Raw genomic sequence first — 144,179 nt, 5'->3', positions numbered from 1 at the left:
TTTTGGACGTCTCAGATTCAGAGAGGAATGGAGTCCCATAGTTTAGGTGCTAGGATGGAGACTGTATTGTCAGTGCAATAAAGTTTACTTTTGGAGTTAGTAGGTTGGGTTGATATTGAGAGATACACCTCAGATTATATGTGGGGGTTTGGTGAAAGGTTTGTGAGTGAGAAGGGACAATGTCTCAGGAAAAAGGGCTTTGTGATTTAGTGAACCTCCTAGTAGGAGGTTAGCTCTCAGATGTGCTGGAAGCCATTTAGCTTTGGAGAGAGTTAGGCAGTGATATTTATTATTGGGGGAGTTAGTAGTGAACCAGCAGATTTTATTGTAGATGGTTGGTAGGTTGGTGGTATTTTTCTAAGTCTGCAACTATAATGGGTAATCCATATTTGAGTTGAGATGAGTATTCCTTTGCCCAGAACAATAGTGTTTTGATGTTTTGCATTCATTTTGAATATATAGCTGAAAGTTAAGAGACTGGTCAAGCAAATGCCAAGGTATTTGAGGGATATGGTACCTTCTATGGTGGTATTGCTGAGTAGTTTGGCCAATTTTTTTGGTTGGTTCCAAATAGCATTGCTTTTTTTGTAGTGCTTTGTCTGTAGTTCTGTATCATAGGCCCTTAAGATATCTATCTATATAGATAGATATATAGATAGATATAAATGTGTGTGTGTGTGTGTGTGTGTGTGTGTGTGTGTGTGTGTGTGTGTGTGTGTGTTTCAAAGTATGTAAATATGTAAACAGCCAACTAACTAGTCAGCTTAGGCTGTTCAGAAAACTAGCTATTTTGAACAATATTGAAAAACATTATTCATTTTAAATCTGTTAGCAAGTTCAATAGTGTTCCCAGAGTACCAGTTAAATAAGCATTGGCAATGTCTTTTACTTCAAACATTTGTTATTGTTTTTTAAAAGAAGGATAGTGCGATGAAGAGATGCTGAAGAGCTTAAAATTCTTAAAGTCCTGACACAAAGCTTAGAGGAAATCATCTAGCAGTTGGTTTGCTAATGTTTTACTCTTACTCTGTTGATGGTTGGCCTATGACTGGGTACCCAAGAAAGTTGTTAGTTGAAGGACTTTTGCCTTAGACATCCTCTGTTCCTCAAAGGACTGAGTCGCAGTTATGTGACTGACCAGCAGAGATAGATAATAAATATCTGTCTAGTCTAGATTATGCAGGAGTAAAATGCATTGTTATTAATCCTTTAATTTATGTGTAAGCTCTTCTGCTATACAGTATTTCACTGGTCTTTTACTGCAGAAGTGTCTGCATCTAGACGTTAGAAGTGTAATTGCAAAAGTTTGATTATATGGTTTGACAGTTTCACTTTTTTCTGCATTTTTATATATTAAAATGTTCTTTTGGTTTAAGCATTGTGTTTGATATGTTAGCATTCACAAAGAAAAAAAGAACTGTTCTCATGTATTGTCTTTACTTTTCCTGTACTGTATTGTGAATCGGTATGGCTAAGGTCTTAAAGAGCAAATCTTAGTTATAAGTAAGACATTTGATTTAGGGTCATGGAATATTATTTTTAATGACTTGTGATCTGTAATTTAATGAAGGCTATTTTCCAAAGACTTACATGTGAAACTGTTTTCTCAAATAAGGTTTAGAATATCCTTTATGCCTTGGCTGTTTAAAATCAGACAGGGTTTTCTTGCATTTGCGGCAATCATCTGATGGCCAGTTTGAATTTTTATTTATTTATTTATTTATTTATCATTGCATCAGATTATATCATATCAGTCATATTTATATATTATATCATATCAGTCATAAACAGTAACAGAGAAAATTACTAGACAACAAGATTGTGTCACATCAGTCATAAAAAATAAAAGAGAATATTACTAGACATCAGTCAATGCTGTACCATAACAATTGATAACACTGAGAATACATTGATTTCTACAAAACTCTACTGCTAATCATTAGTGGACCGGAGTTCCGCTGTGGCGACCCCTAACCGGGAAAAGCCGAAAGACACAAATCTCTGCAGTGTTGCACTGAAATGCTAAGGCATTTACAGCAAGAGTAGGCAGAGCAAATCTCTGAGTAGCAGTAGAGCTAAGCAAGAATGTACCCAGGAAGTGGAACTCCTTACCCCCTGACATACGATCAATTACTGATAAACACCGCTTTAAAAAATAACAAGTCATTCTTGCTAAACTCTAAAGTCTGTAATTGTCTATTTCTCACTTAGCAATTTACGCACACACCTCCCTCCCTCACTACAGCTCTACTGTTACTCAAAGAGTTGCTCTATTGATGGAAAACATATGTCATAAAGTATGTTATAAAGTAACAGTAGTCATAATATGTTAAAACATAACACTAGTTATTATATGTTAAAGATTTAAATGTTATATTTATACTAACCAATGTAATAATTAAATAAAATAAAAATATTAATACAAAATATAATTACAATGAAAAATTGACAGTGTTATTACTGAATAATTGATTAATTAATAACTTAATGATAAAGTACTGAAAAGAATATATTTGGGGTCAGATAGTCTGGGGTCAAATAGTCCTGGGTCAAACTGTCCACTAAAACTCACATATACGATACATATAAATTTATACATGAAATTGTATAGAAATGCATTGGGGTCGAACTGTCCGGGGGTGAACAGTACGGGGTCGAACTGTTCGGGGTCGAATAGCCTGTTTCCTACTTCCTAGTTGTTCTTGCTGAATAGAGGGACTGGCCAACTATGTTGTTAATTTTGGTAATTGTTAACAGAGCTTTATTAGTTGAGCGAAGAGGATGAGTGCTGCTATAGGGTTGCACTAGACTCTGTAGAGCAGGGACTATTTCAGGTTGGTGTATAAGAGCGTGAAGGGTAACAAGTTGGTTATAAGTAAGCAGGTTGGGTAATTTGAGCCAGTTTAAGCATTTGAGTGCTAAGCAATGGTGTTCTCTGTAGTTGAGGTTCCTGTAGCTAAAATTCTACATGCTACATGTATCTTAGTCTCCACAGGTATTGCTCTTCCTCTCAGCTGAGGAAGACAGAGGTTGCAGAGTTCCTATAGTGTGACTTTATCCACCTTGTAGCACTCTACTATGTCATGCAGACCATGAAAAGTTAAACAGGGTCTAAACACCCTTCTCCTTCTTGTCCAAGGTCTCTTAGCAGCAGCACAGAGTTGAGCCTTTTGCACTTACACATGGAGAAGAGCAGCAGCAGTCCCTAACATTCTTTCTGTGAAGAGTAGTTTCCATGGCTGTAGGTTTTGGAACTCGAGGTCAAAACCTGCACTGAGTGTACACAATTGCTATATAGCTTGACGAATAGCTCCAACATCTTGGACTGGTTGATTAGCATGCAATTCAGTTACTTATGCTGTAAGTAGCATGCCACAATACTGAATGTCTTTGAGCAGCTCTGCACACTGTGTAGAGCTGGTTACTGAATACAAATCTGTGCGCTACCATGTGCACATCCTAGCATGACATACACACAGTTTTAGTGAGGCATGTAGAGTTTATTTGTATGAAGCAATTTGGAATACTTAAATATGATCATATTTATCATTATTAGATATCTGAGGTCTGTGTAGTCAAACAGTCTGCAATTGATAGGTGTAAAGATTGTCTGTGAATAAAAGTAACTTACCCATGCTGCGGTTTGATCACTGCTAAACAGTCACTTGTCAGGTGTGTAGGATCAATATCACACATGGTATTGTATTTACTGAAATCAGTGTAAGCCCATCACTATTATGGCTTATGCATTATATGTATGTTTGTGTGGGGGAGGAGGGGAATATTGCTTAAAAATAACAAGTTATCTATGATTTCATTCACTTTTTATCTCAGCCAAACATCAGCATTGTACACATTCACTGGCTGTCACTGGTGGTCTGGGCACAATTTGTGTGAAAGTAACTGATCATTGCCACACCGTGTAGCTATGTTACAGTCTTTGGTTCTCTGGTTAAATTCTCAGCTATAGCTCCTTCTTCCTGGAATATCCATGTTCTTCCTCCCTCTGTATCTGTGTATCCATGGGGGTCTAGCATTTCAAACAACCCAGAGACGTGCTGTACACAAATTGGTGCACCTGTGCTCATGTGTGAGTGTGTATATGTGTGCATGTGTGTGTATTTCTGGCAATATTTCTAGATTTGTAATTTGTGTGGACAGATTAGCCAGACATTTTGGACAATATTTCTCTGGAATTTTGATTTATGTCGAGCAACTTGAATTGGAATACTTTAATTTGTTCTAACTTGTTTGTGTGAACTCCTGATGTGAAATAATATTATAAAGCCATCAGACATAGCTCTTAATGAATCAGGGAGAAATCTTAACAGAATCAGGGACAAATACAGGAATAATCAGGTGCATTTTAAAATATTAGTACTATTAACTTAAGACATTGACAACAAAAGAAAGTGTGAATTACTTGTACACTTTTGAAGTAAAAGAAGTCTATTACTCTAATTATTGTTTCTATTAAGCATAATTCATTGTAAACAGGTCTATTCAACCCCGGACGGTTCGACCCCGGACTATTCGCCCCTGGACGGTTCGAACCCAATGCATTTGTATACAATTTCATGTTTACATTTATATTTATTGTCTATGGGATTTTGTAGTGGACAGTTTGACCCCAGACTATTCAATCCCAGACTATTTGACCCCAAATATATTTTAATAAGTATTTTATCATTATGTTATTATTTAATCATTTACTCTTTTGATGAAGATTTTCTCTGTTTCTGGTAAACATATATATTTTTTTACTTTTTACAATACTTTTTTTTTTTTTTAATAGTTTCTATTTGTTTAAGGGTTTTGTTTAATGAATGGCATGCAGGCTTTTATGTCTTATTAAATTTCTGCAGTGTATATAATTTATAAACTTTTTTTATGTGCATTTGATATATTTGGTAATGACTTTATGCTTTATTTTAGGGTAAGTGTGTTATATTATTTCTATTTTACAATGGTTTGTTGACTATTCTGGATGTTCGAAGGGAATTACCTATCATTACCTAGTCTGGAGTTTCCGTTCATTGATTTATTGCATGTATGTGTATTTATATTTTTATTTATGTTTTCATTTTTAAATATAATTTATTTTTAATCCTTACTTGTTCTTTTATCTCTAATTTTCTTTATTTTTATGTAATAATGATGTTATTGTTATACGGAAACTCCAGACTAGTTAATACCGTGAACTTCCGGATTAGTCAGCAAACGTTTTTAGGCACTTACTGTTTTATATACATATAATTAAAGTTCCATTTTGCACTTACTTTAAAGTAAGTGTAGTCAAAGCACATAAATAGAAAATAAATACTTTCTAAACCAATTTTAAGAATGCTTAGAGAGTCTTTCATTTCTATTTTTGCTTTGATGTGCGTCGGCTTCACTTACGTTATGTTTTTATTGGGGTCCAACTGTCCGGGGTCAAATCATTCTGCTGATGTCTCTTTCTGCTTCTTTGTACATATAATGTTCATGATCAGAATTTTGGGGGAATGAAATTCTGTACACATATGAATCAGGGAATGTCTTGATATTAAAAATGAGAATTATCAAAATATTTAGCAAAGAGAGAATTTAGGATAGTTCATATGTTAACTGTACTGTGTATTAAAGAGTACATCAAACTGCCATGTTGTGTTTGCGATATCATTCATTCTGAAAGAACAGCTTTGAGAACTTTCCCAACCCTGCCAATTTGCTTTCTTCCCATTGTGGCACAGCCTTCAGCACGGCCTTTTTAAATATTAATGTTTGATAACTGGTATTCAACATCAACTCCATAAATTATTCATTAATCCCTGGGTACAATACTAGAAGTGTTTTCAGTAATGTAGTGTCATTAGGAAAACCTGTTCTAACAAATTCAGGTAAATAACTGCACTCTCCTAAAAAAAATGGTTGCTTTGTACCTCACAAGCAATGTAGTCTGTGTAATGTACCCGTTGTGTTAGTTATTTTAGAACATTTTTTTCTAATAGTTACACTACACTACATTTCCCACAAAACATTGTTTATGGGGTAGTGGTGACTCTAAAAGGCCTGTTATGTGCTCTGCAAAATGATGTGACTGTTTAACTTTCAGCTGGTAATCCGTAGGAGTATGTTGAACAGAAATTATGAACTACAGTAACCCTGGCAATCCGGATATTATGATTATTACTTTTACAGTCCGTAGTTTCCGTTCATCATTTTTTATGTATTATATCTCTGTTTACTGTTTTAATTGTATTTAAACCTTTTTTTACATTTTGTTAATGTGTTGTTTGGGTCCAACCATCCGGGGTTCAATAGGTCAGGGGGGAATCAGCGGGGTCAAAACGTCCTGTACCCTAATTCATCACCTTTTCTCAAAAGTCATCATGTTTATGAGGGATTAGATTCATAGGTTCATAGGTTCATAGGTTGATACTAGGCTATCGGCCCTGAGGCCTATACAAGCCTAGCCATATCAATTTCCTGGCTATTTCTTCCCAGAATATTTACTTCCCTTGTCCCCTAGGAGGAACAGAGTTAAAGTTTTGAGTCAAAATCAGGGACAGTTGAGATATATGCCATCATATGTCATAGTTATAACTGTTGGGTGGGGTTGGAATGGTCTTAATAAAAATAACTGACAGTCTTGTCATTTGCTCAGTTTAAAATAGTCACTAGCTGGCTTTGCAGGATTAGTGTGTATGCATGAGATGTAAGATGGTCTACTTAACTGGACACCTGATACACACAGACAGACTAGGCATAATTGCTGTGGCTGCCTTCTTTGGAGAGAAATGTTTAGTTGCCTGCTGCTGTTTCCTTATTATTTTGGCTTTTCAAGCTTAATGAGATTATGTGAAGCAGTATGCAATATTTTAATGTGTGTCAACTGCTTGACTGGAACAAAGATGAAATATATTACATCATAACTGGAAGTCTGAATTGCAAACAGAAGTGACAATAACTCTTTGATGGGGTCACCTAGATGAACGCAAATAACTTGTCCCTTTCTCAGTTTAACAGCCATCTCTCTCTCTCTCTCAAAAAAGGGATATATGTATCACAGAATACTACAACCTTGCAATGACCTGGCCACCATGCAGCAAGGCTTTATCTCCCAGACCCTCACTGTAATTTAGTTAATACAGGGTAGTCTTGGTCAGTTGGGGTATGTTGAAAGGATGCAGGATAAACAAAGTTGAAGAGGAAGACTGAATGACTTTCCTTAATTATGGTTTTCAGTCTGGCTATCACTGGATGAAAAGGTTGTTTGAAATTCCTAAAATCCATTTCAGAGCATCTAGAAACCTCATGGCTCCTAAATCTGTAGGCAATGTAAGAACTAGAATTGTTCCCTAAACAACCTTTCCAGGCTGCCAAAAATCTCCCACATTTTTTAATGCACAGCAGAGAACAGCCTCTTCAGATAAGAGGTTAGAAGTACAAAGATGAGTACCGTAAGACACACAAAACCATCTGCTTTGCGGCTGAGAAAGGTGGGCAAGGACATTATACAGGAGTAACCTAATCTTCCAGAGTAAACATTATGGAAAGTGTGCAAACTTCCATATCTAGTAAGAGGGGATTCATCCTTGGCAAATGATAGAATAGAGCTCCAGGGAAATACTATGGGGTGATCTGCCTCATGAGCATATGCCCTCAATACTGGAAGCTTAAAATGTGCATAATCTAAACTTGATATAAGATGCAGGAATCTCCTTCAAAGAAAAACATTTAATTTCTGTATTTAATACTGAGGACAATTGTCTAAAATGACATCAGGAATTTATGCCTTGGTGATGTGCACATTATTGCAGCAATGGCGCTAGACAGTTTCTTGGTTTCTGGAAATTTCTACCATTAATCAGTGCATATTAGATACCTACTGGCTCTGTGCTGACAAAGATCTCTACCAGCTATGGACAAAGGTCCTACTGGAAGTGACTACTATATTGTTGTCTCATTGTTCTTTCCCCCCACTACCTGCTAGCTGTCAGTAATCCCACAATAAATGTACCCTTTGCTCCATCGTGCGGAAAATGATTGCAGGAAGCCACCTTTCAGACAGGAAAAAGTTTTTACTCTTATTAATCCTAAATCCCCCTCCAGTAGCATGCATGATTGCTTAAGTGAAGGCCTACAATGTTTATTGGTTATGTGTCATCATATGATGTCAGGCCTTCTGAATTCAAAACATTGACGTGTTTCATGACTGTGCGGTTCTTGTCTAACAGTTGCTTTTATTCAGATTGTGGTTGTATTGTCTTGATTTATTCACTGATTACATTGATGTACAATTAAGCCTTTTCTATAGTAATAAAGCCCCATCCAGGAATATCACCATTCATGCTACCTAGACTATCAAACCTTTAAATCGTCTGAGCTTTCCCTCTCTGTAAAACTTCAACAGCCAATGAGGTTCCAAATTGGGGTCTATATTAGATAGATGAAAGACGAATTAGGCAAACCCGATATGATCGACACATAAACGTCAATCTACAAAATGAGCGTAGGACGGAAATGCCGAAAGACACAATGCTGAGTGGATTTCCATGGCCAGCAGGGTGATTGTGGAGATGAGGAAATATATCCTTTTCCCCACTGTAGAGCAATCTCGGAGTTGGTATATATAAGTAGGGGGGTTGTGGGGGGTGAAGGGGGCTTGCCCCCTGCAAAAACGTTAATAAAAGTGTTTTGTGTGTGTGTTTGTTTACATTGGGTTTACTTACGTGTATGGTGCTGTTGCTTCCGGGAATGTGTTCGGCGTTGTGCGTTTCGACATTTCCATCCTTCAGTCTTTTTGTAGATTGAGTTTATGTGTCGCTCTTTTGGTGTTCGCATATTACAGGTTTCGTGCTTATAATATAGACCCCCAAATTGCAATCAAAGTAATCTGCATTAATTGTACACAGTCTGAACCTTTTATTTGTCTAAGATAACTTGCTAGAACACTACAGAAGAACCTAGTACAAAGATAATAAAAAGTCATTTAGAATGCCAGTCACAGCTTACAGCAAGGACAGAATGTTGCTGTCTCTTAATTGCTTTTCCATTTTATTGATGTATTACATGAATGCTTTTTATCATGTCCTTTTCTTTTCTGGTATGACTTTGGGGTATCTTGGTATGAAATCATTAGTTTTCCCTTGTCTTATACTCCTATCTTTAAAAGTGCCAGTTCATTAGCCTTTGTGTCCTTCTTTCAATTCTATGTGGAGGCTTTCATCTATATTAGTTAAATTTTATCTCCAGTGATTTGTGGTTATTACTCAGTATAAATTCCTTGTCAGACAAGTATCTATGAAAATGTGCATACTTTTTCACTGGATTGTTTCTCATCTTTAAGACTCTCTTCTCAACATCTGAAAGCATTTACTACCTTTTGTTTCTCATATTTCACTTTACTCAAGATAACTACTATGCCTAAGAAGCTGGCATTTACCTCTAATATTGTTTCATGCTGGTGTGAAAGAGTAACATCACTGACTTGGAGCTTAACATTAAGTAATTTTTCTGGTGGGTTTTGGCATCTCATTGACCATTTAAATGGTGATCATTTTTCAGTAGTTCTCACAGTAATGATGTTAATTTAAAGAAGTGTCTAAAGAATCACGAGTTGCAGTTTCTCACTCAAGCAGGAGTTTTCTTTAATGGGCATTACTTGGTGGTGGCATGTCATTTATAACTTTTGTTTTATTTAGATCATGGTACATTTCTTTTCCTGAAAATATGCATACTAAAACGTATACTTTTGTCATATCCATACGTATCTTTGTTAAATATTAGGCAATTTTCTTTCAGTATTTTGAATACTTGTTATTTTCATATTTTCCTGTAAATACTTATCTCATTAATATATATAGCTTCTCAAATTTGTTTGTTTTAGATTTCACATAATCCCCAGGATTTAATAAATTCCATGTAGGCACCCTGTAGAGCCTACATGGAATGTATCTGTGTAAATGGCCAAGGCCTACCCCTTGGCAGTGCGCCATCATTAATATGCATGGCACGCTGCTGAGGGGGGACTGAGAGCCATAGAAGATGGATATTGAATCAGTGTAGTCTGATTTTTTTTTTCTTTTTCTTTGTTATTAAAAATGCATGTTTGCATGGTGCGGCATGGAGTGCAGTAATGCCAAGCTGTGCTCACATGTAGACAGCAGACACCTGTGAGACATCTAAAAATGGAAACTGGATTTAATTAATAAGCATAATGACATTTTATGTGTTTTATTTGTTTTTGTTTTTTTTTTTTATTTGGCATTTGTGCGATACAGCGCTGAGCACAGCTAAGCCGAGAGGAGCTCATACATACATGGCAGACAAATAAAAACTGGACGCAATTAATTAATTATTTATTGGTGTGTTTAAGCCTGTTTGCATGGCATGGCAAGGTGCTCAGCACTGCTAACAGGTAGCTCAGTGGTATATGTGAAGGTATACTGGATTTTGTAATATCCATGTAGCTTAATGGGTAGACTTACGGCTGTAGGTGAAGTAGATCCAGGGTCTGAATACAAATACATGGAAGTCAGAAGTTGTCTGTATTTTTGTTGCACATGTTATGGGCAAACTTTTAAAATATGGCTCCACTGTGCTCTGCTAAGCACTGCTCATTCATGCTAATCACCGCATAAACATGTTAATGACTGCCAATGTTTGCTAGGTGCCAAGCTCTGCTTGGCTGGTTTGTGCATTGCTAAGCAAAGTGATGCTTTTTTGAATGTTGCTAAATGACATGTAAGGGTGGGAAAACAGCCTATATAAAGCTCACTAGGTGGGAAATCTGCAGAAACCATTGGAGTCTGTCATCTATCGATATGGCTGGTGGTATTGGGGAGAAGGTGTGTGCTTTCGGGTGCAGAGGTGGGGCATTCAGGAGTCCAGGGTCATGGTTGGGGTCCTAGTAAAAAAACATGAGAATAGGCTACTGCTGGGCAGTTTCCATGGCTCACAATGTAAGGCAGAGGCCTGGGATCAGCTGGCCAGAGAACTCACTAGTGTTACTGGTATCTCCTGCACAGGTGAGCAGTGTTGTCACCTCTGTGATGACCTGAACAGATGAAAGAGGGGAACCTTGGACTCCTGGGTTCAAGAAACAAGGGCAGGGAATACCCCACAAGTATGTAAATACTTTTTCTTCTGTTTTACCAATATGTAATCTGAATGTCTGCAAAACTGGTATGCATAATGGTGTGTTTCTCTCCCAACAGCTGCAGCTGATAGGGCTCGCAATGTCGAGTCTCATGCTGGGTGCCTGGCCAGGTTGTGCCATGAGCGTGGTGAGTATAGATGTATTATGCCAACTGTAGTGCAATAAGCAAGAAAGAGTAAAGCATTAACTGAAATAAAGCATATACAATAAAATCTAAAGTGCAATAAAGTTGGTATTACAGCTGTAGTGCAATAAAGTTGAAATTAGAGCTGCAGTGTAATAAATAAATAATAACAACTGTAGATCAATAAAAAAGAAACAATACCAATAACAGTAAGGGAGATGGTGTAGATCAGAATTGTCTTGTCAAAACCATTGCAGTAGTGCTGTATGCATTGAGTCTGTAAGGTAAGGTTGCTGAAGTCAAGTATAATGCAAATCTAATGGCTGCAAATGGTATTGTTTAACTTGTAGTACTGTTCAAGGCTTTCTCTAGGCAAATACTGGTCACATAATGTTCTGTTTTCTACAGACATCAGGTAATAAAGATATATGGGTGAGGTAGCCCACTCCATGGCCAGATGTTGTTTGTGTGGACTTCACAGATGTTGCAAACCAATAACAATAATATGTGTTCACCTTTATTATTGAAAGTGAAATAAAGCTGTAGCAATATATGCAATATGGTTGTATACCATGCATGTGTGTTCTATTGGCACTGCAGTCTAGTAAAACACTGTAACAGTACTAGAATGCTAGAGGGAAGTCCTGTAACTTGTATTACACAATTTATAGTATGTTTCTAAGTGATCTCCATGCAAGTATCCGCCACCCTGTAATCAGCAGTGCCTCCATAGCTCAGTTTGTTAAATTCCTTGTACACTGTACATTTTGCCACACACACACTGTCGTGGGTTCAACTCTAGTATTATTTAACACTACATTTTCAGTATCAGTCATGTAATGCTCACAATTTCTCTCTCCCCAAGAATACAAAAGTGTGATGGGTGAGCTAGCCCATATTATGTGCAGATATTGTGTTTAGATCTCACAGAATGTTGCACTCAATAGCAAGAATGTGTGCGTCAGCATTGTTGATTCAGAAATAAAACTATGTAATTCCAGTATGGCTGTATCTCTTGCTTGTCTGTAACTAAGCTGCTGCAGTCAATTATTAAAGTATTTGCAGATGTCCCCCACAGGTAATGGGTTCTACTCCCATACCTGCCAACTAAACCATGATGGCTGTCTAATTTAATTACTGTACACAAACATACCTCTCAAGTGTCACAATTTCTCATAATGTAATTAGAAATTACTAATCTGTCTGTCATATGTTTATTAGATAAATTAATACCTGGAATGTTATGTATTAACAAAATTCGTTTATAGAACACACTGGTAGTTATATAAGTCCACAGTACGTGAAACCGTTCTGAGTAGTTCTGTACCTGCATTTGTTAGTGCTTGCCCCTTATTGTCTCATGCTATTAGCTTAAGAGGTATGTATGTGCTACAACAACTATAGGATTATTGTAGTTACTGTAATCACAACTGTCAGTACACAACTGTAGAAGTATGTATGACCAGTGTTGTCAGGGATATTATCTGCAATCTCTCTAATGGAATGTTTTTCTCTCTCTCCCAACCCTTATCTCAATTTATTCATTATTGTAATGTATTATTATGATTTAGTATTAAAATATTTTGTTAAACTAACTATATTTTGGAAAAGGTGGTTGATTATCATTATGTTTTATTATGATTTAATATAACATATTTTGTTAAACTAACTATATTTTGGAAAATGTAGTTGATCATTGTTATGTTTTATTATGATTTGATATTAACATATTTCGTTAAACTAACTGTTTTGTTGGCCATATGGTTTACTTTACATCGGCATGCTGTTACTATACTAACTGTTATGGTATACTATGTTATTTTGCACATAATCTACAGTAATAAATATAATATTCCATTCTGTGAATGCTAACAATGGTTTGGTTGTTACTAACTGTAACATATTACTTTACCTCATGTCCCACAGCACGTCAAGGTAAGCCAGTTCTGTTTGATCCCCGTACCTTGCCTCAACCAGTCATGGCACCAGGTCCCAGCATGCCTAAGACCCAGACGGGTGGTGTTCCCTCTGCTGCCCCTGCACTACCTGCGGTGTCAGGCAGTACCACCCCATAGGACAGGGCCCAGTCCCCCTCTGAGAGCAGTGGCAGAGGTAGAGTGGTCATCCATGATGAGCTACTGGTCCTGGTTGGCAGAATAGTCCACTGTGGCTATGACCGATGCTTGTGCCTGATTGAGGGCATGCTGGCCATCCTGGTGGGTCGGTGTCACCCTGCAGCCCAGCTTCCAGCACAGCCACCCTTGGGGCAGTGAAGCAGCTGTACTGCCAGTCCCATGGGTAGAGACGTGAGTCATGCTGCTGTCATCTGGAGGCACATGGGACTCAGATTCCCCAACTCCCTCCCCATTAAAGGTGTTCTCCTCCCTCATGTGTCACACATTGTCCCTGTCTGCTGTCTTGACTGTTTGCAAATGCATCCTCACCTACCCAACTGACTTCCCCCACAAGTACCTATGTCCCTTCACCAACATTCCACTTTCACCTTAAAAAAGGGCACCTATCCCAAAAAAAAAATATCATCCCATACATAGCTCTCCATTTTGCACACATGTCCACTGGACACATGTAATTTGGTCCAATTGGCTTGACAATGCAGTTATGTTATACTCACCCCTCTCTCTGGGGTTTGAGAATCCAAATTGATGTACAAATCTCTCAAAGTGCACAGTTGTTGCTTTACAAGGAATGGATAGTGATGGTCCCTTCCTGCACCCTTCCTGCAAATCCCTCCCTGCATTTCAATATGTTTTTCCCCCTGATTGACCCCATTTCACCACTTTCTTTTTTATCTCCCCTTTTTTCTTTTCTTTATATTTTATTAGTGTGGAGCTGCACAGTGCACTGCATTGTGCAGCTTCGCTTAGCTCAGCTAAATAGAGCTATAATGAGTATATGTGCTTTTAACATTGTAAGTCACATATACAAAATAAACACCTCTCTCATGTTTTGAACCCAAGCCCATAACATCTGCAGCACACTGCATTACCCCCACCAAGCCACGCAACTCTTAATTAAAACAGATGGTTTAAACAAAACAAAGTAATTGCCACTTACAGTCATTAGGCATGTTTCAGTGGAGCTGCATGCCTAATGACTGTGCAAAATGAAGTAAACAGTAATGGAAAAATGGGAGTGTACCTTGGATTCTGGTGCAATAGTACACCACTAGATAGCCAAACCCATGATAATGTATGTAACTGAGGCCTGTGATAGGAGGTAAATATGCTCTTTTATCAGCATCATATAGAAAGTCACCTGCTCAGACATTCGTGGCAAAATACATGTCCAACTGGGACTCTGGTGCAGAAATAAATCCATATAAAGTCATGCACACACTGATGAATGTAGACAATGTTTGTCACAGCCTGTATATGTGCACATATATCTTGCAAGTACACTTGCTGTAACAGTGACTCAGTATCTCAGTCTGTTACATGACTTGCCTACTATACATTTTGCCACAGACTATCCTGAGTTCAAATCCAGTGTTGTGCTGCATTTCAATTACAATATTGTGAAGACAGCAATTAATGGATCATTAATACACTCTTTATCTATACAAAGCATTGCAAATTATATAGCCACTTTTCAGTGCATGAAGTCAGAGGCCTGCAGGTAGGGACACACTTCACATATCCGTATAGCAGTACAGTATTTTGCCTAATACTCTGTTATTGACACAGTTGACTAACATCCGTACTTGAAACACATGCCTTAATTGGAGTGTAAATGGTATCCTCACCCTGGCAATGCCTCTGCAACAGGGCTCACACAGCCCGCACAGATACACCTAGAGCTTGTTGCCCTCTAAAGTGTTCACACACTCTGCCTATGTCTACTACCTGCATCAGCAGCTGCAGCCTGTGGTACACACAGCTCTATGTAAAGATTTTGCTACAGACCTACCCTCTGTGATGATGTAATCTCCTCACATCAGTAGTGTCTATCTCAATAGCTAAGAAAGGGGTCCAGGTCTACATGAAGGCCTTATATATTGCACAGTGCATGCATGTCATTGGCTAATGATAGTGCAGTTCAGCTGATTTGGCTGCAATTAGTATTTCAGAACCACAGATTGGTTTAGAGGTAATCACCTGCTGATGGGGAACATGTTTAAAAGGCAGGCAGCTGGCTATGGGGAACCATTCTCTATGAGACCTTACTCACACAAAGCACGGCTTTGTGAAGGTTTACCAGGCACCCAGCTCAACAGAAGAGTACTGCACTCTAGCAGGCATGTAACTGTTTTTTCTGTATAACATGATTTAGATGGGAGGATAGAGGTATAGGGAATAGGGATTAGACCAGTAAGCTGATCACAGAGCTGTGGTAATGACACGTCTGTGATACCCTGCTGACTTACAACTACAGGTGATGTACAATACATCAGGGTGGCTTTGTCTTTTGTTAGTATGGCACACTGGTGTCATCAGACTGTCCCTATATAGTGGGTGTTTTAGCACACTATTTATCTGGCATGGGTTCTTATGAGTACAACAAAAACGCATTATGACAAATGCATTTTCATCGACACATGTAGAGCGAACAGGCAAAACAGCGAAGCGGCTGTTCAGCGAATTCTTTCCCTGGGAAAGAAGTCACTTGACCACTTCGTTGTTTTGCCATGTTCTGAAGTGTTGTGGGGTCCCTTGTCCAGTATAGCTTCCGAGCGTGATTGTGCAACAGTTATTAACCTTAGGGTTAGGGTGCGGGTTAAGGTAAATGCATATGTATGAAAGTGTTTACTGTTTTATACTTTGTGTTAGATGTATGGTTGAGTTACGTGTGTATGTGTTTTCAGTTGTTTACTTTTGTTTTGGGGGGGTACAATTAGGGTTAAGGTAAGTGTGTATGTGTTTGGAGCTGTTTATGTAAATGTGCGAGAGTTACTGACCTTAGGGTTAGGGTGCGGGTTAAGGTAAGTGCATATGGTTTAAAATGTTTACTGTTTTTTTTTTTCGTTAAATGTATGGTTGGGTTATGTGCATATGGGTATTTAGTTGTTTACTGTTTTTTGGGGGGTATAATTAGGATTGGGTATGTGTGTATGTGTTTGGAAGTGTGTAATGTTTTTTTTTTGCGGGGGTTGGAACAGTGATTTCTTTCCCTAGGAAAGAAATTGCTGTTCTGTGGATTCATCATTTTCAGCTTTCGCTGAAAATGTGTCGATGTAACATCGTTCGCTGTTTTTAGCATTCAATGTTGCAATATAGACCCGTCTGGCACCACCTCTATGACATATTATTGTGTGGTTGGCCTTATGGGACACACCGCACTCCACATGGACTGGAATGTTGGGCGCATGATCATACAGCAGAAGCTGTCATAGCTCACAGTGAATGCCACGGTAATGATACTACCTCAGTTGTATCCACACACGTAGTATGTTGTCAGACTGTGGGTTATACCATGTGTGAGCAAGCAGTGAATAGTGCCGGCCATTTTGCACTTGTATCTGTACATAGTGGATGTCTACATATCTGCTCCTGTAATGTGTTCCTCTTGTGTTGCCTTTCAGGAATAATGTACCATAGATGACAACCACCTTTCTCAGATGCAGAGAATGAAATACTCTTGCAAGGACTAAGGCAGCATCATGACATCCTGTTATCCTGGGGAGACATAATAGAGAACAGTGGGCTGCATTGTTGTCAGACCTTGTCTGTGATGTTAATGCCATGGGCCAGCAGGGCAGGAATTATGAGCAGGTTTCAACACCGGGCAACTGATATAATTAATACTGCACATCCATGGGCAGCAGATATAGCCAAGTATTGTGCTGTCACCAGTGGAGGGCCAGCAGCAGAACAACTCTTGGCCACTGAGGAATTCCTGGCATACCTAGGCACATGAAACAGCTCCGAGGCATCCAATACATTATACATAGTGGAGGTGGGTGCCACAGTTTCCACAGCTGAGGAGCATGCAGGTAAGCTTACTGTGATTGGCACTGTAATACTGTAGTTGTCAGTGTGTCAGGCTGTAGATACATTTATGTGGGGGTGAGGTCTTTGTTCTTTGGGGGTAGTGTAACCTCAGGTATGCATTCATATGCAGATTGAGACCAATACAACAAGTAACACAGGAGCTACTGTAAATGTGAGATATATGGACATATTACCTTATTGTGCTACAACATGCAATGATATTGACATTACCCCACCCTCAACTTTGAACAGGTCCATCAGGTATTGACCAAGGCCATGGTCCTGCCCCTGGTAAGTATGGCACTTGTTTTGTTAAGGAACAATTATAGTCTAGTACAGTTAAGAGCCAGAATGATGCCCTATGTACATTTAATTATGTGTGTAGACAGCATAGGATGTTTTTAAATGCCAGTCTGGAAGAGGTATCTAAGTTTTTGAGAGGGGGTAGTCACAGGAGTTTAGTTCAACAAACAGATACACTTTGGCAGTTACGTGTAGGAGCAGATAAGGCTCCTGGTCTACAGAGGCAAGGAATCTGAAATGCCTTTTAATATACAACAGGTTGAAGGCAAATACATTAGGCAGTGAAATGTATATTTCCATATAATTGTGAAGAGAGTTGTACTGAGTTTTATGTGTTGTTTTTTCAATTATAGTGTCATACTGAGTAAGTAAAAGGTAAATATTACTGGTCATGTTTAACTTTATTTACTCCAGGTGATGGTTATAAAGATCCTGAGTTGAATTTGAATTCTGTTGTGAGGTAGTGCTTTGCGGACAAAGGCAGAGAAGGCAGTTGTTTAACCGCTAATGCAGTTGTGGGTCTTCATTATTAGGAGTCTTGGATGCTTTTCATTCACAACAGTGCAGGTATTAATGTGCTGCTTTTTTCATTTTTATTGCAGGTGACCATGGGGGTTGGAGTCTGTCCCCTACACAACCTGATGTCAGTGACTCCTCAGACACTGATGATGATGGTGACCACAGTGAGGCACAGGTGGGGGTGTCAGGGGTTGACTCTGTCCCAAAGGTAGACATCATCTGCCCCAATTGTCACTGCACACAGTCTGTAAACCCACACATACCCCATCCCTGAATGCCACAGATATTGGACAGTCAGAGGATGGAGACATTGAACAGGAAAGTATGGACACTATGGCTCCAGTGAGTGCAGACACTGGCTATAACCAGAGAGCTGGTAAGGTCCCACACAGGCAGATTGACAGGGGTGCTTGCAAAAGGCCTGCTGTCCATCCACCACCGTTTGCAAGTGTCACATCATGAATCACCCAGCGCATGTTTTGGGCCATCATGGAGGCATAGGCATGTTCTAAATGGAACACCAGGTGTATGGTTAGGGTTATGAATGCCGCACAATTTGACATCCGTGACAGTCTCCACTGCATTGGAGACACTCTGGATCAGTTGACCGATGCAGTGGACAGATGATGAACTGAGATATTGTCTGTCTTGGACTGCACATTGTGCTGGAATGTGTGGTTGGAGTTGAGCGTCGGACCTGTGAATGTAGGGCAGTAACACCATCTGCTAGGACTCCACGTGGCCATGCAGACTCATGCTCCCATTGAGGGATACACTTCTGGTCTGGAGCATAGAGTCCCCATGTTGGTGCGAATGACACCTACTTAGCCACCTGTTGTGAAATGATCATCTTGTTCATATATTGTGGCATCATTCTGGTGAGGGGTAAGATGCCCTCAAGGTCAAAGTGTATCAGGTGTGTTGTTTAGTCTTGAGGGGCTGTGACTGTTTGGCACACTGGCTTTTTGCTGGTCTATGTGAGATGGAAATTGTTGTGAGTATGGTTTCCTTCTCCTCCTGACTGGTTATGCCAGTACTGAGTTGAGAGAGCTTAGCCTCCAGTTTGGCTATATGGTTGCATCTCTCACATGTGTTGGAATTATGGTGGCAGTACATCCAGTGCTACAGAGGGGGGGTGTTGTCCACACTATGATGTGGCAGGGCATGGGCTTGTGGTCCTGGGTGGTCCATTGACAGACACAATCCCAGAAGACAGCAGTCATCATCAGGCACTAGCGCTGCTTCTGACCTTGGGCATGGGGGTGCCAGTGCAACTCCTGGCAGAGCCAGTTGCCATGTTCGGGGCTGGTGACAGTGAACTGTCAACTCTACCATGTGCAGTCCACAACTGTCCAACAAACACATTGAGCTTGACTGTGTACATGCATGCACTCACACACCACTGTCATATGCAGGTCACCTACGGACACACACAGATCCTCTCCATGGTCCATCTTACATGCTCCTGCCTGACTCACAAACATGCTGTTTCCTGTTTGGGCCAGCCTAGGCCTCCTGCATCCCCACACAGCACCCTGTGCAAGTGATGATACCTATGCCACATCCCTGTCATCCTTGACACCGATGCAAGGAACTGCACCTATGTGTCTGATACACAGGGTGACTATATTACTTAGCATGTACTTGTGTAATGCAGTGTTGGTTCACCATGCGACTTGTAGTGGTTAACAACAGATACTGTATGCTGGCATTTGTCATGTGTACACCACATAAATGTGTGTACCTTATGTGGTCCCTATGTTGTATGTTGTTGAATTGGCTGTATAGTTACACAATGACAGGTATGTCATGGGCCTGGTTATGTTTTTGTTACAGGAGTCTGTTGGGATAATCTATGGATACACAGCAGAAAAGCAGCACAGGATGGCATGTCAGAACAGTGGACATATGTCATTACCAGGGTACATCACTATAAATGCATGGCTCCATAGGTTCATATGTGTATAACAGGCAAACAAGGACAACGTTTGCATTCAGCATACTCGTGCATCCCAAATCTGTGAGAAGATCTGCCACCCATCATAAGTGCCATCAGGGTTCTGATGGAGACGATGCATCTGCATATATCACAATGTGTAACCTGAATATGATGCATGTCACAGCAGATGTGTGTGTGACATGCATGGGGAGCTTGTTTCATGTATGATGTACTGCCTGTGTTACGTACCTGTTTCACCAGCATGTACTATGTACACCACACTGATGTTGGTGTGTAGCACAGGTGACACATGTGTTAGTCCTGTCATGGATACATGGGAGGTACATAGTGGGAACTGACACCTCCCTGCATTTGGCCATACACATCCCCTCCAAAGCATTTTGGAGACAGACTACACATGTACAATCCTGACATGGACTCCATGGGATATGTTCACTACAATGTGTATTGGTGTACCTTGGAAACTGTGTAGCTGCTACAGTTGTACGATATGCCTGTGTAGTGACATGGCAAGGTTGCCATTGCACATAATGATAGCTATGATGACTGCCACATTAAGTATAGCAGTGCAAGTTTGGGATGTACATCCCAAACCTGTCGGTATTGATTGTACAACAGAGAATGCATCCACCTCTTTCCAACAAGTGACAGTCAAAGGCTGCAGTACTCTCTGTGTTCAATCCATACATTCCATGGTTCCATAAAATGTTGTAAAATGCTCTAACAAGCTCACACAAACACATGGCTACATTGAGGCTAGCACCACTTCCAATCAGTGCATACAGAACATACCATTACACAAATGTTGTGCAGGTTGGCTGTATGTAGCTGTGCACATTTACCAATGTAATGGTACATACTACAGATCACAGTACGTAGTGAATGCAACACACCTCATGTCTAATAGTACTATCATTTTAGGACATATTATGTTTGATGACATACACAGGCCTTGTTGCAGTCAATCCTTTGGGGGGACCACATCACCCACTACAAATAAAACAGTAAACCTTACATATGTCTAGGCTACCAAGGTTATGCAATTTAGATACATACACATGCACCAAATAGGATGGAGTGAGATTAAAACACCAACCTATCTAGTCGTATACAGTATAGATCACTGTACTTATCACATGCACCGCAGCTTACATCTGATATTACACTGCCAGCTGGTAGTCCTAAGGTGGCTGACATCATCAGGCCTTGGAGATGAGGACAGTGTGGAAGCTAGCAGCAAGTAAATTGTACAACCATTGCAGATGGATAGCCCTTGAGAGTATGTCCGTTCATTTGCAGGAGAAACACACATACACTCTGACACAGTCACACACCCAGTGGGCTGGTATGAGATTAGAACCCCTGCCCATCTAGTTTTATACATATACATCATGGTACTTATCACACGGGCCACAAGTTAAGTCATTCACATGTGTGACTGCAGGCACAGTACTAGTGCATTTCACAAACTAAGCCTGTGTTGACCAGCATCTGTGGCCTGCAGTGTGTTATCTGCATTTAGTACCCTGGCAGTGGGATAACTGTAATTATCCTAGCTATATGTGTGCAGTTAGCAGTATGGCCATATGTGGCTGCTTGCAGTTACATAGGCTTAACTGTGGGCTGAGACAAGTTGCCCTGTCCATACGTGTTGACAAGATTATACATTACAACACCTTCTTACCTGTGCCTGTCTATATGGTGACATCCAGCAGGCACAGCAGCTTGTGGGTAAGTGGAATTTGTACTGTTGCACCTTTAGCATGGACCCTTTGAGCAACAGTATGGCTGTGTGATAGTGCAGAATTACTCATTATTATTAAGGTATGTTGGACAATACATACATTATTTATTTATTTATTTATTTATTTATTTATTTATTTATTTATTTATTTATTTATTTCAGTTTGTTAACCTGGAAAGTCCATTTGGGCCAAGGTAGCCCATTTTCAATGGAGGCCCAAGGAGAAAAGCTCCAGACAGAAAGACAATATACAATATACAATGTATTAGTAAAGCATATGAGAACAACAGTTTAATATTCAATATACAGCAGGGCAAAATTTTACATATTTTGAAATATATGAGCTGAGTCAATCACTTATAAGATATTAGCAAAAACAATAAATGTATGTTCATTTAATACACTACATGTATTTAGGCAAAGGAATTTTCAGAGAGATGAAATAAAGTAGTGGCAGAGATTAGAGTAGAATAGAATAGGGATAGGTATCAGGAAAAAGGTAGGATGGGTACAGGAGCACTCCCAGAGGGAGTAGAGGTGAGAGTGGAGTACGGTTTTAAAGGATGGTAGGTTAGACATCCACACACATACTTCTGTATATAACAGGGATGTATATATAACTGTAGCTGCGTGTGTTTATGATATGTATATGTATGGAGCTATATGGAGGGGTATATATATCATTTTAATATATATATATATATATATAACTATATACATTAGTAGATATATATTTGTCACAAGATAGTGATAGCTATACTATGCATGTGTGAGAGAGGTAGTGACAGATGGATATGTAGACGTATATCTGTCTGTATAGACATTTATAAGTAACAGGTTATTTTGATGAAGGGGCAACAGGATTGCACTCATTTTAACTAAGTATATGGACATGCCCAGTGGGACTGATAGTAGTAATAAGGTGACTCCAGTCCACACCTACCTGTACTCCAGTCTGGGATTTTGTATGTTACAGACATTAACATCCACCCCTGTTTCTGCAGTACTGCACTTAAACTGACCACAGCAATCCACAGCTGTGTGCTGTACTTAATCTGTGAATATGGTTGGTAGTGTTACAGCACCAACAGACTGACAGTCTGCATAGCTCTCAACTCTCCTGATTTCCACAGATTGTCCAGAGTTTTGCCTCATATGTTTGGTCTGTTCCTAACACATTTGTGGTCTTTTGGCGAAGTAATGAATATTGAAGTCACTACATTATACTACTTACAGATAAACATTTGTGTTTCAGATGTTATACCCTTCAGCTTCAGAACATATGTAATAATGCAACACCTTTACTTCCAGTGACTTTCTGGGTTTATGGGGACAATATTTGAAATCAGACCCTATGTTTGGACCTTTGTCCTCCCAATCTTATTGGCTTTGTCCAGATTTCTTGCAGTAAGAAGTATGTCAGTCTGTGAAAACAGCAACATAGTACTACCATGCAAAAGATGTGTGTAATTCCAGATTGGAAGCATCAACACCATCACCCACACTAGCTTCCCTAGTCCATTGAGCCAATCAGGTCAGCAGACAGAGAGGAGTCATTCATCACACAATCAACAGCATAAATATGTACATTGTTATCCTGCATGAGGAGAAACATACAATGGTGTGAGCAATATCTATGTTATAACCCTGAGATTGCTGGTCCACTGATATAACATAGATGATTTTCTGTTAAAGCATTTGTATAGGTACACTGCTGTGTTGGGGGTAGCGGGACAACAGCACATGATCTGCTGGGATATGCAGCAGTCTAAATATCATGTGAGCCCATTATTTAACATCTCCCTTGACTGATGTAGTGAATACTCCAACCATGGGGCCTAGTGACTATTAAGGAACGCAGACTATTGGACTGGGTATCTGAAGTCCCAAGTGGATATTACATCTGACCAATTAGCCCACTATATTTCCTTGCATAACAGCAACAGATCTATACATATGCTATATTATATTAATCCTTAAAATTGGTGTGTAGCTTAGAGAGTTACCTCGTGAATGCAGCAGTTGGGAGACCTGTAGTTCAGAGCTGACTCTGTGTGATGAAAGCAGTACACAACCAATACATGTATAGGTACAGGTTGTGTGAGTAGCTGGGCATCACCTCTTTTAATATATGTATGTGAGTAGGAGTAAGATGTAAGTTCTTAGGGCCCTAGGTAGTCAATGAATGTGCTAAGCATTGTCTCTTAGCCAATGCCAGGGCATACTGGGCACACCTACATCTGCCTATAGGGACATAATCAGGGAGCTGCTCTTCTGAATCCTCTTGTGAGTGTGGCTGTGGTGACCTAGGAACTGGTGGGAGGTTGTGTATCCCTTCCCTTTGCTGATCCTCCTGCAGCTGTTTCCATAGGATCAGATTGTGCAGCACGGCACATACTGTGAACATATGTGCACATGTGGCTGCCAGGCTCCACCAGATATATTGAGGTACTGGAACCGTGACTTCAGCAGCCCAAACACATGCTCTATGATGTTCCTAGTTTATGTGTGTGCCTCATTATGGCATTCTTCAGTGGGTGTGCGTGTGCATTTGTGATGGGTGCCATCATCCATGGTTCCAGGGCATAGCCGGCATCCCCTAGTAAGTGGCTGTGTGGGATTTTCCCCCCAAGCAATCATCTGGTACAGCTGTGATGTGTGCAAGATATGTGAGTCGTGATAACTGCCAGTGCTGCCAACACACACATTCATGATAGTGCCCTGGGCATTGCACTCGACCTGGCAGTTGATGGACTGGTACCCCTTGCAGTTGATGTAGATTCTTCCCTGCTCACCAGATGATGCCATGCTGTGTACATTACTGCATCCTATGGCACCCAGTACCTCAGGATAGTGTGCTGCATATTGCTGGCTCACACCTCAGAGTGGGGAAAATAAATGTGCTCACTGGCATGTGGTAGCGTGGCATCCAGGAACTGGTGGAGTAACCTGGATGCTCATGCCTGTGAGACCCCCATCATGTTCCCAGTTGGTATTTGGAAGGTAACTGTGGCTATTATCTTAAAGGCTACACATACCTTTGTTTCCACTGGGATGGGTTCCTCTCTGTTGGCTCGGGGTCTGATTTGAGAGCGGCAGAGCTCAGTGAGTTATTGTAGTATGTCTCTGTCCACCTTGTATCACTCTACAATCTCCAGCTCATGTAGCTCCTGGAAGATTACCCTGGGTCTGAACACTCTTCTCCTTCTCTGCTTAGGCCTATTGTCAGCAACACCAGCAGCAACACTGACTTCGGCATCTACCATATACAGATGTAGCAGACCTGCAGCAGCCCCTAGCATTCTTTCACTTAAAATTCCCAAGTCTGTACTCTAAAGATGCGGAGTTTGGATGAAAAATAGGAATGTCGGGTGTATGCATACTTTACAGTGCTCTAGTGTAGGTGCTGACTGTGTGATTGGCTACCTATGTTGCATTCCACTTGCCTAATATATCATTAACATCATTTACTGGCCCTAGTTTAAGTTAAACAAGGGTAATAACTAATTAATACATAATTGCTTTTTAGATACTCTCAACAATGTGGCACACCATGCAAACATGCAGAAACATGCACCATGAAGATAAACAAAGCTCAGCAGTCACTGTATCCCCCTGAAAGGTCACTCTGAACATGGCAGCATGCTGTGCAAACACTCAGAAACATGATCCCCAAAGGTAAATAAAGCTTAGCAGCCAGAGTACACATCCCATGCTGAGCACAGTGGCACACGCTGCAGATAGGCATAGCTGAGCTTCAATGAGCTTGCAAGTCCTCAGACACACCATCTCTTGATGTCCGCTACCACTTCTGTGAACATCAACACAGTTCAGTGTCTGCCTTGATATGCTATCAGTAACCCCACCTCATTTCCATAGGGATCCATGCACACGACCTGCAAACTACATGGTTCCAGGCCATACCTTATTAGCAACAGCACCATTCTACCATTGCAGATACTCCATGGAGGGTCCTATAATACATTTCTGTCACATACTATTAATTATGTTTTTTCCACTCTTTTTTTTCATAGAAGCATGTTTGTGCACTGTGGTATGCTGCACAAACATACCCAGATCATTATTTTAAATTATTTACCTTGCATTTTTGGGCACACAGTGGATAGATTGGGGCATATCTGTATGTGCTAATCCATTTCTGTCCATCTACCTGCATTTTTACAGCCCGTTGTCGGTCTGATATCCTATACATGGAATTTTTTTGTCTACACTATGAACCCTAATATGAGGTCTATCTGCTTGCTGGATTGCTCTACTTGCCTCATTTGCATGAGATTCACCACTTTATGAGGTGATTTGCATGCCAGAGAACTTCCTGTGTTGGCCCACTTGAGTGCGCCACTCAGCAGTGCTTAATGGATTGCAAACCTGCTTAGTTCCATGTAAGCAGCATGCCATGATGCCTACACGGTATAAAAGACCATGTAGGCTTTATTAAATTCCCCCAATCTTCTTTACACAACACACACACACACACACACACACACACACACACACATATATATATATATATATATATATATATATATATATATATATATATATATATATATATATAGTTTGCTATCAAAATCTTGTAACTGACTTGTGAGAGTGTTCATGTATGCGACCCAAAATGTCGTAAAATCCAATAACCGATTATGCACATAACAAAAGTGGGAGTTAAGGAATGTCGACAACTCAGGAATGTCAACTTTATTGAAAATACCTGCACTTCTGGTTATGTGCTATGAATGTTTTGCAGGGTGGCAAGCCCCCCTGCACCCCACACCCAGTGCTACTTATATATACAAACTCTGAGATCACAGTACAGTGAAGGAAACGGTAAATTTTCTGATCTGCACTATAGTGTAATCCCCATTCAAAATAACGAATCCAGTGGATTAGTCATTTTAAAAATCAATGTTACGACACCTCAGGAAAGTGCCTTTTGCATAACTGATATACAACATTTTGATGGCAAACCTCTCTCTCTCTGTATATATATATATATATATATATATATATATATATATATATATATATATATATATATATATATATATATATATATATATATATAGATTATATTATACATATATATATATATATATACATATATACACATACATATTAATAAATCAATCATAGCTCTTCAACTGTCCAGATTTTTGCAGAATGTCCAATTATTGCCTTCTATTTTTGGTCTGTTCTTCATAAAGTGTGTGGTTTTCTGACAAATCACTGAGGACTGAAGTCACTAATAAATGACATGCATTTGACTCTCAGACTTCATAGCCTTCAGAAAATGCATGCTAACACAAATCCTATTATTCTGTTAACTTTCTAAGTTAATAAAAGCAGCATTTAAAATCCATCCCTTTTTGGGCCTTTGTCCCCTCATTATTTTACGCTTTGTCCAGGTTTCTTGCCATAAGAGGTTGAGAGGTATGCACATTATACAGGCATAATTCCAAAGTGAACTTTTTTTCAGTGCAATACAAGCAAACTCAGTGGTAAATGTATTTAAACTAAAATGCATAATAAAGTTATGTATCAGAAAACAAGTTATATAGAAATCAAATTACAATGTTATGAAATAACACTTGTAACTGCTTTCCAAGCTTTCTGTCAAGCCACAAAATGCTTTTAAAATCATTTGTTAATTTTAAAGCCTATCCAAAAACTTGGCATTGCTTTTTTTCTAAAACATGCCACTGAAATCTCACAAAGGGTAATCATTTGAAGTGTTGGGTTATCCAGTTAACTGCAATATAATATTTAAAGAATGTAAAACTCATAATCTGCATGATCATATCTCCTTTGTCAATCATAATATCAGGTATACTCAGTAGATCTGGTTAAATATACAGTTTCTGGGAGGTTTTATGACACTCCAATTCCAATATAAGAGTAATGTATCAGATGCCTCAGAATTACATCTGGACATTTATTTTTCTTACTTGTTTTAATATGATAACCGAGTTAGTGGTCTGATCACAAGTGGACTCATTTTAGCCACAGCACAGGAGTTACACAGCAAAGGACATCAGTATAATACTTTTACACATTGAAAAAGAATAAAGAAAATTATAACTGAATACACTGTTAACTAGAAATATACATACTTATAACCACTGAGGAAAATAAGGCAATTTACATAAACACAGACAATCTCAATAAGGCATACTGGAAAATAAATATACAGTTGCATAAATTTTCATGATAAGATGTAGTAGATGGTGATTTGTTGTATAGGATGAGTTGTTAATAACAGGTTGATGCTGTTTGGTCAGAGTAGTTGAGTTAATTTGAGGGTCACTGAGGAAGAAGGGGGATGTGACTGAATTAGTAATAGGATTGCTGGTATGAAAAACAAGTAGTATACTCAAGTACAGTTGTAAAAGTGAAACACAAGGATATTAGCAGAGTGATTGTGATTTTGTTAGTTTTAAGTTACTGTTGAGGGAATGAATCTGTCTAAGGTAGTTGAGGAATTCATCTCTGAACATTGAATATGTAGTTATGTTACAAAAGTGAAATGGAAGTTAATCCCATAGTTTAGGTGCCAAAACAGAGAAGACTAACATCACAGACTTGAAGCTTAAAACACTGGAGGAAAGAGTGTTTCTAGATCTTTATAGTACTTGGCAGTTGCTGGATTGTGAATGAAAGTGGTATGATGTAGTATTTAATGATTAGTTTTGGATGAGTGGAGTGGGTGTTTCCTCGGACAGAGCTTTGCAGTTAACACACAGCAGTAGGTGGTCAGCTTTTGCCTCTGTGGGTAGTCATCACGCTCACTGGAGAGTGATGCTGTGCTCCTTATTTTCTGTGAAAATCAGGATAAGTCTACATATTCTGCTAGGGAGAGTCTGTGAGCTTTGTGAATTCTAGAAGAAGAGTAGGTTAGTAATGGATGGGCATATGAGTCTTTGTGAATTCTAGAGGAAACATAGGTTAGTAATGGTTGGGCATATGAGTCTTTGTGAATTCTAGAGGAAGAATAGATTAGTAATGGTTAGACATGCACGTCTTTGTGAATTCTAGAGGAAGAATAGGCTAGTAATGGTTGGGCATACTCTAGCTTGGGCTGAAGGTTTGTTGTTTGTTTATGGCATTTGTTCCTTCTGGTTTGAGAAATTATGAAGTTTGGGGACAACTGTGTACATTTTAAATTGTTAATGTACATGGACATGTTTACAATGTGATTAAGATTTAATTTTAGGTGTTTTAATATGTTGATGTATTTACTGGGTTTGCTGTCATGTATAACTGGTATGGGGTTAGATGGCAGTTAGCTGAGATTTTGGTGTGTACCCATACCCCTAAACTGTACAGATTTTCACAGAATGTCCAGATTTTGCCTCATATTTTTGGCTTGCTTTTCAAAAAAGTGTGTTTTTTCTGGCAAATTAGTGGCAAATCATTAAAGACTGAAGTTAAAAAATAATGACAGACATTTGAGTTTCAGACTTCATACCATTCAGAAACTTTATGCTAATGTAAATGCTGTCATTCTATCAACTTTCTAAGTTTGAAAGAACAAAATTAAAAAATTGTCCCTATTTTTGGGCCTTTGTCCCACTTTTTTATGGCTTTGTCCAGATTTCTTGTTCTAAGAGGTTGAGAGGTATGTATGTACCAAAAAAATAGCTTATTCTTTTTGTGGCTCATGGCTAGTTTCTTATGGCGTAACCATAACTGTAAACTGTTGATTGTTGGCATTTAGAAATTAAACTGGAAAGTAAGTTGATCATTTTTGTTGAAGTCAGATATGCATTAAATAATTGCATACTGTGTATAGTATAATTTTGTGAAAGGCATATATTTTCATGATAATGTCCAGACATTTCTCCATGACAAATTAGTACAGAGTTATAATAGCTAACCTATACTGATGAATGGTAACAAGTTTCAAAAATTTTACTAGAAGATTTGTTTAACATGAAGCTGAAACTGACCTCTTATTTTTAAAGGCTAAAACATCCTTTCACAATTTTCAGTCTTCTTTTTTGATGGATCATCGGCTGCATATTTATTGTCACCTCACAGCAAGACGTTATCCCGTTCGATTCTCAGCTAGAGCATCTTCTGTGGAGACATGCATGAATGGGCATACCTTTGTTGAAGGTTGTGCATTATGGCCGGCAACTCAGCACATAAAAATCAACTGCCAATCATTAGCGGACCAGAGTTCTGCTGTGGCGACCCCTAACCGGGAAAAGCCGAAAGACACAATAATATCGGCTGCATAGTTTGCCGTCAGTACAGATCAAATATTGCTAACCTTGGCTATATACCCCATAAATAAATTATGAATACTTTTTGGAATCTTTGTCCTTGCTAGCTGGTGATCATAATTGACCCATTTGTTCTCCATCACTATGGCATGTGGATGGGAACCCTCATCAGAGGTGGCTCATAATGATGTGTAGGGGAGGCTGTGTAGCAGAATGATAGCAAAGGCCATTACCTCACATTTGCTTGGGGCATTCCCTCCAAGCATCCCTGCCCCACCCTTGAAATACAAGTGGAAAGCTTTCCAGTTGCCACTAGGAAGTTACCTTCATCCATGTGCACTCATGTGAGCACAAACCCCACTTTCCACCCCACAGTAGAGGTGAGTGGTCTGCAACACTTTACTCCATTTTGACTATTTCTTACAGTGCTGAGGGTACTAATTATATCCTGGTCCCCCCATCCCCTGTGCCATGGAGACAGCCTGGTAAATGATAAATATTACTGAATATTTTAGGATTCATTTATTTATTTTATTTTATGTATTTATTAATATTTATTTACCGGGGTAGTGCACTAATCTCAATGGATCATTTGCATGTGTCACTGGAGTGAATAGGATCACAACAGAAATGAACAAAACCTACAGATACAAGGATAAGCTAAATATATACATATTTAAAGATGGAAGAATATGTTACAACATTTGCTTCAAGTCACAGTTTACAATGTCAAACCATGGATAGTAAATGGAATCATGCTTACTAGAGTGTCTGAATAGGATGTAGCCATAATAAATGAGTGACACTAAACTGTGAAACATGGCAACAGCTAACAAGACTCCCCAACCCCATGTAGATAATGGGAAAAAGGGAGTTGATGATAATAATGAATGAAATGACTTATGCTTCAGGGATAGAATCATGTTATTATATGAGGAAGTGTGAGAGATCTGAAGAGAAAAGGGAGGTAGGGTGAATGAGAGGTGGTAAGTGAGGGGACTGCAAGGTGAGATAAGGAATGATGAAACAGGGATAAATGGATGTAGGAGTATAAAGCTGTTACATTATATGACTGTAGAAACAAGATGCATATTGTTACATGACTTATTACTGAGAAATCAACATATTAAGTTATGCAGTATACATGCTCAGTACAAAGTTGAAGGACCGGGTATACATGTTTGAGTGGCAGATGTTTATCTGACAAAAAACGCAGCATTGATACTGCTAGAAATGTTCCACACTAACATTAGCAGAATGATGATGAAGAAAATCAGAAGAGAGACAGGAACAATTCTAGAAAATATTTTCAAAAGAAGTAATACAAGGAAGAATGACAATGACATATACGCATATTTATTTATTTTATTTTATTTATTTAATATTTGCTGACTAGGGAAATCCATCTGGGCACAAAAGCCTCTTTTCAGGGGAGGTGCAGGGAGAAAAGCTCCAATACGTGCAGTACACAAATCTTTTAAGTTATACCATATTAACAGCATCAGACAAAACACAGTTAAACTAAATTTTACAATGGCAAGATAGATATGATAGTAACACTTCTGTACTAATTATACTATATAAAGATACACCTGGGGATTCAATAAACTCTGTGTAGGCTTAGCATGAAGCCTACATGGAGTTTACGAGTTTGCACTGTGAGCAACTGCGCTAATTACATATGCATGCCACCCACTGCTTTTAAACGTAAACAAGCATGATTTTGTGGTCAGCAACAGTGTTGCCAGCCAGGAAACCATGTAAAGCAACACAAACACCTGAAGACATGTACAGATGTTTACCTACGGGCAAAATTGGTCTGTGGTATAGCACAGAAAGTCACAGTGACTACCAGGGTTGTTAATACAGCAATGTATATAGTTCTAACACATTACATGAAAGTGTATACAGTGCAGAGTAGTGTGGAAACTTGTTTCAGGCATACTGAATAAAATGTGGCAATGAAGGCAGTTGTAGCATGAACACTAATCACATATTGATATGATGCAGTATGTACTACACAGTTATTGTATATTATGTGACTGTCACACAAGTTAACATATCAATGGACAGGATTCTTTGTGATATAAGCATCCTGACATGAACAATGGACAGGATATATATCAGCGATGGTATATACAATAGAGGTTAGGTGCATATTGTGAAGCTGTGCAAAATGATTTTCCTGAATATGAACATAATGTTAGTATAGGTCTTAACCAATTGGGAAACATAGTAACAGGCTCATGGACAACAGTAGACAGAAGCATGCACAATCATAGACAATATCACAATAATGCCACCAGTAATCCCATGTCTTTCACATAACATATGTGATTGTGAGTGATCATAGATGGTTCTGCAACAACACACTTGTATAAGCTTCCTCAAAATTTAACATCTGCCGGATTACACCTGCATTTGAAATTGCGAGCAATCCTGGCTAGCTGACAGGTGTGCATGTCATATATATGGTGCAATCCCCACTGTCAAGAATGACAACATTGATGGCATGGATTACAGTCAGCTATGTATTTACTGTGTCCTTCACAGGAACAAGTATCATGAATGCATCTTGTATAATACCTTGTGGGTTATACATCATCAACCAGTAATGCTTATGCAACAAAAAGACTATTTAAGCATGGCCAATAAGATGTGTGGGAGCTTACTGTGGCAAATGTGATGCACTTGAGTAACTTATCCCTGAAAGATATGTTGGGAGGTCCATGAAAAAGGATGCATTATCCTCAGTCATTGGTGTGATGAGGGCTGAGATATATGGAACTATAATGGCCTTTGATGTGGATGTCCTGCACATACTCAGGAGTTGTGCTACATACAAGAGAGTGGCTATTCCAGATACCATATACCTAAGTACACACATCACATACCACTTGGTCTGCTCATAGGGGTGTGCTGTCTATGTTGTAATTATCTTGTGTATTTGCTTTCATAAAATAACTAATCTCCCCATGATTTTTCTTCATGTACCATATCCCCATGGCTATGGCAGCAATCCTTTATGTGTGTTGATACTGTTTATATTATATCAATACCACACTTGACTTAGACTCAATGAATGTTCACAATTTGCAGTCCTCCACAATGCTGGTTGGAGAAAGGCTGTGGTAAGTCATTTTTAATGCTTGAGACTTAAATAATAAACAGGAAAGGGCTTGGTACAGAGCCCTGAGAAACAGATTTGGCCACTGGACTATAGATAGAGGTGACTTCACACATTGCAAGATATTTATCTGTCATGTATATGATCTAGTTGTCTACCAACTTGGTGATGTAGGTGTTTATGTCCACTTGAGACCATTTATCTGTAATACCTGACTGTGGATTTGTGTTCAATGCCTTGGCCAGTTCAAGTTATGCAGGATAATAGTGTTGTCACCATGCATGCCATTAGTAGCCGTCTTGAAGACATCCTGTAACAGCCTTAACAAATCAAACATGGGTTTGGTACACATTTGGGACATTACCTGTGTCCTTTAAGAGAAGGTCCATGATGACTCGTTGGTATACTTCACAGATGAGGAGAGTCAGGGTGTGTCTATAACTCCATGCATCAGGTGATGGTCAACCCCAGTCAGAAGGATGCATTTTGATGTACACCCTTCTACAGGAACATAGGTTGTTTGGAGGCTGTGTTGAAGTATGGATTGAACTGTGTCTGATAGGTCATGTTGAGTCACTCTATAACCAACCTGTGATGCTGTCAGGGCCCATTGATTCTGTGTGGTTAGCCATAGAGAAAACACAGATGAGCTGCCCTTCTTAGAATAAAAATTGAGTAATGTTTGGATATGTACTTTGGCTGATGGCCAATGGTGACATGGGGGTGACATGAGAGACAAACTGTCAGCTACCAGGTTGTCTATTTCTTCCAGTTGCCTATGTCTGGTAGCATCCACATACAGATCTCTGCTTAGTTGTGTTTTAGCCTTAACATTTTACAAGTATTGGAATAAATCATTTGTGCAAAGACCTCCAAATACAGCCTTGGTCATTTGTCACATTACACACCCTGTTACTATACACACACTTGTACAACTGTACTAATGTCACGTACTTATATCACTTGCACAGCATATGCCTGTATGTGTTGTATAGGCAAGCTGTGTTTGAGCGGCCTGATCCCATATCAGAACACATTAGAGATCAGTTGTTTGTGGCTCATACAGAACATTTCCTAACTCAGATGTTAATAGTCACATAATGGTGTTGCTGATAAACTCAATAATCCTTGGGTATAGCAACACAGATGCACATGCAATGAATTCCACAAGTTTGCAATTGCATCAAAATATGTAATACAGTGATGACGTATAACAGAGCATAACAACATGTGTATGAGACAAGACTTTTGTAACCATGTAATCAATATGAATTTATATTGATATCTGTCACAGAACATTTAATGACAGTATGCAGACATATGCACACCTATACTTTACTGCAAGGGTCACTGTGATGGTGGAACGTGAACTGCGTAGACGGTTGATCTGCTCCACTACAACAACGCATGTCCTAATATGCCAGCAATATGCATAAAAGTGTATCATACCATGTCAACAGTTCTCAGGAGGCATATTACTACAACTAGTATAGAAGGAGTATGAACTGCAAAGGAATCAATGGCCATCAATTCATTAGCTCACATCACAGATTGTAAGAGTCTCTTGTAGCCATACTGCACACCCACACCTCAATATAGCACATGTCAATGACAGCAACACTGACATGTCAACTGTCCATAGACTCATAGGACATAATTAAGCTAATGGCCAACATCACATGAAATCCTATCTATTATTATATCATGCAAAAAATTTCTATATCTATATTATGGAAGATAGTGAGACTATTGGGTGTATGTGTATATTTGTTGGATTGCATTACATCCTGTGACTGTCCGTTTGTGCTCCACACTATGACAGCATTAGCAATCACACATGCAATCGTCTGGCGATGACTTGCAAAGGCATATGAAAGGAGTGTGCTTCATGATGTGTATAAGCACATTTGGCATGAGGACATCCCCCACTCCTATATAAGAAGGATGCCATGTGGCCAGAGAAAAAAGGATTACATGGGGATGTATGGGGTATATGAAAGGTTCCCCAAGTAGCAGTGAAAAGATCATACAAAGACCATAATGTACCAATAAACACACACACACACACATATATATATATATAAATATATATATATATATATATATATATATATATATACACACACACACACACACACACACACACACACACACACACACACACACACACACACACACACACACACACACAGCAGTACACTGGGCCTGATTTGAACATTCTGCAGAAAGGATGTCATGTGGTCAGAGGAAGAAGGAGGATGGTGGATGCATGGGGCTACTTGAAAGGTTCCCCAAGTGTGAGAGTAATAAAGAAAGATTCCAGAGATCATACAATGATCATAATGTACCACCAATCTCTCTCTCTCTCTCACACACACACACACACACACACACACACACACCAGTAGACTGGACCTGATTTAAACATTACACCTGTGTAGGTATAGCAGATAAATATTATGCAATGTCACAGTAGCAACACAGCATATGTTTGAGTGTAGCACTGTAATGTTGCACTTTATGGAGTATGATGGCATCATTGTATGCTGAGGAGAACATGTTAGGAGGAGTGTAGGACATGAATATGGAGTAACATCCCTGTGGAAAAATTGTCTCAAAAGTGATAGCTGTATGTATAGACACCCAAGTTGCTTGCTGTCAGATTAAAACCCCTACATGTGTAGGCAAATTAGCTTGCAACCACAGTAGTTAATATTACTGCCACAGCACAGGATTGTCTTGAATGCTGTCAGAGTGCATGTTATACAGGATGACATCATCACTGTATGCTAGACTGAGATTTTCAAAGTAGGGTTTGACATAGCTGTGGACTCACATATTGTTCTAAAATTGTCACCATCATAATTATTGACTGCAGTGAGAATAAAACTCTTACCTAAGCAGTTGCAAAGCACAGTAATTAACACAAGTGCCATAGCACAATTCTGGATTTCATTATGTTGGACAACATTTTATAAGTGATGATATGAGCAGTGTCTGGTGAAAAAAAGATGGCAATATCAGTGTCCCACATGCAGATGTAAAATGTTCTCTTGAATGTCAACCAACAACTGCTAGTTGACACAGTGAGATTAAAACCCCTACCCACCGAAGTACGCCAACTAGAGAACTTAGTATTTAACACAAGTGCCACAGTACAAGTCTGACATTTGCAATGTTGCTGGACAATTTATAGCAGATGACATCGTCACTGGATGTTTTGCGAGAAGGTGTTAGGAGGCCTGAATGAAATGAATGGCTAGCCATGTACGATTGTCAAGATATTAAAGTTCTGCATGTTGCCAGATTGAAGAGTGTGCAAAATTTAGCATTTGCTGTTGTATTTCCAATGTGCAGGTGTACTTTAAGAAACACCTTCATAAAGTATATGCAAACAGCTGTCCACATTACTACAAGTATTGGAAAATCTGAATGTATATTGTCAGTATAAAGATGTACATGGTATATAAGAAACCATTTTTATTTATTCCTGTAGTGTAACTGATATATTTGGGAACAAGTACTGGGAGACTAAGTTTCAAGTGCATGGGTGCAGGTAACACATGACTGCAGTGTAGATACCTGCTCTTTCCTTAAAAGTACTTTCCCTTTGGTTGTGTTTTCACATGTAATTTCATGGGATAAAAACTAACTGGGCATTAAACATAAGTAATACTTGTGCACTTTCCATAGCACACTGCCGAGCAGCTGGCTTGCACGATGGATGGTGAAGTGTTTGCACATAAAAGATGTACATTTAAGGAATCTTACTTAATTGAACTTGAGAAGTACTTATCTATACTGGCTATGGTAGACACACCTAACATATACTATGGTGTTCATAAATAACTTACATCAGAAATGTTATGTCATAAATTGTCTAATCTTATAAAAGTATTTATACTGCTTTCCCCATTTGCATGTAGTTAAGTGATGAGCAAACGTGGGCCTCTGCTTCATTGATAAAATCATGAGAGTTCTGTTGGTTTACTTACCTCTGCACAAGCATGTTAACTCATTCACCCCTGAGCAGTTCAGAAAATGCTTCCTGCTTACTTCCACCATAGGAACAACAGTGCAGCCTAATCTCATTTTCAGAAAATTCATTTGTAATGGCATACAGAAAACAAATGTTCATAACTCTTTAACCATAAGAGCTAGACTAAAAATGTAAAAGAGAAAGCTGTTTAGCAGACACTGATGTTTCCAACAGTGTAAAAGTTGATAGTGTGTATCTAATTTATTATTATGTATTTGCCGAAGAATGCTGATATTGTGCATATTTTTTTACCTTTTTGGTAAAACAAAGCATGATATATTGGTGAATGCATCATGTAGAACCATACAATTTGTAATTAACTTATTTGTATGAATGGCAGCTTTAAAATGATACCTTAACCATTACTGAGTGATGCTATTTTACAGAGATATTCACAGAAATATGATTAATATTATATTTCTCATGATTGATAAAGCATAATATCTCATCACCTGTAACAGATAGAGACTACATATCAGCGTAAAAGTTGTGTGGCTGAATGTCAGCTTCAAAATGATGCATCAGTTGTGTTGTCACCATGCTCCTTTGCAAAGATATGGACATAATAATGAGAAATATTGGAAATGTATAATTTTCATAATCCTACAAGACTAAACAAACTGTGACATCTGTACATGTGTACAGCATACAGACACAGTTCTTTTACCATGTTGTAAGGAGTAATGCTGTCTTCAAAATGAGGTATTACTTGTGACATTGATATGCTCCCTTGCAAATTTATTTACCAAAATATGAGAAAAAATTAATAGTTTTCATAACATCCGTCCTAAAAAAAAGTTGATATCTGTAAATGTGTACAACATACAGCCACAGTTCTTTTATCATGTTGTAATGACTAATAATGTCTTAAAAATGAGGTATCACTTGGCACATTTACATGCTCCCTATCAATGTCATGTATCAAAATATTTAAAAGAAAATCATAATTTCCAGAATGAGTCCTAAACTGTGATATCTGTCCACCATATAGACACAGTTTTATCCTGCTGTACATATTGATACTGTCTTCAAAATGAGGTATTACCTAGCACAATAACTTTCTCCCTAGCAAAGTTATTTACCAAAATATGAAAAAAAAATCATAATTTCCAGAACACAAGTTTAAACAAACTGTGATATCTGTACATGTGTATGGCATACAGACAGGGTTGGTTTACCATGTTGTATGTACTGATACTGTCTTCAAAATTATGTATTACTTACCAGATTGACATGCTCCCCTGCATAATTATTTACCAGAATATGAGAAAAAAAATCATAATTTTCATAACCTTAGTCCTAAACAAACTGATATCTGTACATGTGTACAGCATACAGATACAGTTATTTTATCATGTTGTAAGGACTAACACTGTCTTCAAAATGAGGTATCACTTGGCACATTTCATGCTAACTAGCAAAGTTAATTATCAAAATATGAAAAAAAATCATAATTTCCAGAATGAGTCCTAAATAAACTGTGATATATGTACGTGTGTACAGAATACAGATACAGTACTTTCACCATTTTGCAAGTACTAATAAAGTCTTCAAAAAGTGGATTTTGTTCAGCAGGTTGGCATGTTCCCTATTAAAATTATTCACCAAAATATGCAAAATCAACATAACAGGAAACTGTTAAATGATATAATGTTCAGATGCAGTAATTCACAAAAATATGAATCCTGTAACCACAATGGATACTTTTATCGCCAGCAAGAAATTGTGGTAAAAAAGCTTCTACAATACTCAATGGAAACCAGTGTGGCATGTGCATTCATCAAAGTGATAACGACTTTTAATAATGTGAATAGCAGAGGCAGCTTCTGAGGGTTTTACCTGCCAGGTGATGATGACTCTGTGTTCTATACTGTAACTGCAAATACTGTAAATTAATAATGTGACTTACATGACATTAATGGAAGGTTCTGCATCTCGAAGCAAAGGTGATAATTGCTGCACATAACTTGCTGAGCAGACATTTATTACATTCCTGGTGCAGGTGCACCCGGCTATCTTCTTTACTTTTAACCTACTTCTGTCCATGATATATGCTATATAAAATGCAGTCTGTATGTCAGTATCATCTTGGTAAGGTTTTGTGAAAAACAAGGTCCACTTCATGAAGGTACTCACCAAGACTTGAGGTTAAATTCAATTCCAGAAATATTTCTCTCCTTATCCATCTGATATGCTTCCATTTTACTTTTTTGTCTGCCTGCTGTAGAACCTCTGGCCTTCACTTAGGGCTGTTGCCAGGCAAAAAGCTCACCAACCTCCTTGGATTGGTGACCTAGAGTTTAAATCATTCCTTGCTTCCTCATGCCCTCTATCTGACTCCACTAGTGTCCAGTACTAAAAGATGTCTGTAAGAACAGTTATTGAAATACAGTATTTTTACACAGAAGATCAAATCCAAGTAACACACATAATGTCATTACCCTATTTGCCTCCCTGATAGTCTAGCATCTTCCAAGAGAATACGTTGTAATTTTTCATATTCTGGTCAAAAATGATCTTATGCCTTACTGGGTCCTATTTAGACAGGTCACTCGATAGCCAAACAGTGCCCCTCTAGTAGTACCACAATATTACTACCTCAAAAGAGCCATTTAGTCTAGAAAGCAAATGCATTGAAATTTATAGCAATTACATCTCAAGGTGCAAGTTTACAAACAAGATATATATTTTATATACAGAAGTCTGTAATAAAGGACTGCCCATACTTCACTGTACATTGTACTGCCACAGACATTTAAACTAAAACTACTTAAAAGTTAATGGTGAAATTCTAGCCAAATGAAAGGAAAAACCAACAAGCTAAACATGAGGCTTATCAAGCATAATCCAAAGAAGAAATGCATAGACTTAGAACATGACACAAAACAGAAAACCTGACTTTTTTTCCTTATGCCAGCAAAACTGGAAATAACACATTACTGAATTTTACGTACATACAAATAACAATAGGATTAGTGGTCCTCAGTGAGACATGAGAAAGTATATTATGTGTACACTTCAAATCTAGATGCCTGAAAATGGCAGAGACATATTAGTAAAGATGCAATCATAACATAAAGTAATGCCAGTATCTAACTGGAACAGGGTACTGCTATGTCAAGTAAGAGCTGAGAGGTGGATTTAAAGCACAAAAATACAGAAATAATCACTATATACAAATAATGCAAATGACACTTCAACACACATATAAATCATCACTGCTAAGTTGCTAAGTAATGCACTTCCTGCAAGAATGTCAGTTATTTCAGGACATGTTTAGTGATGCACCTGTCTCCCCTGTCAATGAGGGACAGAGGTGGAACCCCTGAGACAAATCTGTGGATTCACATCCACTCATCAAGGCTGTGCTTGAAAAGGGTCAGTGAGGTGCTCTGTTTTACATGTATGCTTCAATGCTATTCCTGAAGTCAAAACAAATCAAAACTATACAAAGTCAGTGGTGATGGGTTGACACTGACAGCCTGCACACAACTGTTACCCAAGTTATGGAATGTCATTGCATCTACCATGAAAAACACTTCCAAAAAAAGGAAGTTTCAGTGGAGTTTGTTTGTCACATAATAGATAACCAAGATTTAAAATGATCAAGTTAACTGGATTCAAAACAAATGCGTTTGCTTTTGAGAAGCTCTGTTATTCTTTAGCAGGCATAAAGAATTCTGTCTACAGGAGAAATATGCCTGTTAAATCCTGTGGCCAGGGGTGGCCCGTGCTATCAGACTGCAGGACTGCAGCCCCCCCCCACCTGTAAAAGGAATAAACCCACTACTGTAGACAAATTCCCCCACTACTGTAGACAAATTCCCCCACTACTGTAGACAAATTCCTCCACTACTGTAGACAATGAAATATAAACTTTAAAAAAAGTTTATGAGTAGTCCTGGAACCACTCATGCATGCTTAGTTCCTCTGACTGCTGTGTTAGGCAGTCCAGAACTCTGCACGCATGCGTGCCATTCCTGAACTCCAGACTGCTCTGTTAGGCAGTCCGGATAGGGAAGGCAGGGAACTCCACCCTGCCAGCCCAGAGGTCTGTGCGGTGGTGACCGCACAGACCGGAAGAACACCGGAGTGCATCGCCTGCAGGCTGGAGGCTCCAGCCTACTCTTGGAGAGACTCAGAAAGCCTGTGCGGGCTGTTATGGAGGACAGGAAAACATCAGGCTGCTGCAGGACTTTGCAGAGGACAGAATAGCTCATGGAGGAGCTGCGAAGAATCATTGGGCTGCTACAGGACTTTACAGAGGACAGAATAGCTGCAGGGAATCATTGAGCTGCTGCAGGACTTTGCAGAGGACAGAATAGCTCATGGAGGAGCTGTGGGGAATCGTCGGGCTGCTGCAGGACTTTGCTCATGGAGGATCTGCAGGGTGTGTGCGTGTGTGTGTGTGTGTGTGTGTGTGTGTGTGTGTGTGTGTGTGTGTGTGTGTGTGTGTGTGTCTGTGTGTGTGTGTGTGTGTGTGTGTGTGTGTGTGTGTGTGTGTTGCTCTGGTGTCCTCAATGGTTATTTGTCCCTATTTTTTTGGACTGTATTCCCCCATTATTTGCTCCGTCCAGGTTTTTTATGCCAAGGTTGAGAGCTATGGTGATAACTGATCTCACTGAATATGTTTGGGGGCTGTATTCACCCATTATTGGCTTTGTTCAGGTGTTTTGTGCTAAGATGTTGACAGCTATGGTGAGAACTGAATTCACTAAATGATAGCCATTTAAGTTTCAGTCTTTCTTTCCTTCATAAAACAGATGATGTGGCATAGTGGTATGTTGCTTTGAGTTTTTTGCACAGGGTACTGGGTTCAATACTTGGCAGTGAAATGTATGGTGGTAACACAGAATTTTATTCTAACAACTTTCCAACATTAGTAATACAGAATCCACAGCAGTCACCACACGAAAAGTGTAAAATCTTCTTTATTGGAAACAGGAACACAAGCGCTTTCACGTAGATGTACTACGCTTCTTCAGGTCAAAGATCATGTGTATGGTTCATGTGCAAGGGGCCTATGATTTGAAAACGGCCCATAGTTAATCTTTATCTGCCAATGGCAAAATGTATTTTCTTTGAATGTGGGTTTCAATGAATGTTTGTTTCAAGGGCAGAGAAGTTTTAATGCCAAGTCTGTTTTCATTGTGAGATTGCATTGCTTTATTTAGCAGATGTCTTAGTGTTTGTGCTGTAAAATGAAAAATAAAACTTTCATATGAATTCCAAATCATCTCAGAAGTAAAGCAGTATGCACATTAGTGTTTATGGTAAATGGGGTGAAATAGCCAAGTAATGGTTCATTAGAATGGCTGCAGGGGGAGACTCCAATTGATCATAATTTTGTGAGGGGGAAGGGTGGCAGACCCAAAGACAGCCCCGGCTGAACTATACCTCTCAACTGTCCAGATTTTCACAGAATGAATAGATTTTTGCTTATTTTTGGTTTATTCCTCAAAAAATGTGTGGTTTTCTGGCAAATAATTTAGGAATTAAGTCACTAAATAATGACATACACTGAGTTTCATACTTCATAACCTTCAGAAAAATGCATGCTAAAACAAGTCCTGTTATTCTATCAATTGTCTGTTTATACAACAATTTATAGTACTGTTTATATGTTCCCCAGTATATTTGGCCTTGTCCAGATTTCCTGCATTAACAGGTTGAGAGGTATGTGCAAATAAATTGCTTTATAGAATTAGGCATATCCAAACCTCTGAACTATCCCCAATTTTGGCTCAAAATGTTGCTGTTCCCCTAATAATCCCGCCACAAAATGGCAATTTTGGAAGAAAACATGGAGGGCTTACAATTAAGAAATAGCTGTAATAATCTCGGTTATAGATTACTTTTATTTTAGAAATGCATATAGATTCTTTTATTTTGTCAGCTGCTCAAGTTAGCAGTACTAATATTAATATTAAAAAGTGTCCCTTCTTTGACAGGTTCCCAGCTGTATTGTGTGGCTATTTTATATTTTTGCATCACATTTTTGGTCCATTTTTCATACAATTGTGTTTTTTGGTGAATTAGTGACAAATCATTAAAGAATGAAGTTAGAAAATAATGACAGACATTTGAGTTTCAGATTTCGTACCTTTCAGAAAATTCATACTAATGCAAGACCTACTATTCTATTATCTTTCTAATTTTATAAGAGCGATGTTTAAAAATTATCTTATTTTTGGGCCTTTGTCCCACTTCTATGTATGGCTCTGTCCATAGTTCTTGTTCTGAGGTTGAGAGGTATGACAAATGTGTCAGGGCCATCACAGTCAGCCAGAGGCATTTCAAATTGTGACATACTTGTTGCACCCCACCTCCCCCACGTAGTGACTCTGGATGTGTCCAAGCAAGGCAAGGAGCACTGATGCAGTGTAAATGTGCAGTGTATCCCCCCATCCAAGGTAGACACAAGTGCTACTTTTATACTGTCCTTGATTTTGCGGAATGTTCTGGTTTCTGTCATATTTTCATACTGTTGATTTATGCTTATTATTACTCAGAAAGTGCCTGTTGCTTTCTGTTTAAGTAGCAATGCTTTAATGACCATCAGGTAAGCTTGTCTGAGATTGTAAGATGCAAGTAAGCTTTAATAAGCATACTGTTAAAGAATTGCCAACAGTGAAAGCCTTTCTGTTGTTGCCATGCAGAAAATACTTACATAACTTGATAATGCATAAGCTTTGGGTATTGAAATGCATATGACAGTATTTGTAATAAAGGACAGGATTACATTATTTTAAGAAGCTCATTACATTTGTTGGAGACTTGCAGTCATCTTTGCAGGCTTTACCTGTAAACCAAACAGAATGCCAATCTATCATGTGTGGTCCATTACCTGTACAGTAATCCTGTAAGCAAGGTATCTTGAGCTTGTTTCTTGTTTGCTTTTCATTTTTTACTTTGATCATGTTTTCCCCATGAAACAAGTAGATAGTTGTCAGGCAGCAAGTCTTTTTTGGATAAGAAACATTTCTACAAGTGGTGGTATCACAGAGATTGCCACTTTCAGCATTTTACTTGGTACTTTAATAAAGCTGAATATAAATTATAATTAGAACTGCAGTGCAAGGAGAAGTGGTTTGAGTTGAGTGCTGCTTGTTTTTCTTATACTTGATTTTGACTGGCATTCCAGTAATGTATTTGAAAAGTAATTTATTTTTTCATGCCTCACAACCTTTTTGTTTCCATCTAGATATGAAGTAAGCTGTCATGCAGCCAATGCATTGAAATATTTTTTTTCATCTGCACTTCATTTTGTCTTGATTGGACTCTCATAATGATGGTTTGGCACCCAGGGCAGCGTATTTAATAAAAGTTACAGTTTTTGTGGTTTTGAGCATAGCTCCTCCCCTTTCTAGTTGACCACACCCCTTCACATTGACCCCACCCATTCATCTGTCTCCTGCAGCCCCCCTTTGATTTGAAGTCACCAGCCACCACTGCCTGTTGCTACTTCTCAGTGCAGAGCCTGCAAGAAAAACTACTACTAAATGACATTGGTTTGAGCTACACTCAGCCTGATTATTGTACAGGTTTGAGAAATAGTATTTACATGTGTTGAAAAAATTCAGTAATAAAAAAATTAGTAGACACCTACAAGAGTTGTGAAAGTTCACATTTCTTATTAAAATGAAATAAATTATAGGTGTGCTACCTTTAGCCATCTAACCATAATCAATTATAAAGCAAGAGGGCCCATTAAAGTAAACAAATTGGTGACATAGAAATATTTAGTTTTGCTAGAAACATAAAGTTTTTTTTTCTCTGCACATGACATTACAATATGGTAGCCAGCAAGAGTTGGTCTGCATTACTTGTTAACTCTGGATACTGGTAAAGACAAAGAGACAGCACCCCTCGCATCACACAACCCTGCCCATATTCTGCCCGTTTTGTGATGTCACTATGACATCACCTGCCAGGAATGCCCTCTTTTTCCGTTCCTGATGCCTACTTTCAGCTGATTTACTATGCTTTTTTATAAAAAAGCATAGTAAATCAGCTGATTAACAAACTCCAATAGTCTGTTTCCTTTTTTGAAACAGAATGCTGGAGTTTGTACAGTGTTTTCTGGACTACCGGAGAATCAATTTGATTTCTGGATAGTCTGGAAAAAAAATGGAGGGGTGGCAACCCTAACAGCAGCAGATGTCAAGAAACAATTCAGCAGGCAGTGCAAAAGTCTTGCTTAAAACAATTTGTTTAAAATGACAACATAACTTCAGAATGTAACTGATTATTTCTTGGAGTTTGTATTTCATTCAGCTTAAAGTCAGTGTCATCTGTTGCACAGGGTAAGCTAGCATGCATATACAACATCAGGTATCATTCTGTCTTGAGGATCATTGTGGTTATTAGAAACTAGTTATCAGAAGTTAAAACATTTTGCCTCCAATTTCATTTTGCTAATCAAATAAATAAACAAAAATAAAACAGCCTGTATTATTTAAGTCTCCACACACACCATGACCTACTATAACAATCTGTATTTCATGTTCTTGCACTACTGCTTTTCTTCCAGAACACTTGTGTGTGTTTCCCATTCCACAGTGTAAAAAACAGAACCAACTTATATGCATCCACCACTGCACTAGCGTGAATCAGACACAGACACAAATAACAGCTTGCTGTGGGCCAGACAAAACATGAAATTACAAATAATGTGTCAGGTCATGTCAGCCAATTTCACAGATTCCTCATTCTATCTCAAGGTGAATTCTATACATCTCCTTGTTAGATACACAGGCTCAGACAAACTTGAATAATATGTGGATTCGTTAATAGATACCACTGAAAACCAAGAAGGCTCAGAAAAGCTGGAATAATATGCACAGATTTGAACAAGTCCCATTTAAAATGTAGTGAGATGTTTTCCCATAATGCGATGTTTCATACTGTTTTTTCCCCATATACCCTGGAAACAAAAGTAGCGAAGTGTAAGAACAAAAGCCAGAGAAACAAACAGATCAAAAGTACAAAATTAATCATTCATTGGTGCCAACAGTTATGGCTGCAGCACTCCGACTGGCTGCCACAGCTTGAATCACCACCGTGGCTAGTGAAAGAATGTGGGTTTTGCAATGGAGTTTTCTACCACCCGTAAGTAAACGTACTGGTTATATAGGGTTCTTTTTACCATTCCTTCTAGTTTTTATTTTGTTTTAATGTAGGTGAAAGTGGAATACTCATGTTTGTTGTTTTTACTGCCAGTGGGAAAGCAGAGAAAATCAGCTTGCTGTGAGCAAGTGTAACTATAGAAAGGGTGCACAGCAAGCCGATTTTCTCAAAAAAAATCCTATGCAATCAATAAATAACTCTACTGTGAAAATAAAGTTGAGAAGGTAATTAAAACAGTTCAGGTACCTTTTCAATTTAATTTTCATCAGTGGAGTTACATTCCCTTTGTGAACTTAGTTGCTCTCCTAGGCAACCTCAGAGGTAATGTATCAGAATAACTATCTCCTCAAGGAGCACTCGGATGTAAGCTTAGATGCGCCCTGTGACGGTACTCAGGGTTAATGATTTAAGCAGAGAGGCACAGCAGTCACCATTTGGATAGCACTGAGTGTAAGAAAAACAGCATCAGCTGAGCAACAGGTGAAAGTGCATTGAGATATTTGTTTTGAGCCCAGATGCTACAGGGTTTGAATCTAGCTGTATCTAATACTTTTAAATATGTATTCATAATGCAATTAAATAATTCTTCCAGCTAGTCTAACTGTATGTTTCCTTAGTGCAATGGGTTTAAACAGCATTCCGTGGAGTTAATGACACCATCCCATAGGACAGGTGGAGCCATTCACTGTCACTCGGCATTGGTGAGTGATACCAAACTTTGAGCAAGCACTGAAAAGAAAAGTGAAGGGCTTCATTATGGGCCATTTCTGCCATATGTGTGTGTAGTGTGTGATTCTATTTTGTTAACCGGATAAAAGGTGTTAAAATGAGGTGAATTGGAAAGTGGTGAGGGGGCAATCAGGAGAGAAGAATAAATGGAAAGCAACATAGGAATGTGCAGGAGGGAGGTAAGAAAGAACAATAACTATCCACTTCAACAGTGTAAAATGAAAATGTGAATAGAATATTGTGGATTTGGACTGTCACCTCAACAAAGAGAGGTGACAACAATGTAATCATGTTCTATAGCCAATTGGATTGAATCAAGTGTGTTGAGAAGATACATGTGTGAAGTGGAGAGCTATGACAGGTGCTCATTTAGGAATGTTGGGTAAAGGACGTAGGTATGTCAGGGTCAGGTAAGTTGGGTAGGTGAGGAAGCCGATGCAGACAAATGGGACAAACAAGACAAGACACATTGACAGTGAGGGACACAACAGGCTTGAGGATGCCATGATTGGGGATAGGGAGGGGACATCAGATGCCCATGCTGTCAAACGTGGAAACAGTGAGAATCCAGTCCTCATCTGCAGAACTGTCATCACTGTCACCTTACTCTGCTGGCTGTTGGAGTGCTTGGCATCTCTGCTTACACACCATAATAGAGAGCATCCTCTTCATAAAGTAGAGGTGTGCACCAAGGGTGATCTCCACCACCTCATGGACAAAGCCTGGCATCTTCTGGTGGTTATCCAACAGAACTAACTTCAAGAATACTTAAAGACTAAGTTTATTATATGCAAAGCTTTTGGGTAAAACCCTTCCTCACTGCTATTCTGATGTAAAAGCAATACATTGTATATAAAGGATTACTAAAAATATCACATGATCACAGTCAGCCAATAAAAGAAATCAGACAATTAAGACCTTTTGATAAAAAAATAAGATGTAAAAACAATTATACACACATTCATTAATACTTTAACATACAAGACCATTGATCTACTAATAATAGCTACTTAATTAGAACAGGCTTAATGCTTAGAGTGCTATTTAAACCTGGATACAAATCTGCCTGCAACTTTATTATCCAGCTATATTCCTTATTCTCTAATGCTTTATTAATGTCCCCACCTCTAGTTTGCATAAAAACCTGTTCAATCACCCTGAATTAGGTTAACTGGAGGTGGGGACATTAATAATGCATTAGAAAATAAGATTTGTATCCAGGTTTAAATAGTAGCTATTATTAGTAGATCGATCCCCCTGGACTGGCACCACAAGCTAGGCCAATTGTAAAATTCAATCATTTTTTTGTTTATATTATGGCATCATCTTGGGTGAAGGTTGAATGCTGCTTATGGCTAGGGTCCTACCTGCCTGTGACACATAATCTGAGAATTCAGTCATGCCTGTCTTAATATGGTCCAGAGAGGTGTGTCTCAAGTCATTTATGTGTCTCAAGTCATTTATGCCAACATGGGCTATGACAGAGTCATAATGGTACTTGTTGATTGACTTGAGTGCATGTGTGATTTGACAGATCCTGTCACATGACAGGCAGCTGACTGTGACTTTCTCCTTGTCCAGCCTAGTGAGGGGGACATCTGTGTGTCTCACTATGGAGTTGCCTGTGACCAAGACATTAGGTTTTGAGGGGATCCAGTATCTGAAAGCTTGGGAAGACATGGTCAATAGGCCACTCTGCTTTGCCAGAGGTGGTCCGTACCTGTCTCCTCTAGGCCTTCGGATACTGGCAAAGGCACTTGCCTCCCCCATAGTGCCTTTTTTAGGAAATGTTAAAACAACAATATTTCTGACATAACAAAATCCACTTGAGACAAACTCAAGGTTCTGCTGCTTAATGCTAGGAGCCTAAACATGAAAATGCACTTCCCGGAAGCACTCATCACCTTGGAAGATGCTGATGTCTGTGCAGTCACTGAGACATGGTTCAAGGCCACAGAGAGCATCCCAGCTGTGCAAGGTTACAATGTATTCCGCATGTTCAGACCTCAAAATCAGAATGAAAGAATCAAAGGTGGAGATCTATCCATCTTCATTAAAGACAAGTCACCTTGAGTCTGGTAAAACAGTACAACTCTCTCAAACTATTCCATGTCCAATTAACTATAGGCAAAATACCCTATCACATCATTGCTAGCTATAGGTTCCCCACCATGAACCAATTAAAGCATGCTGCCTACCTGGACTTACTGGAGTCACTCGCCATACAGCCCAACACGTTAGCCATGGAAAATTGCCACTATCCTTCCATCAACTGGGTGACATGCATGAGCATGAACATTTTTACCCAGGGGTTCCTGGACAATACAAATGTTCTGGAACAGATAGTCTGCATCCCCACAAGGGACTTAAATGTACTAGACATAGTACACATCAACATGGGGGGGCCCACTGAACCCCACCCAGGTGATGCTCTCCCTGATAAGGTCGGACTATAAATCAATCTCTTTCAAAGTAACTATTGAACCTGTCACCACCACAGGAGTAAAAAAAGCTAAAAAAACTTTACCAAAGCTAACTGCAGGCAACTAAGTGATGGTATAAAAATGCCCTGTATAAACACTTCAGCAACTGCATAGATTCAGTTGTGCCTGACCTGATTAAAACCAGGTCCTCCCGAAAAAACAAGCTATCCTGGTGGACTTCAAGTGTAGACAGGTTATACAAGAAAAGGAAGAAATTGATGTCTAAGAACAAGAGGGGACTGATTTAGCAGAGGAAGAATTCCCACCACAGCTTGAGCAAGCAAATCAGAAATCTTTTAAAGTGCTCTAAAGCTAATTATGAAGATAAAATAGTGTCCCTAGCAAAGGATAATAATAAAGTATTCTTTAACTAAGTCCAAAATTTAAAATGGAATGCTCAGGTATGTGCCAACCTGGTAGTAGATGGTACCACTCATACACTATATTGGAGGAAATTGCCAACTTGCTAGCTGACATATTTGGTGCAAACTTCACCCCCCATCCCCACCAGCCATACCTCAAAGCATACCTGACACCAGTCCTCTGCCTAGCATATCTAGAGATCAGGTCATATATGCACTCTACAAGGCCAAAAACATGGCCTCGATGTGACTAGATAACATCCCAGGTTGCTTATTAAGTAATCTAAAACAGGCCAAGTGGACCCACTTGGCATTCTCTTTAAAAATTTTCCCAGGGAAAAAAAATTGCTGTTCCAAAAAAGAAAAAAAAAACTTTAAAACATTACATAAAGTCCAACGTGGGGAGCTGTGCCACCCCACACACCCCTACTTAAATATACCAACTCCGAGATCACACTACAGTGATGAAAACGGTAAAATAACGAAGGTGACCAAGCAATTTCTTTCCCAGAGAAAGAATTTGTTTATATGCCATTTTGGTATTTTGCTGTTTCGTGCTTTCAAGTTCAATCAAGATGCATTCAAAAGAATGCATCTTTGATCATATAATAGGGAACCTCTATATCATATAGGCTGCTGAGAGCCAACTTGTGCCTGACCTACAAGGCAGTCTCTGACCCTGCCCTGATGGATATGCTGCACATCTGCAAGTCAAATGGCACAAGAGTCACTTGCTCTGAGGAACTTAACCTAGTATGTGACATTAACAGAACATGCTGGAGAGACAGATATATCTCCAAGAGATTGCCTCTACTCTGGAATAAACTTCCAGTTCATGAAGCAGAGCTCCTCACTGACCCTATTCAAACACAACCTGGACAAATGGATGGGAGATGCAAATTCACCACGGAGGTGAAATCCATGTTCCTAATGGTCAGGAGTAGCCAGTGTTTATCATAGACTCGGTCTGCAAATTATATCCCACTAACCAGGGGCAATTGAAGCAACTCAGGATTAACATGGCTAGGTTTGTAAGGGTTCTAGTGCTGCTAGCTAGTGACCTCCTATGAACCTAAGTGATATTTCATCCTTGCCACAGAAGAAGTGCTTGCCAGACATGTTCATTAATTATATATAAATACATATGACAAGGTGAGGGGTTAACTATATATGTGTGTGATTTGACAAGGTCTGGTTTATAAATCCATGAGTGTTTCAGTATCATTGCAGTCTGAAGTCCATCCAAAGCCAGAAAGGACAATTATAATAACAGAAACATAACTGTCAGTCTATCCTCTCTCACACATATAATTCATATGAGCCCCAGTACTATACATACTTATTATTTGTAATTATGTTTACACTGTTTTATTTTTTATAAAAGTAAATGAACAAACATTACTCTGCCTTTGTAATTGTGTAATTGAACAACTATAATTTTACTGATATCTACAGTTACGTATATTATATCTCTGATATCATGTGTATTCTCGGTTGACATGCTATAGATATTTATTCCTATGTCTTAAGTATTTTATACTGTTAATTTTATATAAAATAAAGTGGAACATCAGTAAGAAAAGTCTAGGCTTAGCTGGATTAGAAACCAAGCTCACCTATACTATAACCCTTAACTTCCACCTGCTGCCACAGGAACAATTTAGCAGCAGGTGTCTATTTTCACATTCATTATTAACCCTATTCATCAAAAGAAGGCATTGGTAAAGGGACAGGGGGTTAGATTGGCCAGGATGGTTTCGGAGAATTATAAATTCCTGAACCAAATCAAGGCACTTAAGGGGATGTTAATCAACAGAGGATATCCCGGTGAATATGTGGACAACATCTTCCAGGAGGTTATGGAAAAAAGTATTTTTTTTCCTTTACTTGGTAAAGGTACTAACAATATAGTGGTACATACTAATGTTGAGAGCAATATGTTTAATAAAGTAGGTATTTTCAAGTATAACACCCATTATAACAATATAGTTAATATTATTTAGCACAATTGGAATTTATTCAATACCGATGAATAGTTGCTCAATATTGTAGGGGCAAGACCTAATATAATCTACAAAAAAGGTACTTCTATTAAAAATATGTTGGAGAAAAATAAGGAACAATATTTCGGTACTATGGGTATGTTCAAATGTGGATTTTGTTCACAATGTCAAGTTATTCATGAAGGCAAGGAAATATTCATACCGAATTATGGTAGTTTTAAGCATAAAAAGAAGTTCACATGCAGTAGTAAGGCAGTAGTCTATATAGGGAAGTGCACAAAATGCCCCTGTTTTTATATTGGTAAAACTATTAATGCCCTTAGGAGTAGAATATACCAACACCTTTATGATATTAAGAAACAAGATACAAAAAATGTATTGGCTGTACATGTTAGTAATAACCCTGGACATTCATTCAAGTTTTCTGTGCTTGATCAAGTCATTCTGGGAGAAAGAGGTGGTCCATTAAATGATTTTTTAGAGTCCAAAGAATTAAGATGGCAACTGAAAACAAATGCATCACACTATCCAGGGCTTAATTCTAATATTTCAGTTAGTTCTATCCTTAGATTAAAAACAGAGGGCTATCTGCAATAATATTGGTGTAGCAATATTATGGTGTGGAGGTAGTGGGCTTATGGTTGAGCCCAACAAAACTATATAAAAAATAAAAAATTAATAAATTTTTTTTAGTACATGTATATGTAACTTTAATTGTTTTGTATATGGGTGTGTTTTTCATTAATTAATGATGATGTCAGTAATTATATATGTTAATTTGTAAGGGGAGAGGGTATTTATTGGGTCAGTGTATGTATTCATTGTGATTCTGATGAAGTCTTTATTAAAAAACGAAAGTGTTAAATCCAATATTCTGGTGTGGATCTATCTGTCCTTTCTTGTGGATTATTAACATGGCTAGATTTGTAAGGGTGCTAGTGCTGCTAGCTAGTGACCTCCTATGAACCTAAGTGATATTTCATCCTTGCCACAGAAGAAGTGCTTGCCAGACATGTTCATTAATTATATATAAATACATATGACAAGGTGAGGGGTTAACTATATATGTGTGTGATTTGACAAGGTCTGGTTTATAAATCCATGGGTGTTTCAGTATCATTGCAGTCTGAAGTCCATCCAAAGCCAGAAAGGACAATTATAATTACAGAAACATAACTGTCAGTCTATCCTCTCTCACACATTTAATTCATATGAGCCCCAGTACTATACATACTTATTATTTGTAATTATGTTTACACTGTTTTATTTTTTATAAAAATAAATGAACAAACATTACTCTGCCTTTGTAATTGTGTAATTGAACAACTATAATTTTACTGATATCTACAGTTACGTTTATTATATCTCTGATATCCTGTGTATTCTCGGTTGACATGCTATAGATATTTATTCCTATGTCTTAAGTATTTTATACTGTTAATTTTATATAAAATAAAGTGGAACATCAGTAAGAAAAGTCTAGGCTTAGCTGGATTAGAAATCAAGCTCACCTATACTATAACCCTTAACTTCCACCTGCTGCCACAGGAACAATTTAGCAGCAGGTGTCTATTTTCACATCCATTATTTTGTATGCATGCTGACTGCTGTACAATGCCTCTTATCATGTTTGGGTTGTGGCAAACCATACAGGATACAATGTATCCATTTGAAATTATCTGCTGTTCGCTTCCTGCCTACAAGTGTGCTGATCTGCAGGTGTTGGGGAAGGTTCCTGGCAGTCGCACAACGCCTCTTAATGGGTTTGCATGATGGTAAGCAAAAAAATTCAACAATGTATCCATTTTAAATTGACTACAGTCTGCTTCCTGTCTGTAGGTGTTCTGTTTGCTTTGTGTGTGGACCATTAGGCCAGCTTTGTGCAAAGTTAAGTGGCACTCAAATGTGATAGGCAAAGCTCACCTTGTTTTATCCTTGTAAGCAGTTTTTATTATGTTTTATCCTTGAAAGACAAATGTGGGACTTGAACCATGATCGGTATATAGTATATACTGTGTAATTCACCTTGTTTAGTAGGTGTGCTACACATACACTTGGTTCACAGCTGCAATTTATGTAGTCCTTATCTCAGAAGTATATAGATTCATAGGTGGTTACTGGGCTATTGACCTGAAGGTTTTTATAAGCCTAGCCATGTGTACCCAAAATAATACTAGAGAAACCCAGTATAAAGGATATAAATGAAACACACAACCACTGTAATGGACAAAGGATCTCAGAGCCAAATAATTTACGCGTTTCGTCCACTTTTAATTTCTATGAACTTCTTCGGAAAATGAATACTCATATTACAAAAGATTTATATAGTCCCAATACATCCCACATGATTAGTATAACAATTCAAAAGGTTAAAAACCTTGTATACTTCATTTTGTAAAATTCTTTGAAAAAAAATTCTTTAAAAATGAATTCTTTAAAAATAAAAATGAAAATGAATTAATGTCTATTATCACATCAAATGTGTGTGTGTGTGTGTGTGTGTGTGTGTGTGTGTGTCTCTTACTATGGTCTTTGTGCCTGTAAAAAACACTTGATGTCGATAGCTTCATTCAACCCAGGATCTTTGTCTGCATTTAACATAATCTGCCATAAAGCTTCCTTACATTCCAGTTTTATTTTATAATTACCACAGAATACATCATCTTTAACTTTTTCTAATACTGAAAAAGTGAATTTCTTGAAATCAACACAAACATTTAAGAAAGGAATTTTTTGTTAAGGGGCACCACATGTGTAGAACTAAAAATGTGGTGTATGTTGCCTTATGTAATTCTTGCGAACATTTCTACATTGGGAAAACTATTAGAACATTAAACGTATTTACGAACACTTGTTAGCCATTAAAAACAAAGATTCTACAAATGCCCTAGCAAAGCACGCAGGTGTTTGTGTTGATTTCAAGAAATTCACTTTTTTTTTCATTTTTATTTTTAAAGAATTCATTTTTAAAGAATTTTTCAAAGAATTTTACAAAATGAAGTATACAAGGTTTTTAACCTTTTGAATTGTTATACTAATCAGTTGTCATTAATTATTGACATGAGTATATATGTATTTAAATATGTATTTAAAGTCAGATATTATCTGATTGGATTTTTTGTATCATGTGGGATGTATTGGGACTATTTAAATCTTTTGTAATATGAGTATTCATTTTCTGAAGAAGTTCATAGAAATTAAAAGTGGACGAAACGCGTAAATTATTTGGCTCTGAGATCCTTTGTCCATTACAGTGGTTGTGTGTTTCGTTTCTAAGTTCTAAATTTCACATTTGTTTCACCAGTATAAAGGATCCATACTAAACACCCAGCCAAGTAACACAAACTGAGAAATCACAAAGCAGGCTGGTGTTACAAGAAACAAGGATAAAATTTATTATTTAGCGCTTTTGTCACAGATTACAGTTGACTTCTTCAGAAAAAAACAGAGTGCCTCCACCCCACTCCTTAAATACTCATTACAAACACATTACAAACCAATTTGTAAAAAACACCATAGGCATTTAAAGGTACAGACTCCCTGTTTGCTCCACAATTATGCATGCAAGATAAAAACTAACTATAAAACATGATTCAACATGTACTTTAAACTTAGTATTTTGACAAAAAATCATAAAGTGAATAGTTGAATAAAAAATCAACAATTAGATGAAAAAAATCAACAATTAGATAAAAAAATCAGCTTTTAACCTCAAAAGGTGGTTATTGAAACCATTTCATTCAACCCTAGAAAAATATTGGCATTGACCCTTAATTGCCATAACAGTTCTTTGTATTCAAGCCAGTAATCTATAGGAGATCCTCTCTCATCTATAGGCAGCTGTTCAAGAACTGTGAATTTAAAATTGTGACCTGGGTGGGGTATTGACGTGCTTGGCCAGTGATTTTTTTAGGTTCATTTTCCTAATGTCATACAAATGCTGTTAAATACGTGTATGAAAGGCATTTTTGGTCTTGCCTATATAAAAACAGGCACACTTCTGACAAATACCAGCATATATGACATTCTTACTGCTACAGTTGTACTTATACTGAAATTTCACCCATCCATATCCATTAAGAAAAACACTGTCACCTTCCAAAATATACTTGCAGTGAGTACACTGCTTGCATTTGGACATTCTCCCTAATGCTCCAGCCATATTGACACCTTTCCTCCTCTCTAAGATATTTTTAACACTGGTGTCCTTTCTGTACACCACCACAGAGGCTTCCCCTACTCTCTCTCTTATGGCATTGTCTCCTGCCAAAATAAACCAATTCTTGTAGACAATGTCCTGAATCAGTGGGAACTGAGGGGTGTAAGTTAATATAAAACCATGATGAAAATGACCAGGGGATGAATCCCTGCTCTCCAAAGGAGCACACAATCTGGAGATGTCAATCCCTAGTAAGTGATAAAAATGTCCTTCAAGTCTCTTCCTAGTCACTTCATCAAGAAGAGGTAACACAAATTGCTCAGGATAACCTCTTTATACCAACATATTCAATAAAACTTCCCTTTCTGCATAAAAATCATCGATCCTGCTAGTCATGCGAGCCAACCTCACTCCTTGCCCCTTAACCAGGGAGCATTTCTGATGTACTGTATGCCCGCTCTCATAATGAAGAAGGGAGTTTGAATAGGTTGGTTTCTGATATATGGTAGAATAAAATTGTGCAGAGGTATAATCCTTGCTAATCCTGATGTCCAGGTAGCTGATGGAATTGACATGAGTTTCCATAGTGAATTCCAGAAATATAGTGCTGGAATTGAGGAATAAAAAAAATTCATCCAACTGGTCATGGTTACCTTTCCATAAAATCAGGATGTCATCAAGATAACGTCCATAAAACTTACACCATGACATCCCTGTAGATGGAAAACCTATGGAAAGTTCCCACTGAGTCAGGACTATATTTGCAAAAACTGGGGCACAGGCTGCACCCATAGCCACACCTGTACTTTGTTTGAACAATTGACCCTCATGGATTACAAAACTATTCTCCAAAACAAGTTCCATTAAAGTTCTCAGGGTCAATATTCTGGTATGTGAAAAATTGGTATGCTGACATAAAAAAATCATAAAACATATCCACTCCTTCTGTGTGAGGTATTAAATTAAATAAATCCTTCACATCTATAGTGGGAAAAATAATGTCATTGCCAAAGTATTCCTGTTTCATTTTTTGAGACAATCCCAGGAGTCATTGATGATATGTGAAAAAGAACATAAACAGTTCTTTAACTGTATGTCTAAGAACTTAGCTATTGAGAGAGTCTTAGATCCTTTTGCATCCAAAATTGGTCTTAAGGGTGGGTGCGAGATATTCTTGTGGATCTTAGGGATCCAGAAAATAGTGGGAATCCTCAGGTACTTTTGCATACAGTACTTGAATTCTACTTCTGAAATTTGGTTGTTCAAAAGTAAATCCATGAGGACCATATCAACATGACTGTATGCAATATTGAGTTCATTCTGGGAAACCTGCTGGTACCCTTCCCCCAATAAGTGACTTAACATACTGTCAGAGTATCTCTCTTGGTCCATAACCACTAATCCTCCTCCATTGTCCGGTTTCATGACCCGGATGGTTTTGTTGTTTGATATACTATTGAGTAAGGAGGTTTCCTTCTGAGTAAGGTTATGTGGTATGGTGCAAGACTTTTTCCTAGCGAGGTATCTGATGTGATTCGAGCATATACTTTGAAACAGCTGAATTGAAGGACATAAAGGGGGATTTGCCACACTGGCTTTTCTACATGTCTCAGCAGTATTGTGTACCTGATTGCCATCACCCAGAGTCACATTAAAATTAAATTTCCTGGTAAACAGCATTAAATCAAGCAATGTTTTTTCATTTATATGACATTAGGAAAATGAACCTAAAAAATTCACTGGCTAAGCATGTCAATACCCACCCAGGTCACAATTTTAAATTCACAGTTCTTGAACAGCTGACTATGGATGAGAGAGGAGGTCCTATGGATTACTGGCTTGAATACAAAGAACTGTTATGACAATTAAGGGTCAACGCCAATATATTTCCAGGGTTGAATGAAATGGTTTCAATAACCAGCTTTTTGAGGTTAAAAGCTGATTTTTGTATCTAATTGTTGATTTTTTATTCAATTGCTCACTTTATGATTTTTTGTCAAAATACTAAGTTTAAAGTACATGTTGAATCATGTTTTATAGTTAGTTTGTTTTTATCTTGCATGCATAATTGTGGAGCAAACAGGGAGTCTGTACCTTTAAATGCCTATGGTGTTTTTTACAAATTGGTTTGTAATGTGTTTGTAATGAGTATTTAAGGAGTGGGGTGGAGGCACTCTGTTTTTTCTGAAGAAGTCAACTGTAATCTGCGACAAAAGCACTAAAGAATACATTTTATCCTTGTTTCTTGTAACACCAGCCTGCTTTGTGATTTCCCAGTATAAAGGATCTTGCCTAAACTTAACAACGACTTCACATATCTAGGAGGTTTATAGGTCAAATCTCAAATCACTGCCGGGAATTTATGGTTTCCTGTCCAGTCATCTAGGCTACACTTAAACAGGGTCATATAGGGGCTTTGTTTGATGTGAACTGGTAGCCTATTCTAGAAGAGTGACAACCTCTGATAGACATATCTGTCTCTCCAGCAGGTCCTTTTTATGTTGCAGGCCAGGTTAAGCTCCCTGGAGTAGATGACCCTTGTCCCATTTGACTTGCAGACATGCAGCATTTCCATTAGGCTTAGATCCAAGATTGCTCTGTAGGCAAGGCACAAGTCTCCGCTAAGTAATTTTCACAATACTGAGTACTGTGACACTGACTTCAGTCTGTCAATGTATGATGTGCTACAGACCCTGAATTTTCTTGGTTAGAAATCTATGAGGAATCTCAAAGTGCTGCAAGGGCCTGGTTAGGTACATACAAAAGGGAGTACTGTACTCAATTACTGCCCTGAAGAGGGTTGAGTACAGGGGTGTTATGGCCTCTTCAACTCTTGAGGCAATGCCTTTGCTAATGAAGTGTGTGACAAAGAATTTCTTCTTTATTACAGTAGACACACAGTAGTCAAAGTTTAGACTACAGTCAACTTGTATTTCCAAGTCTCTCACTACTGAGCTGTTACTTAGGGTATTATTATTGATATGACAGTATGCAGGGATATCATTTTTACAGAAGGTGATGATAATCAATTTTTTGCATTGAGTTTGAGTCCATGGCTTTGGCACCAACCATTGATTTGTGTAAGCCCCTGTTGAAGTATATTGATATCATTTGGAGATTCAGTGATTGTACCTAATTTGCAGTCATCAGCAAACTTAGTCAGCCACAGCCCCTCTGTTTTGGCTTGAACTTCTGGGAAGTATATTCAAAACAACAGTTGGCCCAGCACTGACCTCTGTGGAACCCCAATGGTGACAGGTCTGCTGGTTGAGGTAAAATCCCCAACTTTGACTGAGTGTGATCTGTCGGTGAGCCAGTTAGCAACCCACCTGACAACATAAGGGTTGATATTCAACTGGGAGAATTTATCAATGATGCCTGAATGTGGGATTGTGTCAAAGGCCTTGGCTAAGTCAAGCTAGGCTGTATGCACAGATTTGCCTTCGTCTATGGCTCTGCTGACATTTTCGAAGAAATCCACCAGGTTTAGCAGTCATGATCTGCATTTGACAAAACCAAACTGTGTCAGATCAAGGATTTGGAGATCACCTATATCCTTATTTATATGGTACATGATGATTTGTTCCATATCCTTACAGATAAGGCTGGTTAAGCTTACAGGTCTGTAGTTCCCAGGGTCTGTTGCTGTACCCTCTTTATGACGGGGGTTGACAGTTGTTGTTTTCCATTCAGCAGGGACAAAACCAGCACTCAGACTGTGATTGGAGAGAGTACCTAATGGAGTTACTAATTCATGTCTTAGACTATTTAAAATGCAACCTGGGATGCCATCCGGTCTCACAGAGGCTGTGTTTTTGGCCTTGGAGAGAGTATTAATCATTTGGCTCTTTGGAGATGCAAGGTGGGGAAGATGTAGAAGGAATGCTATGAGAAATGTTTGAAAGGGACAGGGAGTTGAAATTTTCACCAAACCTGTCAGCTAATAGGCTAGCTACTTTTGCATTATCAGTGTGTGTGATGCCATCCACAGCTAGTTCAGCACACGTCAGTGTCCTACCTTTTAGATTACAGATATAGCTGAAGAATGCCGTATGGTTATCCTTAGATATTGTTGCTGAATTTTTTTCAAAGTTGCCCTTAGAGGATTTTATAACTTATCTTATTTGCTTGCTCAAGCAGAGGAGGGTCTTCTTTCAGAACTGGGACCTCCCTTTTTTATTCTTAGACAGCAACTTTTTCCTCTTGTTGTACAACTTATTAATACTAGATGTCTACAAGGGAGGCTTGTTTTTTCTTGAGGATCTTGTTTTGATACTATCGGGTACAACTGTGTCAATACATTTATGTAAGAGTTTGTACAGGGCATTTGTATATACCTTAGTATAGTTGTCAATGCCATCTTTGGGAGTGGTAGCTTGGAAATTATTTATGCCATCCCTTAAGAGAGTATAATTAACTCTGATGGCATTTTTTAGCCTGAGTTCACCTAAGAGGACTCCAGGTGTTACAGCTACTTCAAATGTGACTGATTTGTGATCAGATATAACCAGTGAGGGTCCTACACTTCTGGTGGTTCAAAGGTCACCCACGTTGATGAGGACTAGGTTAGAGAATATTTGAGCCCCCTGTGGGGTTGCATACTATTTGTTCCAGGGCAATAATGTTAACAAAATCCAGGAACCTTTGTGTGAGCATGTTGGTACTCATATAATTTTCCCAATCAATGGAGGGGTAGTTAAAATTGCCCATGACTAGAGTGTTTGGTTGTAATTTAATTGACTCAAGTAGGTCCAAATAAATAGCACGAGTTCTTGGTTCATTGGAGGGGGCTTATAGCTAATTATGACTTTAAGGGGGGGTCTTAGCCACAGTTCTGTGAACTTGGATTAACTCCATGGAGTTTTCCTGTCTAACTAGTCTAGAGATGTATTTATCTCTGATGAAGACAGATACTCCTCCTCCTTTGGTTCTCATGCATTCATTTTGCGGGATGAAAGTGTGGAAGCATTGTAGCCTTGCAAGGCTGGGGTATTGTCTGCAGCCCTGAACCAAGTTTCTGTGACTGCACAGATATCAACATCTTCCAGGGAGAGGAGTGCTTCCAGAATGCAATTTCTGATTTATACTCCTAGAGTTTGGCAGCATAACCATTCATTTATTTGTGAGGGATATTCTCATGTCAACAATTTTGTTCTTGAGACCTTGCCTAAAAATGAACTATGGGGGAGGCAAGTGCCTTAGCCAGTAAAAGAAAGCCTAGAGGTGACAGGTGAAGACCATCTCTGGCAAAGCAGCATGGTCTATCAACCATGTCATCCCAGGCTGACAGGAACTGGGTAGAATGCTACTCAAGGCTAGGGACATACCTGACTGGGACACATATTCATAGAGGTCAATCAGGTCTCTCTTCATATAGTCCACTGAGGTATGTCTCAGGTCATTCACACCAACATGAACTATGATGGAGTCATAATGGTACTTGTTGTTGAGAGACTTGAGTGCATATGGGATCTAATGGATCCTGTCACCAGATAGACAATTGACTATAACATTCTCCTTGTCCAGCTTGGTGAGTAGGACATCTGTGAGTCTCACAATGGAGTCACCTATGACTAAAACATTTGGTTTAGATGAGCTTTGCCTTAGGAGCTTATTTGGTGAGACACTGGTGCTTGTGTTTTTATGTGCATTGAGTGCTGTAGGTGCTGTATTAGGTGTAGCATGATTGTGTTTGAAAGGTCTCTGGTGTTTAGGTAGGTTTCTGGTGAGTACCTCCACATATTATGGTTTTTGAGTTGAGTGCATTGTTTGCGTAGGAGGTGTAGTATGTGAGCTGACAACCTGTTCAATTTTACTGTTCTGTGTGAAGAGAGCAAGAATTCCAGTTTCTTAGTGTAGATGCAGATCTCACAAATTGTACTTGGGTGATTTAGGAGTAGAGAGTTGCCAGTGTACATGAGACAGTTGCTACACTGCCACAGGATACCCATGTCAATCAGGCTGGTAAGAGAAATGGAAGGAGACTGACCATCTATAATACTAGATTAAATCCTGTTTTCACATTGGGGAGAGACAATGGAGGGGTGTGCTATAACTGGGTGCTCTAAACAGGGTCTTTACTGAAGGGGTGTTCTATAAAGAGTCTATACTAGCAGGGGTTCTTTAAATGGTATGAGACTATTTTAGATTTGGTGGTTTTGGGACTGTTTAAGGGGCCAAAAGTGCAGCTGGGGTGCTGCAGCTAAGAGCAATTTAAGGACTTCATGGCAGGATCACATGCAGCTACTAAGGGAAAATTTATTTACTGAAGTTTTTGCATCTATAACCACCAATGGTTAACCCCACTGTATGGTAGTGTGTGATGGTGCACTACACATAAACAGATGAATGCAAAACAGCAGTGGCTGATCATCTAACTCTGTGGAGCTGTGTTAAAACAAGGACAAACCCACACAAATGTGAGGTTTATGAAGAAACAGTGAGCAAACTGAATTAAACAATTTAACCAATAAAAAAACTCAAAACTGAGCCTTGTGCCAGCAGCCTTCAATGAGATGATTCCTAACTGCACTCTCCTGCTACAGGGGCCCCCTCCAACAAAAGATAGCTTGGTTTAGTGCTCAATTTAACAAACAGAACCAGATTCAGTAGATCAGAATCTAGTCTATGCTACAGCAGAAAAAAGTGCAACAAATCAGCAAAAATAGTTTTAAAAAGTCAGCAATATAGCAAAAATACATTTAAAAGTTGAAAATACAGTACAAATGTACTTATGGTTAGCAAAATACAACAAATGTCTTGGACTTCACAGATGAATACAGCAGAGCAGTGGCTGGTCACCTAACTCTGTGGAGTTGTCTTAAAACAGTGAGCAAACTGAATTAAACAATTTAAACAATAAAAAAGCTCAAATTGAGCCTTGTGCAAGCAACCTTCAATCAGATGAGTGCTGACTTCACTCTCCTGCCAAAAGGGAGCAGGGGGACCTCTCCAACAAAAGATAGCCTGCTTTAGTTCTCAATTTAATCAACAGAACCAGATTCAGCAGGTCTGAATCTAGTCTATGCTACAGCAGACAAAAAGTGCAACAAGTCAGCAGGAGCAGATTTAAAAAAATCAGAATATAGCAAAAGTACAATTTAAAAATGCAAAATTCTTCTTCTTTCGGCTTTTCCCGGTTAGGGGTCACCACAGCAGATCACCTGTCCGCTCATGATTGGCAATGGAGTTTTACAGTGCCGAGTTGCCAGCCCAGTGCTCAAGCTTCCACAGAAGGCACACACACGCACACACTCACACCTAGTGCCAATTTAGTGTCCAATCCACCTACAGCATGTCTTTGGGATGTGGGAGGAAAGCGGAGCACCCGGAGGAAACCCACGCGACCACAGGGAGGACATGTAGACTCTGCACAGAAGGCACCCCAGCCGAGTATTGAACCGGAGAACCTCTTGCTGTGAGGCGACAACGCTAACAGCTGCACCACCAAAATGCAAAATACAGCACAAAATTGTACTTATGGTTAGCAGAATGCAACAGATTCCTTGGATTGCACAAACAAATACAGCAGAGCAGTGGCTGATTGCCTAACTCTGTGGAGCCTTGGTGACAGTCTCAAAGAGGTCAATCAGGTTCAACAGGCAAGCTCTGCCCTTAACGAATCAGAACTGGGTGGGGTCAAGTGCTTGGAGATTGCCTATGTCCTTGTTTATGAGATCCATTATAATATGCTGCATGGCTTTACAGATCAGACTTGTCAAGCTAATGGGGCAATAGTTTGCAGGGTCAGTAGTGGTATCACCTTTGTGCAAGGGAATGACAATGGTGGTTCTCCACTCTGCTTCAATAAAGCCTGTACTTAGGCTGTGGTTGAATAGGGTGCTCAATGGCGAAGCCAGTATTTTTGCTGGAGATAGTGCAGAATACAGCCTGCAATACTATCAGGTCCCAGGGAAGCTGTGTTCTTTGTCTTGGATAGGGCCTTTAACACTTGATCTATAGATATGTGAGGTGCAGGACAAGTATTGGGGATATCGAAATGGTATTTGGTGAGGACAGGAGAGTGATGTTTGCACTGAACTTATCTGCTAGCAGGTTGGCTAAGTCAACAGGATCAGTGTAAGTGATACTGTTAAGTACTAATTTGGAACAAACCTGGGCTTTGCCATGGAGATTCCTGACTTAACAGAAGAAGGCTTTGTGATTTTCCTTTATTTTGGAGGCTAGTTTTGATTCATAATTGACTTTGGATGCTTTCACTGGTGATGTAATTTGCTTATTGAGGCTAAGTAGGGAGTTTTTCCAATTTGGAATGCATTCCTTTTTACCCTTGGACAACTTCTAATGTTAAGGGTCATAAAGTTTATTATTTTTAGTCATATAGTCATTGTTTTGTTTTTTTTTACCAGACCAGGGCTGTGAATGTCTATATTATTGTATAAAGGAGAGAGAGATAAGAGAATATATTTATCTGTTTTTTTAGTGAGGTAGATGTGAGAGGTAAGATGAAAGGTTTATTGTGTGCAGAGTGGATCTAGAACAGTTGATTGAAAGACCAACTGTCCAAATCCAACCAACTTAAACACCACGTTCTCAAACTGCTTTCACCGAAAAAGCAGTTTTGGTAAACGGAAGGTAAAAAACACACACACACACACACACACACACACACACACACACACACACACACACACACACACACACACACACACAAATAAAAAAAAACACACACACCATGTTCCGCCCCCCCACAAATGCACACCCCTACTTTTATATTCTCACTCCGAGATCACACTACAGTGGGGAAAAGGGAATATTCACTTATCCCAACTGTAGTCCGATCGCGCCCACTTTCGGTGAAACAGTCTTTCAGTAAACTGCCCTAGACCCATGCAGAGTATAGGTATTTTGAAGTAGAGTAATAGGCTAAGTTATACTGAAATAAGTGTGGGGAGATACTTGTAAAGCTATGATGGAGTGATTAGTGGTTGGAAGTAAATGTATTTGTAGAGGTAAAATTTGTAGGGGTGAGTGGTGGGAGTGAGGTTTTGTGTGAAGTATTGTTAATAAAGAGGTTATTGCCACTAGTGATAATTTTTTTGATGATAGTTCATGTTTGAGAGGTAGTTTTTTTTTTTTTTTGCAGAGATTTTTAATTATACAGTATATGTCTGGCAGAATGCAGATTTGGGGCCAGATAGTAAATGATGTCAGTGCTATACGAGGGTGCAGCAGGACACATGATCAGGTGCATCATAGGGCCAATGATATGATTTTATTGGCCCAGAGGACAGCAGCTACAGTGGCCAGTGGACAACTGCTGGGGAGGCTGCTACTGAACTACCATTGACACCAAATAAAGAGTTCATGTCCACTGTCAGGGATCCAGAGAGCTCAGTGGAAAGTGCACAACAGCATGTGGTTGATGTTGGTGCTGCTGTTTCAGGGAGGACAAGCATGTCTCAGGAGGAGCTTCCAGGTAAGCTTGCATGTCAATTTTTAACAATTTTCTTGTATAGTAAAATATTGAAAGCAAATAGTTAAGTTGGTTTGATATATTTTTTTTTTTTTTTGGGGAGGGAGGGCTATTTATAGATTGATACAATTAACAACATATTCTAGCTCATTACACATGGGCTTAGTGTTAATGTGTCAGTCAAGTTTCATTTAAAAGTATTGTTAACAGATATATAAAGGCAAGAAACTGGTCTCCCTATGTTATTATTATTGTTATGATGGTGTCCTTACCTTTTGCTTAACTTCTTCCAGGACCATCTTCCTTAGCAAGTGTGAAGTCATCTGCACATGGTAAGCCAAACATTATTATTTCAGTACTGATGAGCATTTGGAAGAAATATGCATTTATATGTGTGTGACGTGGAGTCAAGACTGCATAGGTTCATAGGTTCATAGGTTGGTACTAGGCTATCACAATTCCTGGCTATTTCTTCCCACATTATTTACTTTCCTGGACCCCTGTCTAGCAGGGCGACTGCCGTGATCCCTGGGGTGAATTTCCTTTCTCCCATCCAGTCATCAAGGTTCCTTTTGAAGAGGTCCAAAGAGGCACTCTGCTTGACATGTATGGGCAATCTATTCCAGAGTCTGGGGAGTCTCTGGGTCAGGAACCTATCCCTCCAGCATGTTTTGTTTATTGTTATGACAAGGTTTAGATCCCTGAGTAGTAGCCTCTGAGATTGATTTTTTTTTTATGTAGCATGTCCAACAGCTCTGGGTTTGACATGGCCTTGTATCAGAGTATAGCTGGAGTTTTCATCTGCTTTAGGCCTGTGATTCTTTTAGTGAGGTATTTCTGAGGCCTTTCCAGTTGTTGCAGATGTCTTGAGAGGTACATACCAAATGGGATTCTATAATGGGTCTAATGAGGATGAGTACAGTGGACAATGACCTCCTTTTTCTGGATGAAAAGCCCTTCATGATGAGGAGACCACTGTCCACCTGTGTCCCTAAGTCTCTTATCACACTTTCTGTGTTTAGTGTACTGCCACCTATATGGTAATTCATGGATACATGTTTTTCCCAAAGGGATAACAATACATTTCTTGGCATTGAGCTTGAGCCCATGGCTCTGGCACCAAGCATCTGTTTCTGTAAGGCCCTTTGTAGAGTATCCACATCATTTGGGATTCAATAATGGGCTCCCAGTTTGCAGTCATCTGCAAACTTTGTAGTAGATGCCAAACAAGAGCGCCCCAGGACTGAACCCCTGAGGTACTCCCACTTGTACTTGTCTGGAGCTGGATTTGGTCGGGCTACTTTTATAGTGTGGGTTCTATCAGTAAGCCATTTAGCAACCCATTGGGTGACATAGGGATTAATGCCCAACTTAGTAAGTTTATCTATGATTCCAGAGTGGGGGATGGTGTCAAAATGTCTTTGTTTATAAGTTCCATGATAACGGCTCCATGGCCTTGCAGATACCTGAGGTGAGGCTATGATTAAACATGACACTTAGGTGAGGATGTCATCTGGTCCCATGGATGCTGTATTCTTGGCTTTAGAGAGCATGGCATTTGGGCATGTGTATTGTTGTACCATCTGTGATGGTGGCACCAGTGTTACGTTTTTTAACATATATTAAATTGTAGTAGTGTAGGTTTTAATTTTTTTGCTAAGTTTGTTGCTTATTATCACAGGTGATCCTGACAGTGAAAGTGTAGGACCCTTACCACCTGATGTCAGAGTATTGGCGGACTTTGATGATGATGATGATAGTGGTGGCCAAACACAGACACGGTCAGGAGCTTCCAAGTCTGAATCTGACATTGAGGTTGAGATTCAGCCATCCACTGTATTTCCACTGGACACAGCCAGTGAGCCCTCAGATATTGGAAGGGTGTAGGGTGAGACACTTGATCAGGGTAGTGTAGTTATTGCAGCTTCAGTGCCTGTTGACTCTGGCTATAGCCAAAGTGTGGATGAGGTGCCATGCAGGAGGGTTGTTAGGAGTGCTTGGAGGATGCCTGATGTCCATTCTCTGCCTGATCCTGATGTTTCTTTCTATGCCATTCAACATATGTTTAGGGCCATTGTGGAGGTACAGGCATGTTCCAATAGGTCCTCTGAGGAAATGGTTAGGGTTGTAGATGTGGTACAGGCTGACATGTATGACTGCTTCCACCATGTTGCCAATTCAAAGGATGGGATGAATGACACATCTACTGGGAGGGGCATGACATCCATGTAGATGTAGGTCAGTCACATCATCTGATTTTAGCCGACATGGCCGTGCCCAATCATGGTCCCATAGAGGCACTACTTCCACTGCTTCTTCAGTGGTTGAGGTATCCACAACCAGACATGGTAGGCCATGGGGTCATGGTCCTGGACGTAGTCTTGAGGAAAGCTCAGCTAACAGACATCAGTCACATTCAGGTAGCAGCACTGCATCTGACCATGGGCATGGATGTGCCTGTGCAACTCCTGGTAGAGCCAGTTCTCATGGCTGGGGATGACAACACTGAACTGTCACCTTTACCATGCATGACTCACATCTGCCCAACATATGAGGATGTAGAGTTAGCACAGAGCTTGGCTGTGTGCTTGCAGACACTCACACACTAATTTCACCTTGAGTGCCCATACAAACACACACACACACACACACACACACACACACACACACACACACACACACACACACATTACAGTTACATGGGTCAGTCGTGGGGCTTACAGCTCATTCTGTCTCTGAGGCCCTTTGATACTTTATCCAAATGTCTGCCTGTTTGTCTTTCTTATTCACACGCACTTTCACTACCTTTTGTGTAAGCCTAGACCTCCTGCCCCCCCCCCCCCAAAAAAAAACACCCTCTGCAAATGATGATAACTGCTCCACATCCTTATTTTTGATTGCTTAGATTCAGGGAAACAGAAGTCTTTTGTCTGATGCTCAAGGTGTATAGCTGACTTAGTGCTTAGTTTATCTGTGTTTGTAATGGTGTTTTGTAAATTCTACTGCTTTCTTACAGGTTTTTGTAATGTGTACATCCCTCCCAAAACTTTGCCTAGGTAACACCTTGCTCACACGCCTAGTGAACCTAACCATCCATATCATATTGATGATTTCATTTGATGAATCAAAATCAAAAAAATCTAGATCTGTCAGCAGAGAGAGACAAGGACTTAAACTTAAAACCTGACCACGGGGGTAATAGGGGAGGGATGAATTCATCACCCAAAGACTCCCTATGCTGTGGAATAAAAATCGGTATATGTGAGGCAGGAGCACTCGTGGCCTTTTTCAAGAGAGAAATCTTGACAATGGATGGGAGATCGCAGGATATACCCCAGGGATTACCTCAGTGTCACTGCTCAACAGCAACACAAAAAAATAAGTATAGTTCCCCCCCCTAAAAGGGGTGGCTTAAGCCACAAAACTATGGGCTAGGCTTGTAAATGCCCTCGGGCAGATAGCCTAGTATGAACCTATGAACCTATGAACCTATGAACATCTTAGACCAACAAAGCTGGACAAAGCCTTAAATAAAAGTGGGGCAATTGTTCTGCAGCAGGGTCCCATTTGAACATATGTACTCTGCCACTGAAGCCTTAGCAGGTGTGTTTGAAGATGTTGCAGGTAAAAGGGAATATTTACCTGCTATCACAAGCCTCACATACTACCATATTTACTTATTTGCCTGTCTACTGATGTATTTCTGCGTCAGAGTCCCAGGTACACTCCCATTTGCACATTAGGTTTGATTTCAGTCTGTCAGTGGCAATCAGTATGTATTGCTGGAAACACCTGCTTTACTTAAGACCTGTGTTGCCTAGTGGGTTAGTGCTGTAGTCAATAGTTGACAGGGGCCTGGGTTCAAAACTTGGCAACAGAGATTGTTTTATACATGTGCCTAACACTGTGAGAAACACATAGGATCATTAAGGCACATTAAAGCTCATTTACGCTGGTTTGCTCAGTGTGTCACTTTGCTTAGCTCCATGCAAACCCGCACTAAAAATTTAGAAAGAAAAGAAAAAGGGGTGATAGGACAGTGGTAAAATGGGGGCAAGCATGGGGAAAACCATAATGAAAGGCAGGTAAGGATGTGCAGGATGGGTGCAGGGAAGGACCATAGCTTTCCATCTCTTGTACAGCAACAGCTGTGCAGTTTGACAGATTTTGTGAATTAATTTGGACTCTCAAACCCCAGAGAAAGGGGTGAGGATAACATAAATGTGTTGTCAAGCCAATTGAACCAAATCAGTTGTGTCCAGTGGACATGTGTGCGAAATGGAGAACTATGTATGGGGCAATATTTTTTCTGTGGGACAGGTGCCCCCCCCTCTTTTTTTTTTATAAGGAGCGAATGGAATGTGGGGGAAGGGATATAGGTGAGTGTAGGGAAGTAAGTTGGGTAGGTAAGGATGCAATTGTAGAGAGACAAAACAAACAAGACAGCAGACAGAGGTGGTGTGTGACACATGAGGGAGATAAACACCTTGAATGGGGAGGGTGTTGTGGAATCTGTAGTGCATGTGCCTCCAGACAGCAGCAGCATGACTGAGGTCCCCACCCATGGGCAGTCCCCACTGCTCCATCACTGCACCAAAGATGGCTGTGCTGGACGCTGTGTGCCAGGACCAGCTGGCCCACCAGATTGAGTCTGCCCTCAATCCAGCGCAGGAGATGTTAATAGCTCCTATGAGCAATCCTGAGCACAGTGGCTGGTAGTCTATCCTGGGTGACTATGGCCCCTCCACCACCGCTCCCAGGGGGGATGGGCCCCAGGTCCTGAGGCAGTTCCACCCAAAGGTGGTGCAGGGCCAATGGAGGGGGCACCACTGGCTTGGATCTCAGATGTGCTGAGACCTGGTGCCATGGCAGGCTGAGATAGGGTAAGTGGATCAGTAGGAACTAACCTACCCTAACGTGCTGTGGTTATGGAGGTGAAACAATACATTTCGGTTAGTTATGAACAAAACCATTGTTAGTAGTAACAGCATACCAGAACATTGGAAATAAACCCATTACATTTCAATGCATATTATATGAAACACAACAATGAATAACAGAACAGTCAGTATATTAACAGCATGCCAGCAACAGTTATATACCTTCATGCAGGTACTGATACTATTTTGTGTTTTAATTGCAGAACAGTTTTAATAATTGATTTAATGCAAAACAGCCATATTGCACAACAGACTTTATTAGATATACCTTGAAGCAGGTAAAGATACCTTTTTGTGTTTTTATTGTCGAGCAGTTTTAATGATTGATATCTTGAAAAATAGCCCTATGTCCACAGTCATTGCACAACAGACTTTATTAGAGAAACCTTCAATCAATTACTGGTATAATTTCATGTTTTTATTGCACAACAGTTGTCATTATGTAGGTGTTGCAACACAACTGTAATTCCACAGTTATTGCAGTACAACCTTTAGTGCATATACTTTATTATGGTTAATGCTTTAGTCTTCACTGCTTCTGGCACTACATACAGGTGTAAATCCACATTCATTGTAATACAATCTTTACTTTACATACCTAATCAGAGTTAATGCTTTACTCTGTCTTACTTATTCGACTATAGATAGCAAAATACATCTGAACCCACCACACTCTCGGTGCAACCTGGTCAAGTGCCTGGCATGTGCCTCAATGTTGCAAGCCCTCCTCTCTGCAGCTGTTGGAAAAGAAGCACACCATTATGCATACCACTTTAGCAGACATTCAAGATTAGAGATTGGTGAAACACAGGTAATGGTTCTTATGTATATGTGGGACATTCCCAACTCAGACTTCTTTGACCCAGGTGTCCAAGAGGCCACCTTTCCCTCTTTTCAGATCATCATGGTGGTGATGACACTACTCACCTGTGCAGGGGATTCCAGTTGCACTGGTGAGGTCCCTTGCCCACTGGTCCCAGGCCTCTGTCTTGCAATCTGAGCCCTGGTAACCTCCCTGCATCTGCCAGTCCTCATGGTTTTTGACAAGGAGTCTGACCATGACTCTGGATTCCTGAATGCACCACCTCTGTGCCCAAAAGCACAAACCCACTCCTTCACCTACCATTGTATCCTTCAGAGACAGAACTCCAATGAATTATGCTGTATTCACACCTAGTGGGTTTAATATAGCCTATTTTCCTGCCCTTACACTCCATTGGGCAATATTTAAAAATACAGCATGCCACTTAGCAGCCCACAAACCAGTACAGCTCAGCTGAGCAGTGCTAAGACCCAAATGCGTAGCAGTGCTTATTGGTGTTCAATCCAGCTAAGCAGACCCAACCAGTGCATAAACAATTTCAGCCATTATTGTGTTTATGCAGTGCTTAGCAGAGCTTAGCTGGTCTTAGCAGAGCTTAGCTGAGCACAGCAGGCCAGTGTTTAAAAATAATTTGCATAATTTCTATTTTGAACAAAAGTGCTAACTTGCCCTTCCATGTATTCAAATCCTGAACCTACTGCACATGAGGCCATAACTTTAACCATTTAGCTGGATATGTGAAATTTTACTATACCTTTACATATACCTCTGAGCTACCTTTATGTGGTGCTAAGCACCGCAGCATGCTGAACAAACCCACTCAGCTATGCTTAATCTTGACCTTCTCAAACTAATTAAATGTATCTGGTTTCTATTTTTAGATGTCTGGCAGGTGTCTCGGTGCCGCTTAGCACTGCTGCTTTCCAAGCCATGCCACACAAACATGTTTTTAAAAAATAAAAAATAAATCAATTACATTACTATAATACAATTGGACAGTGCAGGGAGTGCGTTACTCATCTGTGGACACAGTTAGCACCACACTCCCTACACTGATTCAATAACCGTGTCTCATGGCTCTTCCTTGGCAATGTGCCATGATTAATATGCATGGCATGCTGCCGAGGGGGAACCATGTGCATGAACATGGTAACATTCCATGTAGGTTCTACAGTATCTCTACATGGATTTTATTAAATCTAGGGGTTTGCTTTGGGACATATTATCTGCATTGTATACCATCTAAACTCAAGATCAGTTAAGAGTCCATTATGAGCACAAACTGTCAAATTTAGCCACACCTTCCTTAAAAGTACTTCACTGTTGGTAGAGGAACCTATTCTCTTTTTACAATTTTATTAATAATTGTACAGTAAGCAGCCACAATATGCTGGACACACTTCAGACTGGCTATATAGTCTTAATTACATATTATAAAACATCAACATCTTCTCAAAATTTATTCCATGATAAGAGTTGGATTTTTTTTCAGTCTAAAAACATCAAGACTGAGTCTAATAAAATTCAGAGTATGCTCCTGAAGACCCAACAAAAACTGACAAAATCAACATCATTTTTATTTCTTGATCCTAAGGTTATCCCTTCACCTTTAGCTATGTATTCTGGTATTTAAAAACCTGGCTAAACCTCATGCCTAATCTTCAGCTTACATACAAGGAAGTTTCCCAAAAACTGATTCACCCATAACCTTTACAGGCTTCTCACACCTAAATAAAACTTTGCTATTAGCAACAATATATTAATATCAAAATTAGAATGTGTTTCTCTATGACATGTCCTTTGCTCCTTCCACAGTAGCAGGTATTCATAAACACAGTCATTAAAATCTCCTCTTACTTCTATATTATGCCTGGAAGCTAAGGGAGTAACTTTCTAATGTCATCATTGGTATCTATGTTATTAAATTGTTATTACTATTCTTCCTTAACCAATAAGCTAACCATTGAAATGTTGCACTATCTTATAAGATGTCAAAATGTTGAAGTTCATACTATGAATTAATCCCTCCTCAAGTATTGTCACAAGTGAATTGGCTTGATAAAACATTGCACCTTCAGTCTGAATCTCTCCTTTAGCTATTATTTGGACTCAAGGCATTGGGGGTGTGACCAGCAGATCTGTGTATTTCAGTGTAGTTTCTCACTTAAGTGTGAGGACAGGAGCAGAGATTGAAGGCTTTAAGAGCCCACTGGAGAATGTACCATTTTCATTGTGCTTCCAGGTAGAGCTTGAAGGCATTAGGGACATTTCACACCTCTTCCTTAGAAGGGAAGAAAGGAGCACAATATTCAAGAATGAGCTTCTTTGTTTATTGCTCTAATGCATGAGGTCATGAGGGGGTAGGACATTATATCCTGGTACTTCTCTTCCTAGGCAGAAACACCTGATCATTAAATGGACTTGAGCAGCAGACCAAGGAGCTGCCCCTGGAGTCAAAGGAGTAAGCTGCAACTCTGCATTCAGCTATTCAAAGCCAGCTTCAGCCTGAGCTATCAGCCCTTCGTTCTTGACTAAACAACCATGAACTACTCCTAAATGCTCAAAATAAAAAGTATGATATTTGGAACCACACAGAAGCTAAACAATATATCACAGAGCACTATGGTATCCCAACAAAAACAACCATATCTTTTAAACACCTAGGTTTATGACTGGAGCACTAAATTAACTTCCATAATCATGGCGAAAAAACAAGGAAAAAATATCAGTTCTATTTTATTCTGGTACCTGAACATATCTCCCTTTCTCTACAGGCAGCTAGGTCAGCAATAGGCAAAGGTGCACTCCTTTCTCAGCTCATATACTGGCTCCTCATCATAGCCACAGACCCTAAAATAACTCATTCACTCTATAGTCCATTGAAAACAAAATCTGCTGATTCATTTCCAACTTCACTCCCAGGAACACCATTGTACCACCCTCTCCAAATTCAGGCAACTTCCAGTCTCCTACAAAGCTTAACTACTCCTAGGATCTCTTCCTTTCAAACTATTTCACTTAGATAAAAAAAAAAAACATAGAAAAAGCGTAACACACCAACTGCAGAAGCATAAAATCCAAAATCATTTAATACTCCAGTGCTTCGGCTAGCAAGCCTTTCACAGAGTTAACTCTGTGAAAAGCTTGCTATCCGAGGGGCTGGAGTATTAAACAAGTGAAAGCCTTGCTAGCCAAGGTGCTGGAGTATTAAACAATTTTGGATTTTATGCTTCTGCAGTTGGTGTTTTTCACTTTCTCTGTGCTTTTTTTATTTTTTATTTTGTTGTTCAGTGAATATTTCACTTAGATGCCTCCCTGTCTCTTTCTGCCAAACTCCATAATAAACCACCCATTACAACCTCCTCGACTTTTCCTAAATAACTTGATCACTTCAGACCTCTCAAACCAAACAACTGTACCAACCAACCCTTCTCCATTCCTGAACCAAAACTATGGCAATCCCACCTCCCTCAAAAGAAATGTCCACTTTCCTTGCTTTCAAAGCACTACTCAAAGGACATATTCATGGAAATTCTGACTGCAAGTGCTTTTCCACTGGACACATCAACTAACCCCCCTCCCCAAACACACATCTCATCACTCCTACTTTGACAGTCTGTTTTTATCGGCTGCTTACCTTCCTTATTTACAACTAAAATTAATCCACATTTGTTCTTCTCCTCTATTAATAATATTTGCCCATTATTTCAATTGTCTGCAGGACTCATTTTCTTCAGTGATTTCTCCATGTTTGTGAATTAGTTCTGCTTTATTTTTTTGTTACTTTCATCACTCGGGCTGTGTACATACCTCTCAACCTCTGAAATCAAGAAATTTGGACAAAGCCATGAATAATGGGGGAAAAAGGCCCCAAAATAGGGACAAGTTTTAAATATTGCTCCTAAAGCTTAATAAAAGTTGATAGAATAACAGGTTTTCCATTAGCATGAATTTTCGGAAGGCTATGACATCAAAAACTCCAAACATCTGTCATTACCTCCATTTTTAAGAAAAAAGTACAGAATAATGCCTATTTACATTATGATAGCCTACATCCAATAAAAACTAAGAAAAACATAATTAAATGTCAGCTCAAGAGAATAGATGCATTGACAGACAAGGATAGTGACTTTATAAGGGAAAGTGGAGTCTTATGTGACAAATTTATTAATAGAGGATATCCAGAAGGTGTAGTGATAGAAGCCCTTAACGAAAGCCACCTAATGAGAAGTAATCAAATGACAGTGGCAGTGTCCAGTGGTAAACACAGTGATTTTAGTACAGCCATGTAGATAGAGAATAGTGTAGATACTTCATCGATAAAAAATATAATTAATAATAATTGGAAGTTACTAAAGTCAGATGTAGAGATATGTAAGGTCATGGGAGAAAAGCCAGTATTTTTACAGAAAAAAGGAAAAGGTTTTAAAGATATGTTTCAAGCAAAATTAAACCATTTTCCATATAATAATAGGGTTAGCAATCCAGGCATGTATAAATGTTTAAATTGCAATATGTGTAATTTTTATTGACAGATATAAATGAGTTAACAGTTGGAGGGTATTTAATTAAAATACAGGGAAGATACAGCTGTAAATCAAAATTTATTGTTTATTTGGGACTTTGTTTGTCCTACAATTCTTTCTATGTAGGACGTACAACAAGAGCAATGAACAAATTTATGAGCATAAGTATGCTGTTGCTGTAAAAGATGAAAAAAAAATGCATTTGGGAAGCATTATAAAAACAGTCCAGCATGTAAAGTTGATCTAAAGTTTGTTGTCTTGGATGAAGTGACCAATATTAACAACAGATTTGATGCAGAAGAGGAGCTTGGGTGGAAGGAATATGTTTGGCAAGTTAAAATCAATGCATGCTATCCACCTGGGGTGAATGATAGAGCTGATTTTCTGGCTTATCTCAAAAGGAGGGAGTTACATCATCATTAATTAAGTCATGTGTCTTCTTTGAAATGTTTTTAAGCAATTGTGTTCTGTTCACATTATTCAGTCTGAAGAAGTCCTTTTATGGATGAAAGCGCTTACTGTGGATTGTGGATTGTGAAATATGTGGATTAAACCTTTTTAGAACTACCTGGCTGCTACCTGTGGTTTTTTGAACACCTGTCATTATTCTCTGACTTCTGTCCTCAATTATTTGCCTATCATTTGTCAGAAAACCAAAAATTTATGAGGAACAATCCAAAACTATGAGGTAAAAATCTGGACAATGTGGGAAAATTTGGACAGTTGAGATGTAAGGCTGTGTCTGCAAAAGGTCCATTGTGATCAATGTACTACATGGAAAACAAACTAAACTAAACTTAAATAAATGCAGAAACTTAAGTAAAACTGTTACAGTATTTGAATAACTATTATTATGCACAGAGTTATCATTTATGTGGAGCGGGCAGGTTTGTATATACCTGCCTCAAGCCCCTCTACTTAATTATTTTGGCTGCATGCTAATGCCGGCTTAGAGAAAGGAGACATATTTCTGTAGTTACACAAGTTCTATGGACAGAAATTAATAATTTATTCTTCCATCTCTGAAAATTTGTGAGCTTAAAACTAGGATAAATATGTAAAGGACAGCGGGCCTCTTAAAACTGTAATAACAGTGTTTGTGTGGCATTGCTATATGTTTATGTATTCTAGAAGATTCATTCTTAGAATATTTAGTATATCATTGTTTTAGGATTTGAATATCATGGTTTTGGTGGTGATTCATGTTTCTGAAGTGGAATTGGTATATGCACATGCGTATATGTCGTCTTACACGTAGTACAGCACATGTAACTATATGCTGAGCTATACATAACAAAGAATCTAACTGGAAGATGCCTGGCAGACCTGTACATTAAGAATGCTGTAGTATGATGCATTCACTGTACTTTTAACTGTGTACAAAAATCAACTGAATAAACAAGATAATTTGAGCATCAAAGGCACAGGTCTTCATCTGCACATAAAACATCATGGGAGGTGAAGGGGACATGAAAATTAAATAAATAAACAAATAAAATGGGATATCATAAACGCGTGTGTGTAATCCTTAAAAACAATCAGACAGGTGTTTATATGATGTCAAAAAACAGAAACAGTGTCATACACTGGCTTAGCCTCACTACATTAAACACATTCAAAAATATTATATATAAAATTGGTAACAGTGTATCCATTTACTAATGTGATTCAAAATTAAGCAATGCCTAAACATGGGGAGACGCAGAATGTAAAGAAATATTCAACCTACCTGATCACTGTGTCATTACTTCAGGTTGTAGAGTAAGGAAACAAACCTCCTGGACATTTACCTTTTTCAAGTACTACAAGCAATTACAGTGTGCTTTGCAAAAGCTTCTTTTTCATGATTACAGTCCAAAAAGCAGTTGTGAGTTTCTTAAGTATGTAACGTGTTAGAAGGAGTGTAATAAACCTATGACTTACTCAGAGAAATGTTATTTAAGAAAGCAAATTGATGCATCACAGGTAATTTGCCAATCATCTATGTGCTAATGTACAAAACCAAAATTATTGCTATAGAATCATGCATAGAAAATAGAAGACATTTAGTTAAATTAATGTACTTACTCCTTTGTGTCCCCTTGTGTTTTGGATATGCTGCATTTGTGCTTTGAGAGGTGAAGGAGCTTGGAGTGAATCTTAGACTACAGATACATATGTTGGCGAGCACTGCAGCTAAACAGCTTGAAAATGCTCTAAGTATAGCATCAGTTGCCTCTTCCTCAGTTAATATGGTCGAAGGATTTACTATCATTTGTGTAAAATACATTTCGTCAGCATGTATGCTGCCGAAAATCAGAATGTTGTGTATAAAATGAAAAGTGTATGGGATAGTCAAACACACTTATGTAAATGTAGTAGTGCATTCATGTGTGTTCGACTGTATGTACGGAGATCACGGTACAGTGGATATTGGAAATTCATCCATATCCCCACTGTAGTGCGATCTCGGAGTTGAAATATATTAGTAGCAGGGGATGTGGGGGGCACAGGTATGCATTCTAAGGGAATACAAAACAGAGAGCTCTGCTCAGGAGTTTAACATTCACATCGAAAAGTTTTTTGTTTTTTGGAGCGGTATTTTGCACATGTGCAACAGTGAGTTTCGACATGAGGGGCCGGTAATGTGCCTGTAAAATGTTTTGTGTTTCAATTTAATGATAGTAAACCTGTTGGAAGTAATGTATTTAACAGTAAGTGAAAATGTAGGTGGCAGAAGGTATGGTGGGAGAGGATTACACAATATAGAATGCAAAAATTATTAGAAATACTCTGAGGAAACATATGGAAGGACTTAATTTACTCTTAAAAGTACTTATGAAGAAAAGAAGTTCTAAATATTCAAGAATGTGTAGATAACTAGTATCATCAGTAATTTCCATGATCTTTTGCACTGTAGGAGTGATACATACTTGCATAGGAAAGTCTGAGTTTAGTGGTAGTGAGTGGCTATATTAAACTAGGACAAACATTGCAGAAAAAAGGCCAGTCTTAAAACAGGGTTATGTTATATGAAAGTGGTGAATCAGGGAAAAGACACAGTTTCAGCCCTAAATGTCCATGTCAGTCTAAGAAGGATGAGGATGCCCCCAGTTATGGACATACATAGATGTCAATAAGCAGTCCATCAGACAAAATAAGTGGCAGCAGACAACATGGACAGAATAGTTAGATACTGATGGTCTTTTGGTCTTGTACTTCAGGGTGAGTCAAAACTTTGAAGGTCACTGTAGTTTTCAACAGTTGTACTCTGAAGATGCCTTTGCAAGTTCTGGACCAGTAGTGCTGCCTTTCAAAAGTCACTTCCTCTGCCGTATCTTTAGCAGTCTTGGCAGGTTTTCTGCCCTGCCCTTGTGCGGTCTACTATAGTGGGTTTTGTATCTTTTGTCATTTGGGTGTTGTTCTTCGGACTGAGATGAAGATACAGAGAGAAAGAGAGAGAGAAGGTGTCAGGATCAGACTGTGTATTGGCTAAATCCTTGTCCCCCATAAAGTGTCTTGATTGTTGAGGTGAATATCAGCATGAGGGATGGACATTTTTATTTGACTGTGTTTCATCTGCAGTGCCAATTTATTTTAAAATACAGTTTTTATCTTAGCTTATGAATGCACAAGTTTAACATGTTTTCCTTTTCACATTAAAGCCTCTTTATTTTAAGTATCTTGCCCTAGACCAATACTATAAAAATTAAGGTGCAGGATTGCCAGCTGGAAGAGCTGGGTTCAAAACCTGGTTGGAGCACAACTGGACAGCAGCAGTATCTGCATGAAAGAAAGGCCTGGCAATCTACTTCCATAATATGCCATGAAAACCCTATGGGGATTAAAATATAGAGTTGCCATGAGTTGATTTTGTCTCAGGGAGCAATTATTTACTTATTTTATGTATCTGTATATCTTGTAATTGTACAATTTTGGACTAATAAGCAGTATAATAAAGATGCAGCTAGGGATGAACAATGTACAATAGCTGATACTGCAAGCAGAAATCTATAACCCATGCTCAGACATCACATGATTATGGGATAGAGCTCAAAAAGTACTTTTCAAAAAAGCAGATTAAAGAATTAAGGATCTGATTTTTTTTTTCTTTGCTTAAGATACCTATTTTCAGTTCAAAAAGCTTGCATCTTAACAAGGAAAGTTTGGAAATAAAATTGCCAAAATGAATATAGGAATCCTCAGTTGGCTAGTTTGATATGAATTTCCATCTATGCTGCTTTAAGGCTTGTCTTCTGATTTAACCATGGCTTTAAGTATCATTTCTTCGTGTTTTACCATTGTTTGGAGGATGTTCCAGTTTTTATTTTATATTTTATATCAACCTTGGAAAAGATGGCAGACAGTCCCATCTGCTTTACCAAGGATGGGCTTCACCTCTCCCCCCCCCCCCAAGGCTTTTGTATATTGGCTAAATTCTTGCCCCAACATCATGCCTTTTTAGGCAATGTCAGTCTCTTGTTGTGATTTGGTGTTTTGCGTGTGTGTGTGTGTGGGGGGGGGGCTAATAATTGCTTTTGAAAATGCTTCTCTGAATTGCTGTTTATGGGAAGAAACTGCATACTGTACTTCTCTGTTTTTGCTGTTTGAGGGGTCCTTTTCAAAATGTGTCTGTTGCTGTTGTTTTTGCTATTGTTTTTTTTTTTTTTGTAAGGGGAGGAATCCAATGCCAGTTATACGGACTGAGCTGTAATAATTCTTTAAAATGTTGTTCTGGCCTGGGGACAGGGTGTACATGCAAAGATATACATGTACCAGTCTGTATGGGGAACAGTCAGGAGTTGTTACCAACATACTCAGGAATAGTTTACAGTGAGCTTCTTCCTCATGTTGTGGCACACACCTACAAGAGCCACAGAGCACACACTTACAAAAACACGCACAAACCACTGCACATTGGCCACACTTTTAGCATAGCTGTTATTTGTGAAACCAGTTTTCATTGGGGGACATCAAACTGCATACAGCTACATAGGTGACAGATACTAGAAATCACTATCAAGTGGAGGGTGATAGGGTACAGATGAGTACTACTGTTGCCTTCCACATGTATGGTAAAGGACATACATGCAATATTGTGGAGCACCAATTCACATAATATATGTAAGGTCTCACTGCTACATACAACACAATGTGCCAGAACAGAGTCACACCTAGAGCCAGCTACAGGCTGCTACGTCTCAGTGGAAAGGAAAGGAAATGAATGGAGAAGTTCTTCCAGGAAAGGCAGACATTTTGCTGCAGATTCAAAGAAAAGTTATTGTCATTTAGGACCACACAAGTGAGACCTAAACGAAATTACAAATGTCAGCTCATGAGAGAAATGCAGTGCAAATAACATAGATATAGAGGTATAAGAGAATAACATAAAAAAAAAAATAACAGCATGTATGACATGCAAGAGGTAGTTCACATCACATAAACACACTCAATAGCCATTATCCTATAATAAATAATAAAGAAATACCAACCACCAAACCCCTTCACCATTAAGGTAGAAAATAAATAGAGACTACTGAATAGCAGCTGTTTAGTTACCGTATTGCACTTGTTAACCTTAGACATGACTCAGTATAGCCATCATATTGCATAATAGTAATACTGGTGGTAATTGCTCCGAGCAGCAGGATTAAATGAAAAAAAAGGGGCTTCGATGTATCAGGTATTATGGTTGGTATCTGTATTAATAAGTATCACAGCTGTAGGATACAAACTGTTCCTGAATCTGGTAGTCCTACATCAGAAGCTGCGGTACCTCCTTCCAGACGCAAGTTGTATGAACCAGTTGTGGGCTGGATGGATCGAATCAGCTAGTATTTTGTATGTTTTCTTTCTTGCTCTTATAAAGAAAAGCTCTTGAATAGAAGGGAGGATTGTGCCCAAGATTCTCTCAGCCACCCTCACCACCCTCTGTAATTTCTTCTTCTCAGCAACTATGCAGTTGCTGAACCATGCTACGAACTTGCTAGTGAGGATGCTATCGCTAGCTCCCCTGTAAAAAGTGGTAAGAGAAGACAGTGGGAGCCTGGCCTTTTTGAGCTTTCTCAGGAGGTGAAGCCTCTGTTGAGCCTTCTTGACTATATGGTTGGTATTAACAGTCCAGGCGAGGCCATCTGAGATGTGAAGGCCCAGGAACTTGGTTGTTTTGACTTTCTCTACTACCTCCCCTTTGATAGTGAGTGCTTGGTGAACTGTTGCCTTTCTCCTGAAGTTCACAATTATTTCTTTGGTCTTATTAACATTCAGATCCAGATTGTTCCTGTCACACCAGGCAATCAAAGTGGTCACCAAATCCGTGTAGTTATGTTCATCCCCACCACTAATGAGGCTCATGACTGTGGTATCATCAGTGAATTTTATAATATGGTTTGAGTTCTGTTTTGCAGTACAGTCATGGGTGAGGATGGTGAAGAACAAGGGGCTGAGCACACAACCTTGGGGAACACCAGTATTCATGACTATGCTTTGAGTAGTATTGTTTCCAGTGCATGTCCATTGTGGTCTACCAATCAGAAAGTCAAGAGTGCAGTTACCTAGGTGCTTGTTTATCCCTAGTTTCATGAGCTTATCCACCAGTTGCATCTGCATCACAGTGTTGAATGCAGAACTGACATCGATGTACAGCAGCCTTACATAGTTGTTCCTCCCTTCTAGGTGTTTTAATGCAAGGTGTAGTGTGACTGATATCGCATCTGCAGTCGATTTATTTGCCTGGTATGCAAACTGGAGTGAATCAAAGGACTTAGGCAGACCCACAGATAGATGTTTCTTCACAATCTTCTCAAAGCACTTCATAATATTTGAGGTTAAGGTGACCTGGTTGGGTACTTCAGAAGTGGGACAATACTTGTTTCCTTGTAACACGAGGGAACCTTTTCCATAGCAAGAGATGAGTCGAAGATGTCTGTCAGTACCAGGCATAATTGATCAACACACCCTTTCAACACCTTACCAATATGTTATCTGGTCCAGCAGCCTTCCTAGGATTCACCAGGGATTTTAGAGTTAATGACCAAAAATTTGTGCTCCGTGGCAAATTCAGTTGTAACACAATGGTTGTTGTCTATTTAGCTAGGTGTAAATCATGTGAATGGTTTTATGTCAGTAAAACCGAGAGACATCTCAGACAACAGATGTATGAACATTTACATGATATTGAGAAACAGAATCATTCTAATGCATTGGCCAGACAGATTACAGCATGTCCTGGAAATTCTTTTTTATTTTTGGTCATTGAGCAGGTTTTCAAGGGAATTTGTGGGGGCACTTGGTCCCTTAAATTAGAGGAAAGGAACTAATGTGGCAGCTCCAACTGAATGCCTATATTCACCTGGGTTTAAATGAACAATGCATTTTGAGATGTATATTGAAATTTAAATCTTTGGATAGATAGATTTATTTATTCTTATTTTGATTTTCAATGTTTATTGTGTAGGTATAACATTTGATTTATTTATTTTTATCTTGACACTCAGTATATGGATTAATCGTATATACATTGATTTCTGATTCTTTATTCAGTATTTTTGTTTTTAGTGTTGTCACTTTAAATGAGAGGGGAGGATGTGATGTTTTTGATGATGATGACAATAATTTTGGGGCGGGTATTTTAAATGAGGGTGCATGGAGTTTATTTTGTCAGAAGAAGTCTATGAATTAAGACTAGACGTAAGCGCTTACTAATAAACCCATTTTTGTGGAGTTTACCTTTCTGCTGTTTTTTTATTTTTTTAGTTTGTGGTTTCATAACTTTTTTCATTTTTATTATTTCTTCCTAGGATTCACCTTCTTAAGCTGAAGTCTCACCTCCTCAGAGTTTAAGGTGAGCACTATCTCCTCTTTGTCAGTGCTTGTTTTAGAAGGTACGGTGGTATTCTTCTCCTTAAATCTGCCAAAGAAGGAGTTCAGTTCAATTAGGAATTCCAAGTTGTCATCACATTGGTCTTGTAGTCTGTGAGCTGCTGTATAACCTGTCATAAGCTTCTCATGCCCCTCATGGCTCGGAAGCAGATCTGAATTTTCCTCCAATACTCCCTTGCTTGTTCTTTGATGCCCTTTTTCAGATTTGACCTGGCCGCCTTTAACCTTTCTTTGTCATTTGCCTTGAAGGCTGTGTTTCTTTCCCTCAGTAGCTCATAGACATTCCTATGAGCCAGGCCTTTTGACTAGATCTTACCGTGATGGCTTTAATGGTGGCTACATCCTCCATGCATTTATTTATATAGGTAAGAACTAATTCAGTATAGGTGTCTATGTCTAACTGGAGGTTGTGTGTAGCCACTTCTTTGAAGACCTCCCAGCATACTGAAAGTATTGAAACAGTCCTGAAGACAATCCATGAAATGTTCTGTGAACAAGGCCAGTGACTCCTCCTAAAGGAAATTAGTGAACAGGCCTCCCTCAAATGTGAAAATGGTGGAACAGATAAATGCTGATGGTGGTCATAACTAATCACATGATCAAGTATGCACAGAACTTCACCCAGCACCACAGGTTTCAGTTGGTGATGCCTTAAGTGGGTATTCCCTTACATATATGTCATGTAGTACAACATGCCAGAGCCAGAACCAAATTCAGGTGAATATTATCAGCTAATTCTTGCAGACATTTCAGGACTTTGGCTTCTACATGAGTCTGTGCAAGATAAATGGACTGTATTTTTGCATGCCATTTAGTTTTACATCTATCGCATCACTGGAATCTGTGATTATCATAAAGCAGCAGTAATGTACTTGGGTCTGCCTGTCTGTTTTAGCAAGTGGTTTAGTGTCCAGGGGCTCCACTGTGATGTATGCAGGCCTGATGTTGTGGAAATTCCTGAGCCTGATGATGAATGAGGTCTCACCATGACACATTCTGTGGCCATGATAATCACTGTCAGGCATGTGTATGGTGGCAGGAAAACAGCCTCCCCTGCCACCTATACTGATCCATTGCCTATGCAGTCCACCATTCAGAACCACCATACTGCTATAGGAAAGGTGTTGGCCAACACAGCAGTCCTAGGTACAGCCCAGCCATCAGTAGGTGCTAGCAGCTCCCATGGCCATGGACAGGAATGTAAGGGCCAGTATGCTGATGGCTGGCAATGAGTCAGTTATCACTGCTCACCTGACCTGAGAGTTTCTATGGCAATCACACAACAGATCTGCAGGGCAGTCATACAGGCAGAAGCCGGTGCTGCCACAGCCATTGTACAGCTGATTGATGTAGTTGATGAGTTGTGTAATAACTTCAGAGATGGATTTTCTCATTTATGTAGCATTTTAGACAGCCATAGTGGTGAGTCTGTATCCTCAAGGTGTCCATGTGCAACCACATCATTCTGTGGAGAAGCCCACTGTGAGATAAGTCCTATTCACAAAGTACACTATTCTTTATGCAACTTATCCACTGGGCCAGTGATATTATTTGGATGGGCACTCCCTTACATGGGGACATGCATTGTAAGCATATATACCTCTGGAGAGTACCCTTGGCATGTCACATGGAAACATGCATATTTCAGCAATTTCTGCAGGAGTAGTTTCCACACACAACTGCCATCACACTAATCACCACCAACCATCTCCACCCAACACACCATGCTGGAGACACCGCATCTTCTCTGCACAATTTTCCAGACTCACTACACTCACCAACGCGCACACACACACACACACACACACACACACACACACACACGCCAATTGTTGCAAAAACCATAAAGTGCTTACTTCCAAAATCTTTTGCTTTTGCCCTCCCCACCTGTGCATATGATAACAAATTACCCTTCCCCTCATTGGTCTGTTACAAGGGTAGCCTTTGTTTGAAGTACAGTGTGGTCAGTCCATGCAAATACAGCATAGCCTAGTTGTATTATTGTATGCATCAGTATTACTCTTTGTTATATCTAATCTGTGCCATAGCTGTGAACCAGATACTGCCTTTTAGTCATTGCCATAGCATACAGCACTTTGCTCCATCTAGCATGGTCATTCTCTGTAGTAGGTCCTCCACGAACTGCTCACTAGGTGTCTCTTCTCCTGTTGACTGTAGCATATCCTCTTCCACAATAACAATCTCCTGCTACATCTGGGCTTGCCTAAATGTTTCTGCAGGGTGCTACTAGACACATCTAAATAGTGGAATTTGGCTTTCACCTATTTGATGATGATGAACAATGATAAACAATAATGTTTTGGGTCTACAGTAATGTGATGCTGTGACCCTGTGCATTGCTTATCACCTGGCAGCTGATGTAATGAAATTCCTTACTACTGAAATATCATTATCCTTATGTCACAGGTGGTGCCTTAATGGCAATATCAGTGCAGCTGATTGCACCCAGTACCTCAAGGAAGCTGAATATTTCATAAAATGTCTCTATTATGTCATTTTTACCTCTGTGTTACATAGGAACAGCATATGTTCCTCCACATGCTTTACCACAGTATTGTGAAATTGCTGTAGTATCCATAAAATGGATGCTTCAGATACCCCTATTGAGTCACATTTGGTTGCCAGGAAGTCCCTGTAGTCAGGATTGTCAAAGCCACGCATTCTTTTGTGTTCACAGGTATAGGTATTCCATGCATTCTATGAGGCTTGTATGAAAGATCGTCACATTGGCATCAGTTTCTGTGTAGACACTGACCAAATAGTAACAGTCCACTATTTCTCTGTCACAGAGAGTATTAAAAATAAGAGGCAGCCAGAATTTTCTATGACACAAAGGGTGAAAACACATGCATTCATGGCTATAAGCAGAAGAGACTTGAACATGTACATTTCTGCTGCTCCTGCTTCAACTCCAAATCCTCTGTTTACCAGGATTTTATAGTATACTACTACAATGGCACGCATTGCTTACAATGCAATTTTTTCACATTTCTGAATCCCCTCCATATTGTTTACTCTCACTTACACTCTCTAGCGCACTAATTTTCATAAAGTTGCTAATTTCCATCTCATTATATGTTTATTTTACGTGTTATGTCAACCACAATATTGTTTGCCCTTGCACAACATCGTTAAGTGCGTCCGACTCGTTCATCTCCTGCCCATCGCCACTCAACATACAATTCTGTCTTTCACATCAGATGTATGGTTCTGAATTCAGGTGGATATGTTTGTTAAAGTTTTAGTGAGTAATTACTCCCAAAATGTTAGCACGATATACTTATTCAATAAAAGTATTATTGAGAGCAGTACTAGTGAGTATTACGTTCTGCTTGGCAATCATTTCAGTACTACACAACATTGGTTTGGTGTTTCCAGCATTCAGAATCAGTTAAGAATTTGTCACCAATTTTTCTAAAGTTTGATTTGTTTTTCTGTGATAGTCTGACAGTCTGCTAAGGAGGCAGTGCTTATTATTAGCATTAAGTCACAGGTGTGGTCTATCAGTCTATTATTAGTGTCTACACATTTTATTGGTAAAAGGGTAAAGAGAGATTGACCTGATATGGTCCCTGTGGTACTCCAAATGTAACTAGGTAGGGACAGAATTGTGCCAAATAGCACATTGTGATTGCTGACTGAAATAACTTTGAAACCATTTGACAGTCTATTTACCATGTATTACTGCTAGCAAGTCTCTTTGACAGGAATTGGTGTGATAGCACAACAAATGGCTTTGAGAGGTTTTGGAAAACAATGGTTACTAATCAACACCATGTTCTTTTTTTGTTTATCTGGTCTAGGGAAGTGAGTGAAGAACACTTTGGTAATGCCTTTATTAGTTCATAGTACCACAAAGATGTCCTTCCTTCCCACTTCACTAATATTGTCTGGTTGTCAGGGTACAGAAATATTGTTGAAGGTGATAGTAATGACAGAATTTTGTTCCAGTCAAAAAGTATTGCACTATATGACACATCACAATCAAAACATACTGTTAATGAATCATATATACTGTAGTAATTTTTCTCTGTCTCTATTGAAAAATGAGTACAGACATTAGCACATCACTTCTATAGCATCTGAAAAAGGGCAAAATAGCATAAACAGATGGCATACGTATGGATGAAATTGATACTTTCTGTTTGTTCGTGTCTCTCATTTATATTCCACCATATAAGCAAAAGAAACTCTTGAACAAGATGTTTCTTTAATAGCCTCATTTTTTTATATCACAGCAATAATGTAGCAATAATATAATACTAATTTGGAGTGTGGCTATTTCTCAAAGACTGAAGTAATATATGCAAATGCAGACATGATAATCTATTTATGTATTTATTGGTATTCCACGGTAGAGCACTGATCTCTATATACCTTTTTTGAACTCAAGCTGGAAGCAGTATCTGGTTAAATAACTTGCTCAAAGTCACACAGTTAGACAATAGAGGCTGAGAGAATCAAACCTTGCACCTCTGGACCACAGGAAACACTTGTTAACATCAGCTCAGAGTATGAAAAGGCATCACCACAATATATGCCTAAGTCATAAAGAAGTGGAAGTATGGTTGTCTTGCAAATTTCAACTAACTCTATTTAGTCAAACCAGTGTGAAATTATTTTATACACTAAACAGTTATAGCATACTCTGTTCTGTAAGAAAATGTCACAAGATTCTTTTCCAAATGGCTGGCATCATGAAACAAAAGCTTGTTACAATGCCATCTGTACCATAATAGCCACTACCTGCCTGGCAGTGTTTCATTCACAAGTTAGGTATAGTGATCAGACATAGTCTCCATTATTACAGATTCAAGCAAAACTGGAAACTAGATGGCACGATCAACTCGTTAATTGGAAAATATTATCACATTTGCTGTTGTACAAAACAAGCAGAGGTTGTAATAGTATCACCACTGTGCTGTTGGAGAAGCAGGTATTTTAAATATCTGAAGACAAACTAATTCAGTGACCATTCATGGTACCTATAAATAACACGAAAACAATACTATTGGGGAAAATGTAAACATGGTCATAATTTCCTTTATGTTCTGTTTTGCACTTACAGGTGCACTCAGACAAAAACAGAAGTAATTGTTCATTACACTTCTAATCTTACACAGTTATTAAGAAGAAATAAGGAATATGTTTTATAACTCAAATTTCAGAACCAAGCCCAGTTATGGCCTACTTCCTTATGGCAATGAGTTACGTAAATGTTAAGTGAATGTCTTTCTTGGCCTGACAGATGGATAGGCAGTACTTTGGTCTTCAGCACATACACACAAATGACGCTGGTCGGCAGAGTTCATGAACATCAGATCTACACCTGCCCATTTCAGTGAGTCTGTGAAATTTTTGTTTTTATCCTAGGTAGCCAAGCAGCTGCTATTTGTTACAGTAGCCTTTAATCCAGAAATATAAAGCTTTCTATGCATAGCTTTGTAAGGGCTGCAGCAAAACAAATGACTCTCCAGATGACAAAAATCTCTAAAATCACTGTTTTGTTGCATTTCCAATATTTGGGCCTGCAAGTAAGACTTGTTTATAAATCACATTTAAATCAAAATGGACTTCATGTCCCTTTAGGGCATACATGTCATTTCATAGCACATTACCAGAAAATTAATTAGCATTTCTAGAGGCTTTCTGCTAAGTCCTAATCAATGGGTCTTTCTGTATTTCATAATAAACTGTCAAAATATGAAATGTTTCGACTCTGTCCTTCTTTGTTTCAACACCTTATTTGAAAGAAATCATATTGTCCAGAGAACCACACAACCTCTACTAATACATTAGCATTTCCACTGTCAAATGTTAAATAGTTACTAAAGGAATAATAGATGCCTTTGCATTTTATGCATAACTAGTTCCAAGATCTAAGCTATAAAAAGTTTTCCATTAACATGTAAGCAGCTGGAGAGGGTAGATTAAAAAAAAACTTGATAAATATACATAACTTTTCACAAAGGAGTCCTTGTGTTGCTAATAGGGAACCCTTAATGGAGAGTTATATTTCCAGGATTATATCTTTATTCAGTTGCAAATGATTTTTTCAGGAGTTTTAATACTCTGCCTCAGACTATGAATAATGGTATCATTTGAATGCCGTGGACACCTGGTGTAGTAAGAAGGGCAGTGGGAGCTCTCATCTGACCTGGTATGACTGCCAACTTTGCATTTTCCCAGCCTTTCCTATCCGCTCAATTCAGCATCTGATTTCATTCTTCCTCAGCAAAATGCTAGACACATGTAACTTTATTCTCCCTTTGCAAAAACTTACTCTCTTGTAAGGAAAGGAAAAATGAAAAAAAATTCATCTTATCAATCTCTTCTTATGCTGAGACTAGTAATTCGAAAGCTGGGTAATGTTTCAAGCGAAAAGAAAAAAACTTCCAATTAAATACTGTAAAAAGATAAAATAACAGTGGTCTTGCTGCTGCCCAATAGCTTTATTGAAGTACTCTTTTGTTGATTTATTGTACATTAACCACTGAGCCATGCAAAGAACATTACGTTTCAGAAAGAGCTATTCGTATGCGGCCTGCATCCACTCCAAAGACAATCAGGCCTGTATTGCATTTTGCAAATTTATACCAGGATGTTGGTTTAGAGTGTTTCCCTGAAAAGTTTTTCAAGTAAGTGCCTGCTTTCATGAGCAAGAGGAATTGAGTCACACAAACAAACCTTTGTTTCAAAACTCACAGATGTATGGTTGGAGTGCAGCTTTGTTTTCCATTCTGAGAAGTATTTTCAGATTTTTGTTTTGAGCACAACACAGGATTGTACAAAAAGATCAGTTTAAGAATGAATGTCTTGTATAATCTTAAGCTTTTCAGATTTTTCCCAGGGTTAATTTTTCCACTACGGGCCATAGGTTCTTTATTAATTCAGTTTGCCTGCAAAGGGAAATTGGGGTACTGAAGTCTTTAAAGACTTTAAGGAACTTAATTTCAAAGCTATGTTTGTTTTCTTTTCTTGATAAATGTGTGTCTCTTTCATGCAACATTCAACAAACTTTCTTCCTTGAAGTTACTGGTGAACCACATTACCAGAGGAACGCGTACAAAATACTGGATCAATGCACAATGTTGTTCTCTTGGGTTTGTACATTCATAGATACCACAAAGATCTCCAACTCACAGATCAAGCTTAAAAAATAACTTTTAAGAAGACTAAACTACAGGTCAGACATACCTGAAGTTGGGGAAGAATTCCTACTCACCTATCTGAGGAGGTGTTGTAAATTAAATTATAGTTTCTGTCTTAGATTTTATGTTTTAAATCTTTACAGTGACAGTAGTGAAAATGGACAAAAGCATTACTACTAGGTGGTAGGTATTATTACTGTTATTTTTATAGTTATATTGGTTTCCATGTGAACTCAAACGTATAGAAAGAATATGATAAACAGGCCTTTCAGCAGTGTTGCATGACGATATCTACTGCAGACATGACTTTAATTAAGTAATAACATGGAAATTGACATTAAGTAAATGGTCTTTACTTGCTGAACATCAGTAAGATATTCAGTAATAAAAATGACCATTCAGTTAAATATAACATTCATTCATTCAATTATTCATTCATTTTCAGTACCTTCTATGTCCAGTTTAGGGCCACTGGGGATCTGGAGACTATCATGGCATGAGGCAGAGAAAATAATTCAGGATAGGCTGGCAGTCTGTGACAAGGTAATGTTTATATCCCTAGGAAATATTTTTATAGGTATGTACCCTTTTTCTTTGCAGATTCTTACCTATGTCACTCATGTCAGCTTATATAATCTCTGGGGATCTATCTCAGGAACTAAGAACAATCCTACATATAAATTACTGGTTTTAATTTCACAATCTAAAGCCAATAACAGTTTATCGATGTTACAGTACTATCTAATAAGGTAACTAGTGGTAATCTGCACACTACTTATATGAGTGCCTAGTGTGTGTTTTTTTTCTCTCATTCTAATATGGATCACATTTATTGCTTTCAGTTAAGATTACTACTAGTGTCTTCCCCAATAATATTTTAAATACTTTAACATTATTTGGGCAAAAGTCACATACTGGAAAATCACAAGACAATCATGAATTATATTTCAAATCTGTAATGGCTTCATATATATTTAGGAGTCACATTCAAATTGCAAAGCAATGGTAACATTAATGACAAATTTATGTATTTGCATTGGTATTTATCTATATAAAAATAATGTAAATGCCAAAATAAACATCAATTCACTGATTAACAATAATTTCAACTATAGATGGAGATAGAAAGGTGAATGGATACATTACTACACACATGCACACAATTTGTGTACGCCTGTGTGTGTGTGTGTGTGTGTGTGTGTGTGTGTGTGTGTGTGTGTGTGTGTGTGTGTGTGTGTGTGTGTGTGTGTGCATTTATGTGTTGTGCTTATGTATATCTCTTTGTCTATGTACAATTACATCACATATAAATAGCTAGATAGATAGATAGAAAGACAGATAGATAGATTGTATGTAGCTATTACTTTATATCAAACCTGTATCAGGTAGCAATATATTGCCCAAAATTACTGAAGCTGTCTTTTAAACTGGGATATTTAATGCAGCTGCTTATAATAAAATGTATATTGCAGATAATGATAAAATGCTTCTTGATAAGGGAATATTAAGTTAAAGGATTGTATGTCATGTAATTCAGATAGAAAAATGTATCATATTTTGGACTAATACATGCATACCACATCTGAGTATCTGAGTTAATACTAGATACATAAAATGACTACAGTAAATATACAATGAAAAATGAAAATAAAAACTCATATAACTTAAAATCCACATGTAAAATTAAAAGAATAATTGTAGAATTAAAAGAAGATCATTCCATGCAGATGGCATAGCCAAAGTTGTATTCAGATGCATTGTGTGTATTCAGCTGTTTTAAACAACTTTCAGAAGTAACGAGGTTTACAGTATCGAAAAGATTTTATGTTGAATATTTATAAAACATCTGCTTATCACAAACATCTGCACTGGGGTGGCTTATATAATCCCTTCCTCATTGTGAAATGGCCCTTTACTTCCTTATCACGTCTCTAAAAAACACATGGTATCATATCTACACCAGCAGGATAACCGTGGCCTTACATCCTGAACATCAGGCAACAGGAGGCCAAATCATGTAATGTATACAGCCTCTGGATACTGTAAAGTGCACAAATCCCAGCCTGGACAATCACAACTGCATCATCTCCTTACAGGGCTACAAGGAGTTGTCACAGGAAGTTAGGCTGTATTTTTCATAGAGAGGCAGGCCACTACCTTTTGCAACCCTAGATGACTTCAACATCGTCAGATGACTTACCGTCAATGCCACTAAATATAACAAGGCTTTGTGGTTAGCTCATATCTTCTATAAGATCTACTCTGTGTGTCTATTCATTGTTAGAACTGCCTGTACTCCATGGACTTCCATTTCTGTCTCTTCTCATTCCTTCTTTTCTGAGACTACCCCTCTATACTTAGCCAGATGGACTCATTACAAACATAGAATCTTGTTAAATAAATACCTTCCTATCCTATACATAGGGCAAATAAATTTCTAAGGGCATGTAGCACATATTATTTATTTATTTATTTATTTTATTTTACATTTGTTAACCGGGAAAGTCCAACTGGATACATATCCATTTTCAGCGGAGGCCCGGGGAGAAAAGCTCCAAGTTATCCAAAGCATTTAATAGCAATATTAATAGAGATTTTGACATATAAAATTATTCTCCCTGTTATATCATTAACTTGTGTCCACTAAATAATCTGTTTTGCCATTTGGAAAAGCAGCCACCATGCTCACTTTCCCTCAAACTGGAAACCATGGTGAACTGTACATATTCTTTTCCAGTTACTTAATTCACTGCTACCCAGTATAATTAGAAACTTTTTTTCTTGCTTTGGTACCTCAAAACTAACAAAATAAAGTAGAGTATCTATCTAATAGTAAACGTCTACAAAACAATATCAAATAGCCTCAAATAACTACTAAACATAAAACCATGAAACTTTTATTTAAAACAATAATTATAGTAAAACAGGCATTCCTTATGTTTAAGAATAAAAGGACTGAAATTATTATTGATTAATTATAGTTTCATATCTTTAAATTGAGTTGTTATTATTATGGAACAGACTGGCTTGCCTGGCAATAATAGAGAACACTGGACCCAGTACTCATCCAGAGTGGCAGAGACATAGTTAAATGAACAGAGCTGCTTATTGACCAGTAGCTACTTGCATTTTTTCTTTGTCATTATATAAGGTGATCACTGCTTTTATTAAGATAGGTAGATGGACTAATAGATGGCTAGATAGATACATGCATACATACAGCTGTGGTTCATTATTAATTTGTGCGCAGTAAATCTCTCCCTACCATACTTTTAGACCCAGCCTGCGCAACAGAAAGGAAGTAGAATCTTTTTACTACATCCATCCATCCACAACCCCTTTTTCCACATGGGGTCTGGGTGTCACTTCAACAATGACAATCATTAGAGCCAAGGTATGTCTTTTTTAATGTGCGAGGAAACTGGAGCACCTGAAGGAAACCCATATAAACACAGGGAGAAAAAGTAGAATCTACACAGAAAGCACCCCCTGCTGAGAATTGAACTGGAGAACCTGTTACTGTGAGGTGATATCACTAACTGCTGCACCACTGTGCCATTTACCATCTATATGTTGGCTGAACAGGCACTTCAACAGAGGCAGCACATGTATATATTGTATGAGAGAAGATGTACTTCTGTGGGAAAACTTATTCCTGGAATAAGTGCCCTAGAATAAGTAACTTTCACAAATTGGGGCACGCACTGCCAAACCAACCAGCAACCAAACACAGTACAGTGTGGTGTATTAGACTTTGATGCAAGCAACTGATTGGAAATACTTTTATTAAGTTACAATAAAATAAGATAAAAACGAACACACTGATATAACATACACACTATAGTTTGGGCACTTTTGTATCTCATGGGAGACTTCATCAGAAACTGCAGGTTCGTTCACTTAACGGTCATTTAAACCTTTCCATATTAGGCTAATTAATAATTTAAAGAAACAGAACCTATATACATTTGAACTCCTAAGCAAATGCAAAACACATCCATTCTTAAAAAACAAAAGTAACTCTAACCATCTCATAAACAGGTTTCATGCTAAAAATGCTGATCACAACTTAACCTTCTTCTTTTGGCTTTTTTTGGTTAGGGGTTGCCACAGTAGATCACCTGTCTGCTCATGATGGCAGTGAAGTTTTACAGTATTGAGTTGCCAGCCCGGCACCCAACCTTCCACAGAAGGCACACACTCACACCTAGGGTCAATTTGGAGTGTCCAGTCCACCTACAACATGTTTCTGGGAAGAAACTGGAGCACCCAGAGGAAACCCATGCAACCACAGGGAGGACATGCAGACTCTGCACAGAAGGCACCCCAGCCAAGGATCAAACCGGAGAACCACTTGCTGTGAGGCGGCAATGCTAACCGCTGCACCACCGTGGCCACCCTCTGATCACAACTTAACCTAAACCTAATAAAATATTGCTGACTGACCAACAATAAAATTAAAATCTCTTGATGGCTAAAATGACCTCAGAATAAAAAGTGGGAATACCTAATGGTTTATCCTTCCATAACTTTGCTGCTCAAAGTATTAAAACTGGCTGTAATGAAATATTATAATTTAACCCTGAGGTTCTTTCAGCATTCAGTTGTTACTGCCAAATCAGTTCTCTATATTCTATCAATTACTCCCAATCCACTCCCCTATGGCTGTTATATCAAAGTGTGTATGTTTTATCTTATTTTATGTTACTTAATAAAAGTATTTTCATCTGGTTGCCAGTGTCAGATTCTAATGCACTGTAATGCCCTACAATAAGTAATTGTAAAATATCAAGTAGAAATGTCTGCTCAAGTTAAGTACAAGCTCTGAGTCCTGAGTGTTTACTTCCAGAATGTCTAGCCCTTTAACTCCTCCCACATCTTCTAAGAGCATCTATGGTTCCCAATCACCCTCCTGTAAAATGAAAAAATAGCACAGCATTCCAATTTTCTCAGGCTGCAGATATACTAATCTATTCTGTTCTAAGCATTGTTTAAAAACAGTGCCTGTTTAATTTAAGTACATTTTAAAGTCAAAATAAACCTGTATAGCAGTTAACTGTGCGATAACTCAAAGTTTTTGTCTTTTTCACACTGAGCACACCCACAGTGATTACCGCCTGCTGGTGTGTGAGCTGTTGCTTGCTTTGCTTCCTTCCTACTCACAATTCCTCAGTCCCCCCCCCCCCGTGATGCCCACCACTGCTACCAATATGGGATAGGCACCAATATGTGTCGTCCCCATGCTGGGCCAGTAACTAAGGACCCTGAATTCTCACCACTGGCACTGGAGATGGATGTGCACTTGGAATACAAATGGATGCACTTAGTATTTCCAGGTGCAGACCTATCTACATCAAGTACAATTTCCTTTAAGAGCACACAGGGAACAGCCCAGGGACTGGATGTCTCTATATCTGTCTCCCTCCAGACCACCAATAAAACTCTTCACTGGTACAGATGTAGGGTTAGGTCATCTGCCGAGTGTCTAAGCCAAGTCCTCCAGCACCCTCTCTGTAAACTCAGTGCTTTATGTCCCTAATCCAAGTAGCTGACAAACACATTTTTAAGATTTAATTTTCACACACACACACACACACACACACACACACACACACACACACACACACACACACACACACACACACACACACACACACACATACACATCTAGAAAAGGCTGGCACAGATTACACGCTCTAACAACTTTGCCCAGACTATAAGGTAGCTATCACTGTCACCAGTCAGTTGCTATAAGGCTCTTAAAAGGGTATCCAATTATACTGTGTAATATTAATACTAATACAAATGGTTGTAGTTCACCAAGACAGCCATGCCTTCTGTAGTGGCCCACACAGTGTCACCCAATAAATATAAGTACTCTCAAAGGTTAATACTTTCTAAAAAGAACCAGCCACAATGAAAAGTTTAAATATATTTAAGCAATAATCGACAATGTGGTATGGTATATTGAAGATTTACCCATGGCTGGCATGGTTTGATCACGAGGATGAAGCCCGAGTGATTAAATAAAGCCAACCATGGGCAAATTTCAATATACCACAACCATGAAGTCAGTTATTGCTATTATACAATGACATTATTTAGTAGTACAATGGCACCATACTGTCCTTCCATGGCTGGTGGTATCTTGCTGCCTTGTTTTAATGTACTGCACATGTGTATGGGACTTGCATTCTCACTCATACCCAGTACATCAGTGTCTCCGTTGGGGTAGGAGAGAGACAAAATGGAGGAAATGCAAAGAAAATCAGGTATGTGTCTTTAGTTTTAAATAATGTACCTGATTTTTCTCTGGTATGTCCGGAGTCTGGACTTTACATTTTTTTTAGCTTTTATTGAAAAAAACAAAGTTATAGAATATATGAACAGAAAGAAGTCCGGGTGACCCGACCTTTTTCCATTGGTATATTCTGGGATTTACAACAGGCATGCTGGTTTGGCTGGCCAATCAGCAGGCATGTTTGGAATATTATCGGCCAGTCATTGTATAATTAATAATAAATAATAAAAGAACAAGAGAATACTAAAGATATGCCCACAATAAACCACAGAGTTCAAATCACAGAAAATATTGAAAACAACATTGAGGGACAGACTCGTGCAAATGAAGAAAAATAATCTCTAAATTAAGCTTCACTATATTCCTGACTTGAATCTAAGAGGATTATACTGTTCTCTAATAACTTACTTGGGCAAGACAAGATGAAATACGTGAGCAGTTTTTCTAGTCAGGTTCCCAAACAGAATACTCATACCTCTGAGATTACTCCCTGTAAAATATAATATCCAAGATGTCTTGCAGAATGACCCCATTTAGTTACCTGACTCTAGGTTCCCACAATATCTCCATCTGAAGTCTAAGACAGGACTTTAGCAGACTGCCACAATACACATTTAGAGCTTTTATGGTAATGTTTAGGAGCCAGAAATATTTACAACACTTCCTCCCTTCTTTACAAAAGCTAACAGATAATGGCTGCTCCCAGACCTAGCGTCTCTGGGCCTACTCAGCACTGTGGTATGCTGTTTAATGATTTAACAGCTCATTTACATTTCCCTTATTTTTCTTAAAATAAGCCAGCTGGTTAACCATTGCTGTGCCAGTGTCCTCTATTAAAACATATACATGTAATTCAGATACCATAATACATGTACATTTCTCTTCATTTCAGCAGGGTGTACTGTTGATACATTTTAAAACAATTAACACAAGCAGAGCTCACAAATATATTTTCAGCATGAGCAGCTGTACAAATCAGCTTGGTATATTAATGGCATAAAATTATTTACAAAATTCCAGCTAGCTGCGCTAGCACAAGTCTTGCATCCACTGCCCTACTTCTCCCTGGTATGGTTGGCAGTACCTCCTAGAGTCACACCCCCATTCCATTCCATTTATAGCACCTGGTTTCCACAAAGCACTCCACCAGATTCCCACCCCACTTAAAGACATACATATAACTATAGACATTCAGTGGTCACATTTCCTCACATGTCTAATGCTCCAGCCAATCAGACCTTAAGCAATACCTCCATCTTTTTCATCATCTACCCTTCACCTTGATTCCAACAGACTGTCCTACTTTTTTCTTTTACAAATCTACCTAGTACTACCCTCAATCTATTCCTGAGTTTTAATAATTATTTTTTCCTCTTACCTTCACATCACCCTCCTTCTAAATACTCCCCAGTTTTAACATATATTTTTATTACTTTTCACTCTTACTCCTCCTCTTCTCTCGTTTCCTTCAATTTCATTCTTAATTATTCCACATCTACAATACTACAAATCTACACAAATGTATTACTATCTCTCACAACTGCTGCCTTCCTTACATCTTTTCAACACCTACCTCTGTATACAACTTTCCATACCCACCCCAGTCATCTCCTAAACACAACACATCTCCAACTATTAATAACCCCTAGTCACTTTTCCTCTGCTACTCTCCACCTCTTTAAGATAAAGTATTTATACCCACAACAATGTAATCAACAAGCTTTCCCCTAGACCAAGGACAAAATTCAAACAGCCTTATACATTCTCCTTGTAGTCTTTTCAATTGAAATGTGGTGATATCCATCCTAACCCAGGACTTGCAATCACTCGACAATGTAACAAATCTGCCACATCACAAAATAGTCATCCCTTAAAGCCATACAGTTTCCACATAACCTTATAAATATAAGAAACAAGCTCACTGATGTGCATGGATTGGTGGCCTACCAACTCACAGATATACTAGTAGCCACAGAAATTTGGCTTAACAGGAAATAAAAAATGAAATCTAATTGCAAGGATATAAAATCTTTAGATGAGACAGAACCCATAAAAAGTTGGTGAGGTGGCCATTATCTACAGAATACTGTAAACCTCTCCAGGTCTCACATAAGCCCACCGCCACACTTTAGTGCTAAATATTCATAGCAAATTAATGTTCACAAAAGCCTTTGCATTATAGGAACTTAGTTTCCACCAGGAAATAATATAGTTACTGTTGTAGAACTTCTATCTTGGCCATCAAACAATATTTCACGTCAGATAATCATTTTAGAAGACTTAAATATAGAACGGCAAACTACTAACAGAAGCAGTTAATGTAATAGCATTAACCTATATGGCTCCACTCCGCTTATTTCAACTTCTACAAGTTACAACAAAAATATGGTAGATTCTCTACCTTAAATTGGATTCTCTCTAATGCCCCGAGCAAAATCCTCTCAACAGCTGCATCGCCCAAACCCTTAAGAGTTTAACTACCTATCTTCACAATAAGGCATTATAAACCTCACCAAAAACAGCATCAGTACCCTCTTGTTCATAACCTCAACTGCTTTAGTAAGGACCAATTCATAGCAGCACTAAAAGCAGTCAACTGGCAGGCTTTTTAAACACTTTCACTTGATGAATCTATAGCTCTGTTAAACTCAATATCCCTTAACATATTAAATGAACTAGCCCCAATAATAATCAAAATAATTAAAATGAATCCAGCACCTGGGCTTTCAAAAAGTACTAAAATGTTCATAAAAGAGAAACATGTAGCCTGGAACAAATGGAAGCAAGTTAAAACTATAGCTGGCCATCAATGCTATAAATGTCTCAGAAACTCCACTAAAAATCAAATCAAAACTGATAAAAAACAACTACTACATCTCTAAGCAGGCAACAATTTATAACAACCCCAAATGTTTATGGACTATAATCAACCAGCTATTGAAATCAATACACAAACACAACCTACAACTACTTCATCTAACCAAACTGACTGCATAACCAGCATATTCAATTTATGCTTCATCCAGACATTAACCTCCCTTATTGAACCATTAGCACAACCAGAGACAGGTTCCTCTCATCCCTTTCTAGCTCCCAAAACACTTGCACTCAAATCAGTCTTAATTTCTACAATCAAAAAACGTTTACTAACCTTAAAACCTACAACCCTTGCTCCCGATAACATACCTTCTGAGTACTTAAAAATGAATGTTAATGCCATACCTATTCCTTTCTCTATCATAATCCACCACTCTATCACTGAAAGATATGTCCCAACCCTGTGAAAAGGTGTTACATTCTTCCTCTTCATAAAGATGGAAACTCAAAAGATTTTTTTAAGGCCACTAATCATTTTAGTTCTGAATGTGTGAGGTATCACAGGTTTTGTAGTATGTTTAGCTAAATACATGCCAAAGTATACATTATATTGAATATGGATCTGATAAAATGTGGGTGAAGGTGAATTAAAGCTTATTTGGATCTAATTGAGATGCCTTTGGAAATTAGATGGGCCAGATAAAAGACGTTCAGAACTACTGTGGAGACATGATGGTCAAATAATAAGGAATTTTGTATATCTGTTGATTACTTGTAGACCTATGTTTTCTATATCCTGTATGTAATATTGGAATTTTTCTGAAGCTTTTCACCTCAGGTCTCTGCTAAAAAGTGCAAGCCTTCTGTTCAGTCAGACTATCCCAGTAAACAACTATGATACATAAGTAATACATCTAGCATACATACATATATACATACAAACATACATACTTTGACTGATAGATGAATATATAGATAACTAATTCTTATTGAAAGGAAGTTGCTGCTCCTTAACCTTCATGCCCCAACACTTATTTGTAAATATTGAGAGTAGGGTATTAAGGGGCACCAGCCATGTCTAAAAAAGCAAACAAATTATAACTTCCTGATAGAATGTGTTACATCTTCAGATGACTGGAAACCTCTCCAATAATCTCTAGCACATGTCAAAATGGCACAGTAGCAATCAAATTATACTTGTTATGCTTATTTTAAAGGTGACTCTTGTTGTCACCATCATCACCTAATTATATATAGAACTGTTTGAGAGGAACAGTATAGATTTACATATTGTTTGTGAGGAACAGTATAGATTTTACTCAAGTCAGACTGTGTCACCATCATCACCTAATTACATATAGCATTGTTTCTGAGGAACAGTACAGATTTACATATAGAACTGTTTGTGAGGAATGGTATAAATTTACATATAGAACTATTTGTGAGGAACAGTATATATATATATATATATATATATATATATAGAGAGAGAGAGAGAGAGAGAGAGAGAGAGAGAACAGTTTGGGAGGAAGAGTACTGACTTACGTACAAAACTGTTTGTGAGGAAGAGTACATGTTTACATATAGAACTGTTTGTGAGGAACAGTATAGATTTACATGCAGAACTGTTTGTGAGGAATAGTACAGATTTTGCCCAAGTCAGACTGTGTCACCATCATTACCTAATTACATATAGAACTGTTTTTGAGGAACAGTACAGATTTACATATAGAAAGTTTTTGTGAAACAATATAGATTTACATATAGAACTGTTTGTGAGGAATAGTACAGATTTTAGCCAAGTCAGACTGTGCCACCATCTTCACCTAATTACATATAGAACTGTTTGTGAGGAACAGCATAGATTTGCATATAGAACTGTTTGTGAGGAATAATATAGATTTGCATATAGAACTGTTTGTGAGAAATAGTATATATTTGCATATAGAACTGTTTGTGAGGAACAGCACAGATATACATAAAGAACATTTTTGTGAAACAATATAGATTTGCATATAGAACTGTTTGAGAAAAACAGTATAGATTTGCTTATAGAACTGTTTGTGAGGAACAGTACAGATTTACATATAGAACGTTTTTGTGAAACAATATAGATTTACATATAGAACTGTTTGTGAGGAACCATACAGATTTTGCCCAGGTCAGACTGCTCTTCTCATACTCATTATTATAATAAACATCACTTACAGGGAATAGGACAACGGCTACCTCACATGACCACTGTTTGATGGTCTAGTAAAGATTTCCAAAACATAAGAATAGTTTATGGAAAAAGTCCATCTCACATGTGGTACAGTATAATTATCAGTTCTGCTTCAGCTCTGAGATAAATGTAATTTTTTTCATCTGCACTGGTGGTTATTTTTGAATAATTTGATTTGCAGAGTGCTGATGCCCACATCTTTACTGTTACATTAGTCCTTTGGTTTACTTCTAAATAATATAGGAAACTTGAGATGGCATTAACAAAAATCATTAATGAAACCAGTAGGAAGATTTAATATGATTATTTAAATAAAAAACAGAGAAATGAATTAGGTGAGATGTTCACAGGATATCAGTCAATACATTTCTCTGACGTGATACAGAAAGCCCAATTCATCATATAGCACATATCTTTGATCCGGTGATGACCTTGCTAGCTAATGCAGATTTGAGAAGAATAATTTGGGGACAGAAGAGAAAAAAATGTGATCTTGCTACAAATTAGGAGAAATGGTAGGTCAGATAGAAGTAAGAATAATAATTATGCACTGATACCACATACTGGTACCAATACTGATTTTATATTTGCCAGTATACAAGTATGAAAACATGTAGTTATTTATTAACCTTATTAACTGGGTAGGTGGGTGGTCTGGTCCTCAGATGATTTTCAGCCATGAACTGAGCCAAATGGAGTTTAGAAATCTCATTATTCAGTTATAGATATGTAATACAGTGTGATACAGAGAAACAGAACATACCAAAGTACAGAGAAACAAAATGTGACATAATGCAGTACACTTGCACTATGCTGAAATATTTACAAGTCATCCCTGATTCATGCTACCTAAGGTGAGATGAGCATTTATGAATACAAAAAATAGTTGTTATACAATGCATGAAGAACCATACAAATTTACATCTATCTGGAATAGCTGAGAATAGAATCTACAGTTTTCTACCACATTTGTTATCATAAACAGTTTATGTATCTAGTTACAAAGTTAAGTTTGTAAAAGTACATTAGTCAGCTTAGAGAGTAAATTCGTCTATTTAGTGTTTGTCTGAGATACTTTCTTAGTGGTGTGCCTGTCCTGTGACAAAACACTGGCATTTGTGTTTATTATGTAGAGATTTTAATACTGTTTTATGAATGTATCTTAAGACTTGTTATTACCAGACAGTTCATGGAAGGTCATTTCAGACTGCTGGTGCAAGTTTAGAAAAAGGCTCTTTCACATATTGCTTTAGTGTTCTGTGGCCTACCTAGACAGTCTGTGTTATCTATGAAAGAAACATCACAATAAATAACTATATTACTTACTCAGGTTTTACTCATAATGTCTCATTGGAACAGTGGTGAAAAAGCACTTATTATTACCTTGACAACCCTGGATTAGTAGTAGCATGGAGATTACTGGAGGAGCCAGCCAGTGAGGTTGGCAGTGAACTTCTGGCATTGGCTGTCCTAACATGAACGTATGCATGATTGGCACCCAGTGGAATGAGATGAGTCGGTAGGCAGCAGTTTAGGCTGACATGTGTGAGTCCATCAAACTGTAAAATATACATGAGTTATAGGTGCAGTATTGTGGGGCTTCCACACATCAGTGGGATCTGCCTTCTACCATTTCCTTCTGTCTGTGCTAGTTGAACACAGATATTGTCATCAAATTGTGCCAACTAGATCTATAGCTAAATATTCACAGTACTCTTCAGGTGCATATGGCTTTCCCACATTATATCTCATTTTACAGGATTATCACTTTTGGTTACTGCATTTTTTCATAGATGCTTTACTCGAGAACATGTGAAAATTATATTATTTCTTGGGTAAGATTAGTACATAGAACTTTCAAGTGCAGTAGCAGAAAACAAAGCAGTCAAGAATGCAGCTGCCTGCGATAGAAAGATTTAGGTGAAGTAAAAAGAAACACTTTTGGCATTGCCTCCACTGAAGAAAGATAAGCAGAAATGCATGTACAGATAGACAGATAGATAGATTAGATAGATAGATAGATAGATAGATAGATAGATAGATAGATAGATAGATAGATAGACAGATAGATAGATAGATAGATAGATAGATAGATAGATAGATAGATAGATAGATAGACAGACAGATAGACAGATATAGATCTATAGATATATAGATATAATATATACCTGAGTCCATGTCAGATGTTCAAAGTATCAAAATTCTGAAAATCTGTCAAAGTGATAAATCTGTTCAAATCACAAACATATGAATATGCTTAAAATTACATCACCCCCAGCACCCCCTGCTAATAATATATAATGACTCTGAGATCATACTACAGTGTGGAAGGGGTATTTTCCCGAACTTTACTCTACAGCGATTGCCACTCCAATAGCTTTAGCCCTGTGTCACACTTACTATTTGGATAACAGTAATATCGCACAGTGAAATCGGTCACCCTTTGGGAAGGGCCTTATTAGTAGCTGATAAGAGTAGTTGGTGGCAGTGATTACCACCTTATAGCCTGGCAGGGGGGAAAGCTGGAGAACCTGTGCCAGCCTTCCCCAGGAGTGTCTGTGTGTTTGTATATAAAACAAATCTCAAAGTGTGTGTGTGTGTGTGTGTGTGTGTGTGTGTGTGTGTGTGTGTGTGTGTGTGTGTGTGTGTGTGTGTGCGTGTGTGTGTGTGTGTCTGTGTGTGTGTGTATGTGTGTGTATGTGTGTGTGTGTGTGTGTGTGTGTGTGTGTGTGTGTGTGTGTGTGTGCTACTTTGGCAGGGACACGAAACACTGGTTGGACAGAGAGGGTACTGGAGTTTTTGGCTTGATTACTCGGCTAAGATATAAAACCTATAGCTGTGCCAGTGGGGAGTCTTATTGGGGATCTGGAGAGAATATATATATTATGAGAGCTGAAAATGCTTACTTGTTAAGTATAACATGGGAGGGTGGGATGGCAGTTATAATTACATTTCCAAGAATGTTTTTATTGAGCTATCAAGCAATGTTCTACAGACAGAATTCATAGAGTGCACACAATGGAAAGACAAGTGCAAAAAGCAAAAAGAAAAGGGAAACCCCAAACATTATTCATAGACTTGGGGATGCCAGACTATAGATTGTATGTGTAATTGTGCACCATGTCTGCTAACAGCATACAGAACATATGCTAATCTGCAACTCAGCCTGAATAGCACTGCTAAAGCAATTCACGTACAGAGGTTCAGTATGAAATGCCTGATACCATATAAGATTGCAAGGATATAAAGCTATCAGCCTCTTTCTGTAATAATATTTTACTCCATATAAGGTTTGTTGATTACATGTTTATTAATGGAAGCGTGAGAAAACACATGGTGGATGTTTTTGTAGACTACTTAATGAATACTGTTGGATACTTGAAGTTTGAATCAGAGAAATCTAGTGATTCCATTCATTTTCTAGATGTCGCTTTGAATAGAAATGCTCATGGCTCTTTTGACACTAAAACCAATAGAAAAGAGACAAGCAAGAATTCATAGTTATATAGGGCTAGTATGTACCTCCCTCTGTTTTTAAATACATTCCTAAGGGCCAAAAGACTAGGTTATCCAGATTAAATATGCAAGAAGAGATCTTCGAATTACAAACAGAAGAAATGACCACCATTTTTTTTAAGAAGAGGTTATAACACAGGGGATGTAGCAGCAGGTAGAGCATATGTCTTTTAAAATAGGTACACCATCTGGAGTTCATTTGGTGAACCTCATAATAGAAGAACAAGAATTATGAGGAGGGAAGTACAAATGATTATCATTAACAATAGACACACCAACATTTTCAATAGCATCGTTTCAAAACATTGGCATATTTTGAAACATATGGAGAAGCTTAAGGACACTTCACCTGAGAATCCAAGGTATAGTTATACAAAATCAAGCGATCTTAAGTGACAGTTATGTTACAAGGAGCAAAGATATTTGCCTAACCCTCACAATGTTAAAGACCAATATGGCACACACCCATATGGGAATTGTATATATTATAGTTTAATTAATTGGGATGTTACCTTTAAACACTCTACAACAAATGAAGTTTACAGGTTTAATAGTTAGGCCAGCTGTCATACTAACAATGTGATATATTTTTCTACATGTATTTCGTGATCATCATTTTATTTGGGAAAAACAAACTGCAGATTGAAAGAAAGCATCCATGGCCATTTGTCAGATATAACAAATATAAGAAGGTGGACTAAAACTAATGTACTGTATAAACTGTTTCAGAAAGAAGGTTCAGATAATGGCTTTAATTTTTGAGTCATGGAAACTGTTAACTTTTTATTAATAAACCTAAATGAATTTGAATATAAATGGATTCATATGTTGAGTGCAGATAGCCATCCAGGATTAAATGTGTCTGTTTCTTTAAAATGTGTCCTAAAGGTGAAAGCTATAAGATGAGTTGATTTCTGAAATGTGAACACACATATATGTGTGCTTGTGTTTATATGTATATGTATGTATGTATGTATATATATATATATATATATATATATATATATATATATATATATATATATATGGGTCTTCAGATAATTTAACATTTACTTTCTTGAACCACTGTTCGCCGGGACAAAAAGAGCAAATTTTCCAATTCTGGGAATGGGAAATGGAGGCAGTTGGCCAACATTGGGAAAATTTGCTGTTTTCCTCACTGTAGTGCGATCTTGGAGTTGGCATATATAGCTAGTGGGATGGGGTGCAGCCCCCACACCTAAGTGGGTTTGACATACTGCTTTGTGTGTGAAGGTTGAATGCTGGCCAACTGCTTTTATTCCCTGTGTAAAAATCCACTGATATGAACGTTCCCTTAACTGAATGTTCGCTCTTTTCATCCCGACGAAGAGTTTCACACACACATATATATATATATATATATATATATATATATATATATATATATATATATATATTACATATTTTAAAGTGTTTTAATTGATGAAATTATACACTTGGTTTACAATAACAGTTTGTCAAATTACATACTGCTGTATACATTTTTATAAAACTGTATAAATTTGCTTCGGAAGTGACACTTGTTAAAGCTCTTTTAGTGAAACCTTTCTATTGTGTATGAAGTTTCTGGCATTAAATAATTATCCATGGTTTCCTGAGCACTTTTTTCATCTCCTGTTTCTTGTGAATTGACTTGGAGTTCATCTGCTTGAGCTCTTTGTTTTGTCTATGAATATAAACATCAGAGCAACAACATTGACCTACCACTATACTGTACCAACACATGTAATGAAACAAGCATTTTCGTAGGATGCTGTATCACAGCATCCTACAACCCTGTGTATGTAAATATACACAGGGTTGCAGGATGCTGTGTATGTAAATATACAGCCTTTATGATCACATAGCAGGAGAGACAGAGCAAATGCCATTGTGATAAAAAGAGTTCTTGTGCCCTGTATGCAGACTTCCTCTACAAATTATAACATATTTGAAGTGCAGCTGTCATTCACTGAAGCATAAAGCTATCACAATATACCCACTGTCACACCTCAGACTAAAAACCCACCCAGCTGTCAAATTACTAAGGCAATAATCCTTTGCGATCAGCAAATTATATAAAGACAAACATTTAGCAACTGGGAGTAAAGTATTAATATTCAAAAAAGCCATAGTCTACAAAACTGCTGCCATTAACTAGAGCCACACCAATGAAAAAATACACTTTCTGTTTAACTAAAAACTGCAATGCACATGGCAAAACATTTGTCAACCTCTTTCTTCAAAGAGTTTTAAGAGATATATGTCAAAGCCAGTGGAAAAAATGTAAAGGTTTCAGCATTATGTTTGCAGATGTATGACAGTACATGACTTTTTGATAATGTGGCCAAGCCAGCAAACCAGACTATACTAGCTATGGGGTCTATATTATAACTGCAAAAGCCCATTTCAGTGAAAACGTAAACGTCAGCACATATTGCGAGAACCGTGAATACACCAAATGCCCTAGAAATCTCGAATCGGCATAGTTGGCCCTTCTGTGGGATAGCTCCGTAAGGTAAGTGTGCGATAGTTATGGACCTTAGGGTTAGGGTGCAGGTTAAGGTAAGTGCATAGATAGTAATGTATGTAAGGTTTAGTGTAGGGTTAGAAGTAGGGTTTTGGTTAGTGTATGTATGTGGTTTATTTATTTTATTTGGTTGGGTAGTATGTAGCGAGTGGTGGGGTTGGCCAACTATGCCTGTTCGAGATTTTGAATTTCGTGGTTTAGGGCGTTTCGTGTATTCGCAGTTCGCGCAATATGTGTCGGCGTTTATGTATTCACTGAAATGGGCTTTTGCGGTTATGCTATAGAGCCCTAGCTATGGACATGGGTCGCAGCATATTACTTACTCACCTTTTCAGCATACTGAAGGCAGAAGATATGTCTTAAACTCTAAAATTTTTCAAACACATCTGGCAGTGCAGAGAAATAAATTTCATGATGGTTAATGAACTGCTTCCTATGTTCTGGGAAGACGATTTAGATTTCTCCACCTTCATTTGAAAACTGCACAACTCTGAGCAAGTCACTTAACCAGACAGTGCCCCTAGACTGCCTCTGAAAATGGATAATTTGTCTGGTGGGCTTACTTGGTCAATTCCTAAGTAATATAAATAAAACATTTTCTGTTCAATAAAGTAATTTCTGAATGGGGTGGCCAAGGTGGTGCAGCGGTTAGCATTGTCACCTCACAGTAAGAGGTTCTCTGGTTCAATCCTCGGCTGGGGTGCCTTCTGTACAGAGTCTGCATGTCCTCCCTGTGGTCGAGTGGGTTTCCTATGGGTGCTCCGGTTTCTTCCCATATCCCAAAGACATACTGTAGGTGGATTGGGCACTCTAAATTGGCCCTAGGTGTGAGTGTGTGTGCCTTCCATGGAAGGTTGGGTGCTGGGCTTGCAACTTGACACTGTAAAACTCTTCTGCTAATCATGAGCGGACAGGTGATCCACTGTGGCGACCCCTAACTGGGAAAAGCCGAAAGAAGAAGAAGAAAGTAATGATCTGAATAAGCTTCCGTTAGTAGATACATAAAATAGAAATCCTTTTCACCCTCCATGAAAAGAAAAAAGAAAAAAAAACTAGCAAGAAAGGAGATGAATGCACAAAAAGTATTTATAAATGTGCTCTTTTTATCGCACTATGAAAAACATTACTCATGAAAAGCTTAATTATTCCAGTATAAACCTCTTTTTTAGCAAGACATTGTAGGAAATGCATACATTACTCATGAAAAGCTTAATTATTCAAGTATACCAGCTTAAGAGTCAACAGTGAATTATAATTGGCTTCTAATGCATTCTGTCTGAAAAATGAGGGCACATTCAATATGGATTGTCTCACTGGTGCACCTTTACTGGAAGATATGTTATGCTTGGGAATTATTTAGCTTACTGGGTGCCTCTAAAGTAATTTATGTCTCTCATGATACCTGAATATAAGGCTTTTGTAAATATCTTTATCCATAGATATCTGTATTTTTCTGATGTGCTTTAGACATGACCCTGCATGCATCTGGCTGAGAATTTCCTTTCTTGTATCTTTCCTTGTTTGGCATGTAACCCCCATGATTAGCATGAATGGTACTACAGCATATATATTTCATCTCTGACTTGTTAGTGATGTCAAATGGTATGAAATATTTTGAAAATGCTGTTTATGTTTATCATTGACTGCATTTTTTGGCTTGGTTGTATTATTATAATGCTCTCCTTCAGTTTGGCACTTACCTTTTTCACCCTAAATTGTGGTTGTTTAAGTGACAGGATGTATTTTTCTTAAAGTATCCCTCATAAATGTTGGTTCTTTCTTATAGGTGGTATAATTGTAAGGATAGTGTGGAGCTGAATCCATAGACTTTAATGGATGAATCACTGTGCATGTGGGGTACATCTCTTAAAGTTCTAAGGATGCATTCCCACCCTAAGCCTGTGGTGACATCACTGAGGAATAAATTACATTTTAGGGGGACATATCATTAAGAAAACGCGTGCAGGTTTACAAAGGTATTCATGAAGAACTGTGTCACATATATGACAAATGCTGGGAGAGAAATGTATTGTACCTTCTGCAACATCATTTATAAATAGTGCAGGGGACTCTTTATATAAAATGTAAACATTACTGAAAATCTTAAGGTTTATAGATTCATAGGTAAATACTACACACATAGTCTGCAGACCATTAGAACCCTAATCAAAATTTCACATTCAAAAGCTTATCCCAACCTCAAGGATGGCAAGACAACATAGAGGGAAAGGTGACAGAATGGGGAGAGGCTAAAAATGTATTTGGACTGCAGGCTAGACACTGCCTTCCCTATCAAGGATTGATATCAGAGTATAGGCAAAATTAAAGAATAGGGGGATCCTAAATGAAAGATCAGCATGGGTAGAGTTTTTAGAAGAATCTAGAAGAGAAGCTTCTTTTAAAAACAGAATAATTAGTATAGCATATAAAATATTGCATGATAACTGTAAGAATCAATCAGAGGAGTATAAAAAGCATTGGGAAGATAGATTGGATAAGCAACTCACAAAGAAACAATGTGGTGGGGTATATGTATGTCTCCCAAATATGCAACAAAGGCTAGAAGATTTAGGATCTTTGTCTGGAAGTGTTTACATAGGTATTTGAATACCCCATGTAGACTCCAAAGAAAGTTTCCTCAGGTAGACAGTAAATGTTGGAGGTGTGACAGGAAAGAAAGAGGTAATTGGAAACATATTTTCTGGGAGTGTAATGAGTTGGCAGACTTTAAGGATTCCCTGCAGACTACTCTGTTAGAGATACTGGATAAGCAAATCGGTGTAACTAATGAATTGATTTTTGAGCTATGATGCAGAATTGGAATTGCCTAGACAGAGTAAGGCCTTGCTGAGTCTAATTATTGTGGCTGTGAAAAAAAGCAATTACTAGAAAGTGGAAATCAAAGTCTAAACCAAATGTACTAGAAGAAGAAAATGTAGTAACAGAGATAAAACAACTGGAATTAAGATCTTTAGAAAAGGGTAGGAGCAAATTGCATAGAAAAAATGGGAATTATGGAAACAATATATGCATATGATAAATTAAGCTTAAAAGAAGGCAGGATTTGAATGAGCGATGTAATGTTGGACTGACAATGACTGGATAAATTATAAGTGATACATAATGTTTGCAACTAAAATTATTGTCAATATGGTTTGTTTTTATTTATACATGTCCCTCCTGTGGTGTGTGGGTCCTCCGGTGCTCTGGTTTCCTCCCCACATCCCAAACATGCTGCTGGTGGTGGATTGGATAAATAAATTGGCCCTAGGTGTGTGTGTGTGTGTGTCTGTCCTCTGTGGAAGGTTGGTGGCTGGGCAGCCTGCAAAAAAAAAAAACTGCCACTCCCAATAGAATGGGAGTGAGTGATCGCTGACCCAAAACTGGGAAAAGCCAGAAGAAGAAGAAGATGGTTTGTTTTTATTTATATAAATGTATGATTGTCTGTGTCATACATGATAATTTAATAAAATGCTTCTTGTTTAAAAAAAAGGATGGCAAGACAAGATTAACCCAGGAGAGCTTGACAGTGTCATTCCAGCTGTCGAGGTTTACCTCGAAGATGGCAAGAGTGCTACTCTGCTTGACATTTAGCATAAGTTTGTTGCAGAGGTGAGATGGGATATGAATCTATCATACTCACATATCTTATTTATCAGTTGATGAAGATTTATTACCTTTAAATGTGTATTTGAGGAAAGGAATGGGTGATAAAATATGGCTGAATCATTAATATTTCAAAGGATTAGGCAGAGATCGCCATGGAATTGTCTATAAGGGAGTAAGTACTATTTCATGAGATAGCTACATTAAAGCACGTATATAAATGTGTTTTATGAATGTTTCTGCTATTTGGGTTTTTTTCATTGGGTAATGTATACATCTACTAAGGGGTCTTTTGTTTCTGGTTTAAATAAACACTAAAATTCAAAGTTTAACATTTATATAACATTATGGCTTAGATAGATAGGCAGGCAGCCAGATGGATTTAATGTATGAGGATGGTGTCAGTTTTAATATGATTTGATGCAAGTCATCATTAATTGATAGGTTTATACAGTGTTATAAGTTCTAGGATAAAACTGAACTTAACAAACTCTCCACATGTTATAACAAAATTGCCAGATTCTCTGCCAACACCAGATCACGGTCCTACCACTGCCAATCCCTGAACAAACCGCACTGGTTAGAATTCCCTAATATACTACAATATCATCAACTCAACCTGGCACACCAAATACTATACAATCCTGAAAAAACCCTGCTCTGTCCGGCCTCATAACCTTCTACAACCCTAACAGGCAGTTACGATCTACCAACAAAGTCCTCCTAGAAAGTGTCCAGTGTATAAATTGCTCAGGCAATTCTCTCTTCACCAATGAAGTTGCAAAAAACTGGAATATCCTGCCTCCTGACCTCAGACTTCAAACATGTACAACCACCTTTAAAACCCAGTTAAAATCATTCCTACACACCAGTCATTTATGTACCTGCAAAGGACCTCCCTGAACTCCCAATCTGCTAATGGAGGGTATTTGCAGGAGGCCCTCTCTGAACTCCCAATCTGCTAATGGAGGGTATTTGCAGGAGGACCTCTCTGTAATCCCATTCTGCTTATGGAGAGTCCACTCAAACATTCTACTGTATTTTATCCTCTCTCTTTTTACATTTTGTAAATATTGTTTGCATGCTTATAGTATACTACAGTGCTACTTGACTATAAAGTAGTACACTTATTCTTGTATGTAATTTCTCTGTATTACTGTATTAACCTTTTATATTTGTAACCTGAGTTACTGCTATATATATATATATATATATATATATATATATATATATATATATATATTGTTTATATTCTGTATTGTTTTCTGGGGATTTTCCCCCCAGGACTCCACTGAAAACGGACGCCAGCTGTCCAGTTGGACCATCCTGGTAAACAAATGTTAAATAAATAATAATACATAAAGTACAGAAATACAAACATGATCAAATACGTGAGATGCCTAACCTTACCCTGAATTGTGAATAAGTAAAACAAAAAGAAACTAGTAATCCTGTTGGTAATTCATAGTTCCAAAAGTGGAGATTATTTTTCATTATGAGCCCTGCAGAAAACAAGAACCCTCCAATCACAGCAGCAAATTAATGTACTAACATAAGGAAAATGTAGCAGAATTATACCATTTCAGCTTTACAATACATAGGGGTTTATCCCACACTTCCTTGTTTTCTGCTCTGCACTACTGTCTACTAGTAAAAAAATACAGCTGCAATTGTACCTGCCAATAAAACAGTAATATCACTGAGGATGATACAGTGGCAATGTGTATTTTATAAGCATCATAACTTCTAATCAGGTCACCTGTACAAACAGAATACCAATCAACATGTCACAAAAATGTGACAGAGAAGGTGTTATCTACCATGAGTTAGCCATCTTCATCCAAAGCAAGCATGTTCTGTGCAAGGCAATGTCATAGTTTCCTGTTGGAGTATACCAAGCAACTGCTATTTACATTCATACTCCGCTACATTTTTCTATGCTAGTACTCTCCTGTCCCTGCAAGAGATTCCTTAAAGCTAAGGAACATTCCTGACAAATGGGAAGCCATCATTTTTGACAGATATTAAAAAAAACACATTACTAACTGCATGTGTAACTTGACCTCACATTCCTTAAAACAAAGCTGTCCTATTGTCCAGTTATAAGCAGCCCTGCTTTGTGCAGTGCATGCTGACAATGAATTTTGCTGTGTTCTTATTGCTGGTCTCCTTTGGATATCAAAAAGAGACTGACTTCTATTACCTCTTTGTATTTAGGTGCTCTGGCCTTACCAGATAAGCTAAGTAGTTTCATTCTTCTGTTGTATAGTTTTGTGCACTATACACACACACACACACACACACACACACATATATATATATATATATAGATATATATATATATATATATATATATATATATATATATATATATATATATATATATATATATATATATATATATATATATATATATATAGATCATGACCACCAGGGAGAATTGTTAATGAATTTACCACTATATTTGGTTCTGATATGGTCTGTCCTTCCAAGGAATATACCTAAATGAGTATATAAATCCTTGGCATAGGTAGCAGCATATCCCAGGTCCACTGTGTGGTTCACATGGAGCAATTTAGAGATTTCGTCATACATGTATAAAAAGGCTTACCTTTTTGAAGTCTCTAAAGGGGCTAGTGTTATTTACCATTGGGGTTTATGCTTTGAGGGGAAAGGTAGACAGTTTGTGGTCTGATTTAGCTAATAAGAGGCCCAGCTAAGGGTAAAGCTAGTGCTGTTTTGTGAGAACTAGGTCCAGAATGTTGCTTCCCTTTATATGATTATGGATAATTTGATCCATAAATTTCTCATTTACCCAAGCTAAGAAATTTTTTGCATACCTGATGCTAGAGGTGTAATTAGTCCAATTTATAGGGGGGTAATCAAAACCAGGAAGGAGTAACGATTCAACACTTATTAGAGTCTGGGACTGGGACTCCTGTCAAAGAATAATGCAGGTGTCCTAAGCCGAGCTCAGGGAGGACACAAACCTCCTGTGGAGCAGAAGGGTAAAAGCTTCCTTGATCTTGATTTTCAGTATGAATACAGACAGTGAAAGTGGGGTCTCATGATCCTTCTGGCTTTTTGAGTTTTAAGCAGGAGGTGTCAGAAAAGTTACCACAGGGATAACTTTCTTGTGGCAGTCAAGCATTCATAGAGACGTCACTTTTTGATCCTTCGATGTCGGCTCTTCTTATCATTGTGAAGCAGAATTCACCAAGCGTTGGATTGCTCACCCACTAATAGGGAATGTCCGCTGGGTTTAGACTGTCATGAGGCAGGTTAGTTTTACTCTACTAATGATGTGTTGTTGTGACACTAATCCTGCTCAGTACGACAGTAACTGCAAATTAAGACATTTGGTGTATATTTTCAAGGAATGCAAGGAAATTTCCATGACCCTGTGGGGTCACAAAAGGGGATTGATAACAAGTTGTAATTTGAAAGAGAGGCTTACCTGTGTGAGCAGGATTGGTATGAACTCAGAGGGGGCATTGCTGGGCATCTCCTTGGTAAGGATAATATCCCTGATGAACATGGAGACTCCACCATTGTTACCAGTGGGCTTAATGGCAGGATAGCCACAGAATGCATGCATGAAGAGGCTGTTTTCATTACACTTGGACGATGCTGTAGTGACTACACAAACATGGATACCTTTGAGGTAAAGAAGTGCATCCAGATCAGGTAGTTTATTATTAAGACTCCTGGCATTCAGAATTGTCACCTGGATGTTGTCCAGTTCTTTGGTTAGGGTGAGATGTTCATTAGATGAACTTGACCTAACAAAAGTCACAATTGGGATAGCAAAGGTATTGACCAGTATCCATAAGCCCTTGAAGAAGATGTGTAGACTACTCTTTACAAAATAAGTTGGATTGTCAATCACCTCATCCCAGGGAGATACATACTGCATACCTCGCTGACAATAGCTGCATTACTGTACACCTAAATACATAGGCATGCATACACACAACTGCATCAGTATTCAGTGTGTGCGTGTGTGTGTGTGTGTGTGTGTGTGTGTGTGTGTGTGTGTGTGTGTGTGTGTGTGTGTGTGTGTGTGTGTGTGTGTGTGTGAGAGAGAGAGAGAGAGAGAGTGTACATGCATGTGCTATTTTAAAAGTAAAGTTAGTTACATACATTTTTAGTAGAGCTATAATGTATAACATTAGGGTCTTCCTTACATCTTCTGTTAAAAAAACAAAAATCCAAGAAGATCATTAGAGTTTAAGCAGGATGCTGACTCTGAGGCATTCATAATCCCATGGTAGTTTCATACCACTGGCGTCTTAAACAAGCACATACACCAAATGTCAGAACATGTAGATCCAGATTGTACCATCTTGATGCAGCCCCCAAGCTGACCTCTCACCTAATAACCCATTCTAACTCCCTTCCACATGCTGGCCTTCTGAATGTAAAATGAGTGTAGATTAGGCATTAGGAATATGTGCTATTACATATATTAAAATCAAAATAATATCTTTGTTATTTTATATTGTGTCAAAAACATTTTATAGTATAAGCAAACTATTTGTCTATCTTGGTAAGTTAAGTATTCTGTAAACATTATATCTTTGGGAGGTGTCACATACAATACCAGATAGATCATGCACTCCAAAATGAGTCATCATTGCTATCAACTCCCTGATTCCCATTTTTACATGGGGCAGGAATGTTACATCAGCATTAGTTAATGTGAATAATAACAGAGGGCTAATGTTTACACTGCTAAGTAGCTAGCCCTGACAAACAGTTAATTTGACCATAGGATCATAGGAGGTCACTATGTTAATGGCCCCAGGGTCCTTACAAGCCTGGTCAAGTTCAACCAATGTTCCCAAGGGTGTCTGGTCCAAGCAGACACTAAACTCAGCACCTATTGCCTCTGTTTAAGAGGCACACAGGTGGAACCCCCGAGGTGAATTTCCAGTTACTCATCCAATCGTCCAAATTATGCTTAAATAGGACCAATGAGCAGCTTTGTTTAATATGAATAGGAAGCTTGTTCCAAAAAGTGGAGCAACCTCTGTGAGACAAATCCGTCTCTCCAGCAAGTTCTGTTGATGTCACATACTAGGTTAAGGTCCTTTGAGTAAGTGACCCATGTGGCATTTGACTTGCGAATGTGCAGCATTTCCATTAAAGCTGGTCAGAGATTGCTCTATATGCAAAGCACAGGTTGCCTCTGAGCAGTCTGTATGACACAGAGTAAAGTGACAGTGATTTAATTCTATCCACATAAGACAGATCTTGAATACTTTGAATTTTCTTTGTAAGGAACCTTTGTGGTCTCTCCAATTGCTGCAGGTGTTTGGAAGGGAAAATACTAAAGGAAGTATTGTACTCTATTATTGGCCTGATGAGGGATGAGTACAGGGGGTTATAACCTCTTTTTTTCTGGAGGAAATGTCCTTACTTATGAGATGAGCAATATAAAATGCTCTTATTACCACTGTGGAGACATTTTGATCGAAGTTAAGGTTGCTGTCGACCTGTGTGCCCAGATATCTCACCACTGCCTGTGTCCTTAGGGTATTGCTACTGATGTGATAGCTTGCAGGAACATCATCCTTGCTGAAGGGGATGATAATGCATTTTTTGCATTAAGTTTAAGACCATGACTTTGTCACCAGTCATTAGTCTGCATAAGACCTTCTTGCAGTATATTGACATTGCTAGGGGTTTCAGTGATCGCTCCTAGTTTGCAGTCATCAGCAAACTTTGTCAGCAACAGTCTTTTAGTTTTAACCTGTACTTTAGAGACATAGATAGGGGTCCCAGAATCAATCCCTGTTGAACACCACTGGTTATGGGTCTAGTGGAGGAAGTGGAGTCCTCTATTTTGACCGTATGAGTTCTATCAGTCAGCCAGTTTTCAACCCACCTGACAATATATGGGTTGAAACCCAGCTGAGTGAGTTTATCAATGATGCCTAAGTGGGGGATTGTGTCAAAGGCCTTGGGTATGTCTAGGTAGGCTGTATGCACAGATTTGCCCTCATCTAGGGTTTTGGTGACTGTCTCAAAGACGTCCACCAAATTTAATAGGCATGATCTCCCCTTGACAAAGCCAACTTGATGGGGTTGAGAGTTTGGAGATTTCCTATATCTTTGTTGATAAGGTCCATGATGATCTGTTCTATCGCCTTGCAGATAAGGCTGGTCAGCCTAATGGGGCTATAGTTTCCAGGGACCATGGATGCACCCTCTTTGTGCAAAGGGATGATGGCAGCTGTTTTCCATTCTGCTGGAATAAAGCCAGGGCTTAGGCTGTGATTGAAATGCGTGCCCAGTGATGATGCTGATTCTTGTTTTAATCCATGTAGAACACAACCTGGGATGTTGCCTGGTCCCATAGAGGCTTTGCCTTTGGCCTTGGAGAGGGCATTTAAGACCTGCTCCTCAGAAATACTAGGTGGGGGACAGGTGTTAGGGATGCTTTGGGGTATATGTGGCTGGAACAGGAGAGTGAAGTTTTCACTGACCCTGTCAATGAGCAGGTTTGCTATATTCACAGGTTCTGTATATGCAGTACCATTAGCTATAAGTTCAGCACAAAGCTGGGCCTTACCTTTGAGGTTATGGATGCAACTAAAGAATGCTTTGTGGTTATTCTTAGTTAGGGAATCTAATTTGGATTCTTTGTTAGCTTAGGAGGACTTTCACTAGGAGTCTTATTTGCTTGTTTAAGTTGAGGAGGGAGTGCTTCCAGTTTTGAGGCTGTTCCTTCCTACTCTTAGATAGCAATTTCTTTCTCCTATTTTGTAGCCTAATAACGGCAGTTGTTCACCAGGCAGGTTTGTTTTTCCTTGAAGATCTTACTTTGGTTCTATCAGATATGGCAGAGTCAATACAATTGTACAAGTGCTTGTATAAGGCACTGGTGTATAACTCAGCATAGATGTCTGTTCCATCAGTGGAGGGAGGGGCTATGAAGCTATTTATGCTGTCACATAAGAGGTTGTAATTGGCTTTTGAGAAGTTTTTTTTAGTTTAGTTATTGCTAATGGGGGTCTTGTGCTGTAGTTACTTCTATTGAGAGTGAATTGTGATCAGATCTCACCAGGGATGGCCACACACTGTGGGGTGGTCCAGTGGCCCCCCATGTTGGCAATCACCAGAGCCAGGCCGTTTGAGTCTGCTGTGGATATGTCAACCAGCTGGTCCAGGGCACTGGAGTTAACAAAGTCCAGGAACCTTTGGGCAAGTGAGTTAGGACACATAATTTACGGGTCTATATTAAATGTTCGAAGTCTGAAAACTTTGAATCTCACATGGTCGACTCCATATGAGCAAAGTTTTCAAACATCAAACTTAAAATGTAAACAAAGTAAAAGCAAAAAAACCTATGTGAATGCTCTATGCAGGGGGACAAGCACCCCTGCACCCACACCCCCCCACTACTTAAATATACCAACTCCGAGATCTACATTGAAGGGAAGGGAAGAATTCCCTATGGCGATATCTGTTGAAACGTTCAATGTTTGAAAGCTTCGCTCATATGATGTCGATCATATGAGATTCAAAGTTTTCAGACTTCAAACATTTAATATAGACCCTAATTTACGTTGGTAAAACTTAAGTTGCACACATTCATGTCTCCTCTAATGCACACTGCAGTGTTTAGAATAAACCATTTTTTTCATCTTACCTTTAAGCATCTATTGCAAGACCACCAGTTATCGGAGAGCCCACATTCTGCCTCTCAGTAGTCATCTTGGGATTAGTGGTTCTGTTTTCTCCTGGTGAGAGAAGCTGTGCAGTTACATTATTTCCTGGAAACTGCTGATCACCAGAAAGCTTAATAACTGCTTTATAAGTGACAGCTTGGAATCTGTGCTTATATTCTGATCCTGGTAAGAGTAGGAGCAGAGTGCATTGATTCCTGACTCTTTCTGGTTGGAGTGTGAGTGTCTGTGCTTAACATACCCGATTGGTCTGGTTGCTATTTGCGGCATCTACCAGAAAAAGGCTACAAGCCTGAAGACCCTTGCATCATATGGGACAAGACTGTGGGTCACCAAACAGGCCATGGCCTGCTACTCTTCTAGGGATTGGTGCTAACATTTTGTTTCTGGTGAGAGAAGAAGCAAAGGAGTATTGTATCCCAAAAGAGTGAAGCTGTTCTGAGACCAGCATTAGTAGTAGCTAGGCAGTAGCCATTCATGCGACTCCCCTCTTTTCAGCATTCTTGACAAGCTAATTCTTTATTTTTCAGTAAGTACTGCTTGATTTCTTTCTAACTTCAGAATATCTGCCTAAATACTTCATCCTTAAATTTTCAGGGTCTATGTATTAATTTCCCCTCAAGTGTTTGTCAGTGCTCTGTACAGACTCAGACACCTCAAGTGACATTTTTCCTGTAAAAGGAATATATAAGGAAACAGGTCCATTACTTAGTAATAATGGCCATCCCACCTGACATGTCTAAGGTCAGTTTCCTGTGCTTTCTCCTATTAACCTGCTGAACTTGGGCATTCTGAGGCAGTGTAGCATCTGCTTCATGTACACAGACAACCCTCTTCTCTTACCACCCAACACTCAGATTTGTGAGAGATCCACTTATATATTCAAACTAGAAGCCATGCAATCTCAAGCCAAGACTAGATTAGCTGGTCAGGAGGAGAAGGTCAACACCTGCACCACACCACATGCAACACATAACCCTCCAGAGCACTCACCATCACAGCTCTCACATAAAAATACAAACCACACACCCACCTTTGCAGAGGCTGTCAATAGAAATCTACCCAAACAGCAAAGACCTCCAAGGCAGAAATGCACCCGACCACCACAACACAACACAAACCACTGTACCACCTACACAGTGTGCCCCTCAACCTAAGCCACTAAGGCAAAACGGCTTGCCCAGTACACTAATCATATGTGACTCAATAGTGAGACACACTGATGTCCCACTCACTAGGTTGAATAAGGAGAAGGTAACAGTCAGCTGTCTATCAGGTGCCAGAATCCGACACATAACACATGCACTCAGGTCACTCCACAAGAAGTACAAGTATGACTCTGTCACTGTCCATGTGGGTGTGAATGACCTGAGACATACCTCCCTCGACTACATGAAAAGAGACATGGAAGAAATCTCAGATTATGTGGCCCAGGCAGGTATGACCGATTCCTTATTAAGTCAGCGAATGCACTAAATTGCAAATTATGCTTAATCGAACCTACTTACCTAAAATGGCAAAATCTTGAAAGCATGGAACAGCGATTTTTTTTTTCCTAGGGAAAAAAATCACTGGGCCGTTTTCAGGACTTTGCCATTTCCTCCAATGTGGTGCAATCTTGGACTTGGTATATTTAAGTAGGGGGTGTGGGGGTCACAGCCCCCCAAGTCAGGGGGTGTGGTGGGCAAAGCCCCCCATTTTATTTTGTGTTTTTTTTTTTTAATGGATCAGTGATTTTTTTCCCCCTGGAAAAAAAAATTGTAGATCTGTTTGGTCGACATTTTGTTTTTTCGGTGTTAGTGGGTCAATTATATAGCATTCCCAATTTAGTGCATTCGCTTATATAATATAGACCCGTTATGACCCTAGCCCAGAGCAGCATCCTACAGTCGCCCAGCATGATACTGCTGTACAAGCAGAAAATGATTGAATTCAGCAATTGGCTAAGTTTCTGGTGTCATTTAAGGGGATCCAGTATCTGTCTGCTTGGGGTGACATGACTGACAGACCGCAATGCTTTGCCAGAGATGGCCTACATCTGTCACTTCTGGGTTTCCAAATACTGGCTAAGGCTCTTGCCACCCCTATAGTGCCTGTTTTAGGCGATGTTCCAAAGACCAAATTACCATCATAACAGCTATAAATAAATGCAGTCTGAGGTTCATGCTGCTCAGTGCTTGAAGTCTAAATCTCAAGATGCACTTGCTTGAAGCACTCCTCAAAATGTAGAACATCAACATCTGTGCTGGAACAGAGATCTGTGTTATCAGGCTATAACTCATTCCACACCTTTCGGCCCCAGAACATGGACTGAAGCTCCAAAGGCGGTGGTGTCTCCATATTCATAATGGATATGCACACCTCCAGACAAGTAGCCCAGCATAACGCATCTGAGATACTTCAGGTACAACTAACACTGGATAAGATGGCGATTCAGGTCATAGGCTGCTATAGGTCCCCAACCATATTCCAAGACTCTCGCTCCACATTCCTAAGCACCCTGGAAACTATTGGGATCCAACCCAACACTCTCATACAAGGTGACTTCAACTACCCCTCCATCAACTGGGAAAAATACTCATGCACCAATACTCTGTCACAACGCTTCCTGGAATTCATCAATTGCAATGCCCTGGACAAGCTCCTTCTTACCCCCACTAGAGGAAGCAACATCCTTGATCTGGTTATTACAAATATGGGCAACCGCTGCTCTACACCAATAGTCAGTTCCTCCCTGATTAGATCTGACCACAAACTAATCACCATGGAAATCCACATTTCACCCACACACTCCCGCAAAGGTAACCACCATGAAAACTTCTCCAAAGCTGACTTTTGGCTCCTAAAAACAGAGGTGGCTAACTTTATGGTACCCATGTCAATGGGTAATAAATGCATGACTGCTGAATCATACACCAATGCACTGTATGAACACGTACATAAATGTATGGAACTAGCCATACCCAACAGAACCAAGATTCTCGCCTCCAAAAAAAGGAAGCCAATCTGGTGGTCCTCTGCCATTGATAAACTCTACAACAGAAGGAGGAAACTGCTGCAGAAAAAAATGAAGTCCCAAGACTGGAAAAACTCCCTTATTAGCCTCAACAAAAAGTTAAGATCCCTCATCACAACCTATAAAACCAGCTATGAAGGCTGAATTGCAGCAGACACTAAAAACAACCACAAAGCCTTCTATAGTTATATCAAGAATCTCCACAGCAATACCCAGGTTTGCTCTGAGTTACTGCACAATGGTATACTGAGCCAACATACTGGCCAACAGATTCAGTGCCAATTTTACCCCTCTCCCACCAAAGGACCAATCACAATACTGGAGGAATGCCATGCACCCAGCATTACTGCAGCACAAGTTAAAGCTGCATTGTCCAAGGCCAAGAATACTGCTTCCATTGGACCTGACAATATCCCTGGATGTGCTCTGCATGAACTACAAAGTGAACTGGCACCACATCTGTGTGCCCTGTTCAATCACAGCCTGACCTCAGGCTTTGTCCCTACCAAATGGTGCACTGCTACAGTCATCTCTCTCCATAAAGTGGGAGTGACTACAGACCCTGGGAGGCCCCTTTAGTCTGATGAGTCTGATATGTAAGGCTATGGAGCACATCATCATGGACTTAATTAACAAGTATATAGGGATATAGGGAATCTCCAAAATCTAGATCCCATGCAATTTGGTTTAGTGAAAGGTAGATCATGCCTGCTCAACGTGGTTGGCTTCTTTGAGTCAGTCATCAGAGCTGTGGATGAGGGCAAGGCAGTTCATACAGCCTACCTCAATCTGGCAAAGCCCTTTGATACCATTCCCCACTCAGGAATTATTAATAAACTCACCAAACTAGGCATCAACCCCTATATCACTAGGTGGGTTACAAATTGGCTCACATATAGAACCCACAGTGTGAAAGTAGTGGACTCCAAGTCAGATTGCTGACCAGTCAAGAGTGGAGTCCCATAGGGATTGGTCCTGGGTCGTCTCCTGTTTGCATCTACTTTTTAGAATTCCAGGCCAACACAGAGGGACTCTAGCTGACCAGGTTTGCAGATGACTGTAAGCTGGGAGCCATTATTAACTCCCCAGGTGATGTAGACATCCTACAGAAAGGCCTCACTGAGATCAATGACTGGTGTCGAAACCATGGCCTTAATACCAAAAAATGCGTAGTCATCCCCTTTGGGAAAAACTCAGTTCCCACTAATTACCGCATTGATGGGAGCCCACTGACCACTGAAGGCATTATAAGAGATCTGGGGACACAGGGTGACAGCAACCTCTCCTTCGACCTCCACATTGCCACTGTTGTCAGAAAGTCCTTCTATATGGCACATCTCATTACCAAGAGTTTTGCATCCAGGAAGAAAGAAGTCATCATCTCTCTCTATTCTTCCCTCATTAGACCAATCATTGAGTATAATGCCCCATTTGGCATGTACCTCACTAGACACATGCAACAGCTGGGAAAGGCACATAAGTACCTTACAAAGAGAATCCTAGGCCTTAAACACATGTCCTACATGGAGAGACTAAAAACACTCCAGCTATTCTCTGTTTGATATCATCTGCTAAGAGGCGATTTCTGCTTGACTTACAAAGCCATGTCTGACCCAGCTCTGTTAGAAATGCCACATCTAAAGAAATCCCAATCCCTCCACCCCACATGCTCCAGAGACCTCAGCCTCATTACCACAATCAACAGAACATGCTGGAGGACAGGTTCATAACCCAGAGACTGCCCATGCTCTGGAGTAGACTTCCCATACATGTCAAGCAGAGCACCTCACTGGCCCTCTTCAAGAGAAATCTTGATGACTTGATGCAAAATAGAAAGTTCACCCCGGGAATCACTCCAGTGGCTCTACTTGATAGAGACATTGGGAACTAATGTCAGGTGGCATGATGCTAGGGCAATTCTATGGGCTAGGCTTGTAAAGGCTCCAGGGCTATTAGCCTAGTACACACCTATGAACCTAGTTCATGGATGGGTAATTAAAGTCACCCAAAAACAGGGTGTTTGGTTGTATCTTGATTGACTCATGTAGATCCAAGTAGGCTGAGTCGATGTCCTGATTCATGGAGGGAGTTCTACAGCTGGCAATGACCTAAAGAGGGATCTTACCTACAGTCAATTGCACTTGAAGTAATTCAAGGAACTCGTGCTGTTTAACCAATCTGGAGGTATATTTATTTTTAATGAATACTGATATACCACCTCCTTTGGTTCTTATGCCTTCAGTTTGTGGTCAGAACGTGTTGAAGAAAATGTAACCTTGTATAGCCGGGGTGTTCTCTGCAGCATTAAACCAGATCTCAGTGACTGCAGAAATGTCAGCATCTTCCAAGGTGAGGACTGCTTCCAGTGACTGCAGTTTCTGGTTTAGACTCCTAGCATTTAGCAGCATAACCTTGAGGTTGTTTTTGGAGGGCATTTTTAAGTTGGGAATTTTGTTCTTATGTCAATGTCTAAAAAAAGGCACTATGGGGCATGGCAGGAGCCTTAGCCAGTAACTGAAATCCTAGGGGTGATAGATGAAGACCATCTCTGGCAAAACATCAAGGTTTGTTGATCATGTCATCCCAGGCTGACAGATACTGGATCCCCTTTGAATGACACCAGAAACTGAGTAAATTGTTGAAGTCAACCAGTTTTTGTTTGCATTGAGATATCATCCTAGGTGAAGAAAAAATGCTGCCTAAGGCTAGAGACATACCTGCCTGAGACACATAGTCCGAGAGCTCAGTTATGTCTCTCTTCATATAGTCCAGTGAGGTATGTCTCAAGTCATTCACTCCAACATGAACTATGACGGAGTCATAACAGGGCCTTTTGTTGAGAAACTTGAGTGTGTATGTGATGTGGCAGATCCTGGCACCTGACAGACAGCTGACCATGACTTTTTCCTTATTCAGCCTGGTGAAAGGGACATCTGTGTGTCTCACAATTGAGCTGCCTATGACTAAGATGTTTGTTTTTGTGTTATGCCTTAGGTGCTTGACTGGTGAGACACTTGTGAGTGATATATTATTTGTACTATATTCTGCAAAGGATGTATTATGTGAATCATGCTTGTGTTTGTGTTTGGGATGTCTCTGATGTTTTGGTAAGCTTCTGGTAAAGATCTCCACATATGTAGGTTTATCTCTGCATATGTTGCTGGTTTGGTAAGTGCAGGAGGTGAGGTGTGCATACTGACAATCTGCTTAGTATCAGATGAACTGACTGGTGAGTGAGAGCCTGGATTTCAGGTTCTTGATACAGATGCAGCTCTCACATAATGAATATGTGTAGACTAGAAGAAGTGGGTTGTCAGTGTACATGAGGCAATTGCTACATTGACTCAGGATGCCCATGTCAAACAGGCTTGCTGGAGAAACTGTGGGAAATTGTCCATCCACAACACAAGGTACGTTGATGCAGTCAGAAAACAGAGAGAGGACAGGAAGGACCTGGAAAAGTAGTAGACATGAGTAGTGGTACCTTATGAGCGTTGCCGAATGTATCACCTGTCAGTGAGGGACAATTGAAAGAACTCACTGAGGGAGCATGAGCAGAGTACTAAGGGAAAATTTGTGGGAAGAAGTGTTTGTGTCCCAATCCCTGCTTGGCAGTGTGTGATGCACAAACAAGTACAAACCCACACAAACATGGTGCTTATGATGCAAATGATAGCAAACTGAATTAAACAAATTAGCGAATAAAAAAGCTCAAAACTGAGCCCTATTCCAGCAACCTTCAATCAGATGAGTTCTAACTGCACACTCCTACCACTAGGGTGTAGGGAACCCCCTCCAACAGAAAGGTGAATTGGTTTATTCCTCAAGTTATACAAACAGAGTGCAACCATTTCAGAAAAAAAAACAGTTCAAATAAGCAGTGATATCATAAAAATGCAGTTTGAAAACACAGTATACAGTGAAAAATTCTACTTAAGTTTTGCAGAGATCAGCAGATGCCTTGGACTGATCAGATTAATACAGCAGAGCATTAATGGCTGCCAAACTCTGTGGAGCTTTGCTAAAACAAGCGCAATCCTGCACAAACATGGTGCTTATTTAACACACAAGAGCAAACTGATTTAAACAAACTGACCAATAAAAAAGCTTAAAACTGAGCCCTGTTCCACTGAGTTCCAACTGCACACTTCTGCCACTAGGGTGCAGGGAACCCTCTCTAACCAAAGACGGTCTGGTTTAGTGCTCAAGCTATACAAACAGAACTAGATTCAGCAGGTCTGAATCTAGTTGATGCTACAGCAAACAAAGTGCAACCATTTTAAAAAAATCAAATAAGCAGACACAATAAGCCTTCAACCAACAACTCTTAGCTCAGAAGAGCAGAGGCTACCCTCTCCTCTCACAAAAGCATAGACAACAGATTGTCTTAATGTAAAATAACTGGTCTGAATCCCAAGCACTTTAACCAGAACAAAGACACTTTTGGAATAACAGACACACTAAGCCTTCAATCAGCAATTCACAACTTAGAATGATGTAAACTGCCTCTCCTTCCACAGGAGTGTAGACCAGAAATCTTCTTAATGTAAAACAACTGGCCTGATGTCCAAGTGCTTAAACCAAAACTAAGATGTTTAGAATAACATTTACAATGTAATCAGGCTACTAACAAGCAGTAATAAATGCAGCAGAATAAATGCAATTAAACACTTTTAAGAACAAGCAGCAAAAGCAAAGTAAAGTAATAACATAGGGAAAAAAACACAAATACAGTAAAAGCAGCTGAATAAAGTGCATTTTTAAGTTAAATGGTAAAGGAGGAAACAGAAAATAATTCAAGGTTAAGAAACTAAGGGGGTGGGCCTTCCCAAATGATCTTTCTGTACTCAGTAAAATGAGCTTATGAGATGGGACTAGGAGGAATGTCCAAAATTAGAGTTATACTAGGGGCAGGAAACTCAACAGCCACCAAGTTAAGAATACAACAGCCGGGCAGGTGGATGGAAAAAAATAAAATGTAGACAGAGATCAGCAATATTCATGCAGAGTACAGAAAGCAAGCCAAACAAGCACTCCAGCTAAATAGAACTATTTCTAACTAAATGATGGATAGTATTTCTCAGCTACTCCACCAATTAGCTGATGTTACTCACTGTTTGCAAAAAAAATTCTTTGCTAACTTTTCTTACTGATCCTAGCCAAGACCTCTTAAAACTGCAATAGAACACAAAACTTAAAACAAAAGAAATGCAATACAAGAATAAGATACAAAATAAACGTGAATAAACATTAAATGAAAAACTTAAATTCAAAATAAAATGCAGACAGAGGTCAGCAATATTCATGCAGAGTATAGCAAGCAAGTTAAGCAAGTACTCCAGCTAAATAAAGATATTTCTAGCTAAATGAGGAATACTATTTCTCAGCTCCTTCCACTAATTAGCTGATGTTATTCACTGTTTGAAAAGGAATTATTTGCTAACTTTCCTGAACTAGCCAAAACCTCTTAAAACTTCAACAGAACAAAAAACTTAAAACAAAACAAATGTAATACAAAGAAATGTAAAACCTAATACAATCTTCTGAATAAACCCAGTCACCAGCTCTCACCTCCCATTCCCAATGTCCTCCAATGCCAGGAAATGTGGGACAAAGGAGTGAGTGGAGATGGGCTTGATGGGTGTGGGGGACTGATGGTGGGGCAGAAGAAGAGCATGAATGTTTTCCAAGTTCCATTAAACATTATCATTTCATATTACCCCTTTCTTCCTTGATGATTTCCAATCATGTCTTGTGCCTGCTTTGAATTATCAGAGTCCCTTGCCCAGCTAATTTTCATACTTTTATTCAGTCAGTGTGTTTCCATAAAAACAAATAATACTGTTGAACCTCCTTTAAATGCATGACAGTAATAGTAATCACCACCACCACCAACACCACCACCACCATCATCATCATCATCATTTTAAGAATGGTACAACACCACTTACAACTATTTATGAAAGTTCATTTTTATGTAGCTGTTTGTTAAACAAGGTAAATGGGATAATGCTAAAAAATCATTCCAGCCATAGTTCATGCCACAAGGGCAACAGTAAAGGTTATATACAGAGATAATTTAAAGTAGCTACTAAGCAATATGTTTTGGTGGGGGGGTAATAAGAATGCCTTACATAAATATGCATGGTTAGAAGGAGAATATGCAAAATGCCCATAATATGTCCAGCTTTGTACAGTAAACTCCTTCCCAATAATTCCTCCCCAGTCCAGTTCAATCATTTTATATAGTTAAGTCTCTTTTTGTCTTTCTTTCCATTTTGTATGTGACTCTGAAACTACAATATCCTTACAATAGATTTTTGTTAAACTTCTTTTGTTACCTTTTTCCCTCTTTTGGCCAAGGAAGTCATTTTGCTATCTATCTTGGTCTCTTTCCACCAAAAACTTTATGCTTCACTTGTCATGGATTATTTTACCCATATCTGTAACCACAAGTGTTTGCATGCCTTACAGTTGAACTGGCAACATTCTGTCACAGGTTTAGGTGATTACAAGTTTCCTTACTTTCCTGGATCTTGTTCAGCTCTTGTTTTATTTTGTGTGTGCATGTGTGTGTGTGTGTGTGTGTGTGTGTGTGTGTGTGTGTGTGTGTGTGTGTGTGTGTGTGTGTGTGTGTGTGTGTGTGTGTGTGTGTGTGTGTGTGTGTGTGTGTGTGTATATACATACCTTTTTAAAAAGATAGCAAGGATGACAAAATGATGCAATGCTATCTTCTCAAGAAACATGACCCAGGTTCCTTTCCTTAGGAAATGTTTTGCTTCTTTGCTTCCTCCTCACCTATTGTGTATTAAAAGGAACGCTCTACACTTATAAAATCAGTCTGGAGTCAGCCTTAGTTCAGGAAATAGAGCTACTGAGGCTCGAGAAATTTTATTCATGCAACAGTATGGAAGTCAGTGAGACTCATATGACTTCTATATTAAGTCTGATACTGCAAAATCTAATCAAGGAATTTACAAGCTATATGCAGTCGAGTGGGCATTCAAAAGACATGCGTTGAATGGGCGTGCCTTCGTTGAAGGTTGGGCATTGGGCTGGCAACTCGACACCATTAAAACCAACTGCCAATCATTAGCGGACCAGAGTTCCACTGTGGCGACCCCTAACAGGAAAAGCCGAAAGGCAAACAACATAGCCAATAATTGCTTCACACATTATACCTAAGGGTGTGTCAAGGAATTTACAGTTTGTATTTAGGAAAGACATACTTCAGTCCCCCACAGATAAAAGGTACATACCATGTGAATGTTACAACTCCATGCAGTCCCACTACAGTGCACAGCAGACATCATTGTCTTGGTGTACATTGCCTTGGTTGCAGTTTATTAACTTCTGACTGTATTGAATAGCCTGGCATTTGGTTATATTTCTGCACTGAAACAAGTATGTTTATAACAACCCAAATTGACTTAGCTTTCAATGCAACACAGTGACAAGTTTCTGTATTATACAGTGCTAGCCAGTTCCACACAGGACCATTAATACTAGTGCAAAGTTAAGCATCACATTTCTTATTCACATCATGGGGGCCAGCTTCACAGAGGTCCATTCATACACATAACAATATGCAGATGTGACAAGCCTTTGTGTCACAACAAGTAACCAGTCTTACAGAGGTCAGTTTGTACCATTTCCAACCTCCATTCTTTGTATTTTCACAGACTGAACTAACCCAGCATCAATATACTGTTAATATTAACAGTATGAAATGAATACTGCTGATTTCCTTTACTGCCTGGCTGGTGGTTTCTGTAGTTCATATTTCTGGATCTATGTAGTTGAACATTTTTCTGTCATCTTTTATACCATATCAGATAGTTCTGGAACTGATCCAGTCTCTGGCTCTCTGGCAAATTTTCTTGATATGGAATTTTCATCAAGTGTTTCCAATTTCTTCTACATAAGTCATCACCTTGAACCACATATGACATTGGACTTTGGTGATAACAAACTACTGTCCCTTGAATATAAGATTACTGGCCTGTATTTTAATGTTAGTGTGACTCTGACACCTTCTGCTTTCATATTCTGTGGTTTAATTACCATTTTCTGAAAAAATTCTGACACATACCTTTACTGTCAGGAACAGGGAAATTGATGGATGTCATCTGGCTCTGTGGCATAGACAGAGAGAGAGAGACAAAGAGACAGAGAGAGACAGAGAGAGAACGCCCTGATGCTGACCCAGATTACCCAAGTACAGCTAGCAGCCTGATAGTTCGGACAGTCAGGCAGGGGAGTGTGGGAGGGAGTGACTGATGCCTACTTCTCCATTTGAGGGAGACACTGGAACACAGGTGTGATGTAACACCTTTTATTTTTTTTCTTCATCCCAGGATCATGGATTAATGGTTCTGGTTGGAGGTCTGCAGGCAACAAGTAGGGTTGTAGACTGAGGATATAATCTTTCTCCAGCCAAGCCAGTGATGCCAGCTCTCTGTAGTATGTATATGTAAGCTCAGAACTCTTAACTATCCAGATTTTCACAGAATGTCCAGATTTTATTTTTGCCTCATATTTTAGTGTTAGAATTTTTACTTACATGCACCAAAATGCAATCCAGTCATATACGTCACATAAGCATATTGCTTCTAACTTTTTGGACATATACTGCAGTAAGTCTCTGAAGTTATAAAGTATAAAAATCCACTGAAGTAAAAAATTGTAGAAGTGCTAATGGTAAATACTAAGAAAGGGCCTCACTGAGAGAGATGCCTGGTGTCAAAGCCATGGCCTGAAGCTCAATGACAAAAAGTGTATTGTCATCCCCTTTGGTAAAAACTCTGTACCCATGAACTACCACATAAGTGGTAGTCTACTTAATGCCAAAAGTGTGATAAGAGACCTTGGGACACAGGTGGACAGTAGTCTCTCCTTTGATAATCACATCGCCACAGTGGTCAGGAAATCCCTCTACATGGCTCTCCTCATCACAAATGTTTTCTTATCCAGAAAAAAAGAGGTCATTGTTCCCCTCTACTCATCACTCATTAGACCCATTATAGAGTACAATGTCCCTTTTGGTATGTACCTCACAAGACATCTACAACAACTGGAAAGGCCACAGAAATACCTCACAAAGAGGATTACTGGTCTCAAACAGATGCCCTATACAGACCGTCTCAAAAAACTCCAGCTTTACTCCGTCGAATATCGCCTACTCAGAGGCGATCTCTGCCAAACATACAAAGCTATGTCAAACCCAGAGCTGCTGGACATACTCCACTTAAAGAAATCCCAATCCCTCTGAGCTACATGCTCTAGGGACCTAAACCTTGTCACCACAATAGACAGAACATGCTAGAGAGATAGATTCCTGTCCCAGAGACTTCCCATACTCTGGAACAGACTACCTATCTATGTCAAACAGAGTTCCTCATTAGCACTCTTCAAGAAAATTCTTGATGATTGAATGGAAAATAGAAAATTCACCCCAGGGATCACTTCTGTAGCTCTGCTCGACAGGGGCACAGGAAAATAATTTTCTTGAGTGGAGAAAGCCAGGTTACCTTTTTGGCTAGGCTTATATAAGCCCTAGGGCTAATAGCATCATACCTACCTATGAACCTACCTATGTACCTATAAATACTCAGCAGCTAATACAATTCTTAGCTAGTCTGCTCAGATACTCTGTATTTTCCATCTAAGCTGCAATTATTTATACTTGAATGGCAAACCTCCTGTGTTGCAATATATCAATGCAAACTCAGTGCTTAGAATGCTTTATTACATGTAATGAATATAACTGACTAAATTCATTCTGTGATACCATATATAAATATTCAATGTGCACCTTGAATTAATGTACTGAGAAAGGACAGTAGTGATTACCAAGAGTAACTGGGGGGAAGCTCAGAAGATTTCTTTACATTTGGTCATGCCACAAGCACTCCAGCTATGCTTATTAGAATATTCAAGCCCGAAAAGTGTAACATGAAAAAAAAAATAAAGCATTTTTTGCAGTGGTGCAAGCTTACCTGCAAAAGTGTACCTCTGGTTCATGCAATCCAATATCCTTTTATAAAGTGTGCTGAGATCTTAAAAATACTCCATAAAGACCATCAATTACACATGCTTTAATGAAACATAGGAATGCCATCCTGGAAATAAAAACATATAGTATCACAAGTTACATATTTAAGAAAACAGTAATGTCAAAGAATACTGTTAAAACCTACATTTTAAATAAACTTTACTTCTTTGTTATGAGAACTGTACATCACTGCATCTCATCACACTGCATGAGAAGTAGCAGACAATTAACTTACATTTTTACCTTTCTTTACAGCTGTTTACTTCGGATTCAGGACACACTCTGCATTTTTGTAAAAAAAGATAATTACACAGTTTAGCTGTTCACCTCTCATAATCTTAATGTTCATAAAATGAATCAGCTACAGTGATTCTACTGCAGTTAACTGACCTTTTGATACCTGTACTGTAGTAGCGAAGCAGGAAATGTTTGAAACACTAGCTGACCATCACGGAAAAAAAAGAATCATTGCACAAACACGTTTATAAATACACAGACAGACACGTACATATACAGACATACATGTGTGTGTGTGTGTGTGTGTGTGTGTGTGTGTGTGTATATATATATATATATATATATATATATATATATATATATATATATATATATAGAGTATATGTCATTAGATCACTGATGAACTTTCATTGACAGTAAATATGTTGAACAAGTTCATTGGCGATCACTTTCACTCAAAAAGAAACACCAAAGTAAATTGATTGCAAATAAATAAATGCATTACATTTGTGATCACCAAAAAAAAAACTCAGAAATTTTTCTTTTACTTTTTGGGGCTTCACCCCCCCCAGCATGCGGAGGCTCACCCCCCCAAATTAAATAAAATAACTCCACAGTTGCACAACCACAGAGAAAGAGGATAACTCCTAACAGTATGTTATAGGTGGACTGTTGCAGCACACACACACACACACACACACACACACACACACACACACACACACACACACACACGCACATGCACGCACAAAGTAGCATTTTGTGGTACTGACGTATTGTAAAATGATGCTATATTTCTAAGTCATTTGGTTTTAAGTCATTGCTAATGTCATAAATAATATGCAAATAATACTGCTTCTTAAAAAGCAATCAAGTAATGATATATATTATTTAGAGAAAAATTTCTTTCATGTTGAATTAATGGACCATTACAAACAAACAAACAAGACCAAAGATGTAATTTACTCTAGTGTAAAAGGAGGACTATTATTTGCTGTGGCAGATTCATTACATTCTCAGGGAGGAGGCTCTTCATTTTAGAATGGAGTTTTGCAAAGACTGCCTTTATGCCTCAGTTGGAGGTAGTCCCTCATGCCTGAATAGGGATTTCCCAGAATGAAGGATGTCTTGAACTGCCTTGTCCAAGAATCTCCATAGAACCTGAATAACCATGGGTCTAAGTTTTCTGAATAAGAAATTTTTTATGTATTTGTGTTTGTTTGAAATACCTTCATCTTAGCTGGTCCTGAAGTTGGCTTCATATTTGGACTTTTTACTTGGATGATGAAGAAATTTCTCCATGGACATTTATTTTTACATGAGACTACATTGTTTTAAAATATGCTTTGCAACCTTAGAGAAAGTAACATATGAACCATATGAAAGTTGCATCTTTAGTTACTTTTGGGCCTAGTGTAAATACCATATATTGTGTCTGCCGCCTGCAGAACTAGTAGCATTATTTGCCAAATAGCTGTATCTTTAACTAACGCTGCAAGGTGGTTGCAGTGGTGCAGTGGTTAGCATTGCCGCCTCTCAGCAAGAGGTTCGCACATTCGATTCTTGGCTGGAGCACCTTATGTGTGGAGTCTGCATGTCCTCCCCACATTCGAGTGACGTAAAGGAGCTGCAGGTAGGTGCGAGCGTGAATGGGCTTGCCTTTTTTGAAGGCTGGGCATCGGGCTGGCAACTCAGCACCGTAAAAATTCACTGCCAATTATTAGTGGACCGGAGTTCCGCTGTGGTGACTCCTAACTGGGAAAAGCTGAAGGACGTTACTTTTTAACTAACGCTGCAAGAGTGTGCTTTACTATTTTTACTAATAATCAACAATAGAAAGTTACGACTATAATAAAAAAAACTGTATCAAAGTGAAGTAAATGACTGTTTTCCATTGCATTTAAAAGTGATTGTTTTCACTGTAGTACAACTAAAGCTAAAAGAATGGAAAATAATCTCAAACTTTCCTACAGCTGCTTTTCCGTATCCAGAAAAAAACAGTGGTAAATTCCAGGCTATTGAATAAACTGCAGAGGGTTGTGTGAGTCAGTTGCAGTCACAAAATGCCAAACAGTGTTTGCGCTCTAGTTATGTGTTTATAGAACCAAAGTAAATCATGGAGAAATTAAGTAAAATCCTGGTTCAGGGAGAAAAGGCTCTAGACCAGTATTAAGTAAGAGACCAGTGAGGTAATAAGTCCCAAGATTGTATCATCTTTAAAGAAGCTGTCCAAGGAAGATGATGATATAGTCATTCTTGATCACTTATGAACGCTCTGCTACCCAAGAGAACTGGGGGACAAATGAATGTGCAAACATCCCTTCTTCACATTCCACTGGAGATGCTTTAATCCTTCCTCTTGCCTAACATTTACAAGTGAAATGGGAATCACCTGGTTGTGCTATTGTCAGAGCTGCGGAATTAATTTCATTTTAGATTATCGTTTTTCTTATTTTAAAATAAGCATGAAGATAGTTTTAAAATAAGAAATAATCTCTCTTTAGCAGTGTATAACTATACAAGCAAAATAATTACCAAACATTTTCACAAATTACCAAACACATGCCATTACTATGTAGTTTAAGCACCATGACTTGAGATGTGTAATCCTATTGTGATTGCTTTCTATTACTGGTATGTGTTTGATTTTAATTTCTGGCAAGAAACCTGCCAGAACTCCTGCCAGAACTGTAGGCAGTTGTAAACGTAGACACAGGCCACAACAGAATACAGAGGATTTTTTTATTAGTGTTTATTTTTTCCACAGTTGATATAAGAGATGAATACTAAAATAAACTTGGATGCACTACTGGAATTATTTCTACTAGATTTGTTGATTGCCGAATGGCTATCTATTTGAGGGCAGTCTGTACACGAACACGAAGAATAGTTAGGATGACCACTATGAACTGGTCATTGCTGTGCCATTGATAATGATAGTTGGAGTGTGTGTGTGTGCGTGTGTGTGTGTGTGTGTGTGTGTGTGTGTGTGTGTGTGTGTGTGTGTGTGTGTGTGTGTGTGTGTGTGTGTATATACATATATATATATATATATATATATACATATATATATATATATATATATATATATATATATATATATTTTTTTTTTTTTTTTTTGATTCACTGAAAACTCATTTCACTGAATTTCAATTCACCCTCAAAAAATCGCTGAAACCTCAAATCACTGAAAACTCATTTCACTCAATCACATTTCGCTGAATGCAAGTACTGTTGGGCAAATAAAATGTATATGCCTTTTTCCCCACTGTAGTGCAATCCTGGAGTTAGTATACATAGTTGTGGGGGGGTTGTGGGGCCCCCCCATCTACTTAGCTTTTATATTTATGAATTTCATCTCACTAAAAGCTAACAATATAAAACCAAAAGTAGGTGGGGAGCTACCCCCTACACCCCCAATGTGAGGGCCTGTGCCCCCCCATCCCCCTATATATACTAACTTTAGGATCACACTACAATGGGGAAAAGGGCATATATGTTTTATTTGCCCAACAATACTTACATTCAGTGAAATGTGATTCAGTGAAATTAGTTTTCAGTGATTTGAGCTTTCAGCAATTTGGTGTGAGTGTTTTGAAATTCAATTAAATGAGTTTTCAGTGAATCAAAGTAGATATATATATATATATATATATATATATATATATATATATATATATATATATAAACTGTCCAAGAGCAAGTGATTGTAATAAATTACAGTGGTCATTGTTTCTTTCACTTTCAACATGATTAAAAATCAGAGGTATACACAGTTTTTTTTTTAAGTGAATGAGAAGGCATGTTGCATGTGAAAGCTTAGGATCACTATATTTCATCAATATCTAGTTTCCCACAGGGCAATGAGTTTGCAGTGACAAGTACTGCCACAGAGTTGTAAACTAGATACTCCTGACATTATTTTATATTTCTCACTCCAACTGTCTAATCAATAAAAAGGGTCTGTTGCCATGGATATGAACTTTTCCAGTATCACTGCTATCATTTTGGTGGATATGGGTATCTTGAGGCAAGGTAGAAATTGCCTCATGTTTACTGACAACCAGTTAATTCTCAAACAAACTAATATGGTATGTGAGAGATGTATTTACACAATGTCACTGAAGGCAAAGCTCTCATATAAAAACATTCCTAATGTCAATCAGGTTATAAGTGCTGCACATGCTGTACCCATCACACACAGTTCAAAGCAGACACATAGACCCACATATGCTGAGGCACTTTGATGTAAGCTTCCTAAACCCAAAAAAACTCCTAGATGAAGTACACATAAATCCCCACAGCAGCCCTGAATGCACTCTTTCAAAACACCCACATCAACACTTCTAAGCCCATAAGGAAGCCACCTCACAATCCAGCACTCTGGCCATTGGATACTCCATTGTGAGACACACTGATGTCCTTGTCACTAGGTTGAATAAAGAGAACGTCATGGTCAGTTGCTTGTCAGGGGAAAGGCTCTGCCAAACTATGCCCGCACTCAGGTCATTGAGCCACAAGTGCCAGTATGACTCAGTCATAGTCCATGTGGGTGTAAATGACCTGAGACATACCTTCATGACTATGTAAAGAGAGACATCATAGAACTTTTGGAAAATGTATTCCAAGCTGCTATGGCCCTAGCATTGAGTATCATTTTATCTTCTCCAAGGATGATACCACAATATGAGCAGAAGATGACTGACTTTAATCATTGGCTTAGTTTCTGGAGTCCTTTTAAGGGGGGTGCAAAATCTGTCAGCATGGAAGGAGATGGTCAACAGACCATGCTGCTTTGTCAGGGATGGTCTGCACCTCTTCCCTCTTGCCTTTTGAATATTAGCTCAAAAATTGTACTCCCCCATAGTGCCTCTTTTACACAATGCCAAACTGAAAGTACTTTTGACATAGCATCTGCTGTTAGACACTTCTGAACTCACCTGCTGTCCATAGAAGCTCCTACGTTGTTAATTGTTTTCTGTGGGAATTTCTAACTTTGGTGCAGCAACACTCCATTCACCTACCCTACCCCCATCCCCCACCCCCACTACATCTAGATGTATCCATATCCAGAATCACCTGACCCCTCTCAACACTTCCCATTATCCAAACCAAAGCACACCTACACCCAAACCCCTCTCACAATCCAAAATTACCACAAAATCATATAGTGTATCTCACTTTTCTCCTCTGTCCATAAATATCACAGCACCCCCTCACTGTTCCCCAGTATACTCCAACCCATCTTCCACTAATCCTACTCACTCCTCAAGCACATTAACATTCATACCACTAATTCTAAATCACTGGCACCATGTCTAACAACTCACATCCCCAGCTTTTCAATACTCCCATATTAATAGTCACATTATTCATTTGCCTCTCCATGCTTTGTATTACTACCTCCTATCACTTTGTATCCACCCACTTCTTTAACCCAATGCCCCCCACCCTACCACTTCCCACTTCTTACCCCACCAAACACATTACCATATCTCCAAACATTTATAACTTATCCTTCATCAAATTCACTACACCTACTTGCTATGCCACATGATCAAAAAAACAACCAAGTCTCAGGTTCAACTCCCTAATAAAGCTATACCATAAAATCATTGCCAGTGTTACAACCCAGCTACTACTAGCAGGGGATATTCACCCCAACTCTGGTCCAACAACTGCCTCAAATATCTGTCAACCTCTATTTAACCATCAACTTTTAGACTTACTTATACTTACTTGAACATCCACAGTATTATTAACAAAATAGAGTAACTCCATGCCAGAGTCTCTTTATATAAGCCCATCATTATGCTCCTTACTGAGACTTGGCTCAGGCCACATGTTAAGGATGACTCCATAACCCCACTGGGATATAACATTCATAAAGCTGACAGAATAGGTAAAAGAGGTGATGGTGTTGCCCTTCTTTACAAAACTAACCTTAAAATCCAGCTCCTACAAAAAAAAATCCCCAGATTTCAAAAATGCAGAAACTCTATTCACAAAACTACTCACTAATCAGCACAAGCATCTCAACATACTTGGCATTTACCTACCCTCGGGAAACAACCAGTCCACCCTAGAGTCAATAATCCACTGGGCTTCCCACTCCCTTCCCCAAGAAACTATCCTGCTAGGTGACGTCAATATTGAATGGAACTCCATTCACTCACCCTCACCAACTAACAACCTCAATTTGTATAACTTCACCCAACTCATAAAGGAATCCACATTAGATTGGATCCTCACAAACCACCCCAATACTGCTCATCAGTGCAGTACACTGGCCAAACTCCCTAAGCTATCACAATTCTACTTTTCTCCTTAGGCATAAATGTAAACCTAATAACTCTCCCTCCCTACTTCACATTCATGCCAATAAAAACTTCCAGACTAACCACTTCTTGGATGCCTTATACTCCTGCAATTGGACTCTCATCAAAACACTCCCACTAGACCAGGCAGTTGAATACTTTCACGTCATGTTTTTAAACATCCTAAAAAACCTACTCCGACTTCAAATGATTAGGATTCTTAGTAACCAGGCCATCTGGGTACAAAAATCCACAAGATCCTTACTCAAGGAAAGGGATAAAGCTTGTGCTACCTAGCACCAACTCAAAACAGCTACAACTAGACAAATCTTCCTTGAACTTCACAATACGGCAAAAAGACAAATTAAAAATGACAAAATCACTACATCTCTTTACAAAGGAAACACAGTTCTAACCCTCAAAAAGTTTGGGCAACCATACACAACCCCCCACCCAACATAGAAGGATCAAACTCAGACATAACTTCCAATTTCAACAACTATTTTACCTTCTATATTCTCAAACTTATTAACAATACATATCCCACTAACTTCCCACAATCCCCTAAGGTCCAAATCAATACTCCCTTCTTATTCAAGCCAGTCCCAACAACAACCATCCAAAAACTCTTATCCAAACTGAAACCCACCACCTTCACTGCCAGCAATGCCCCAGCCGACTACCTTCAAATTGCATCCTAGGCCATAGCTTACCTCATTTCATTACTGATAAATAGATCTACTACTGAATACACTACTCCTTCCTTGTGGAAAACCTCTTTCATCATTCCCCTTCACAAAGGTGGACTCTCCACCGACCTCTCTAACTACCAACTCATCACAATCCTGTCACCCCTATCAAAAATTCTAGAAACATGTGTCCATTACCAACTCCTTACCCCCCTTCTCACCAATAACTTACTAAACAAAACCCAACATTGTTTATGACCATCCCACAGTACCACAACTGCCATAATTAACTTCACCAATACCATAAATACACATAGAAACGAAAACAGACTAGTATCTGCCATCTTTCTAGACTTATCCAAAGTTTTTGATACAGTCTCCCACAATAAACTCTTAACCTGCCTCTCTGAGCTCAATATAGACAACCTCACCCTGCTCCGGTTCAAAAGTTACCTAGACAACTACCTTCAGTCAGTCAAATGGCATGACTCCCTATCTCCTTCACTCCCTGTCACATTAGGCGTACCTCAGGGATCCATTCTTGGTCCCTTTCTCTTTAATATTTTAAGAAAATCAACTTCACTCAGCAACCAGAAAAGCTGAAATAGTACAGTATGTTGATGACACAACTCTAATCTGCTGTGCATCTAATCTCCAGCTACTCCAATAAAATGCCCAAGAATCCTTCACACAGATAGAAAACTGGTTAAATAAATCACAACTGAGATTGAACCCATAAGTTGTTCACAATAGACCAACAACTAAGATTCAACAAATACATTTTCCTAACTATCTTCAAAGTTCCCAAAAAGCCAGAGACCTTATACTGCTGTAAAAGGTACCTTAAATCCGAATCTAGAACTGCTATATCCAGAACCAATCTCTTGTCTACAGTACTCTATGCATCTCCAGTACTTACAAATCTAAATAAGACCGACCTAAACAAACTTTTTACGTGTTACCACAAAATCACCAGATTTGCTACCAATGCCAAATCTAGTTCCCACCACTGCCAATCCTTACTTACTCTACATTGGCTTGAACTCCCCAACTTATTACATTCCCACCAACTCAACCTAGCTCATCAAATACTGTACTATCCAGAGAAAACCCCTACCCTATCTGGCCTACTAAAGTTCTACAATTTAAGTAGACAATTATGCTCAACCAATAAAACACTGATAGAAAAATCTCATGTAAAAATAGCTTTGGAGAATCCCTTTTCCCTAATAATATCGCTAACTCCTGGAATAGTCTTCCTCCTGACATCAGACTACAAAACAAAACTTCCACTTTCAAAACACTCCTTGAATCACACCTCACCAACTCTATTTTCAACTGCAATGGCCCACCTTAAACTTTCACTACACAGCATGCACTATTGCTTCCTTAAACCTCTTATGTCTAAGTGATGTGCTCAGCACTGCTCACACTCTTGAACTTCTTGTGAATGCTACTAATGTGCACATTAGATGCTCTTTGTAAATATTGTACATATGTTATTTTTCTACTTCCTTTTATTGCTCTAATCTAAGCTCACAATGCAAACAACATATGTATATCCTGTGTTCTATTATAGCTCCCTTCAACTTGTTTTAATTTTTTGTAGTATGCTGTCAATTTGTCAATTTATTAAAATTTGTAACATGTAACTACTACTAAATGCTGTAACTATTGTACTGTATGGAGCTTTTTTCCCCAGGTCTCTGCTGAAAACAGACACCAGTTGTCCAGTTGGACTATCCTGGTAAACAAATGTCAAATAAATAAATAAATAACAAATAAGTAAATCAAAACGAAGAAAATTTGAAGGTATTACTACTCAGTGCTAAGAGTTTAAATAAAAAATTTCCACTCCCTACAAGTTCTCCTCACCTTAGAGCATGCTGAAATCTGTTCGGTCACTGAGAAAAGGTTAGCGGCAAGGAGAGCATACCAGCAGTGCAAGACCATAATGCCTTCCACATGCTTAGACCAGCTACTGCACAGACAGGGAGTAAAGTAGGATGTGTCTCGATTTACATCAAAAATAAGTATACCTTAAGGCTGGCCAAACAGGATGATGCACTTGAGATTCACCACATTCAAATCAACACAGGAAAAACCCATACAACTTTCTTGCAAGATAAAGGAGCCCCCTGTGTGACCCAAGAAATCCTTAATATGTATTTATTAGAAACTCTCACCATCCAACCCCATACCATATTCAAGGGTGACTTTAATGACCCCACTATTAACTGATCATCATATAAGACAACAAATGTATAGGGACAGCGATTCCTGGATTTTGTAAACATGGACTCACTGAACCAGATTGTCAATACACCAACCAGGGGTGCAAACATACTGGATCTGTTGTCATTAATATGGGAGAGTGCTGCACACCCCCTAGTGTAATGTCTTCTCTGGTAAGCTTAGACCACATTATGGTCTCCTTTGAAATAAAAATAAAACCTAGAACCACAGCTAACCCTGGAATATTTATGAATTACTCTAAGGCTAACCTCCTACGATTAAGTGATAACCTGGCGAAATTTCAGGCCACCATAAACACCGAGAGCATTGCTGCCTATGCAGAACTATTCATAGAAACCCTATGCAGGCATGTTAATAGAGGCATAGAGGCAGCTGTGCCCACCAGTACAGAACTAACTCAAAAAATAAGCCACCCAGGTGCAATCACAACATCAATATGCTGTATAGCAGAAGGAAGAAAATCCTGGCAAGATTAGGAGATACAGCACTCAGTGAGATAAAAGCACTCTCCACAAACTAAAGTCATAATTTAGAGGGCGAATAAAGTCTACCAAAGCCAAATTTGAGGTAACTTTGGCTTCCCAAGCTAAGAGCAACCACAAAGCATTCTTTAGCTATGTCTGCAACCTAAAAGGTAATCATCATCTTCTTTCGGCTGTTCCCATTGGGGATCGCCACAGCGGATCACCTGTTTCCATTTCTTCCTGTCTTCTGCATCTTGCTCTGTCACACCAACCACCTGCATGTCCTCTCTCACCACATCAACAAACCTTGTCTTTGGTCTTCCTCTTTTCCTGTTACCTGGTAGCTTCATCCTTAGCATCTTTTTCCCAATATACTCAGCCACCCTCATCACACCCAGTGCAAATCTTAACATCTTTAACTCTGCCACATCCAGCTCAAACTCCTGCCTTTTTGTCAATGCCACTGTCTCCAACCCATATAACATATCTGGTCTCACTACCCTCTTATAGACCTTCCCTTTCACTCTTACAGGTACTTGTCTGTCACAAATCACTCCTGACACTCTTCTCCTCCCACTCCATCCTACCCATGCTCTCCTCTTCACCTCTCTTCTACACTCACCATTACTCTGAACTATTGAGCCCAAGTATTTAAACTCATCCACCTTCGCCACCTCTACTCCTTGCATCCTCACCATTCCTCTATCCTCCCTCTCATTCACACACATATATTCTGTCTTAGTCCTGCTGACCTTCATTCCTCTTCTCTCTAGAACATATCTCCATCTCTCCAGGGTCTCCTCCACCTGTTCCCTACTCTCACTACAGATCACAATGTCATCTGCAAACATCATAGTCCACGGGGACTCCTGCCTGATCTCGTCTGTCAACCTGTCCATCACCATTGCAAATAAGAAAGGGCTCAGAGCTGATCCTTGATGTAACCCCACCTCCACCTTAAACGCATTTGTCACTCCCACCGCAGACCTCACCACTGTCACACTACCCTCGTACATACTTCTCTGACACTCCTGACTTCCTCATACAATACCACAACTCCTCTCTAGGCACCCTGTCATATGCTTTCTCTAAGTCTACAAAAACACAATGCAACTCCTTCTGACATTCTCTGTACTTCTCCATCAACACTCTCAGAGCAAACATCGCATCTGTCGTGCTCTTTCCCGGCATGAAACCATACTGCTGATCACTAATCATCACGTCCCTTCTTAACCTAGCTTCCACTACTCTTTCCCATAACTTCATGCTGGTATTAAAAGGTAATACACAACTCAAATATACTGGGTGACAAATTCACCTCCAACTTTACCCTTCTCTCTCCCCCTCCCCCTTCCCTCAGGAAATCCCATCAAATATAACTCCAACTGCTATCACTGGGAACAGGTTCTTAATGATCTTTCTAAGGCCAAAAATACTGCATCAATGAGTCAAGACAATCCCCAGGATTCAGCAAGCTCAGCACGGTGTGCAGGAATAGTGCAAGAGCTGCTGCGCGCAATATGGCTGACAAGCGATCCAGGAACGAGCTCCCGGGACGTGCACGAGTGCTCCTATACTATTCCTGCACAGACACCACTGCTCTATGCTAATTACCCCATTTGCTGGTGGAAGCCATGCAAATGAGGTGAATTAGCGATCCAGGAAGCATCTGTGCAGGAATAGTGT

The sequence above is a fragment of the Protopterus annectens genome, chromosome 1.part1, assembly GCF_019279795.1.
Source record: "Protopterus annectens isolate FY-2018-M chromosome 1.part1, PAN1.0, whole genome shotgun sequence".
In the NCBI taxonomy this organism is placed as follows: domain Eukaryota; kingdom Metazoa; phylum Chordata; order Ceratodontiformes; family Protopteridae; genus Protopterus; species Protopterus annectens.
This window is presented reverse-complemented; position numbering follows the sequence as displayed.